The sequence below is a fragment of the Eleutherodactylus coqui genome, chromosome 4 (assembly GCF_035609145.1).
Source record: "Eleutherodactylus coqui strain aEleCoq1 chromosome 4, aEleCoq1.hap1, whole genome shotgun sequence".
Classification (NCBI taxonomy): domain Eukaryota; kingdom Metazoa; phylum Chordata; class Amphibia; order Anura; family Eleutherodactylidae; genus Eleutherodactylus; species Eleutherodactylus coqui.
The window spans coordinates 208,818,125-208,947,385 of record NC_089840.1 but is presented as its reverse complement, the minus strand read 5'-3'; the positions used below and the strand labels follow the sequence as shown (position 1 = coordinate 208,947,385).

The 129,261-nt window shown below is 42.6% G+C and overlaps 1 protein-coding gene across 2 annotated transcripts; it reads right to left on the bottom strand.

Moving 5' to 3' along the window:
* Positions 1-43,946: 43,946 nt before the first annotated feature.
* On the bottom strand, positions 43,947-110,656 carry LOC136625982 (uncharacterized). 2 transcript variants are annotated; one of them, XM_066600640.1, is made up of 8 exons: positions 110,606-110,656; positions 80,436-81,175; positions 60,177-60,338; positions 57,713-57,899; positions 56,100-56,254; positions 52,652-52,770; positions 46,435-46,545; positions 43,947-45,127 (listed from the first exon to the last, which is right to left on the bottom strand). In XM_066600640.1, exons 1-8 carry the CDS (start codon positions 110,652-110,654, stop codon positions 45,109-45,111), a joined length of 1,542 nt encoding a protein of 513 aa, XP_066456737.1. In that variant the 5' UTR covers positions 110,655-110,656; the 3' UTR covers positions 43,947-45,108. The 2 variants fall into 2 exon arrangements, with proteins under 2 accessions (XP_066456737.1, XP_066456736.1); XM_066600639.1 differs by lacking the exon at positions 110,606-110,656 and adding an exon at positions 100,462-100,767 and having other exon boundaries at positions 43,948-45,127.
* Positions 110,657-129,261: the final 18,605 nt, after the last annotated feature.

Here is a 129,261-nt window from a genome sequence, read left to right as displayed (position 1 = left end):
AACTGTACAAAACGGTGCAGATTTCACCCCTTCAATTTTGGGCCTAAACAGCGTGTTTTAGCGCCGTTAAGCAGTCATGAAAACATCATCCATATAACGGTGAAGCGAAACCATTGATTTCAATGGTTTTCAGTTTCCACTATCGGGATTCCCGCGTATTATTACTGCGCACAACAAAAGATAGGACTTGCCCTATCTTTCTCGCACTTAGTTAATACCTGTTTCCCTGAAAATAAGACCTACCCAGAAAATAAGACAGCATGATTTTTCAGGATTTTTGAGGGTGCTAAATGATTTTTCAGGGTTTTTGAGTATGCTTGAAATATAAGCCCTGCTCCAAAATTAAGCCCTAGTCACAGTCAATAAAAAAAGAATATTAAATAGTGTCCAGGCAGTGAAAGTGAAATCTTTTGGAACAAAAATTAATATAAGACACTGTCTTATTTTCGGGGAAACAGGGTATTACGTGTGAGAAGGATAGTGCAGGACCGATCTTCCTGCTTTTTTGTTTTTTAAACTTGCGTGCAATAGTGCGGTGTTTGAATAGTCAAAAAAACCCGCGGTTCATGCGCCAATATGCTGCGTAGCGGTGAGTGTATTAGTACCCGCGTCCGTGTGTTTTCGTCCTTTAATTCAGCTTGTGTGAATTTTTTCAGCTGCCGAAAATCCACAGCAAATAAGCTGATGAATTGAACACGAGGGCCGTTCACACAGGTGTATCTGCGACACGTATTATGCGTGCAAGTTTTGCGTGTGTAGTCGTAGTGAATAGAGCCTTTGAGCGTACTTTTTCACACAATATTTGATCGTCTGAGAGCATACGCGGCATGTGCTATTATGGTGCGGATTACACACTGCAGTAGGCCATTGAAGTGAATGGGCTGCCGCAAATACGCAGGAAGCCTGCGTATTCACTGTGTATTTACGCAGCAAACATACGGGCCTGTCTGCGCGCTTTTTTATGTGCACAAATACGGTGTGTGTTTGCAAGTACCTTAGCGGACAGGTAGTTGTTAGGGCATGACCTTACTGAAGGGAATGTGGTCTGACAGACCTGGGGTGTCCTCCCCTGCCCACTTCAGCCAATCAGTGTTGATCGTGGCAATCCAAGGGTTAGGCAGCAGGGTTTACTTTGATCTCCGGCATTCTGTGCTGTCCGCAGAGCAAATCCACACTTTTTTGCGACAGAGCATTTAAAAATCTGCACCATAACTTTTCCACTGCAGATTTTTTCTGCTGTGTGTAAATGGGATTTCTTAAAACCTCATTGGCTTACATTGTTCTGTGTTGTAGGATTTCGGCATGCGCTCTGCAGCCTTATTTCCGCAGTGTGTGAACTCTGGAAAGAAAGGCTGTGCAAAGGCTACTAGATAAGTGCTGTTAACCCTTGTGTAGGAGCGCTAATTGCAGTTATCACATGTAATAGTGCGCCAATCCTTACTAGTCATGTTATATATAAGACCCAGTATATGCTGAGTCAGCGAGATGCGCTGAACACCACTTTTATTAGAGCCCCGGCCCATTCACGATTGCCACTTCCCTGTATGGTAATTCTCTCTGTGACCCCGGAGTGCAGCATAAAGTCCCGTGACCAGTCTTCACTGCCAACTGCGGGGGTTTTCTCATGTAATGGTGTGGAGAGTATACCAAGAATGGCGCGATTGAGAGCATACATCCAGAATAAGGGGGTCCTGTGGAGGGAAACAACTCATCACTGAAAGGGGTCAGAGGAGGAAGTCAGGAATCGTTCTGACCAACAGGCGCTGCACAGTCAGCTGAATACTACACTGGAGCTCCAACTAACATGTCCGAACGCACAACTCGGCGTTCTTTAGCACGGATGATATAACAGCCGACGACCAGTTCCAGCGCCATTGTGTCTAAGGAACAGAGACTCAAGCGGGCAAAAGAGCACAAATCTTGTATCGCTGATCAGCAAAAAAAAGTCTTATGGTCAGATGGATCCAGATTTCTGTTGCTGATGGGAGGTGAGAATTTGGCGCAAGCTGCATGAATCGCTGACCCCTTCTTCTCAGCTGGTCAGAACATGTCAGCACCGCCATCTAATCTGCAGCAACTACAAGAATCTTTCTTCCTGTTTCATCAGCTAGTGAAATCTATGCTGCGACGAACTGCTGCAGATCTGAAGGCCAAAGGTGTCCAACACGCTCCTAGATGGGGTCTAATGAAGGGGCTGTTCTGTGTATTGTAGCCTATTCTGCGCCCCCTACAGTCTAGTTCTTGAACACATTTGGTGTCTATCATATCTAGATTCTTTTTATGCATTTCAGTATTCACCATGCTTTACACTGCAGCTGATGCCTTTTGTCATCCTCTCTCTATCGCAGGGACGACCCCAGGTTCCCTACTGTACTAGGCATTCTCAGAAGTGGGATGACGGTGGAAGGGCTGAAACAATTTATAGCTGCACAGGTCGGTACAAGAAGAAACCTCCACATTGACTTCCGCATAAGAGCAGGACTCGGGGTCTCATCCCACCAAGGACTCCATAAATCCTTTTGTGTGCATCAAAGCTGTTGTTGCTTAGAGGGGTTATCTAGGGTTACAAAAACATAGCTGCTTTCTTCCACATCCAGCGCCACCCTTGTCTGTGGGTTGTGTGTGGTATTGCAACCCAGCTCCATTGAAGTGAATGCGAGCTGTGGTACCAGACCCAACCACAGGCAAGGGTGGCGCTATCTTTGGAAGAAAGCAGCCATGTTTTTCTAAAGCTGGACAACCCTTTCCAACATGCGCTGTACATGGCAGTTTTCGGCCATTTATGACACCCTGCACCCGCCTGCTACAGCTACGATTGGAGACGAGTCTGATTGTGGCGGTTAAAATAAAAACAAATAAATCTTGTATAGCGCCAGCTTATTCCACAGCACTTTCAGGTAATTATTATTTATTACCAAGCTGGGTTCTCATTTTACTGAACTGAAGGATGGAAGGCTGAGTCAACCCTGAGCTGGCTACCTGAACCAAGCAGGGATTGAACTTATAACCTTCAGGTTGTAGGTGAGAGCTTACATTCTGCACCACGCAAGGCTCTTTACCCTTTAAATTCCTCTGTCAATTCTGACAATGACATTTACATGCAGTTATCGGGATGCTGATGTCCTGAGCGGCTCTCCCATGAGATCACGGGGTGCCGTCTGGTTGTCGTGGCCCCCGGCGCTTTGTGAGGGCCCCCAGGCTGCCATAAGTGATTACCTATTAAAGGGGTATTCCCATCTCAGCTTTTCACAGTGAAGATGTGAATCTGCTTCTATAATTACCATCCAGTCGCTACGAATACAGCTGAGTGCCTCAGCGCAGCGCTTTTTGCGTAGCTCCTCTCAAAGTGAATGGGAGATACAGAACAGCGTAGCGCAGGAGAGGTATGGAGGAAGTTTTCGTAGGTCTCACTTGCTTGAATAAGTTACACAAACGGTGCTGCGCTGAAGCACTCTGCGGTTTTCGGAGTTGCCCTGAAAAGCTGAGATGAGAAAACCCCTTTAAGGTGCATTTACACGGGGATTTTCCTATGCGAGTTTTGGGTGTTGCGAGATGCACGGAAATGGAGACCATTGTTTATAACGGGTCTCTTCTCCTCTTGCAGAGAGACAGAAAAAGTGCAGCGTGTCCTGTTTTTGGGCGATTCTGTTGAACTGCCCATTTTTTCGTATGGGAGGAAAGTAAAATCTCATCGCGCTCCATGTACATGCGGGTTTGATGCGAGCGCGATGCAATATTCTGGTTTTGCTATTGGAATAACATGCGATTTTTCATGTACGTTTTTCACACACGAAAATTGCAAGTGCAGCAATGCAAAGCGTTTTTCTTGGTCACATAACAAAAACGCTGGTTTTAGGTTCAATATTGTCTTGAGTTTCTCGAATCGATATCGCACTCACCTGTATAAACGCATCCCTACATATGCATATGGCATATCTTAAGAGAACTCCGGTCAGAATACCGTATGAGCTTGGGCGTATTTATGCAGATCTGATACCCCATTGATTTTCATTGGGGATTCTGATCTACGTTTTTCCACGTCTGTCGGGGAAAAAAACGCAGCACTTCCTTCTCTGGTTTGTATTACGAACATGAATAGCTCATTGAAGTCAGTAGGACTGCGCAAATCCCCAGTGAATAAACATTATACATGCGTATTCTTGGCGTATTTACACGTGAATTCGATGTACCTGCTTGCGTTTTTTTTGTGCACACGGGACAAACGCATTTTGTATTCCTTGCATGTTAACAGCAAGCAGGGAATGCGCACTGTTTAAGTCCAATAAGACCCCATGTTTTCACAGATCAAAACTCCATATAAACCCCGCGCACCCAGGACATAAATGCCAACTCCGGCAGAAAGAAACTATACAATGCCAGAAATGCACCCGTCTCCAAGAAAACCTTATGCACCCAAAATGCTACAGTTTGCCTCCCAAAACAAGCTTTTAAACAGCCCGAAAAAGTTTTGGCCGTCAAAAATGGCTACGGACAGCGATTTTTTTTCTTTTTTTTTAAGTAGTTCAATGTGAAAAAAAAAACTTTATAAATCTGCTGTAATCATGCAGACGCTCGGGGTGAAGATTACGTTATGTCTACTGCACAGTGAATGCCATAAAAATAAAATCAGAATGGTGTATAAGCCGTCTTGACTTCTCTTGTGCTTCTCTCGCAGGGCTCTTCTCGGTCGGTGGTGAACAGGGATCAGACAAAATCTGGGTGTTCAACAAGAAGGTAACCAGTGACCCCATGGCGCGGTTTGGACAGCTGCTCTATGCATTAGAGCGCCCCCTACTGACCTCTTGACTATCAGCAGTCTGCAGTACATGGTGGTAATGTGTCCTGCAGGCTTGTTAGTACTACACACACCCAACTACTATCACCCTGATCTGTGAATGTCTTCACGATTCCATTGACCTGCCCTTTAGATGCCAGTTTTACCGCGTCTTCCCTGAACGGCATAATTTAGCAGAATGTGTTCCTCAGGCTGCTGTAGATAGATTAGTGCCCCTGTTTATAATGGTCATCTTATAGTTTTAAAGGGGTTGTCCAGCGAGTTAGGATACTTACCTGGGACTGTGGTGTCAGAACCTTCACTTCTGACCTGGTTTGCACATGAGGTCGCATGGTTTGCATTCGCTCTGTGCTCAAGACTCAGTATTGATTGGAGTTGTCTCCTCCTTTGGTGTGACCCTCTCTGTGCCCGTCATGGCATTGGAGGTGGCCGGCTGGTTTGCTCACCTTGGTAACTAATCAAGCCACCTGCGATGACGTGACGGTCATACAGAGGTTTCGTACCCCATGACCTAGTGTTGGAATGGGAGCTCAAGTGAAGAAGGTTCTGACACTGCCGGTAAAGGAAGGGATTCTGCCTCCCCGGACAATCCCTTATAAGTTGCCCATTCGCCCTCAATACCTGTAAGCTTATTGGCCTACTACTTATATTCATGCAACCAAAGGATCGGGCATGCTGAAGTACAGTATGCCCCATCCATCTCTGTGCCGTCATCTGTTGTGCAAGACGTGGCGCTCTCCCATACATGTAAGATTGTCATCTGGTTTTACGTAAATTGGTTGCTTCTTTAATGTATGGGCACTGTAGAGAGCTTTCACATGTGGCGCATATGCTACATGTTTTCTGTTGTGGCCTTACGGGCAGAGAATATGCAACACGTTTCAGTACAGGTCAAAAAATCTCACTAATACATTGTGGGAAAAAATCTGCTGTGTAAGTTTTCCTGCGGTGCAGATTTTAAATCCACAGGATGTCAAGATTTCCACCTGCGGGGAGTCAACAGCGGCCGATCCCCATGTAGCGCCGGCCGATTCTACTGCAAATCCTCCGCTGTGGACAGTACATTCCATATGGACGCATCTAATGGTCATGCAGCGGATTCTGCCTGTAAAGCCAGGACAGAAATATGTGGCAGTTTGGCTGCGGCTACGCACACAGATTTAATGTTCCCTTTGCAGAGCTTTAGACAAGTTTCCGTGCAAATCTGCATAAAGTGACATGCAGGGAGATACATTGGTAATTCGGCACGCAGATTTTGACCATTGACAGAGCTAAATCCTTGTGCAGATCCACTGTGTGAACATACTCTAAAGGGTGGATTTGCCACTGATTTTCCATGTGGACCCTCCGCACGGAAAATCGGCAGCATATACAGTAGCAGCAAAGTGAATGAGATTTTTAAAATCGAAGCTGCGGAGAAAATCTGTAAAAATGGACCCTAAATGTACTTTAAATCCGCAGTATGTCAATTGTAGCAGTGGATTTTCGGTCCACCTCTTCAAATGAGGGGGGGAATTCTGCATCAAAACACGTCAAATTCCACACCAAATAGTGCAGAATGTCTGCAGAGGACCCTCCGCAGCAAGTCTTTCCCATCTGGATGAAACCATTCATATGTACCTGATTTGCTGCAGATCCGCACCGAGATTTTGTCGTGGATTTTGGTGCTTATTAGCTGCGGATTTCATGCCTGCAATTGAATTTAACCCCTTAAAGACCAAAGTGTTTCAGTCCTAATTTTTTAAAGCTTTATTTTTGTAACTTTTTTTTTTAACATCTCCGTTCCCCATAAAATCGTATCAGACATCTGGGGGACATTCACACTGTTTATTTTATACTTCACCTTTGCCCCCTGCAGCTGGGCCATCTATAGGAGTCCCAGTTACAGGGAAACACATCCCCATCAGAGCTGAGCAGGGGTCTGCCAACACCCTACAGCTCTGACATGCTGGGGGTTGCCTGCGATCACGTGATCACTGGGTCTCATGCAGGAAACGGCATTGCTGCTACGAGCGCCATGTAGCCTGTAAAAGAGAAGTGGTTAAAAAAGATCTGCTGTGTGTGAATGTACCTTTAGTATCTCTGCCGCTCCGTAACTTACGAGTCCCCACTCGAGTTGTGTTGTGTGTCGTGATGCTGCCATGAATAATCACCTTGAAGGGGTTGTCCACTGTCTGCAAATATTCTTAGAATGTTGCACCCTGCCGTGTAATGGCCTATAAACCTGTTACATCACTTCAGGGCCACGTCCGGCAGAGAAATCCCCCGGTGCCCACTGATAGGGATGTGAGAGCCACAACGTCCATTGCTTTGGGTACTGGTGTAAACAAGCCACAGCATCCATTGCTTCCAAAGACCGCAGCAGTTGCATCCTCTACTGTGTAAGCGTTCATTGCACAGTCTCAGATACCGGATGTCCGTAGTGCCCCATAACTTTTATCTATTCAGTAGAGCACACAGCCATCTGTGGTAGCAATGGACATCCTTCATCCATTTCTGGCCTGACCGCATTCAGCACTTGCGCAGTAGAGATCGCAGCGGCTGTCCTCTTTGGAAGCTGAGGCACTCATCGGCATTGGAGAGGGGATTCTCCACGTGGGCTCAGGTATTTACAGGGCAGTATACGGCATTTCTGAAATTGTATGCAGAAAGCTTCCACCCTATTGTCACAGTTAAAAGATCCGCCAGCAGCAGCTTGTTGGGAGATCTCTTGCAGAGTACAATCTGTGGAGGAGCCCTGACCGTGGCTCCGGACATTCACCAATTATCGCCCCGACGCACGGACGTCCTGAAAGAGCTTTCTAAAGAGCTGTGCAGGAGGCAGAGTTTCTGCAGTGAATGCACCTCGTCTCCAGTGACTTCTGCAGTCCTCCTACGCCTCTCTCACAATATTCAAGCTATGAGAATTTGGTTGGTCCCATGCAGAGCAATTCTCCCCGATCCTCCAACGATATGTGATAGACTCCGATATAATGAATGTCGCTCAGTCCAGGGGTTTGTAATTGTGTTCAGTCCAGGGGCTGGCTGGATCATCTCTGAGGCTATACCTGCCATGGCTGGAGGTGTCACTCGTATCATGGTTTCTATCACAGTCTCTATAGAGTGTCCAGCCAGGCCCTGCGCTGCCTCCCTCCTGAAATCTTTAGTTCTGTCTGCTTGACTTCATACTAAACTTCTCTTACTCGCCCCTGCTTGTTCAGCATGATGTGCCCTCTACCATGTGCTCGTCTTTAGTTGTAATGGCTGTGAATGCCATTAACTGGTCTGGAGTCCGAACGGGAGGGTTAGCAGTAAGTGAGGCTTGGACCTGTATGAATAGGACTATGGACCCCTCTATATGGATCCCTGTAGATCTAACCTTCTTTGCTGATTAATTTCCTAATATACTGCCCAGATAATGATGGGAACACTTAGTGCTCACTCACACGGATGTATTTGCCGTCCGTATTATGTGCAGATTTTTTATAAGCTTGTAATGCAGACAGAATGTTAACTGTGTTTTCCAATTGCGCAGAAAAAAGCAAGCAGATCCTATTGATTTATGCCCTAATACGCAGTGACCACACTTGTAGTGTGCGTAGTCATTGCATATTTGCTCAGTCCCATTGCTACAAGCTATTTTGGTCCATAATATGGCCCATATAGGACATGATGCAATTATTTTTTTTACACTTGTGTGAATGAGGCCCCAGGTTGCTATTACACAGCAGCGTTTCTCCCCAGCAAAATGCAGGAGGAGCTTTGCTGATTGCAGCCGGCACTTGGGCTCATTTACTCAGTGTGATGAGCCAAAAACAAGCATTTTGCAGCAGAGAAACAATGTCATATATTAGCAGCCTTAAGCATCCCGGTGTAACTCCAAGTCACTTCCACTTCAGTAACTCCTAGTCATTTCCAAATCAATCTGTCTGGTCAGGAAGCAGAAGCAATGGGAAATCCGTTTCACCTGCTTTGGTGACAGTGACAGCAAGAGCACTAGACAGATCACTGCAAGAGCACTAGACAGATCACTGCAAGAGCACTAGACAGGCGATAGCAAGAGACAACGCCCCACACCCTCTTCCTTCCGAAAAGGGAGACAATCCCTCTCCTTTTCCTTCTAGCTGATTCTTCTTTAGTTCTGCTGGTGTCCTTATCACATGCGGTGCCACCTGTAGCCCCATCAGGTTGTACTGGTAGTCCTGCTCCTCCAGGATGGCACAAAATACGTGCCGCGGCAAGATTTGCTGTGTCTCCCAGCAGAAGAACTTGGAGCAGATAGGACACAGAGAGCTGGACATAACGGCATCAACCAGCATCAGGACCTTAGGAGAGCTGCCAGAGACCAACATAATGACCAACATCATCAGGACTGAAAGAACAGGGCGAGCACTACCACAGCCTTACAAGATGGCCTCCAGCATCAGAACTGGAGGGACGGTAGGAGCGCTGCCAGAGACATACATAAGGACCTCCATCATCAGGACCAGAGGAACAGGAGGCACGCTGACAGATCTCAACATAATGACCTCCATCATCAGGACCAGAGGAATCGGAGGAACGCTGCCAGAGACCTACATAATGACCTCCATCATCAGGAGCGGAGGAGTGCTGCCAGATCTCAACATAATGACCTCCATCATCAGTAAGGAGGAATAGAGGAGTGCTGCCAGAGCTCTACTAAATGTCCTCCATCATCAGGACTGGGGGAATGGGAGGAGTGCTGCCAGAAACCTATATAATGATCTCCACCATCAGGACCGAAGAAACAGGAGGAGCGCTGCCAGAGCCCTACATAATGACTTCCATCATCAGTAAGGAGGAACGGAGGAGCGCTGCCAGAGCTCTACTAAATGTCGTCCAGCCTCAGGAACGGAGGAGTTACCAGAGCAATACAAGTTGACCTCCAGTGGACTACTGGCCCAACTGTCATAAACCAACTCCAGGAGGGGACAATGTTCTGTAGTGGGATCTGCGCTCACAGCCAGCATCGATTGTTTTTCACCAGATTACACTAGAACTAGCAGGTCCGCCACTGGCACCCCGTTCTCACAGATGACAGCAGGTTCACACTGAGCATGTATTTTCTTTAGTGAGATCGGATATGTGATTTAAGTTTTTCCTTTCTTTTTTTTTGAGCAGTGTATATAAAGATATTACACAGCAGCGTTTCTCCCCAGCAAAATGCAGGAGGAGCTTTGCTGATTGCAGCCGGCACTTGGGCTCATTTACTCAGTGTGATGAGCCAAAAACAAGCATTTTGCAGCAGAGAAACAATGTCATATATTAGCAGCCTTAAGCATCCCGGTGTAACTCCAAGTCACTTCCACTTCAGTAACTCCTAGTCATTTCCAAATCAATCTGTCTGGTCAGGAAGCAGAAGCAATGGGAAATCCGTTTCACCTGCTTTGGTGACAGTGACAGCAAGAGCACTAGACAGATCAGAGCTCCAAATCTCCTGCACAGGCATATACTTGAATGACAAAATTCTGTTTGCCTGAAGCCACTACTAGAGGGAGCTTGTATTCAGTGCATAGCAGTATGCAGTAATCTCCTGGGCTCCCTCTAGTGGCAACTTTCTGGCTTCCTGAAGCCATCTTTTATATATCTGTGCAGCTGTATATCTGAAAAAAGGGATTTCTGATTTGCTATAGAATCATAGAATGGAAGAGTGGGAAGGGACCTCCAGGGTCATCGGGTCCAACCCCTTGCTTAGTTCAGGATTTACTAAATCATCCCAGACAGATATTTGTCCAGCCTTTGTTTAGACACTTCCATTGAAGCAGAACTCGCCACCTCCTGTGGTAACCTGTTCCACTCATTCATCACCCTCACTGTCAGAAAGTTTTTTCTAATATCTAATCTGTGTCTGCTCACGTTCAGTTTCATCCCATTGCTTCTAGTCTTTCCTTGTGCAAATGAGAATAAGGCTAATCCCTCTGCACTGTGAAAACCCTTCAGATATTTGTAGACCGCTATTAAGTCTCCTCTCAGCCTTCTTTTTTGCAAGCTAAACATTCCCAGATCCTTTAACCGTTCTTCATAGGACAAGATTTGCAGACCACTCACCATCTTGGTAACTCTTCTCTGATCTTGCTTCAGTTTGTCTCTGTCTTTTTTAAAGTGGGGTCCCCAGAACTGGACACAGTATTCCAGATGAGATCTGACTAAGGAAGGGTATAGGGGGATAATTACCTCACGTGATCTAGACTTTATGCTTCTCTTAATACATCCCAGAATTGTGTTTGCCTTTTTGCTGCATCACATTGTTGACTCATGTTCAGTCTATAATCTATTAGTATATCCAAGTCTTTTTCACATGTGCTGCTGCTTAGCTCAATTCCTCCCATTCTGTATGTGCTTTCTTCAGTTTTCTTGCCCAGATGTAGGACTTTGCATTTCTCCTTGTTAAATACCATTCCGTTAGTCGCTGCCCACTGTGAAAAGCTTTTCTAGATGTTTTTGAATACTCTCTCTCTCTCTCTCTCTCTTCCCCAGTGTTCGTTATTCCTCCTAGATTTGTGTCAGCAGCAAATTTGATCAGTTTCCCATCAATTCCCTCCTCCAGATCATTTATAAAAATGTTGAACAACACTGGGCCTAGGACAGAGCCTTGTGGTACCCAACTTGAAACATTCTTCCACTTGGATGTGCAGCCATTTATGACCACTCTTTGAGTAGATCACTCAGTCATCTGTAAATTCACCCAACAGTTGCCTTGTCAATTCCATATTTGGTCATTTTTTAAATAAGTATAGTATGAGATACTTTGTCAAATGCTTTACTAAAGTCAATATAAACTATATCCACCGCATGTGCCTGATTAACCCAGTCGGTAATACTGTCATAGAAGGAAATTAGATTAGTGTGGCATGACTTGTTTGTTACAAACCCATGCTGGCTCTGGTTAATTACTCCATTTTCATCCAAGTATTTGCATACATGCTGTTCAATAATTTGTTCAAAGATCTTTCCCGGTATAGAAGTCAGGCTTACAGGCCTGTAGTTTCCTGGATCCACCTTCTTCCTTTTTTTGTTTTTTGAAAATAGGGACAACATTTGCCGTTTTCCAAACTTCTGGGACTTCTCCTGTTCTCCAGGAATTTTCAAAGATTATGGCGAGTGCTTCAGCAATTACTCCCGCTGCTTCCTTTAGTATCCTAGGATGTAATTCATCTGGACCTTGAGACTTGAATTAATTTAAGTTAGTTAAGTGTTCCCTCACCATCTCTCTGCTTACAGATAGACTGCATTCTTTTATTCCCCCCATAGCACAGGAAAGATTTAACGTCTTTCTATAGAGGGATGTTAAATTAATCAGCACAGAACTTATATAGATGAAACAACCCAATGGTGTTCAGTGATGGACCTTCATGTTAAGGGGCGTTACGACCCTGGCAGATTTGTTGATGGGACTCCAGAAATCTCACTTGAGTCCATATTGACATGAAGTAATTAATCCAATGATGGGATCTTGCATCTGGAACACATTTATACAGGATCTAAAAACCAAGATGCAATGCTGCTGATCTTCCGTTATGTAAAGCCCTTACATGTGACTTCTACCGCCAGTCATGTTTACCTGCAGCCGCACTGTTGTATGATATGGAGCTAGGCATCAAAGTTTATCTGACTTTAGATGCTCTGCAGCGTGAGCCTGAAATGGGTTTTCCCCACAATTACTTTTATCTCCTATCCACAATACCGAAGAAAGTAGGTACACCGGATTCTGCTGCAGCCAGCCTTCTCTCTAGTCTACTGCACCTTCTTATCAGCTAGTTTATGACCACAGCAAAGATAAATATTGTGGACAATAAATGAGGTAAAAACTTTCAGGAGAGAAGAGAGCAGAGGGAAACTAAGCCGTTCACCAACGGATCCCTTGTTGATACTCAGTTTGCAGTTTCTATATACAGTGATAAGTAGAAGGTGCAGAAGACAAACTGTGTAAACCTTTTAATTAAACCTCATTGCAAAAATGCTTGTCAGTCCAAAATACATGTACTTATATGAAAACAAAAATGTCCTTCAAAGTGTCCATTAGTGTAATTAGTGTGGAGGCTTTAATGAGCTTCTTCCCTATTGTCCCTATTGCCCCATGGTACAATGCCTTGCTGAAGAGCCAAGTGGTGCCGATGAACATCCCAGGAGCTCACTAAGGAACGACGGAGGTGGCCAAGCACCTGAAGGTCTCCAAGTTGTCTTTCTTCTTAATTAACGTTAGGGGAGTCGGCCCTCCCGGCTGTCGGCACCTCCACAAGCTTTATCTTTTTTTAAGGGGTTGCAGCAGGATCACAAGCTGTGTGCCTCTGTGTACCATAAATTATGCCAGAAATGTACCTCAGGTCAGTTTCCGGCCTTACCCCCCTTTCGGGAAAGTGGTAGATGGCTATGCGAGTTCTGAACAAACTTTTTTTTACATAAAACTGGCTTAAAATGTTCTATAAATCTCCCCAAAAGTATGTTAACCCGTTCATGCCCCAGGGTGCACATTTACGTTCTAGATGTGCAGGGTTTGTATAGAGTGGGATCGGGAACTGAGCCCACTCCACATAAGGCAGATGCCGTCTGTCTTTGACAGCTGACACCCACCCACAACAGCCATGATTAGCACTTATGCTGATCATAGCTGTTAACCTTTTTGAATGCTGCTGTCAATTCTGATCTGTTTTTGAGGGCCGCAAATGGATACCTCTGCAATGCTATGGCAGTCTGGGGCCTTCTGAAGGCTCTCAGGGTTGCTATGACTGATTACCAATCAAGATGTGCCTGTGGTGTGGCTTGATAGACTGCCTGCCAACATGCAGGCAGTCTTTGAGCAATTGAAAGTTCAAGTCCCCTCAGTGAACTAAAAAAAAACATGTAAAGATGAGTTAAAAAAAAAAGTTTATCGTAAAAAAAGGAAAGAAAGGTTAAAAAAAACATTCCCCATATTTGTAACAAAAAGAAAGATCAAAATAAGAAAAAGCGTATTTGGGATTATTTTTCTGCAAGGTGAACGTAGTCAGAAAAAAAGTACACGTCAGAATTTATGCTTTTTTGTTAGCCCGTCTCCAAAAAAATGTCATAAGTGATCAAAAAAAATCTCACAAACTCCAAGACAGTACCAATAGAAACTACAGGACATCCTGCAAAAGAAAAACAAACCAATAAACGAGCTCTCACACAAGTGTTTTTTGAAAAATAAAGTTATGGCGGCAGAAAATGTATTGGCTTGGCTGGTGAGAGGCCTGTGACGTGGGTCAGGAACGATATCTTTCCTCCTAAGGGAGACACCTAGATGGTGGGTGAGGAGACTCAAAAGCCCATTTATGCTCCTCTTTTGCAGCAAATAATGGCATCGCCGCCTCCAGCAAAGTTGACTTAATAAATAGCACTTGTGATAAATCCCTTTCTTTGCCTTGATGGTCGTTGGTGCTGCGGATTTAGATGTGACCGGGTGCAGTAGCATTCAGAGATGTAAAGGTGCCCTGTGAATGTTCAGCCGGCTCTCCCATACATATCATCCATTGGAGTAGAGTTGGGAGGCCGCCATATATATGCGAGAGTCATCCAGTCCCGCTGAAATGGCGCGTTCGGACGACTGCACTCTAGTGTGTGGGTACCTTAAGGCCAGCGAGGAATATTTAGGTAATTAATTTATAAATCGGTGACCATTCCCCTCTAGGACAGATAACTAGCTGTCTTGGTGAAGCATCTTCTTTCCTGTGGCCAACTTTACAAATTGCTCTGTAATATTATATCATACGAGCCAATTCTCTGGAAACAATATTAATGCTCGGCATGGTCAGTGGGTCCAGAAGAAGAGGACGTCAAAAAACACACTGGCTGGACACAATCAAGGTTGACACGAACATGACAGTGGAAAATGTGAAGGAAAGACAGGGAAGCATGGTGTATGCTGATCCACAAGGTGACCGAAAGTCGGCAATGACTGAATGGATAAATCATCATCCTGTAGTATTAAAATCTGACCACTAGGTGGCAGAAAGAGTCATTAAAGGGGTTGTCCCGCGCCGAAACGGGTTTTTTTTTTTTTTCAACCCCCCCCCCCCCCCCCCCGTTCGGCGCGAGACAACCCCGATGCAGGGACCTAAAGAAAGCTTACCGGAGCGCTTACCTTAATCCCCGCGCTCCGGTGACTTCTATACTTACCGGTGAAGATAGCCGCCGGGATCCTCTTCCTCCGTGGACCGCAGCTCTTCTGTGCGGTCCATTGCCGATTCCAGCCTCCTGATTGGCTGGAATCGGCACGTGACGGGGCGGAGCTACACGGAGCTACACGGAGCCCCATAGAGAACAGGAGAAGACCCGGACTGCGCAAGCGCGGCTAATTTGGCCATCGGAGGGCGAAAATTAGTCGGCACCATGGAGACGAGGACGCCAGCAACGGAGCAGGTAAGTATAAAACTTTTTATAACTTCTGTATGGCTCATAATTAATGCACAATGTATATTACAAAGTGCATTATTATGGCCATACAGAAGTGTATAGACCCACTTGCTGCCGCGGGACAACCCCTTTAAGTTATATTCCAAAAGTGCAAATTTTTGCCTTCAGTGGGACATGAACCGCTTTGATTTGCAGCCTCTGTGCCCCATACACTGATGGCCCCTTTATTAGCACCCCCATCTAGTAGCGCTAGACTCCTTTGGCCTTCAGATCCGCAGTAGTTCTGCGTGCTGCAGATCCCACTAGCTGATGAAACCGTTCTGCTGGAATACCGGCCCCTGCGGACAGGAAGCTTGTTGTAGTTGCTGCAGATTAAATAGCGGTGCTGACATGTTCTGCCCAGCTGACAGGAAGGGATCAGCGATTCATGCTGCTTGTGCCAAATCCTGACCTCCCATCAGCAACAGAAATCTGGATCCATCTGATATGGGGATTTTTTTCTGCTGCTCAGTGATAACGTTTTGTGCTCTTTTGCCTGCTGGAGTCTTTCTGTTTCTCTTAGACACAATGGCGCTGGAACTGGTCGTCTGCTGTTATATCATCCGTGCGAAGGAACGGCGAGTTGTGTGTTTGGACATGTTAGTTGGAGCTCCAGCGCTGTATTCAGCCGACTGTGCAGCGCCTGTTGGTCAGAACGATTCCTGACATCCTCCTCTTACCCCTTTCAGTAATGAGTTGTTTCCGTCCACAGGATCCCTTTTCACTTAATGTTTTCCTTGATCATGCCATTCTTGGTATACTCTCCACCGCGTTGCATGAGAAAACCCCCCACAGTTAACGGTGAGACCCCGGCTAGTCCTGAGCCGATGACCCGGCCTCATTGGAAGTCGCTCAGATCGATGGATTTTCCCATCCAATGTGGATTCACACTGAAACTGATCCACGGAAAACTTACGTGATTTTATGCTCCGGGGTCATGGGGAGAATCACCATACAGGGAAGTACCAATTGTTAGAGGGGCAAGGCTCTAACAAAGGGGACATTCATTGTATATCTACATGGGAATAAGGATCAGGCATTACTGTAGTTAATCACAGTAGGTTTAGAACCGAAGATCCAGAAGAAACTGCTAATCGATATCACTTGTGTCCTCTAAAACCAATTTTGTTTATACAGTGTATATATCTCTAAACTATACTAATTATATATATATAATATATTTACATTTTAATATATAAATACTAGCATAGTATATGTAAAGTGGCACATGGATGCTCTCTAATGATTATGACCTCATCTAATATCTGTACTGTAATACTACATATTTTCTGCATTGCTACAATCTCTTTCCTCCATTGACCTCTCCTTCTTCTGTCCTTCTCTCTTCTGTGTAGGAATAGATCGACGCTGCAGTAAAAACCCTCTTAAGCCTTAAGTATAAACCTGGGGGTCCTCCCACTGATCCTCCTAGCGCATCAGTCCCTCCAACAAACTCTAGTTATCCAGGCTCCACCCCCAGCACGAGTCTGTAGCGCAGCAGGGGGAGCTCGTCCGCAAGCTCAAATCCAGGAAGGTTCCTAAGGTAACGGCTTTATGCTGTCTGAAAGTTATCTTTGTTTTTTGTTCTTTTTAAAGCATACTTAAGTGTCCAACAAGTTTTCCACAACACCTCCGGTTCTCTTTACTCCTCGATTGCTGCTGTTTGCACTCTGTTTCGTGTTTGTAAGTTCAGATTTTCAGGTGGTTTTCCCCATTTTTCTGCTGTTTGCAGTCCACTATTAGGGAGAAGGCATGTAGCAAGCCTAACATTCTGCCAGTAGTTCACTGTCCTGACTTCCTTGCCCTTTCTTCCCATATTGTATTGTCTCTGCTCCAATCATCAGAGAGACTGTATCTGAATGCCCGCCCTTCTGCTTTTCCAGGACAATCCGACATTCGGGGTGTTCTGGCCAAATGGTTAGTAAACCCACTATAATGTTGCAGGCTGTAACTGCAGGAGAGGACTCGATCGCTGAATGTGCTGCCTGAGGTGGGCAGCTGATTGCTAGAGGTACCAAAAGCGGGGCAAGGGGGCAATCAGCTGAGTTTGCTAGTGAAGCCATGGCTATCCTTGCACTCCTCCTGCAGCGGTCACATAAATATCCATCCTGTAATAGGATGACAGAGAGCCCATGAAGGCCAGAGCTGCTCTTACTGAGCGTCTCTCTAGTTTGGGTCATAGAGGCAAGTCCTGCGGTTCCAACTCTGAGACTCGGGGTTTATGCTCTTAGCACAACCCCTTTTAATGTGCAAGGATATGTTAAGGGAACGTTCTCACGTATCGGAAAATGGTGAGAATTTTCTGCTGCTTAAAATCTGCACCAAAATCCTTTTTTTTTAGGGGGGGGGGGGAGTGGGTAAGGGGTTGTTGCTTTTTTGATGATGATCTTAATGTGGTTTTTCTGCCACATGTGAATGTACCCTTACGTTACGTCCACACAGCAAAAACTCAGAGACTTTTGCAACAGCGAATCTGCACCATCTTGCCGCCACGGGTCGGGACCACGAACAAAAACATTTTACGCGCCTTCATCATCTCCCCATGCTGTACAGAGTCTCGTCTGCTCCCCCACTGGTCTCAAGCAATGATGTGTCAGCCCAAGTGCCCCTGCAGCTTGGGATTGGCTGCAGCAGTCATGCGTCTATACGGCACATTATCACATGCAGAGACCGGTGGGGAGTGCGTGAGACTCTGTACGGAGCGGGAGAAGATTAAGGCAGGAAAACGTTCATATATATACATTCTACTCCTATTTTTTTTATCTTACCAGCACTTCCCTCTGTGGTTTTGCAACAATTTGCATTTGTTGCAGGTTTTTTACTTCCCCGTTGAACTCAATGGAGAAGAACCTCCACAAACTGACCTGCTGCAGATTTAATATCCACACTACAGGTTTTATCCGCATGTGGATGAGATTTCTTTACATCTCATCCTCTAGGCGGCCGGTTCTGTAAAATGCTGCAAATTTTCCTTTAGGCAATTCTGATAGAGAAGTCTTGCTGTGAATAATCTGCCGCAGTTACCCATTTGTGTACCAGACTGCAATACATTGAAGAGACCGCAGCAGTACCCCCACAAATGTGCCAACCACACTGTGAGCAGCAATCCCCTCGTCCGCATAGAGGGGGGTCCTAAACGTGACCCAGGAAGGTTTTATATGGGTGCAGCTCGTGTTTATGAGACCACCCTATGTGATGTTTGGATTAGGGATGTCACCGTTGCCGGTATTTTTTTTTTTACCGGCCCTATTACAGGCTGGTATATTAGTGGGACTGTCGTGCCCCCCGCAGGGATGAAGAACACATCTGCCACGGGACCGTCAACACAGGGGGGATGTCACCCCTGTAGATAAGTATATAACTTCTATATGGCTCATATACAATGCACAAAGTATATTACAAAGTGCTTTGTAATGGCCATACAGAAGTGCACACATACACTTGTCACAATGGGACAACCCAACCTTTAAATAAGGGAGATGGAATAATACCTTCACAGTGCCACCTATTGGAAGGCAGCATTCCTTCAAGCTAAAGTTAGACTCTTTATACAAGCCTTGTAACAATGAGTCCAGACTCCAAACACAGACAGCTGTTTCAGGGTATTTGCCCTTTATCAGTGTACGATAGGAGTCTGGCTTTGCTAGTGAGAGGCCTGTTAGTCAGAAACACTATCTTTTTTGCCAAAGTTAGACTCTTTATCCAAGCCTTGTAACAATGACTGGAAATGTTAATTCCCAGTCATTGTTACAAGGCTTGTATAAAGACTCCTACTGTACACTGATGAAGGGAAAATACCCTTAGGCCTCATGTCCACGGGGAAAATCAGGCCCGCTACGGATTCTCCATGGAGAATCCGCAGCGGGTCCCTCCTGCCCAGCGGACATGAGCGCTGAAATCAGAATATACTCACCTGCAGCGGGCCGTGCGTGTCTTCCCTTCTTCGCGGCCAGATCTTCTTTCTTCGGCCCGGCGGATGTGCTCGGCACGCCGGCTGCGTGCCGCACACATGCGCTGGGCACAATAGAAGCCTGCGGGAGCCACGCACCAAATGAAGCATGGTCCGGATTTTTTCCTGCACACGGATCCGTGTCTGCAGGGAAAAATGACATCCGCAGGTATTTAACTACCTGCGGGTGTCTAATGCATCCCTATGGGGCGCGGATCTGTGTGCAGGAAAAACGCTGCGGATTTTAAATCCCAATTTGTAAGTGGGCATGACGCCTTAAACAGCTGTCTGTGCATGGAGCCTGGCTTTGCTTTTCATTCCCAGTTAGGGCGCCCACCCACTGGCGTTTTTTTTTCCCTGCGAAATTCGCAGCATTTTTTTTCTGCAAGGGTCTATGGGACTTGTAATGTTAAAATCGCGATCACGGTAAATTGTTACAAGCCTTGTGAGTCTCCTCACCCACCATCTAGGTGCTCTCCCTAACGAGAAAAGATAACATTTCAGAAATAAATTAGTCCTCTAAAAAAATAGGTTTGGGATATTTTCATCAAAATTAGAAACACCGCCCCTATAATTGTATGCTTTCTAATGTCAAAAGTCAATAAAAGAAAACTTTGAAAATCGTACCAACATACAGCGCGCATAGAGTAAATTATTATGGTTATTTATTAACTATTTGTGTGGTGTGATCCTACAAGCAGAACAATTCAAAATTTAAAAATGACACATTGACATTGTTCAAAATGTTCTGTAAATTTAGGAATTTTTTTTAGAAATAAATGCAAAATGTATCGACCAAAATTCACCAGTAACATATAAAATACAATGTTTCATGAAAAAAACAGCATCAATTACATAAGTAAAAGCATTCCAAAGTTATTACCACCTAAAGTGACATGTCAGATTTGAAAAATAGGGTCAGGTCAGGAAGGCCAAAACTGTCTGCAGGGGGAAAGGGGTTAAAGCTCAGAGCAGGGTATTATTAGACACATGACCATAATCGTTTTTTTGACAAATGCCAACATTTTTTCATTATTTTAGTTGCTTGTATTGCTGGACATATCACCATTATCATGTTCCATGACAAGTGCAAATGTCTTTATTAGTATGCTTTACACCAGGGGTATGAGTTTCCTGTGGAATGTGTTTACAGGTTCAGTGGTTTAGTCTGGAGACCAATGTCAGCGCCCATGATTGGTAGACCTGGGGGAGAGGTGGACAACCGTACCATGTCATTTCCTTTTGTATTACATAAGGCCTTGATTTGCAATGGGGTGCCATACTATGACTAAGGCTGCACAACAGGCGAAGCGCATTAGCTTTTTTTTTATCCCTGCGCACAAGGGAATTTTTAATGCGTTTTCAATAAAGGAGTGATTTTTTTTTAAGAATACCGATGCTACATTAAAGGGGTTGTCCCGCGCCGAAACGGGTTTTTTTTTTTTTTCAATAGGCCCCCCGTTCGGCGCGAGACAAACCCGATGCATGTGTTAAAAAAACAAACCGGATAGTACTTACCCGAATCCCCGCGCTCCGGTGACTTCTTACTTACCTTGCTAAGATGGCTGCCGGGATCTTCACCCACGGTGGACCGCAGGTCTTCTCCCATGGTGCACCGTGGGCTCTGTGCGTTCCATTGCCGATTCCAGCCTCCTGATTGGCTGGAATCGGCACACGTGACGGGGCGAAGCTACGAGGACCAGCTCTCCGGCACGAGCGGACCCATTCAGAAGGGAGAAGACCGGACTGCGCAAGCGCGTCTAATCGGGCTATTAGACGCTGAAATTAGACGGCACCATGGAGACGGGGACGCCAGCAACGGAACAGGTAAGTGAATAACTTCTGTATGGCTCATAATTAATGCACGATGTATATTACAAAGTGCATTAATATGGCCATACAGAAGTGTATACCCCCACTTGCTTTCGCGGGACAACCCCTTTAAATCTTCACATCTCTCAACTAGAGCCTCCATGCCCGCCCATATCACATCTTACATCCATGCTAGAGGCGGTACAACAGGGTACTAGAGCCTACATGCCAGCCTGTATCACATCTTGTATTTGTTGTAGTAATAATAATAATATACATGTGTTTCTTAAATCAGCTTATGGAAACATATATATATTCATATATCCACCTTCATAGACAATAGCTAGCAGTGAAATGCTTAAAGGGGTTGTCCCGCGCCGAAACGGGTTTTTTTTTTTTTCAACCCCCCCCCCCGTTCGGCGCGAGACAACCCCGATGCAGGGAGGTAAAGAAAGCTCACCGGAGCGCTTACCTGAATCCCCGCGCTCCGGTGACTTCTCTACTCACCGCTGAAGATGGCCTCTTCCTCCGTGGACCGCAGCTCTTCTGTGCGGTCCATTGCCGATTCCAGCCTCCTGATTGGCTGGAATCGGCACGTGACGGGGCGGAGCTACACGGAGCTACACGGAGCCCCATAGAAGACTGCAGAAGACCCGGACTGCGCAAGCGCGGCTAATTTGGCCATCGGAGGGCGAAAATTAGTCGGCACCATGGAGACGAGGACGCCAGCAACGGAACAGGTAAGTATAAAACTTTTTATAACTTCTGCATGGCTCATAATTAATGCACAATGTACATTACAAAGTGCATTATTATGGCCATGCAGAAGTGTACAGACCCACTTGCTGCCTCGGGACAACCCCTTTAACTGGTTTAATACTGTATACTGTGTGTGTGTGTTGCATTCTTGTATCTCCAACACACTCCTACACACAGTTCCCAGGACTTAGCACTGTCTACAGATGTGTTTCTTATGAGAAAGACCTGGGATGCCCACCGCTCCCTTGGATTGCTTGGTCCAGATTGGAATATTAAAGGGGTTGTCCCGCGGCAGCAAGTGGGGTTAAGCACTCCTGTATGGCCATATTAATGCACTTTGTAATATACATCGTGCATTAAATATTGGCCATACAGAAGTTACACACTTACCCCCTCCGGTGCTGGCGTCCCCGTCTCCATGGCGACGATCAAACCTCTTCTCTGGTCGCACGAACAGTCGGGCTTGCGCAGTGAGGAATCCTCTGCTGGATGTGTCCGGGCTCATGAGCTGCGTCCTGGCTCCTCCCTCTTCTCTGCGTCATCATAGCTCCGCCTCCGTCACGTGGTGCCGATCAGCTAATGAGGTGGCTGTAATCGGCAGTGGAACGCAGACTGCAGAAGAACATCCACGGTGCACCGTGGGAGAAGACCAGCGGCGCCATCTTTGAAAGAAGAATCTTTAAAGCTGCAGAACGGGGATCCAGGTAAGCGAATCTTTTTTTTTTTAAATAACAAATGGATGTGTTTTTACTGTCTACTAAGGTGGGGTCTGTGTAAAAAAAAAATTTTAGGTTTCGGCGCGGGACAACCCCTTTAATAAAGTCTATGCTACTTGGGTCTATAGCAATTACATGTTCACATAGCGACATACACCTGGGGCATAAACGTATGTTAATCATCAGGGTCATTTCATACAAGGCTAATCATGAGTTGTTATGATGTTGGGAGGAGTATGCATGTGCTTGGTGTGTCATATTTAGTATTTCTGTATTGCACTTCTTTTTAATCAACTAGAAGAGTATGGGGCTGACAGATAGTATCCGTGACTTCAAATACAGATATTCATGCATGAAGCTTCTCATTATAACCAATCTGGAGCAAACCAGTGAAATCTTCTGGAATATGATTTATTCCCATAACCTATCCAAGCTAGAGGTGGTACAACAGGTTACTACAGTCTCCATGCCGGTCCATATCACATCTTGTATCCAAGCTAGAGGCTGTATAATAGGGTACTAGAGCCAACATGCCCGCCTGTATCGCATCTTGTATCCAAGCTAGAGGAGGTACAACGGTACTGGAGCCTCCATGCCCGTCTGTATCACATCCTGTATCCTAGCTAGAGGCGGTAAAACGGTACTACAGCCTTCATGCCTGCCGTATCACATCTTGTTTGCAAGCTAGAGGTGGTACAACAGGGTACTAGAACCTCCATGCCCGCCCATATCACATCTTGCATCTAAACTAGAGGCGGTACAACAGGGTACTAGCGCCTCTATACCCGCCAGTATCACATCTTACATCCAAGCTAGAGGTGGTACAACAGGGTACTAGAGCCTCCATGCTCACCCATATCACATCCTGTATCCAAGCTAGAGGCGGTACAACAGGGTAGTAGAGCCTCCATGCCCAGCCGTATCACATCTTGTATCTAAACTAGAGGTGGTACAACAGGGTACTAAAGCCTCCCTACAAGGGGTCAGTTGTCCACAATCTATCCTTTTGCTCTGATATGTAATCACTTACTTATAACAATGTTACAGTCACACAGATAAAGTCTCATTTGATTCCAACAACTCCTTCTAGGTGCTTGATGTTTTTTTACAATGAGTTTACTACTACGCACATTGTCTGATTTACTTATCGTGGATCACGCTTTACATAAAACCAGAAAACCCTTTCAAAAAGAATTAAAATATAATATAACAGAGATGATTTATTTTATACTTTTGAAAATCTGTTCCAAAAAGAAAATGTTCATAAAAAACAGACGTGAATGTAGCCTAATGGAATAAACCTTATTGTCTTCCACTAGATGGCACTATAGCTCCACAGTGACTTTTACACCAGGGACTTGTGCTGTAGAAGTGTATGAGAAGTACTGTTTTCTTAGGTGGGTTTCAGACAATCGTAATATGGTGACACTTTTTACGGCTGTACAATGGCTACGACACCCGGCTGTTTGTGGTTCTACTAAACCAAACTCTACATTTGGCCATAATAATGACTAGAGATGAGCGAGTGTACTTGGTAAGGACAGATACTCGAGCGAGTATCGTCCTTACTGAGTACCTGCCTGCTCGCCCGCAAAGATGCCGGCGGGGGTGAGCGCTGTGTTGCGGGAGTGAGCAGGAGGGAGCGGGGGGAGAGAGAGAGATATCTCCCCCCCCCCCCCTTTCTTCCCCGCCAGCACCCGAATCTTTGCTGGCGAGTAGGCAGGTACTCGGTAAGGACGATACTCGCTCGAGTATCTGTCCTTACCGAGTACACTCGCTCATCTCTAATAATGACTCTGTAATGCACCTACATGACTGTTGTCTGAAACCAACTAAATAAATGAGGACGGCGCTTGTCTATCCAGTGTAAAAGACTGCCAGGGGTGGAAGCACAGAGGTCTCCGTCTCACATACTCCACCCCTTCAGTGCTTTCTAGGTTCCATCCTGCTTTCTGTCTCCATGCAGAAATCTATATGGAGGACAGATAGCTAAGATGAAAACAGCGCAGGGCAGTCCAACGTAGTGTGAAATATGCTTTATGCAGTTACATCCCAGGTGGAGTAGGAGAGTCCTCTTGCTCTTCCAGCGTCTTTGGGTCTATGTTAATTCCCGGACAGCACCCGGACACATTTTAGCCTAAGGGGCTATGCACATTGTCGTTTTCTCATGTAAACTGATGGCCCGTGTGAAAAAACTCATTGCATGTCCTATGCTTGTCTGTACCATGGACGAGAATTAAGACATGCAAATACACGTCAATGTGTGGGCATTCCATGTATCAGACAGCATACGGACAGGTGCAACTCGCACACACGGCAAGGGTGCACTCGGCCTTGAGTGGGTTTTCAAGGCAGCGCCCAATGGGATACATCAGGGTTGGAGCAGAAGCACTGCTCCGACCCCTGTGTAGGGGCCAGCACTCATAATTGCAGGTGCAGCTCTCATTGAGATCAATGGACCCCAACCTGCAATTACAAGCAGCACGCCCATTGATTTCAATAAGAGCTGCGCCTGCAACTACGAGCGCCCAGGTCACTATACAAGGGTCGAAACAGCAACTTCTGCTCTGACCCCTGCGTATCCCGATGGGTGCTGCATTGATAACCCCTGCAATTACTGTCAGGCAGCCCATCAGACCTAGTATGGCTGTCAGTAACAGTGATTCTCAACTGGAGCTGTCAGCACCCCAGTTGGGAATCACTGCATCAGGGCTTATTTCATTATAAGGGTTGTAGAATATGTTAGCGCTATATAAATAAAGATTATGTAACAGCGTGGATCAAAAGTTTGGCAGACTTTTGTGCAAACTAAACCAACCAATATGTTGTATAAAGTTGTATATAATTTGTTTAAAGATTCACCAAATTTGGCATCCAGTATTATTTGATGCAACTTTAGACTTTTTGGTATAAGTTTACACTATCTAACTATTGGGGTGTGTTAATGGGGCAGATGTTCCTCAGTGGAGAATACACAGCTAATTCGCATTGGCCAAATCCATACCTTAGGGCTCATTCAGACGAATGTATATCGGCTGGGTATTCAGTGCACCGTGCTCCAGCCCCCCTCTCCGCCTCCTTTCCGCCCCTCGGCACTATTTGCAATGCGAGGGGACGGGGCGAAGCTAAGTCTCGGGAGTTGGCTCCGCCCCTGCCCTGCCCTCTCCCATTGCAAATAGTGCCGAGGGGAGGAAAGGGGGCAGGAGCTCAGTGCACTGCTCCCGGCTCTTCCAGCCTCCTCCCCCTGCAGAGAGGGACGCCGTATATCGGCCGGTGTGAATACGTGGCCGATATACGGTCGTCTGAATAAGCCCTTATGCTGTGGATTTTGGTTCAGATTTACCGAGGAGTTTTACCCTTTGCATTACAAAAGATGAAATCTGCAGCAAACAATTTAAAATCCGCAGAATATGTCATTTCAACTGTGGATTCTGCATGGAATTTTTCCGTACTTTGTGGATGAGATTCTTGTACTGTAATTGCTATGACTTTTCTCTGCAGAAATTCTACAGCATTTATGCCCCTTGTGAACAAACCCTTAGGCCTCATGTCCACAGGGAAAATCAGGCCCGTTACGGATTCTCCATGGAGAATCCGTAGCGGGTCCCTCCTGCCCCGCGGACATGAGGGCTGAAAATAAGAATTACTCACCTCTCCGCACACTCCGGATCTTCCCTTCTTCGCGGCCTGATCTCCTCTCCGTCGTGGCCGGATCTTCTTTCTTTGGCCCGGCGGATGTGCTCAGCACGCTGGCTGTGTGCCGCGCGCATGCGCCGGGCACATACACCAGGCCGAAGAAAGAAGATCCGGCCGCGAAGAAGGGAAGACCCGTACTGTCCGGAGCAGGTGAGTTTAATTCAGGTGTGGGTCTCCCGTGGATCCGGACGGCTTCCATAGGCTTCAATAGAAGCCTGTTGGAGCCGTCCCCACGGGAGACCCGCACTAAAATGGAGCATGTCCGGATGTTTCCTGCACGCGGGACGCGTGCCTGCAGGAAAAAATGACATCCGCAGGTATTTAACTACCTGCGGGTGTCTAATGCATCCCTATGGGGCGCGGATCCGTGTGCAGGAAAAACGCTCCGGATTTTAATTTTTAATTTGCCCGTGGACATGAGGCCTTAAACAAGATTAGTAACTCTGCCCCGCTGAGCTTTCAGCACCAGCTGATTAGGATGAAAAGTATTTGTGATAATAGTCATTTCCAGCATTTGTGTATATCATCCTCTAACTACACTGAATATCCTGAGCCCTTTCATTACTCAGGAAGCGCCTTAGGGCCGTGTCACGCAGGTGATTTATCCACCCAGCACTAATAACAGCTTAGTAGAACTGCAAAATGAAGGATAAATGGTATGTTGCGTACAGCAGATGTATTCTGCAAGCACTATCTAGATAAGCACTTTTTGGTCAGGGACGCCTCTTTTACCTCCAGCTATTTCTAATGGTACCCCACATTACAGACAGAAGAGGGAAAAAAATCTGCTCTGGAATTTGCAGGGGACTTGTGATGGATTTCACTTTTTGCTTTGCAGACAGGGACATCCATGGCATATGTGTTATGTAAGGGCTCCTTCACATGAGAATGATGTATGAACGCTCCTTTACTGTACCTTTCACATCGGCGTGGGAGACAACTACGCCATGTTTGAACAGGCAGGGCAACCTACTTAGTAGCCCCCCCCCCCCCCCCGCCAAATTAATCCATGTGAGGGAACACATTAAAATCAATGCTTTAATGGATGTGGTTTGCGCAAGTGTGACGGAACCCTCATAGCCACATTGTATGTTGGAAACTCAGCAGCATTCCTCAAATCCATACCAAAATAAGCAGCTGCATGTGAACGGAGCTTTGTAAAACCCAAAACACTACCACACTACCATGGGACGTGTTCTTCGGTAAAACGGAGGAAGCCCAATGCAAACTGAACAAAAATGCTATGACTTACAAGAACCCTCTGACTGGGAGCCATGAGATTCTCTGCACTGCAGATTTTGTTAAATTTACCTAGAGAATTTATATTTGGTAATCAGTGAACGTCGTCAGAAAAAAAAGACAGAATTGCGCTTTTTGCGGCTACCCTATCTCCAAGAAAAAAATGTAATAAAAAGCGATCAAAAATCATATGTGCTCCAAAATAGTAAACAATAGAAACTACAGGACGCCTCGCAAAAAAACAAGCCCGCTCACAACTATGTCGACGTAAAAATAAAAAGGTTATGCCTGTCAGAAGTTGGTTGCAGAAAATTAAAAAAATTAAATATGAAATAAAATAGAAAAATAGTAGTACAGCAAAAAAACTATAAATGTGGTATTATAGTAATCTTACTAACCCATAGAATAAAGTTTTCATATCATTTGTACTGCAGTGTGTATACCGTAGAAACAAGACGCACCCAGAGATGGCAGAATGTCATTTTTTTTTTCATTTCCTTCCACTTAGAATTTTTTAAATGTTTTTCAGTACATTATATGGTTTATCACATAGTACGATTTAAAAATAAAACTCATCACGCAAAAAACAAACCCTCAGACAGCTACGTCGATGGATAAATAAAAGAGTTATGATTTTTTAAAAACTGGGAGGGAAAAACAGAAATGTGGGAAAAAAGAACTGCATCCTTAAGGGGTTAACACTGATCAATGTAAGATTCTGCACATGGGCAGAGGAACTACATGTCACCATTACACACTAAATGGGAAACCACTGGGTAACACTGACATGGAGAAGGACTTGGGGATTTTAGTTACCTGTAAGCTTAACTGGAGCAACCAGTGTCAGGCATCAAAAGACGTCTAGGGGTACATGGAGAGAACATTGTTCTTCCTCTTTACAAGTCACTGGTCAGACCACACATGGAATGTTGTGTAATGGTTTGGGCACTGGTACTCAGAAGGACATATCAGAGCTTGAGCAGGTACAAAGGGGGCAATTAAAGTAATAAATGAAATGGGCGGACTACAATACCCAGAGAGGTTATTAATATTGGGGTTATTTAGTTTAGAAAAACGATGACTGAGGAGCAACCTTATTGCTATAAGCCAGTCTACGGATTGGCAGATTATTTGCACCCTTATATCTTTCAGCCTTTGCCTGGGACTAAGTTCTATTGCTTTACAGATTTGCTATACGATTGCTTCTCTGTGTGATTCTGCTGCAGTTCCTGACCTTGGCTTGCCTTTGATTTTCCTTCCATTTGTTGCTTTGGATCTACACTTGGTTCTTGTACTTCTCTGGTTACTGACCTTGGCTTGTTCCTGATTTTAATCTTTCTGTACACTTATTGTTACCCTGCTGACTACCATTGATGACTCTGGGCTACTAACCGAAGACAACTCTGAGGACTGCCATAGGGGGTTAAAGGGAAAGTATCTGGAAATCTCTTAGCGTCCACACATTGGTTTAGCCAGCACAAATTTGATTTAGAGGGTCCATTGCTAGCAGTACCATGTAACAATAACCTTGTTAAGCATCATCAACCAAGATAATAAAGTTGGAGAGATTATGGCCTTCTGACTGTAAGACAACAGAAGTTGAAAGAATAATCTAGTAATTATTAGGGAAAAGGGCATACAGAATACCCAATAAACACACCTCAGGGAGCGTACATTCACAAATGGTGTAGCATTTCTGGTGCATGTTTATAGACTTATAAAGAGTGAGTAGTAGAAGAGGTAGAAGGAGAAGTTAGCCTAAAATGGCCAATAATTTAGTGAATCAAGTTCTTTTTGTACTATGGGGCCTTGTTATCTATACTGTAATTACACAGCTGCACTCATTTATATAGGAAGAGTTAATTTGCAGTTTAAACTAGAGTAAGTGTATAAATGATCAATGGATTACTGACCCAGGCTATAAAAGAAGAATTTTGTTTTTGCATATACTAAAGAGCAAAAAAACGAATTTGCAGATCCTCAGAAATACCAGAAAAATGTCTTGCTGAGTTATATAAAATGAAATAAAGAAGCAAACACTTCATGTTGCGCCGTTCTTCTTTATCCTTTAATAAAGCAAGATCTGTACCCTTTGCAATTAACCTAAGACTACTTACATGGGCAAATTTAAAGTTGTGCCCGATATTGTCAGATGCAACCCGCATCAGACAGCACACTGACATCCCGCCTGTGTGCTGTCCAATGTAGAGGACTCCGCACATGTACATGTGCTAATGTTGTCTGAGAGTAGGACATGCTGCAATTTTCTTTGCTCAGACTTTCCTTCCATGTAAAAAAAGCCTGTTTGTATCCGAAAATTGGACAGAAATATTGTCTGTGTGCAAGTACCCTAAATAAACATTCCCAAGATAAAAGGTTTACATATAAAGCAGAATTCCAAGTATCCTGTTCATGATACACTAAGGGCTCATTCATGCAGGTATATTTCCCGTTGGTGTGCTGTCCGTGTATTTCATGAATTGCACGCAGACACATTATGGCCAGCGTATTGTATGGAGGTCCTAGCCAGGGTATTATTGTACCTTGACTCCACCAGGAAGCTAAGGGTTTGACAGGAGAAATGCCCCTGTCACACCCCTAGCTCCCTATTGGGTGACTTGTCAAAGGTCCTAGTAGCACAGGGTCTATTGATTGTTGCCTGCTGTGAATGCTTAGGGTTAGGCATGTTCTACCTGTTAGCCTTACATTATAAACAGTTAATGCTTCCATGTTACATGAGTGACATGGACGCATTTACAACTAATAATATAAGGCTAACAGGTAAAACATGACTCACCCTAAGCATTCACGGCAGGCAACAATCAATAGAGACTGCCGTGCATCTGCTGCCACCGGCGTGAAGGGTAGAAGGGAGAGTCTAAACATGCATCACATACCAACGGCAACTGCAGGCAAAGACACAACAGCGTGAACCGGTAAGAGGAGGCGGGACGGCACCTTAGATGTAGTGTCACAGCAGAAATCTGACGCACCTGCATCCAACGGCAGGTGAGTAAAGAGAAGGAGCGGGAAGCACAGCGCAGGGGGCGGTACAGCAGGAGCGGGGAGCTGAGGGCCGGAGAAAAACAGAAGACAAGCGGGCAGCAGAGGGCCGCGAACAGTGCAGCAGGAGCGGGGAGGACGCTACAGCAGGAGTGAGGAGCACAGACAACAAGGACAACAGAACAGCTGCTACCAGCTGAGGGCCAAGAAACGGTACAGCAGGAGCAGCAAGCACTGTGAACGGCTGTGGGGCGGGACACGAAAGTTATACTGGCTTGCCTGGACCTGCAGGCAAGCCTTATTCTGCAGCCAATTAGGTACAAGGGGTGTCACGCCCCTGTCACTCTTGACTCCACCAGGACTTCCTGGTGGCATCAAGGTACAATAATACCCCTTGCCAGTCCAGGTATTTGTGTTTTATCTCAAGCATATCTGATGCAACTAATGAAGCCCTTGATTGGTTGCACCAGGTCTGCTTCAGACAACACCTGATTTACAAAAAGGTGCTCTTATGAGGGATTCTATTCATTGGTTTGAATAATTCTAAAACTGCAGTCGTCATTAAAAGTTGCATCTTCCATTGAATTTGGAGAAACTGGTTGCTATTTTAGTAAAGCTATTTAAATTGTCATGGTTTGGTTGTTTTTGCAAACAGCTGAAAATGTGTAAATTCTGCAAATAAACCTAATTTGTAATGGGGGTGTAATTATTTTGCTTGCAACTGCATATATTAAGTATCACCAGACAGCGCATGCAGTGTGAGGGTGCGTTCACATGAGCGCATAAACGGCGCGTTTTTGCGCCCAATCGTATAAACGTGACCATCTGAGGCATTGGATTCCAATGTATTTGTTCGCACGGGCGATTTTACAGCGCGTAAAAACGGCAACCCGAAAAAAAACCGGAACATATGCGACCGAAATACGCGCCAACGCATATTTGATGGCCGAAAAGACCGTTCGAAAGTAGAAACAAACGAAAATACGCTTTCTAGCTCTGGTCGTGATCGGTGAAAAACGTTCTTTCCGGCGATTATATGCTGCGCTCGTGCGAACGTAAATACGCCTACGCTCGTGTGAATGCACCCTTAGGGGGGAAAACCTTCCTTAGAATCATAGCAGCATGGAAGAATCGGCAATAGCTGTCAGCCATCTTTGGTACAACCCGACCATTCAACCTACCAGAGACTGAACAAGTTATCTGCAACTATTTCACAGTTCAAGAGGCTGTGCTCATCAAGTGTGAGAGTAATGACTTAGCTTTGTACCTCATGTAGGGACTGCAACCATACATTTGTAAACCACTAAACGTGACTGTAACCACCAAGAATATTGTGCCTCTCAGTGAGAAAAATAAATTGTTCCTGTTTGCACCAAGAACTGTCTGCTACATTCCACTAGGGTACAGTACTCCCCTTACAAAACTGTGCAGCTAAGAAGTTTGCAAGGTTGCCATAGATAACTCTTTCAAGTAAAAGTTCAGTCTTCCATTTAAAAAATACATTTATGTATTTATTATAGAGCAATACTTTTCAACTTCAGTGCTCAAGCACCCCAACGGGCCATGATCTGAGGATATTCCATAGGGAGAACACCTGTGACACTTTCTAGGGCACTGAAACTAATTACATCACCTGTGCAATACTAAGGGAATCCTGAAAACCTGACCTGTTGTGGTCCCGAGGGCTGGACTGTATACATCTGCAGGTGTCTTTTTTTGTGGCAAATAAAGTTTTTTAATATTTTTTTTTCAATACCAATTTCCACTTATCTGTAACCCCTTGACTCCTGATAGTTTTGCACTGCACTAGAAGAGCATTTGGCAATCACTCAGTGTAAAATTTAAACTTATTTGGCAGATAATAATGTGGGTTTCAGTCAATATTGTTTTAGGCTTCTGGGAAATCTGACAAAAACAATATTTGCTGACTTCAGTAGAACTGAGTAAAGCTTCACGGGAAACTGTTTGTTTAGAGCAGTTCATTATCTGTGTATCTGGGGCCCTTGGATAACTCTGTTCCAAATTGTCCCCCAGAGAGAAACTTGATTACTGAGGGTGATTGGTGTCACGGGGAGGAACCACAACTTAAATTCGCGTTTACCTTACAGTGCCTGGGCAGCTTTTAATCAGAGCTGAGGAACCACATGAAGCCGCATGTTTATCTATCTTGGCACACCAACATGTGTAATGTAAGATGTAGCATTTGGGACAGCAAACCAGGAAATTCCAAAGGGTCCAAATCAGTGATGTATCTGCAGTAGAGGCAGACTGTGCCTCTGCAAGTAGAGGCAGGACCTGTGTGACCATTTAATCTGTTCAGATGTTCCACTATTAATGGGTCTCGTAGCAACTAAGAATGACAACTTCTCACCAAGATGTCTGCCTAGAGTTATATTTTATCCAAAACGCTCTCTCTTTATGGTGTATAGTATCACATGTAACCATAATACAATACTAACAACATTCTCTGACGTTCCTCACAATGCTATCCTCGAGGAACGTCATAGAAAGCACCAACACTTCCCTTCTTAGCACCATGCAATGCTAGCAGATATAGTCATATGTTAGTATGCATTCTGCACATTAAGGGATGTAGGTTAGAAGTAGTATCATAAGACATGCTATATGTTCTCATATTTTGTTAACATTGTCTCATGTAGCCAGTTAATGTTTATCCTTAGAGATTTACATTTCACTTTAGCCTATTTTTGTAGCTTGCAGATATGTACTGGCTCACACCATGATTACATTTTACAAATGAGACAAAACTCAACACACAGATAGAAAATTCTATTCTTACCTATTCCTCTCCCGTCAGTCTACTTACCAGATCTTCACCTCCCCTATCTTCTCCTGTCTTCTTCCTGATGGCAGTGTACGTTACGTCACAGCTCTCAGGCCAGCAGGGGTAGTGCAGATCTACTGCAGAGACTACTCATGCGAGCTGTCTTTGAAATAGATTAGCATTCCTTCCTAGCCAGTAAACAACGTGACCTTCACCGACTGGCCCAGAAGAAGAATGTGCGGAATGCAGCCTTCATAACAAGCCAGCCGGCGTGTGGTGAGGTGACCCCAGGGCACTTCAGAAGCTCAGTGAAGAGAAGATGTGGTAAGGAGACTGATGGGGGAGGAATAGGTAAGTATAGAATTTTTTTTTTAATGACAAAACCCCTTTAAGTTCTGAATCATTGACTTACATTTCAAACAGTTACACATCTCCTATAGCCCAATAATCAGGATGATGAGTAATTAGTGGAGCCACACGTTGGGTAAAACAGTCATTAACGTTACGTGGCATCAATTCAATGAATACTTGAAGTCCTGGCGTAGTATTGACCATAGTCTACAGTTTATCTTTATTACGAGGCTGTGAAAGAGCATTCAGTCGAGATCCAGTCATTTCCCACAGATTCTTGATTGGAAAGAGATCTGAGGATTATGTTCGACAAGAGAATCACCTGGGCACCTTGCAAAGCATGCCTACCAGAGATGAGCGAACCTACTCGGCCACGCCCCTTTTTCGCCCGAGCGCCGCGATTTTCGAGTACTTCGGGGGGCGCCGTGGGTGAGTGGGGGTTTGCAGCAGGGAGTGGGGGGGAGAGGGAGAGAAAGAGGGCTCCCCCCTGTTCCCCGCTGCTACCCCCCGCTCCGCCACGGTTCCCCCCCGGCGCCCCCCGAATCTTTTCATTCGAGTACGGAAGTACTCGAAAATCGCAGTGCTCGATCGAGTAATTACTCGAAACGAGTATATTTGCTCATCTCTAATGCCTACTAATGCTTCCCTTGTGAGACCATGTGCTATCCTGCTGAAAAATGGCGTTGGATATTCCCTGAAGTTTTGGTATTGCGACAGGCTGTAGCACCTCATCAACATAACAGCCTACTTTCAATGTGCCATTGATGCGTACCAGAGGTGATCAGCTGTTGATGCTGATGGCACCCCAACCATGACTCCATGTTGATGAGCTGTGTGGTGCTTCAAAATGGCGAAAGGATAAGCCTAATTGCCATGTCACTTGCAGGCCCTTGCTCATCGATCATTACGGAGACAGAATTCGATTCATCACTGAACACCACACTGTGCCATTCATCACACCAGCTCGCTCTGCAGCGACACCACTGCAAGCGTTCATGACAGTGGTGCAGTGTGAGGGGCAAGCTTTGCCACAGATGGCTTGATCACAAACCTACCACAGTCAATCTGTGCATAATACCAGATGCTTCAATCTCTGTATTGTGACGTTTGTCTCAGTGCTATAGTCCCACTATGATGTTTCGTTTTGCTTTATATTGTGGTGCCCCTTTGAGTCTCTGCAACATTATGATGTAAAAACCAACCCGCTGTAGATAGCCCTATGATGAAATCTTTACACAAATCGTCTGTTTTATGAAATAGTTCTCAACTGTGTTTTAGAGGCATTTTTAACCATACACAAAAAAAAAACAACAGAACAAAAATTTCAGTGTGTGTGAAAACGTTGCCAAAGTTATAGCACTTTTACACCAAACAAGAACCTCGTGATTCTCATTTGCCCGAGTGAAAGAACTGGTGACGTCATCAGCAGCTCATTCCTGCCTGTGCAACATATTTTGACAGGAAAATCATTGTTGGGAATCGTTCACTTCCCTTCAGTGTTTCATATTCCTATCAATGATCAGTGTTTAACCCTTTCCAATCCACTGTCTGACCTCTGAAGACATTATGATTTAAGGCTGTACAGCTCCGAAGTTGGAAGAAATCCGTCAGGTTTCTCTTACTGTATATTGCCAGCCTCTCTGCTGTAGGAGCCTATCCTACGTGTCAGCTCATGCAGTACTGGCTTTAGCCAGCATATAGCGCCATTGTATAACGGCAGAAAAAGAGTAAGCCCCCTAGGAAAACCAAGATACAAATTGGATTGGAAAGGGTTAAACGCAACGAGAAGACAATGATAATTTTTATGCCGGTAGACACTGAATGACGAGTGAGAAGTGCACGGTTCTCATTCGTTGTTCAGTCATTGGCTCGCATTCAAACTGAACGATTATTGTACAGTTTTGTTGATTTTCCCCTATCACACTCCCAGATCGCATCATAGGCCCAAATTGCATCACTTTGCATAACTTGTTTGAATGAACATACCCTGAAAATTTTATTATGCTGCAACAAAATGTTTATGGTATGGCATTTTTTCTGTGAGACAGTGTATTATTAGCTGAATAAGGTGACAGAGGTAATTACGACTGTCTTATCTTATCAGTTGTTTGCTCTTTATTATAGTGGCTTCACAAATAATTGTAAATTGTACAGATTTCATGTTGCAGCCCAGATTTTTAACCTATCTGATCCTTTTTTCCCAGACTCAGAAGCTTTTACCGAATAATCTCCTAAAAATGGGGCTTCGGTCAATGGCTATGGCTACCCCAATTTATAGATCCCCGTCAACGACTATTGACTTCATTTAAATGCAGCCATGTAGCTAGCTGGAAGACACTAGCAAAGGACGAGCATAGAAATAGGACTCTACTATATGAAGTATTAGGTTTTAAGCCTTATCTCCATTTGTCTACATGGTAAAGGGGCCATTTTCATGGTATTTTTGAGCTATAACGAAAACTACATCCAAAGGTCAAATTTATGCACATATACGAAAATGTAAAGTATATCACCTATAGGCCAGTAATATGGTGTATTTAAATATTTATGTGGCAGCAAGACCTGAATCTCAAAGATTTTGCTGAAATTCGATCACTAGAGATCCCTAACCTAAGTTTGCTTCTGTAGAACTGTTGAGGTCATGGGTCTTGTATCCATAACATACTGTATACCGTATTTTCTGGCGTATAAGACGACTGGGCGTATAAGACGATGATGTCATTCAATGGCTGTGATTGGTTAACCCAGCGCCAGCTTTTATTGGCTGACGCTGTGCTGAGTTAGCCAATCAGAGCATTAGCTTTGACGGAGTTGGAAATATCTAATATGTTTCAGGGATTCAAACCTGTCCTCGGTTGGGTTGGATGGGTAGGGTGGGGAGAGAGGTTGGTGTTTATGTACAGTTTGATTTTCGGGTTTCACCCGCGATATGACAATCTATATGAGGTTACGTAGTTGCCTTGTGCTGGTGTTACCTTCCTGAGTTTTCTCTTAATTCCCAATGGCTGATAAACGTAAGCTGATCTCATGGAACATCAGAGGCCTTAATTCTAAAGTAAAGAGAGCATTAGTGTTTAATTTTCTTAAAAATTACTCCACTCATATCCTCTTGCTACAAGAGATGCACTTACAGGGCTCTAAGGTTATGGCACTTAAACGCATTTGTCGGCTCAGCCTACCACGTCACATACTTTAATTATGCTAGAGGTGTGACAATCCTGGTGGCTACATCTATACCATTTACCTTTGAAAGATTCCATATTGACCCTAATGGCTGTTTCCTGATACTGCAGGGTTCCTTCAGTGGGCAACTCCTAATCATAGTTAATGTTTATTTACCTCCCCCAGCTGATACTCAAGTGTTGCATGATATCATGGCTAAGCTGGTGCTCTTGGACTCAGCCCCATTAATACCGATGGGAGATTTTAACCAACTTATGGACCTGTTACAGTACCGTCTTTGCCAGACAATCTCGGTGGGAACCCAACTACCGACATGGGCCTCCTCTTACCTACTGGAGGACATGTGGCGTTTAAGACACCCACATGATACTGCATACTCTTGCCACTCAGTGTCTTACTGCTCATTTTCCAGAATAGATTTGTGCTTTGGGTCCCCGGAGTGTTTTCCCTTGGTGTGTGATGTCTCTTACTTCCCCCGAGGTGTTTCCGATCACTCACTACTTCAGCTAGTTCTAAATTTGAGGGGTGAGGCAGAGGCTTGCTATACTACGAGCCCCACCGAAGCCAACCACTCTGCACTTAATAATCTATGTAGACAATATAGATTACTACTGCTTGATTACACCAAGAAAAAGCTTCTGTGCTCCCAGCATCGCATTTTCGACTCAGGGGATAAAAACGGTCGACTATTAGCTTATCTTGCTAGTGAAGACAATATCATATCCCCAATTTTGGCAGTCCGGGACATGTCCGGAGCCACGGTCACTGACCCTGAGTTTATCAATAATACATTAACTAACGTCTACACTACCCTGTATATGTCTAAACTCAATTGTCCCAAGACCTAAGCACTAACCTCAACACTATTTCATTCCCGAGATTGCCCAAGAGTAGCGTGACTATGCTAGATGGGAACTTCGAGCTAAAGGAGGTAGTAGAGGCTATCTAATCCTTCCCGAAAACAAAATCCCTAGGCCTCGACGGACTCCCGATGGAGTAGTACAAAAGAAACACAGAATTCATTGCCCAGAAACTTCTCGAGTTATATAATAATATCCTTCGGGAAGGGATCTTGCTGGCAACCATGCATGAGGTCCTAATAGTTTTAATACCCAAACCCGGAAAGGACCCAGGGGACTGTGGCTCATACCGACGCATCTCGCTTCTTAACAACAATATTAGAATCCTAGCAAAAGTACTGTCAATATGCATTAATAGAGCCCTTCACCATATCACACACGCTGATCAATTGGGATTCATGCTGGGCAAGAGTGCAACCATGAATGCTAGGCGACTTTTTACTAACCTTGCACTACCACACTACAACCAGGGAAAGCGTACTCTGGTCTTCATCGACCAAGCTAAGGCCTTTGATTCAATGGAATGGAGATATCTGTGGGAGGTGATGACACGGTTCGGTTTTGGGATAAGCTTCATTAAATGGGTACAAACGCTATACTATCTCCCGGTGGCTCGGATACGCACAAATACCTATATATCTGAACAGTTCTCCTTGGCTAGAAGAATGCGTCAGGGATGCCCTATGTCCCCAGCACTTTTTACGATTGCAATCGAACCACTAGCGATCCAAATCAGGGTGTCGGCTGAAGTAGTGGCGTTCTGACTGAGAGCATATGAGGAACGGGTGGTGCTTTATGCGGACAATACCCTCTTATTCTTGCAAGAACCAGAATCCTCCTTGACTGCAGTACTCTGTATTTTTGATACATTTGGAATATACTCTGGGGTGAAGGCCAATTGGGATAAAACTGGGCTGCTGGCGGTTGATACCCATGTGAGCTCTTTGGCCCTCCCTACTCTTCTGAGGTGGACTGACGGAGTTACCTACCTTGGGTTAGTGGTGCGAAAGCCTAGTGGGCAGGAGTTATGGCAACCCAACAGGCTTCACTCCTACTGACGCTAGTAGGTCGCATGAATTTAATCAAAATGAAGCTATTAACCAAATTTCTATATATATTCCAGAATATACCTATTTTGATCCCTAAAAGTTTTTTTCGGCTCTCCGAAAGATACTTCTCCATATACTTAGGCGAGGATCCACCCCGAGAATTAAACTAGAAACTCTTTGTCTGACCATGGAGGGAGGGGGGCTAGCCCTCCCCAACTTTCACTACTACTACCTGGCTAGTCAGCTGGTATGTGCGGGTTGGTGGCTGTCTTCTATTGATTATAACCCAGTGCTGGGGCTTGAGTGCAGAATAGTAAGTCCTGAACAAAGTTTGAGAGGATTATTGCTAAGGGGCCCTACCTCACGCATAACTACCCTGCCTACACCTATGTGGGTGACCCTTAAAGTTTGAAGTATAGCCCTCCACTTGATACAGGACGAGGCAGCAAAATGGTCCCCTCATACACCCTTGCGGAGAAATCCTAACCTCCTGCACTTGAAAGAAATGACATTATCTTCTGGAGACGTCATATGATAACCACCCTCTCAGATGTGGTTGAGAATGGTGTTCTTAGTACCTTCTCACAACTACAGATAAGACTGGGCCTTCCTAATAACTCCGTTTTTAGATATTTCCAACTCCGTCATGCACTCGGAGCCCAGTTTGGAGGCCTGAACATACCCCTCACACTGACCCAACTAAAGGAGCTAGCACAGATGGCCAACCCTCTAAAGCCGCTCTTCTGTTTTTATAGACAACTGACAAGGGGTCTTGCCTTGCTGAAGGACAGGGCTCTTAAAAAGTGGGGCTTAGACATACCAGGCTTAGACTCAGATGACCGGGATAGCCTTTTGGCCAGCTCAGGACCACCCTTGATCAGTGCAAAGGACAGGTTAATCCAAGTCAAGTTCCTACATAGAATCTACTCTACTCTCACCCGTTTGTGTACCATGGGCCTAATCCCCAATGCAGACTGCCCAAGATGCTTGATTAGTGCAGGCACAATCATGCATATGGTTTAAGAATGCCATGTTTTGCAGACCTATTGGAGAGATGTCCTTGAGTTTATGGAAGCACAGCTAGGGGCCCCGCGTATCCTGCATCCTAAAATTTGTCTCTTTGGCCTTGTGGAGGACATTCCGGCTGACACAGTAACACGAACTTTATATAAATTGCTGTTCTTTTATGCTAAACGTTATATTGCTTAACTGGAAACATCCAAAAAACCTACTAGGGCTACATGGCAGCATGTAGTGAATGGGGTCATCACTCTATATAAGCTGACATATATGGCCCAAGGCTGCTCCGCCAAATTTGATAAGATATGGGCCCGGTGGGTTGACTGTCCTGATACTGCATCAGGCGTATCTGACTAGATTCTTGGTCAAAGGGAAATTTGGAGTTTTTTCTTTTTCTACTCCTCACTATGCACAGAGATATTGAATGCTTGCTGTGATCACAGTCGTGTCATGGGTATAACCTTTGTTTTTATGTTTTAGTTACTATTTCCCAGGTTGGGAATCTTGGGTTCTGTTTTTTGGGGGAAATAAATAAAAGGCTATATGTAATTACAAAGGATGGGAAGAGTACAAGAGTTCTGATCTTTAAATTGACAAAACACTGCCGATATCTCTTCCTATGCATGTTTGTGTTATATTGTATGAGAATGCCCAATAAACGTTTCTTTAAAAAAAATTTTTGCATCATCAGAGACTACGCGTTTCAAAATGCAGGCGCCAGCGCAACTGGCTGATCACCCCAGGTTCTGCCCTGGCATACAGCTGATTTTTCAGGGGAAGCTGCTCCCAGCCAAGCATTTCCAAATGTACTGTTCTATGGCAACCATTCAGGTGAGTGGCCATTCATGTAGTATAGAAAAATGGTTTGAGTGTTCTGTCTCCTGAACAAGGGACAACCTTTTTCACTACCAGGACTTAAGAGATTCCCAGTGATCAGCTCAGCGCCTGGATCACTGTCAGTGCAGCGGGGCTGAACGTCATCATCAGGGTCAGAGGCGGAAACGTTATAGGGGGTCTCACTCCCATTGAAATCAATGACAGCTAAAGCTTCCTATTACACTTCTGGCTCCAATACTGGGGTTGGAAGCGGAAGTGTAATAGGAGGCAGCGCTCACATTAATTTCAATGGGAGTTAAGCCATCTATGACATTTTCATCTTCAACCCCAATGATGACATCCAGCCCCACTGCACTGGCAATGGATCGGGTGCTCAGCTGCTCGCTGGACATCCTGAGCAGCGGGTCCCTACTGATCAATAGTTGATCTATTGATAACCTATCCCATGGCAATATTTTTAGCATAAGAACTCGGTATAAAACACCATCTACTACAACATATCGTAGACTTTATAGGTTTATTAAACATTTTATATTTTTTACAATTTGCAAAAATATAAGTCGATACATTCATAAATATAAAATACTTGTAGAATAATGCTTGTAGAAATGTAAAAACAGAGTATGAGTTAATTTTATAAAAATTATATGAATTATGTCACATGGTATATAAAATACATCAGAACCAACACAGCGAGACTATTCACAGAATAATCGGGGTAAACTATCTTTTCAGCCAAACAAATAGCTAATAAGATTTGCAACACAAAATAGGAATATATCATTTATACTTTAGAATCCAAACAACTGCGCTCACATAACATGTCCCCAGAGTGCTGCATCTAATGCACAAGACTGGGTCCCCAGAGTGATGTATCTAGTGCACAAGACCGTGTGTCCAGACTGATGTATTTAGTGCCCAAGACTGTGTCCCCAGTCTGATGTTATTAGTGCACAAGACCGTGTCCTTATACTGATGTATCTAGTGCCCAAGGCTGGGTTCCCAGACTGATGTATCTATTGCACAAGACCGTGTCCCCAGTCTGATGTATCTAGTACACAGGACCGTGTCCCCAGTCTGATGTATCTAGTACACAGGACCGTGTGCCCAGTCTGATGTATCTAGTGCACAGGACCATGTCCCCAGTCTGATGTATCTAGTGCACAAGACCGTGTTTCCAGACTGATGTATCTAGTGCACAACACCGGGTCCCCAGACTGATGTATCTAGTGCACAACACCGGGTCCCCAGACTGATGTATCTAGTACACAAGACCGGGTCCCCAGAGTGATGTATCTAGTGCACAAGACAGGGTTCCCAGACTGATGTATCTATTGCACAAGACCGTGTCCCCAGACTGATGTATCTAGTACACAGGACCGTGTCCCCAGTCTGATGTATCTAGTACACAGGACCGTGTGCCCAGTCTGATGTATCTAGTGCACAGGACCATGTCCCCAGTCTGATGTATCTAGTGCACAAGACCGTGTCCCCAGTCTGATGTATCTAGTGCACAAGACTGTGTGCCCAGACTGATGTATCTAGTGCACAACACCGGGTCCCCAGACTGATGTATCTAGTGCACAACACCGGGTCCCCAGACTGATGTATCTAGTACACAAGACCGGGTCCCCAGAGTGATGTATCTAGTGCACAAGACCGGGTCCCCAGAGTGATGTTTCTAGTGCACAAGACTGTGTCCCCAGACTGATGTATCTAGTGCACAAGACCGGGTCCCCAGACTGATGTATCTAGTGCACAAGACCGGGTCCCCAGAGTGATGTATCTAGTGCACAAAACTGCCTGAAGGTACACTTATTTTTCCAACTGGATTTCTAGCTAAACATACAACACCCCTATTTCGAGGAAGCTATCCAATTGTACCCTTTCTCGTCTTCCGCTCTTTCCAGCCCCTGTTACATTTGTAATGTGGGAAACAAAATAGGAATTATGGGACAAACAGGGCACGGCCCAGACTGTAAAGAAGGAAAAAAGGTATCTATAATATGCAAAAAGCCCTGTATATACCTGAGTATAATCAGACACAGACCTCCATTTTCACTGCGGTCATGTATCAACACTGTCATTTGTATTATACAATTGTTCCCATACAAATGCTGCCATGAAACAAGTAACCATCTGTTTGCTGCCTGCATTACTGTGGAAACACTTTTCATGCTAGCATCCATATTGGTGACCCTTCTACCTCTGTCTGGAAAGGTAAAGAATTATATAGATAGAGCACATATATAGTAAATTCTTATATATATCGTATATCAGGGTCAACCTGTATAGAACACATCCACCTGTGCATATGTAACTATTTACACCATGAACATCAATGTACAATAACATCAATATATAACATATACTGTAGTATAATTAGTAGTTCCTATCTGTGAAACGTATTAGTTAAACATGGGGCTAATATACGATATTATTGGAATATGAACAGAAATTCATAATTAACCTTTAGTCAGACCACACATGGAATATTTTGGGCACCTTTGTATAAAACGGACATAGCCGATCGAGAGCCAGCACAGAGGACGGCGACTAAGGCCATTAAGGGAATGGAAGGATTGCAGTATAAACACAGATTATCAAAAAAGCAGGCTTAGGGGCGATCTAATTACAAAGTACAGATATATGAATGGACAGTTCAGAGAGCTTTCTAATGACCTTCTTACACATAGGCCTGTAGCCATGACACAGAGGCATCCTCTACGTCTAGAAGAAGGTTGCACCATCATCATAGACGGGATTCTTTACTGTAAAAGTAGTGAGACAATGGAACTTTCTACTCTATGATACTGTTAAGGTTGATGCATTGAAAATATCTAAGAGCATCTTGAATACCTTTCTTGATAAACGCAATATCACAGGTTATGGTTATTTAACCTTCTATCCAATAGGCAGCTTTGCCAGAAATGCATCTTTAAAAAAAAAAAAAATATATATATATATATATATATATGTATATATATATATATCCATTATCAGTTCTGGCAAAATCACAATATTGGGGCTTATTCAAAATATGACAGTTTTCTGGCACAAATTACATCAGACAAGTGTTCTACATGCCTGTACCACATTTATCATGTGTTTTAGGGCTCATGTCCACGGGCAAAATGGGATTTAAAATCCGCAGCGGATCTCCCGCGCGCGGATCCGCACCCCATAGGGATGCATTGACCACCCGCGGGTAGATAAATACCCGCGGATCGTCAATAAAAGTGATTTTAAAAAAAATGGAGCATGAAAAAATCTGGACCATGCTCCATTTTCATGCGGGTCTCCCGCGGGGACGGCTCCCGCGGGCTTCTATTGAAGCCTATGGAAGCCGTCCGGATCCGCGGGACACAAAAATCATATTTTACTCACCCGCTCCGGTTCTTCTCTTCTCCGCGGCGCCATCTTCTCTCAGCCGCGGCCGGATCATTTTGCTTCGGCCCGGCGCATGCGCGGGGCACGTCACCGACGTCATCGTGCACATCCGCCGAGCCGAAGAATGAAGATCCGGCCGCGACGAGAGAAGATGACGCCGCCGCGAAGAGAAGAAACGGAGCGGATCGGAGGTAAGTTTATTCTCATTTATTTGCATTTTCAGCGCTCATGTCCGCGGGGCAGGAGGGACCCGCTGCAGATTCTACATGTAGAATCTGCAGCGGATCTGATTTTCCCCGTGGACATGAGGCCTTAGACACTTTTAGACAGCTTTTCTGACTTGCCCTGAAATGGGGCGTGGTCTAAATTGTGCCAAATTGCACTTAAATTTTGGTGCACTCTGTGGCATAAAGTAAGCCAACTATTAGGTGGTCTAAACCTAAGACTAGGCAGTCTTAAATTTCAACAGATGTATCCCTCATACCTCATACTGTCTAGTCTAAGTTTGCACTCTCTAACCATTAGACTGTATTAGTAAATAAGCCCCATTCAGTTTTTCTACTCAATGTGGTAGTGCTGCAACTCTTTATCACTACTGCTAAATATGAACAGGGCCTACAAAACACAACTTTCATGATCCCATTAGAAATTTCTTTTGACTCCAAGTGCATCCCGCGCTCTGAAAAGATATGCTTACTAGATGTGATCTGTAATAGTCAAGGAGTACAGATTGTTTTAAACCACAAACATTTTTCTTGGTCAGTTTCACTAGGTCAGACCATCCTTGAGATTCATGATTTCTCATGGGGAAGGAAAAACATGATATATAAATATTTCATGAGGCTTTAGCGCTGTGGTTTATAGCAGGAAAACGTGGAGTAGCTGGAAGTCGGTTGGGTGCTACAGACAACTACTCCGCCTTTTCTTGGCACTACTGAATGTTCTAAAGTTCAGCTGACATAACAATTCCCGTATGTAATCTGCCTTCATGTGTTCTCCTAGAATAAGGGTTATAGGTAATAAATAGAGAGCTTCATAGGAGCACATCTGCAGAATAAATAGCAGTATGGGTGGAGACCACAGATAACCATGCTTCCAAGATATCAATGTGAAAAGACGTTAATCCTTATAAACTTCATAACATACATTCTCGAACACATTTCCCACATTTTATAGTCCAACATGCTGATACATTCTATACATCTGTCTTCTATATTCCAGTCTTTTTGTTCTGTACACTTATAAGTTGTGTATTCACATATCGTCTTCTTTTCTGCAAGGAAACAAGATACAATCTCATTATAAGATGCCTGATGCACAATGGTTAGCAATCAGTCGTATTACTGCGATTACTGTGCATATACATTTTCTGTTGAGCCCATAGAGGCCAATGGTTCGGGGCCTGTAGGCAGGATATCTCATGTGCTTCATACCCTTTCCATTAATAAACTCACACCAAAACTGTGCTTTATATGATCAAACCAGAACTTTACCCTTTAGTTATCTTGAATAAATAGAGTGACACCGCTTGTATATAAGTATTGGCCCTGACCCTGAGCAGCAGGCTGCCCATTGTGTCTAATGGAAAATCGATCCAGGTTGTTCCCCTGCTGAGACACAGTGGGGCAATAAGAACCCACATCCTGTGCAACGCCAACACACTGTATCAGAGCCGAGGGAGGATTTTTGTAGTTCGCTCACAGAGCATTGCTTAGATTGGATACAATTGCAATCCCATCTCAGCTGTGAGAAGTATTAGGGTTCTGGGTAAGTTTTCAGTCCTTGTAAACAAGAATATTCCCATTCAATGACAGGAAAGAGAGGTCTTCAAATGAACCCCTTAATGACCACCCATACGTCATTTGATGGCGGACATTAAAGGGGTTGTCTCACGGCAGCAAGTGGGGTTATACACTTCTGTATGGCCATATTAATGCACTTTGTAATTTACATCGTCCATTAATTATGAGCCGTACAGAAGTTATTCACTTACCTGCTCCGTTCCTAGCGTCCTCGTCTCCATGGCTCCGTCTAATTCTGATGTCTTCTGGCGTTTTTAGACGCGCTTGCGCAGTCCGTGCTTCTGCCTGGTGAATGGGGCCGCTCGTGCCGGAGAGCTGGTCACCGCGTCGTCATCGTAGCTCCGCCCCGTCAAGTGTGCCGATTCCAGCCAATCAGGAGGCTGGGATCGGCAATGGAACGCACAGAGCCCATGGTGCACCATGGGAGAAGACCCGCGGTGCACCATGGGAGAAAACCGCAGTGCATCCCTGGGAAAGGACCGGCGGCCATCTTAGGGAGAAGATTTTTAAAACTTCATATTTCGTCGGATCGGTGAGTAGCAAGCGGTTTAAAAAACGCTTTAAAATGCTATTTTATGCCAGGGGGGTGACAGGGGGAATGGGGTAATGTAAAATTTTGATGTTTGCCGCGAGACAACCCCTTTAAGGGGCTTTATTCTGCAGCGCTGTCTTTTGACTATGGCTGTATCAGAAGCCTGGCATAAAAAGTGTGTAAAGGCCCTTTTAGATGGAACTACACTTGATATAAAACCTAAAAACCATGTAATACAACGCGTACCTGTTTAAGACGTACAGACTGGTCCAAGCGTTTTCCCTGTTTACATTCTGTCCAAACACAATCATGGAGTTTCTGTCTCTTCTCTTAGTCTCGCCATGCGCAATATCAGGCCTGGGGGAAATAAGTGCATTGTAAGGGCGTCTCTGTGAGCATAACACAACTAGACGAATGTGCAGCCTACAGGAGCGATGATAAATAATTCCACTGGAGTATTCGGAGATGTTGGGGTATCTGGTACTGGAAACCCCGCAGAAAAATATATATCTGCATTCATCATTTCTTGTAATACACATGAATACTTAACCCTTTAACGACCAGCCCTAATGGCCAACCAATTTTACAGTTTTTTTTTTCGTTATTGTATAATTCTTTTTAATTTTTCTGTTGACATGGTAATATAAGGATTTGTTTTATTGCTAAAAGAGTTGTATTTTTAACCCTTTCCAATCCAATTTGTATCCTGGTTTTCCTAGGGGGCTTACTCTTTTTCAGCGGTTATACAATGGCGCTATCTGCTGGCTAAAGCCAGTACTGCATGAGGTGACACGTTGGATAGGCTCCGACAGCAGAGAGGCTGGCAATATACAGTAAGAGAACCCCGACAGACGTCTTCCAACATCGGAGCTTCACAGTCTTAAATTATTATGTCTTAAGACGTCAGACACTGGATTGGAAAGGGTTAATAGTATCATTTTGGGTACATATGTAATGTAGTATACAACATAAATCTATTATTTTTTTCTTTTAGGGTAAGGGTAACAGAAATGCCACCATTGTTTTTTTGGGTTTCGTTTGTACAGTGTTCACTTTGTGGTATAAATAACATGATAACATTATTCACTGGATCAGCACGACTACAGCAATGCCAAATTTCTATAGGTTTTTATGATTTACTGTTTGCACACTAAAACCACTTTAAATAAATTGATTTTCCATCATTGCATTCAAAGACCTCTAACATTTTTATTTTGACATCTACTAAGCTGGACTAGGGTTCGTTTCTTGTGGAATGAGATGTAGTTTTCATTGATAACATTTTTGGGAACATATATTATGTAAATACAGCAGTTCAGGTGTTAGAAGTAAACTTGGCCATTAGTTCCAAGTCACTCAAACCCTTAGACACTGCGGTGAGTGAGGATATATATATATATATATATATATATATATATATATATACACCCAGACAACCCCTTATTCCTAATTTGATAAAAGTATGTGGAACTTCCAAAGCTCCAGGCAGAAAAGTTAATTGCAGCCACAATAAAAAGGGAATTAGATAGAACTATACATGGATCCCTCTCTGTCCTGATCTTAGACAAATAAGTTGAAAGCAAAAAAAAAAAAACTAAGGAAATACAGGGATTATGCTGTAGTCTGGGTTTTCTTTATCTTCAAACAATAGAAGGAAATTCAGAGGTTGACTACAGATGTTAATGTGACAGTATGGTCTTGTTTGAAAAATATGTATATATAGATTATTTCCTTTCAGTTCAGGCACATACAGTGGGGGAAAAAAGTATTTAGTCAGACACCAATTGTACAAGTTCTCCCACTTAAAAAGATGAGAGAAGCCTGTAATTGACATTATAGGTAGACCTCAACTATGAGAGACAACATGAGAAAACACATCCAGCAAATCACATTGTCTGATTTTTAGCGAATTTATTTGCAAATTATGGTGGAAAATAAGTATTTGGTCAATAACAAAAGTTAATCTCAATACTTTGTTATATATCCTTTATTGGCTATGACAGAGATCAAACGTTTTCTGTAAGTCCTCACAAGGATGGCACACACTGTTGCTGGTATGTTGGCCCATTCCTCCATGCAGATCTCCTCAAGAGCAGTGATGTTTTGGGGCTGTCGCTGGGCAAATCTTGCTTGTTTGTTATTGACCAAATACTTATTTTCCACCATAATTCGCAAATAAATTTGTTAAAAATCAGACAATGTGATTTTCTGGATGTGTTTTCTCGTGTTGTCTCTCATAGTTGAGGTCTACCTATGATGTCAATTACAGGACTCTCATCTTTTTAAGTGGGAGAACTTGTACAATTGGCGTCTGACCAAATACTTTTGCTCCCCACTGTAAGTGTCACCTATATTTCCCTCACTATTTCTGTAGTACGACCTATGATAAAGAAAGGCTATCACGCACACTCAGCACACTGAATTGCTGGGAAAGCAGAGTTCAATTTTTAAGTCCAATGGTAAAAACAACTTAACAACATGGCGGGTCTATTAATGATTACCCACGTGAAAAATAAAATTAAAAAGTTACAAAAATGACGCCTTTTTGGTTTGGATAGCATATTTGTGTATTTTTGGTTAAAACACTGCAGTCAGAGATGTGAGTTTAAAGGGAAACTTTCATCACCCAAGAGAACCATATACTGAGTTACAGTGCTCATAGGCTAGGTTCCGAGGAGTCCAGGAATGTACTTGTTATACTCGACCAGCTCCCGGTTCTCACACTGTCACCGTAGAAGTTGGTGGGTGGACAGTGCAGCAGTCTTCTCTATAGGCTGTGCGTACTCCTCCATAGTTATTTATGGGAATACACACATACAGCCTGCAGAGATGGATCTACTGCACTGTACGTTCGCTGACTATCACAGGTGACGGTGTGGGAACAGGGAGATAGGTGAGTATAAAATGTACATCACCGGATTTCTCAAAACCTGGCCTATGAGCACCATAACGTAGTTTATGGTTTTCATAGGTGATGTCAGGTTCCCTTTGAAATTGACTGTAAAATGTATGTGTTTTTCTATGCAACTTTTTCTATAGAATTTTAAAAATAGTGAGACACACAAAATAACAAAAACCTACTAAAACGCTTGTCAATTTAAAAAAAGGGCATAAAAATGCTTCACATGCACTGTTTTTTTACATGCGTGTTGAAAAAGAAAAACACCATGAGAATAAGGCAGAAGTTTGGTCCGTCCATCTTTACACAAGAAGTAAAATTATTATTACCAAGAGTGAAAATTTAACCAGCAAAATTGTATTATTTCTCAAAAATTTTGTAGAATCCAAACTAGCATTAAAAGGGGTTTTCCACAGAGAATACTACTGATGCCCTATCCTCAGGATAGGGTATCAGTAGTTGATCGGCTGGGATCAGCTGAGCGGGCGCATGCTGTCAGCATCCCAAATGCACAGGGGTTGGAGCTCAAGCAGCGGCAGTCTCTGCTCCAACCTCTGTGTAGTGGCCGGTGCTTGTAACTGCAGGCACGGCTCTCATTGAAATCCTCTTTAAATATGAAATGGATGGTGTGCAGTTCCTAGTGGCTCAGTGGTTAGCACTTACTCCTTGTAGCACTAGGATCAGGGTTCAAATCTGACCAAGGGCAACATATACATAAAGTTTGTATATTCTCCACTTGTTTGCATTTAATACTGCTCAGTAAGTCCGTGGAGCGCATTCGCGTTCCATTTGGAGGCCATGTTGGTCTAAATGTTACTCCCCAGCGCCGGGTGATGCGATGGCGCCGCTCCACATTCTGCTACTAGCACATCAATCTGATTAGGGTAAGCTTTAAATTCTTCTTGTATTGTATGTCTTTCATGCTTGAAAAAGGCACAAGTTCTATTAATAAGTTTGGTATGATTGTCCAGTTAGTTTTTAGAATTGTTTTGGAAAATTAAAATCAAAGTTTTTTTGGAGAACTTTGTTGGACGTTTTGTTTCATCCACCTATTTTATTGCAGTGTTATGGAAATGTAAACCCTTAGAAGCGCACAGAATTTTTTCTCCCCTTTTTTATTCACTTCCACTCGTTTGCATGGGTTTCCTCCTGCATGCCGAAAACCTACTGAGATGTTAAAGGGCATGTCCATTTACTGGACAACTCCGCTTTAACCCTTTCCAATCCTTATTTCTTTTCGGTGGGAAAGCGCATTGTGAATTCCTTGGAATTGCCCAACAGAAACACATAAGAATGACCCATTATGATGATTTTATTAGCAATTTTTTGAAAAGTAACCCTTTCCAATCCAGTATTGGCCCATGTCTGATTTAAAGATGTCCCTGCATAGCTCCGATATTGGATAAGCGCCGACACGTATTTCTAACAGTTTGCAGGACAAAGCTCCGATGTCGGAGGCTATTCTACGTATGTATGTTACATTATGCAGGAGAGTGCTTGATGGAGAGGTTTCCTGTATACTGTAGCGTACATATGCAGAACAGCCTCCAACATCAGAGCTCTGTCTTGAATAGTTTTCGAAACACGTGTCGGGAAAGCTTAAAGGGGTTGTCCCGAGGCAGCAAGTGGGTCTATACACTTCTGCATGGCCATAATAATGCACTTTGTAATGTACATTGTGCATTAATTATGAGCCATACAGAAGTTATAAAAAGTTTTATACTTACCTGCTCCGTTGCTGGCGTCCTCGTCTCCATGGAGCCGACTAATTTTCGCCCTCCGATGGCCAAATTAGCCGCGCTTGCGCAGTCCGGGTCTTCTTCTTTTATGAATGGGATCGCTCGTGCAGGATGCCGGCTCCGTGTAGCTCCGCCCCGTCACGTGCCGATTCCAGCCAATCAGGAGGCTGGAATCGGCAATGGACCGCACAGAAGCCCTGCGGTCCATGAAGACAGAGGATCCCGGCGGCCATCTTCAGCAGGTGAGTATGAAGACGCCGGACCGCCGGGATTCAGGTAAGCGCTGTGCGGGTGGTTTTTTTAACCCCTGCATCGGGGTTGTCTCGCGCCGAACGGGGGGGGGGGGGGGGGGGGGGGTTTAAAAAAAAAAAAAAACCCGTTTCGGCGCGGGACAACCCCTTTAATGTCTAACGTGGATCGACATCGGATAGGAAAGGGTTAATGGGGTACCCTGTATTAAAATAATAAACTGAACTATACTTACCCTTAAGCCACCATTGCAGCCAATAAGAGGCTGCAGCGTCACTGCTCATTCTCTTGGCATTGGCACTCACATGCGGTGGTCTCCTGATTTTCTGTGACATCATCTGTCACAACAAACGCCCGGACCAGATCGTAGCATTAGCAGTGGATCCTGGCAGTGGCTTAGGGGTAAGTATAGTTCAGTTTATTATTTTCAGACATGGGGCGCTATTAAAGCTGGGTTGTCCAGTAACCAGACAACCCTTTTAATTAGCTTCCTATGAAACTGGCCCCAATGTGTTTCCGAAATTAGATTGGCGGTAGTCCCGTGTACACAGCCACCAACGGGTCACTGAGTGAGAAATTGCACAATACTCGCTAGTCGCTTTGTTTTCAACTCACTCAATCTTTCAATGACTACCTGTTCACTGTGAATGGAGGTGGATGGCCCGAAGAGAACTCCAGCACACTCCGTTTGCATTCACTGAATGACTATCTCCTATGTGAAAGTACTACAGCGATAGCCATTGGGATGACTGATGGATGCATGTGCGCTGTACAGTTGTTGCATTGTAACAACTGTAGATGTGGAACCACTGTGTCAACCTACCAGGTAGGTGATGATCCAATCCAGCACGGTTGAGAGCTGACCCCAGCGTCGGAGGTAAGATACCAGATGTACAAACCCTGTAGGCAGATGGAAACTAGGGAAAGTATCTTGCCCTGAGCTAAGAACCAGGGGAGGAAAACCCCTGTCTATAAGCGGAGCTCGCGTCCCAATAAGGACAACCCCACAGTCTTCTTCTAGGCACTGACTGACCCTGACAGGACAGAACATCTATAGAACAAACGACAGAACAATACCGGGGAGTACAGGAACAAAGGAGGCACAGGCTGAGGAGGATAAGCAGAGAAGTAGACTCACGAGGATAACAGACCGCAGGAAACACGAACGGACGACACAGTACACGAGCAGAAAGCAAGGTAACTGCTGAAGCAGCGGCTAAACATGGAGTTATGGACACGAATCACACAAAAACACTATAGCACTGTCTGAAAGACCCAGGACAGCTATATAGGGCGGTGATTAGAAAAGGTGCATCAGCTGAGCAGGAGACCCAGAAGCAATTAACCCCCGGAGTGCTGGAAGAGAGTGAATGTAAGTTCAGTGAACAGGGAGAGCAGGGCGATACCCACGTCTGCCAAACACAGAAGCAGAAGTTTGTGTCTGAGCACTGCACCTAACACCCATGTAAAGGTATATCAGAGACTGATGTAAATAGTGATCATCTCTATATACTGCAGTATACATTTGGCAGCAGGAAATATACAAAAAGAGGAGTACAGCAATATTCTGATTTACCTGTATAGTTGGGGGCAGGAATTTTTTAAGGATGCAGAGGATAATCCCAGTTTATTCTGGTTCTTATTTTTTGTCTTCTTAAGAAGATCTCTGACTCTTCCCCATGGATGGAGGTCAAGCTAAAAGACAAAAATAGGAGCATGACAAAAATATACACAACCCATATAATACCTTCATATATTTCTGCTATTTAATAGCTGTAACCCTATGGCCCTCTAAGACTAATAATGTCATGACTGGGTAATATTTATACAATATCTAATGCCATGAGATCAGGCCTCACACTTAGATTTTATCCAGTTCTAACCTTTCAGTTGGATGATAAAAAGTTAATAAAACAGACTGTGTTATCTTTACTTCACACATTGTGATAAAACTTATTTTGCCCTGTGCACAATAATATATTTCCCACTCCAGAGTCATTTCGTTCTTACTGGAAGCTATTTTCATTTGCTACATTGGACTTATCCGGGGCTAACGACCCAATCCTGCCAGAGAGCTCATGCAGTGTAGAAAAGCAAATAATGAAGTGCAGGTTTAGGCTTGTTGAGAAGTACGGGAGGAATGTCTGAGCATGCATTAGGGAACCAGACACTTTAGACTGTCCCGAAAGCATGAATGCTGATTGCTGTGTTTCTTTGTGATCAGACTTTTAAGAGCCAGACTCACATCATTGACTATCATTAGGAAACCTTTATTACCCTTACATTAATTTGTCTTGCTGCAAACTGCTTTAAAAAGCGCCTGCCAAAATGGACAGACCCTATTAACTCAGGACATCCAGCACATGCCATAAGAAAAGCAAGTCAAGGAGTGATCCTGCATCTCTGCTTTGTATATTGAATGATAGAATGATATTTGATTATTTAGGGAACGGTGGATGCGGCCATGTTGTCTTGCACAGGTCACACCAATTTACATAGAGGGCATACTACTTGTGCTGCCCCAAGCAGGCTCCAGCACCTGTTAGGTTGTTGTACCTGTGACATCTGTTACATGTCCTACGTTAAAGGAGTCTGCCCTTTAATTGTTCTCATAAAGCCTCACAACTTCTCTTACTAAGTATAAGATTGTTATACATATAGAAGCAAAGCTGCTGTGTTAATGCTTCCCTATGTATAGTTTAGGCTGTCTTCACATCTGCGTTGGAAGGTTCATCTGCCACAAAATACCGTTAGAAATAGTGCTGCATGCAGCGCTTTTTCTTCCAGTAAAATGCTGGACAGCTAAGCAGAAACCGAACTGACCCTATTATAATCAACGGGGTCCATTGGGAGCTGTTCGGTTCCATCATAAGACAGACCCATTCGTCCAGGGGAGTCCCCTTTCCTGTTTCCTGAATAGAACGGGAAACCGGAACCCCCGACACAGAAGTAAAACCAAACACAATCCTGTAGAACCATACTATCTAGCTGAAGCTGACAGCAATATAAAAATAGAGCTCTGACTATTGGCATATAGTCTGTTGGTTTCAGCACAGTCACCGAGAGATCCACCTAGGAATTCTCTTCTCAACCTTTTACAATTCCATTTTGAAATTCTACATTCTAACAAAGCCATTCTTACTAAAGAGTCAAATGATCTCCTGACAGCTAAATGTAATGGTGACCACTCTCTACTAATTCTTCGGAATCTCTCCACAGCGTTTGTCCCTGTAGATCATCTATGCCTCCGCAGCATGTGCCACTCCATTGACCTAAAGGACTCTGCTCTCCCCTGGTCTTCTTCCAACCTCTCTGACCACTCGTTCAGGGTATCATTTGCCTGCTCTACTTCTCCTTTACCCCTTGCTGTTGGGAGTTCCTAGATCATCTCCTCTTTTCTATCTACAGAGCCCCTATTGGATAATCTACCAGCAGATTTGGCTTTCTGTACCATCTCCAGACCGATGACACCCAATTGTACACCTCTTCCCAAGACATCATCCCTTCACTACTACAAAACTCTAGCGCTTGTCTGTTCAAAAACGCTGCACAAAACCGTAGTAAAAATGCTGCGATTTCAAACAGCGTTTTCTGCACACGTGTGAGAGTGGCCTGAGAGATCATGAACATGATTGTATTAACTCTGTTTTGCACAGAACCATAAAAAGGTTTCCAGGGAAGTAGGCAAACCCTCACTGTACCTCCAATTTCATACAGAGTTTGTTTTTTCTGACCAATTCTCTACCAGTCCAATAGAAATAAAATTGTGGCGTGTTGCTTCGGACTTCATTTGTACAGACATATTCACCCCTAGAAGCACTACAGTATTGTTCTGCACACATGGACTTAACCGGGGACTGTACAGCAGTGCACAGAGGATGTATGGCTTCGTACTAGGAGAACCGTATAGGCTGAGGACGTTCTAAGCATTATATCATAATGTAATACTCTTTAAAAAGACAATATAACATAAGCATCCTCACTCAAGAAATGTATTAAAACCATTCGGGAAAGTCACTTCAAAGTCTATTTATGCAGCTGCATGTTGTTTCATGTAGGCATTCAGGTTGAGCACCAGATGACATTTTCTGTATGTGCTGTTACTTAATATAGTCTTCCTTGTAATCATCTGCCAAGTAATGTAAAGGGTTCTAACATCTAAAAGCCTGATTTATTTACTGAGTGGCAGGAAGTTGTACTCTTTAAAAAAAATCTAAGACATTGCTACATAGTTCTTGAGCGTTAGGAGTTAGAGCCTTCTGGGCTAACTAGGACCCTATGGTTGGAAGTACATACTTGTATCTATGTCTTGTGTGCGAACCTAAGTATTATGTATTAATGGGTCAAGAGGGGTGTCATCTCTCCTTAAGGAAAGCACCCAAAAAGTGTGTGGAGACACCTAGGGGAAGAGTGGGTCGGGGAATGGCATAGTCTCTACCTCAAGGAGAACATCCAGAAGGGGTGTGAGAAGACACCTGAAAAGTGAATGAGGAGACTTATAATTTTTGCAAATAGGGAAGATGGACCAATACTTCTACAGCACCACCTATTGGATAGTAGCATTCCTTTAAATCAATGTACGACTTTTGAACAAGTCTGTAAAACAATGATTGGGAATAGTAACACTCAAATAATTAAGTTGTCCTCATTGGATATTAGGTAAAAGGGAAAGTCCCCTGGTGCAAGCACTGAGTCGTGACTGACTCCTAGGGTGACGTCACATCGTCACGTTTTCTTGGCAGTCTGTTTTTGCATGGGAAGGAAGGGGGAAATTGCCATTGCCTTTCCCAGTCATCTTTACCCCCCAGCAAGCTGGATACTCATTTTACCGACCTCGGAAGAATGGAACGCTGAGTCAGCCTTGAGCCAGCTACCTGAACCATGCGGGAAATGAACCCACAACTCTCAGGTCGTGAGCAAGAGCTGAAAACTGTATACTGCTGCCTTAACACTCTGTGACACACAAGGCCCTTTCATTGGATATTACAGCACCAAAAAATCAACATGAATAAAAAATTAAATACCTTTTTCATATCAGGTTCTGATTGGGCAAAGGGGTCGCTGTAATTTCTGTCCCACATTTGCTTACTTTCTTTGTCATCACATTTCAGTTTAGTAAAGGGTTTCCTTACCCCCAATATAGAAGGACTCCTCCAGCCATCTGTCTGTGCAAGATTCCCTAAAAGCAAGTAATAATGGTGGTATGTTGGAATGAAGGGGTTTTTCTTAAAACACAGTGATACAAAGTTTAACCCGGTCAATGACTTCCATCACGTTCTCAAGAAATCTTAATGATTTTTACTTAATCTTTATCAATGGACAGTATTTATCAATGTATTTGAATGTCAATGTCAATCAGCAGGGGTGTATGTGCCAAAGGAGCAGCATCTACTTCTACTATAGGTACTGCCAGCTAAGATTAGGTCTGTTATTACTCCACTGGAAACCGAGGCACTGATTCTTATATACAGTACATACACTATTCTACCTAATGTCATTGGACACCTGAGCAAGAATCAAAAGTAGTATTTATTTCCATATGTTAATACTTAGTGGGTCCTTTGGCCCTAATGTCATTGAATACTGTCCCTAGTATATATTCTACTAATGTCTGATAAACTTCAGCTGGTATTTCCCTCTATTCATCCTGCAAACGTCTGACAGAAGATGGACACTGCTCATATTTTCTGATCCAACATTCCATTGCATCCCAAAGATGTTCAGTAGGGTTCAGGTTGGAACTCTTTGCAAGCCAGTCCAATTGTGAAACATACGTATCCTCAAGTCAAAGCAAAACAGCGTTAAGATTTGTGACAAGGTGCATTGTTTTGTTGGAAGTGTGCCTGACCATTTCCAGAGTATGGCCACATTACCGGCAGCACAGTGTTGTCCAGAATGCCAAGATACACGTTTGTGTTCATGGTTCTTGCCACTACATCCAACGGACTGAGATCATGCTATATAAAACATCCTCAGACCATAAAGGAACCTCTGCCATACGTAATGGTTGGCACAACACACTCAGGTAGAAAGCGTTCCCTAGGATCCTCCACTCCAAGGTATGTCCATCTCATTTGAAGATGGAGTAGCATGATTTATCACTCTATAGTACGTTCTTCCATTGCTCAACTGTCCAATGATGACGCTTCTTGCACCATTGTAGACGGGCCAATGCACCTTCGTTTGCAGGATGAATGAAAGGAAATACGAGCTGCAGTGTATCAGATACTAGTAGAAAGTATACCATGGAGACTTTCCAATGTCATTAGGGCCAAAGGAGCCCCACTAAGTATTAACACATGGAAATAAATACTACTTTTGATTCTTGCTCAGGTGTCCAATGACTTTTGGTAGGATAGCGTATAGCGATCATTCCAATAGTGCCTGTGTCGTGACACATATTTAGATCATTTCCAATTACCAGGAATGATGATGCGAATACGTGTAGGTTGTAAGCCACTTAAGGATGTGATATATCTGTGTGCTGACATTATATTTTAATGTGCCACTCTGGTACCAATATAAAAATACACATGAAATAAAAGACTGTTGCTTTCAGACATCCTCCTTTGTGCTATTGTTCTCTTAAATTTTATCAGGGTGTGTTAAAACAGATACATTGAGATAAGAAACCAACCTTTGTAGCCAAACTTTTCAGAGTTAATGCCAATTTCTGGGATCATGGAGAGGTCAGATTGGTTTCCACTTAGTACAAACATACTATGCGGCCGGTTCCTCCTTACAGGAAAATGCTTCTTAGACTCCTGGTACGGACTGAGGAAAATATTTGCTGCTCCACAGGAGCAGTGCTGCCCAACGTACTCCTACACCGAGAGGAGAAAGGAGTCATGCAAATGTTACATCTCAAGACTTACAGTCAGTGCAGTGATATCATATGCCCACATTACTGGCATTCCAAAACTAAGCCCCATCTAATGGAATTCCTGGGTCTTCGACTTACTATTTTCTTTTTACTGTCTCTAGCTAAACAGGCTCTGTGATTGATTATTTGATAAATTGATGACCTAAAGATACATTTGTTAGCATTGCTTGAAGTATGTTTGTATTTAAGGTTATCTTAGGTCTGGACTTATCGTTACCTGCTTTTCACTTTCTAGGAAGTGGCATCATGAAAAAGACTTTTATATATAGATCCGCACATTTTATACCACTCATAGCAGGGTTAAATACGTGTTCAGTGAAATGCAAAATGGCTGCAAGAGCAATATCTCCCTAAGTTGTAAACCTCACGTTACTTATTTTACATCTGCGACAGGGGTTCCGTTTTCTTGCTCCGTTCAGAAAGCAGGAAAGTGCAATTCCCGGGCTGAACAGCGCCAAATTGACCCCATTGACTGTAATAGGGTCCGTTCGGTTTCCGGTCAGCAGTCCGGCATTTTGCAGGAAGAAAAAAGCAGAACCTCCGATGTGAAATCACCCTTACGAAGCCTGTATTCTAAATATTTAATCTATACAAATAATGAAGACTGGTTATCGGAGGTCCGGCAGGATACATGCCTCCCCTTAGCTGCAGCTTGACACCAGATGACCCAGAACTGCTGGTTTGCTGCACAGTTTCTGCTCACTTTGTAGATTCACGTGTTTTAACTTGAATGCAGCTGTTTGAGGCTTGTTAGTTTTCATAAGTGTACAATATGATAATCCGGTCTGTATGGGATAGGCAGAAACCAGCTGTATGCAAGCTGATAGAACTTTAGGCGATATGTTTGTTATAGACTAGTTCTGGATGCCCTGTAATTACCAAAAAATGAATGAGGGTCCCTTTAGACAAGCCGATTTTCGTTTGAACGAGCAAGTGACGTCACCGCTAATTCGTTCACATTTGTGCAGGCTGTTTAGATATATCATTGGCTCGTTCAAACGAGAATCATTCAGAATCGTTATAAGCGAATAAGAATGACTAAGTTTGCTGTTCAAGCCGAGCTATAAGTGAACGAGCCAACGATGATTTTTATGCTGCATAAAATGAACAATGACTGAAAGGCGAACAATTGTCATTCATCGTTCAGTCGTTGGCTTGCGTTTAGACCTAACGTTCACTTTCGCTCATTTCAACCATTTTTTTGAACGATAATCGTTTTGTCAAAAAGCACTTTGAGTAATGTTAATGAGGAATAGACCACTTTATTGCGATGGTGGAATACAAATCACTTGTAGAGATGAGCGAGTATGCTCGCTAAGGCAATTACTCAATCGAGCATTGCCCTTAGCGAGTACCTGCCCGCTTGGGAGCAAAGATTCGGCTGCCGGCGGCGGGCGGGGAGCTGCGGGGGAGAGCGGGGAGAAACGGAGCGGAGATCTCTCTCACCCTCTCTCCCCCCCCCCCCCCCCCCGCTCCCCTCTGCTGACTGCCGCAACTCACCTGTCACCCGCGCCGGCAGTCCAACCTTTCCTTCCGAGCAGGGAGATACTCGCTAAGGACAATGCTCGATCGAGCAATTGTCCTTAGCGAGTATGCTCGCTCATCTCTAATCACTTGTTTTAAGAAGTCCGTGATCATCAAGGGGAATAAAGTTTCTCCCAATGGAGGAGTAGGAGGTCTTATAGGCCAAGTAATGGGGAAAAGGGTAAGTAAATTAAATCTCATCTTAGAGCGTGAAATCTGGCTTTCTGGTGCCACCTGTTGGCTAGCAACCCTATGGGTCAATGTCTGACCCTCTAATAAGCCTTGTGATAAGTCCAAGTATAAGACTCTGCTTTGTAAGGAAAAGACCCCCATCTGCAGACAGCTGTTTCAGGGTTTTCGCTCCCCATCAGCACACAGCAGCTAACCAGCGCCCCGCTCTGCAGTGACAAGGGGCAAAAGCTGAAACAGTTGTCTTCATATGGGGGTCTCTTCCTAGTGAGCCAGCTTTCTTTCTCCAAAATGAGAGCTTATTAGCATCCCCAAGAAGTCAATGCTCTACTACAGTACTTTAGTGGAGGGTTATTGGGTACCTTCCTTCACAATGCTCTGATAACTGCCATTTAATCATACACATTACCTGACTCAATTCACGCCGAGGTGTAATGTTGCAGAACACTGTATTCCTCATCTCATTAGGTGGAGACGTAAGCTATGCAAACTTAATGCTTCTTACCTCTTTCATTTGTTTCACTCGATCTTCCTTTTGCAATGTAAATATTTGCTTCTGCAGTTTCAGATTATGCTCCTGAAGTTGTCCTATTTTTTCTATTAGTTGACAAATGTGTTCCAAATATCCAAGACCTGATCCGAGTGCTTTCGATGCTCCCTGGTTGACCTGTAGAGTGATTTCAATAATCAAATTTGAAATAATCTTCTCAAACATGCAGAATAGACAAAATAGAAGTAGCATATGGTGTCATTCTGTGGTTGCTGTATGTTCTTCCGCTTCCTACGGGTTTGCTGCAGGTGTTTCTGTGCCCCCTGTAGTATACATGTTCTTATATTCTTTCCACTCAATTTTTTTTTAATTTATTGACTTTCTTAAAGAGGTTCTCCTACAGTGAAATATTAATTTGCTCTGTTAAAAGTTAAGTTTTTAATTGGAATAATTCTTTATTCTTTCTCAGAACGTCCACCTAATATGTGTAGAGTTGGTGGTCACACATGCTCAGTAGAGATCATTTAGCGCAATCAGTAGTAATTAAGGTTGGTTTCACATCTGCGTTGGAAGCCCCGCCAGGAGGTTCCGTTGCAGATCCGGCTGCAAATACCAGAAGAAAAGCACCGCATGCAGCACTTTTTCTTCCGTCCCAAAACTGGGCAGCTGGGCGGAAAGTAGGCGGACCCCATGGCTGTTTGGATCCATCCAGAGACTGAATCATTCAGCTACTGGGATTCCCCTTTCTGACAGTGGCATTTAAATCCCCTACATGATGTTTGGGGGTTCCGTACGACCCCCGCGATGAGATCGCAGGGAGCCATATTGGAAAGTTTGGTATCGTAGTAATCGTACTGACCCATAGAATAAAGTTATGTCATTTTTGTTGCAGTTTGTGCGCCGTAGAAACAAGACGCACTGAAAAATGATGGAATTTCATTTTTTTTTTTTGCATTTCTCTCCACTTAGAATTTTAAAAAGTTTTTCAGTACATTATATGGTACATTAAATAACACCATTGAAAAATACAACTCGTCTCGCAAAAAAACAAGCTTTAATACGTCAATGGATAAATAAAGGAGTTACGATTTTTTAAAAGGGGGGGATGAAAAAACGAAAATGGAAAACTAGAAAGAGCTTGGTTGCTAAGAGGTTAAGATTATTATTTAGCTACCTGTGTTACAATTGAGGCGCAGAGGAAGAAACAACCATGGGGGACCCTTGAAGAATCAGAACATTTTCCTTTTTGTGAAGAAAACATTTGCCCTTCACACCCGACTGAGATTTACAACAAGGTGTTTTTGAATGGAAATAATCACTGCATTTAACTAAAAAGAGTGTTACGAGGTTACATCAACAAAGATGTGTAATGATGCATGGCAGGACTGACCTCATGACAAATCCTGGGAAGAAGCAAGATTTTGTGTAGGTCACACACTACATGCATGTTGTTACCTTTAACCTACTAACATATAGTAATCCTCGGCCTAAGGGGATGAATGCCTAGGAATCTTAACTGCTATCATGTTCTATCATGCCTTCATATAAGCTTCAATAGCAAAATGGAATTGTTCTTAGTAAAGAAACAAAATCATCTAATAAATATGATATAACGGCTAACAAATTACATGATGGTGTTAACAGTACAACCTTTCGAGGCTACTTGTCTTTTCAGAAGTCTTTTTAGTTCCATCTGTGTTCGGTACATTCTGGTATCCTTCATTTGGTGAAAAGACAAAATTGGATAAAGTGACCGAATTAGCATTGAAAGCTTGCACTGTGCTATACCAGCCTAATGAAGATGCCTGAGTAGCCTTGTAAGCTTGCACGATTAGGGTGGTTTCACACCTGCGTTGGGGATTCTGCTTTCCTGCAGCCATTTAGGGAGCAGAGAAATGGAATCCCCACGGCTGAATAGTTTAGTCTCTGGACAGAACTGAACAGCACTATGCTGCCCTTTTGATCTCTGCTTGGCTGAGAGCTTTCCCGCCAAATTTGTGTTTACTTTACTCTTGCCCTGCAGCTGAGTGGCTCAAACCCCTGACCAATGGAACCTCATTGTTCGGGCAGATGTGAACATCTGACCGGCAGCATCTGTGCCATATTACCTCCACTTAAAATTAGTCTTTACATGTCTTATTGAAATATGATTTATAATCCCATGTAATTTATGTATGCATTTTGTACGGTGTTTCCATATTTTTGTCCAGACTAGACATATATAATACCACCAAATACGGGAAACACAAAAATAGAGCAAATAGAGTAGTAACAGAAATATGGGGATAGGAACATTATCTCTATACAACTTAGTTGTGGCAGACCCTGCCTAGAACCGAGGCGATCGTCCCGGTAAGGCAGCCCTATGTCTAGAACCTACAGGACCTAGTCTGCCTCTAAATGGGGGAAACAGAGAATAAATTCAAAAGGAAAAATCGATGTATACTTAGCTGACAGGAGTACACTGCCTCACCAAACACGGCAGACAAGAAAATAATCAGCAGCTGTGTAGACGTGGGACAGGAATAAATACACAACCGGTATGGCTGATCAGTCAACTAGGGAAAACATCTTCCTCTTGGCCAATCAGTCCATATACCACAGGAGATGTTGAGGCAGGGTTGTAAAGGAGGGCATATATTACACTGAACCCCACTGAAGGATATCTGACAGTACTCTAGGGAACGTCTGCAGAGAGAGAAAGAGGTCACCCATCAGCGCCGAATGACAGGGCACATGTGCCGGAGGTGGAGGTCACATGGGTTGGGACCGATGTTGAGACACCAAGCCAGCTCCACTTCCTGATGGCGGCCACCACTCCGCAATACTATGCAATATAGTTACTAGCTAATTGGAGAGGTTAAACCAATCTCACCACTATATACGCAGTACTTAGATATGAGAATGTGGCACATGTTGTGAATGGCCACCACATAATCTTCGTGACCTACATCAGGTTTCAAAGTTTTTGTATCATTTACCGAACACAGATGAGCTTTTTCCTTGCTGCCAATGTCATCACTTTATAAAAATAACCGGCTGATTTGTGGAAACAAGCTGTGCTCATTTCTTCTACACTCTTCATCTCCCTCTACAAAAGCAGGAAGTGAACTCAAAGCTTTCCCATAACAAATGCAATATTAGGGAAATGCCAAACCAATGACTTTCCGTTCACTTCATTATGTGTGGACTAGAGTGAAGATCAAATGTTCAACAATAATACCACCCAGAGAACACGATGAAAGCAGAAGATTTCCACTGATGTTTTAACCTACTCGATTTATACAAGTTCCGTTCTATGTGTGGAAGTATACAACAATGTTCCCAATTTATCCACCACACAATGAATTAGCTGCCCCCTACCTTTTAATTGTGCAGATGTAGACCAAAGACTACATACAAAGGTATTCCCTGAATGTATGACTTCAAAGTAAAATTCCTATTAGAATTGATTTCGATATCCCAGTGGTGAAATATGGTAATATTGGTTTACCGGATAGTAAGGTCATGAAGGCAAAGCTACAATATTGAAAAGTAAGAAATCTATATGCAGCAGTCCTGTGATTATTCTCAGTTAAGGCCCATTTAGACACAATGATTATCACTCAAAAGCCATCTTTTGAGCGATAATCGTTGCGTGTAAATGTGCCCATCTTTCAGTTTTCTGACGAACGATGGATCTTAGTTCGGTATGAAATCCGTCATTCAGCAGGACAGCTGTGTTCCGCCCAGGGAGCGCTGATAACAGCTGATTAATTACATTGTCTCAGCTGTAATCAGCACGGCAGAACAAAGGGTATGTATTCAGCGAACAGTGGGTGGTCTGTTACCTAAATACAGCTCCCGGCGGCTCACACGCTACTAATTGGTACTAATAGGCATTAGTACCAAGTAGTAGTTTTATGCAAAATGATTGTTCAAAAGCTATCTTTTGAGCAATCATCTTTGTGTCTAAATGGGCCTTAAGAGAAACAAAGTAATCTTGCAGAGATGATACCTTTTAATGGCTAATTAGCACATTAAAACTCATATTACATAGTAGTCAGTTAGTCAGTACTCCGCTGCCATTATTTACAGTGATTCCGATTCACCCCATATAAAGTTCAACTGTTTTAAGAGGATTTTCCTGACATATTCTTAGTTGTATTTTTCAGCAAAAGCCGTAAAGATCTTACAACACATCAAAGAGGTCCGATTGTTGAAAGGTATCAGTCAGGAAAAGGGGACCAAAACATTTCCAAGGCATTACATATACCATGGAACACAGTGAAGACGTCATAAAGAAGTGGATTAAATTTGGCACAACAGTGACATTACCAAGAACTGGACACCCGTCAAAAATTAATGAAAAGACAATAAGATAGTTGGTCCAGGAGGCTGCTAAGAGGCTTACAGCAATATTAAAGGAGCTGCTGGCATTTCTGGCAAGTACTGGTTGTGTAGTGCATGTGACAACCATCTCCATATTCTTCATATATCTGGGCTGTGGGGTAGTGGGGCAAGATGGAAGCCTTTTCTAACAAAGCAAATCATTCAAGTCTGCTATGTTTTGCTGAAACCCTCATCAAGTCTGCCAGAAGTCTGTGGGAGAGCGTGTTCTGGTCTGATAAGACCAAGGTTGGACACCATACCCACAGTGAAGATGGTGGAGGCAGCATTATGCTTTGGGGCTGTTTTTCTGCTGCTTTAGTCAAGGTGGAGGGAATTATGAACAGTTCCAAATATCAGTCCATTTTGGCACAAAAGATTTAGGCCTCTGCTAAAAAGCTGAAGATAAAGAGGAATTTTAACTTTCAACATGACAACGACCCAAAGCATATCTCCACATCATCAAAAGAATGGCTTTGCCAGAAGAAGATTAAAGTTTTGGGATGGCCCAGCCAGAGCCCAGACCTGATTCCCATTGAAGGACTGTGGGTTGACCTAAAGAGGGCACTACACAGAAGATGGTCAGATTTGAAGAGCTTTTGTAAGAAAGAGTGGGCAAAGATTGCCAAGTCAAGATGTGCCATGCTGATAGACACCTACCCAAAAAGACTGAATGCTGTCATAAAATCATGTTTTTTTCCCACAATAAAAGATTTCAATTTGGTTTTTAATGGAATTGTACAGATAATGGGTCACATTGAAGATGGAAAAAAATCTGAAATGATTGATCTTTGTGATATTTTTAACATGACAAAAACATGGCATTTCAATGGGGGTGCGTAAACTTTTTCTATCTATCTATAGGCATAAAAGAGCACAGACATAATGTAATTAATTTGCTCTTAAAACAATAACAGAACAGGATGAGTAGAGGAGTACACACTTATTCAGTCCACTGATAAGGATGTAAAAGTTTTATGGTCTTTAAATTGCTGTTAGGGGGTCACCAGACCTATGTGTTATCTCTGCTACATACCAGGCCTGGTCATACACCTTAAAGGGAATCTGTCACCATCTTTTTTACAGCCCTCACTGAAAGCACCATAAGATAGTGCTCCTTACACTGTTTAGCTTGCCTGTGGCTTCCATACATTTCCTCCACTAGGGTACTACAAGAATGAGAAGCCAGCTCTTGTAGTACCCCAGTGGTGGAAGTGCACAGAAGCCACAAGCAGCCAGAGAAGTTGGTTGAAACAAGCTGTATACATGGAATGCCAGGTCAAATCTATCAGTTAATCAGAAGGTGGGAGATTTATTTGCCTAGTTCGTGGTTAGACATTATTCCATTTTGGTGACTATTTTTAAGTAGTGTTTATGGCTCCAAGAAATCTTTTACAATTTTTATGACTATTAATGCTGGAGTGGCAGGAGATAAGAGTCTTGTAATACCCTATTTAATTAATTGACAACTCCACATGTAAGATGAAAGATCTCAGTATGGCCCTTCCACATCACATCCTACTTTAATTGAAGGTGGTCGCGTTACAGCTTGCAAGTTGTCACGACCAGATGATTGCAAGAACTACAAACTCAATGGATTTCCTGTGATTATTAGGGCGTGATGTAGCAGGGCCATACTGCAAACTTTAACAGCAGCTAAAGTCACCATGTTAGCCTTAGGGAGAAGGAACCTCATCGGTTTATTTGTGTATTCAGTCACAGTCTAATGTCTACGGGGCCTCTTGACCGGATTTTTGGACTTGAACATGCCAAATTATTTGTCTTGCTAGAAGATAAGCCGCCACCTGAAGTGTCTGGCATTTGCTTGTCTCTCTTCCTATTGAAATAAACATATATATTTGGCTGTACATTTTGCTGCTGCATGTAATTACCTAGAAACTCGCTATGAAGCATCTCATGTTACCCACCATATATTACCATTAGGAGTCCCTCTCCATGTTTGACTCTACAATTGGCGTGTTCCTACGAGAGGAATTCTTAATATTTTCATGCAGTGGAGTTTCGTGTTACATGTTATCCTCATTTGGATACATTTGATGTTCTCTTAAAATATGAAATGACCGTCGTTCATATATCCTAATACCATTGTGTTAACGGAAGCATCAGATGTTACTATATCACTTCACAGGTCACTGTTGCATCTTATCTTGTTCCTACACGCCTGACTGCCACTAGGAAGATGACCTACGGCTCATATAATCTCCTTCTGCAGCTGGCAGAACAGCTGTCCGTTTTTCGCCTTTAGGTCAATAAATAGAGATTTCTTTGAAGTGAAATGAGCAAATAAACTACATATAAAAACAAAACTGTAACTACGTGATATGTTCATACCCTAGAAAAGAAGACATAACCTTTGTAGTTACACAAGCGGCATTAAATTGCCTGGTCCATTATCCAGTTCATGTACTACAAGGTATCTGGCCTATGGTTATCTGAGCAGAACATTACATGGGAGAGATGAGGCTATTACTTCAGTTACTTTCCAATGTGACATGTCACTGAACCTAAAGCAATAGCTGATAAATTAGCCAAGGGATCCGTGTATGATATGTATAAGGTACAGTATGTCTATTAAGAAGTGCACTGTAAATTCCTTAAGGTATATGAAAATAATTGAGTAAGCAAATCAAATACCAAGAAAATCACACCTCCTGATACATTGTATCGGTTAACCGAGCCTCATGCAAAACAACTGTTCTAAGGGTGGTTTCACATCTGCGTCGGGGTTCTGCTTTTCTGCTCCATTTGGGGAGCAGGAAAGGGTATTCCCCCTGGCCACACGGCTCCGTCTTTGGACGGAACCATACAGTGCTGAACGGACCCTATTGACTATAATGGGGTCCGTTCGCTTTCCACTCAGCTGCCCAGCTTTTTCTTCCAGCATTTTGAAGTGGATCTGCGACGCAACCTCCGACAGGAGGTTGCAACACACACGTGAATCCACCCTAAAAAAGTGTCTGTATTGCTCATAGCAACAAGATTTCCTTTTTAATTTTAAAACAAACTATAGGAATATGAAATCTGGTTTACATGGGCGTCACCAACACCAAGTGTGTGGTGCAGTCACTCACCCACTCACTTGTCACTGTGTTGGAAAGTATTTTCTACTGCCGACAAAAGTGGAGAGTAGTAGGAGATTGGGCACTGTCAAAATGAGAAGGGCAGGTAATCAGGTCAGCTTTGCTAAAACATTTTTCTGCCTACATAACTCCTTCTTTAAAGAAAATCGGTCACCTGATTTGAGTTTTCAAACTAATTCTATCATAAGATGTGGGATATAGTGATCAAAATTACCTTTATTTTGTTCACAAAATCCTCCAATGCAGAAATATCATGTTTCCCGTGCTTCCTGCACGGTATGCAAATTCCTAGTAAACTGTCTGATGGACAGTTCACCTCCTGTACTTGTCTGGCTTTCTCCCCCCTTCTTTCAGTATTGTGTTACATGTGGATCTGCCAAGAACGTCAATTTCCATGCGGATTCAATGTGGATTGTTTTACACAGCATATAGATGAGACGTGTTAACCTTGCTGTTGCTATAATATGTTGCAAATTTTCTATACATAATTCTGTGGCTTGCTCTTGAAGGCTATGTACACCATTGCATTTTTTTTGTTTCTTTTAATCAATGTGTTTTTGTAAATTAAGAGGTTTTGCAATTCGTTTTCATTAAAAATTTCATTTCTATGCTTGTATTGTATTCCAAGGCACTACAGACTGGAGGACTGAAATCTTTGCAAATTTTGTCAGTCAGAGTTAATTTGACGGGTTAGCACCTCCCCTAGTCAGCTTCTCTAATGTGAACCTGCATTCATTGCCTTTCCACTGAGGTATTACAGAGGGCTCTATGACAGTGCCGGGGGTTGGTAGAAGAAATCAGGGGGACAGAGAGCAGAGCAAGCTACTATTACAGAGGGCAGCGTGACAGTGTTGGGGGATGGTCAAAGAAATCAGGGGGACAGAGAGCAGAGCAAGCTACTATTACAGAGGGCTGTATGACAGTGCTGGAGGATGGTCAAAGAAATCAGGGGGACAGAGAGCAGAGAAAGCTACTATTACAGAGGGCTGTAATTAATTCCAGTTGAATTTTCTGCTGATATATGCCCTGTCTGCAGATATCAGCAGTGAAGAGGAATGGACCAGCAGCTACTCAGAAAGAGGATGAGATAGACTGAAAAATAGATGTAGTATTGAGTGGGTGTGGTTATACTAAACTGCCTCTGAGAGTGGAGAGGGGAGGTGAAGCTTAGATTATGTGCATTCATGAGACCAGCTCATCAAAGCTGGGAACACCCCTGAGCTAGAAACTTGAATATAGGAAAACCTGAAAACCAAGTATGAGACAAGTGCATCTTTTTCTTCTGTAGGGAGTAACATATGTGTGTATTGATTTTTCATGCACAAAGGTTTCCATGGCCTTCAAAGAGTATCTGTACAGTGAAGTTAAAGTAAAATAAGTAAAGAAGGAACTTTATTTGCAAACAGTGTTTGCTGACGTTATAAATCAGAGTACATTTAGGGCTTAGTCACACAGGCGAATCGGCGCTCGTGTTACTGCAGGAAGAAGACGGCCGCACTTCAGGACGGACGTCTATCTGCAGCATCGGAAGAAAGAACATGTGACCGGCTTCATTGCCGGTCATGTGTTCTTTCTTCTGCGCTGCGGGGAGTCGTCAGTCCTGAAGTACGGCCGTCTTCTTCCTGCAGTAAGGGCTCAGTCACAAGGGCGCCGATGCGCCCGTGTGACTAAGCCATTAGAAAGAATTCGGCCAACATTGTTCCTCTATGTCTTTCAGGTTGCTGTTTGAGAGTGTGGTTTTAGTTTCAGGTGTCATAAATGTGGCGCAGGAAGGAGACACTTTTTTTTCACTTGGACAAAAGTGGTAGTATATGTGTACCCAAGGCAGTTCCTGTTATTTTTAGTTGAGTAAGTCCAGAAAATGTGTATAGGAGCTGTCAGACAACCTCGGGCCCCTCTTTCACAGGTATTTCAGTTATGTTCTCTACTCTTATATCCTTAAAATACTATTTCCTCCATGGCAAATAACTTTTTAAACATTTTGACTAGTAGTGATAATGGACTAAGAGCTACTCTACTGCTGAGAGGTACACAACATTTTCACTCCTCTGTTGTATTTTTCCTTTCACTGGATCAGTAGGTTGTATGGAATCTGAGTTATGGTCTTTTGTGCATTTTATTGTTCCAGCATCACTGAACCACAAAGAAATAAGAAAATAAGTAAAGAATGGTCTTTTTTTAATCATTGTTCAAGTATGTCTAGACTTGTCAGGTGTTTGCAGTCTCTAAAAATGGATTACTTCCTACATCTATCTAAAGTGAATGACCTAGACATTTGAAAAAATTAGCTTTCTACCAATTTCATTCAAAGCATTCCTAACCACTATCTAATGTCACCTGAAGTAATACAGATTTCCTTCAAACAACAAAAGTGACGTAAAAACTAGGAGAGGGACAAAATTCCCCTTGAAAACCACAGACCTGCGTAGCACCCAATTCTCCGAGGAATGTGAAGGCATTGTCCACTTGAGGAACTTAATAACATCCTAGTTGTTCAGAAACAGAGTCCGCTGCTGGGAACAACCTCACAGCGTGATTTTCCTTTCCTTCATCTTTGCTTCCTCTAGTATGAGCTTCAGGATGTGCGAGAAGATCCTGATGTGGTCATAGCTTTTTAGAAGGAATCATCTGACCAAATGAGAGGCAATTCCCCATATAATCTCTCATTTTCATATTTGGACTTTCTGGCAAATGTTACTGAATAATTAAGAAATGAAATTATTATTGATTTAAAAAAAAATCGGTTTTCTAGTTCTAAAACATTTTTCATGTTTTTACTTTTTTAATCTCTACACGTTCATTGATTAAGCTGGCGACGGGTCCACTTAAAAAAAAAAACCTTAAAAGGAGTGAAATGGGGAAAAAAACGAAATTGGGGGATTGCCTTTTGGATTTTGCTTTTACAGTCGTCGCAGTGTAGTAGACATGGCATGCACTTCTTTGTAGGTCAGTACAATTATGACGATATCACATTTGTATAAAAAAAAATGTAAAAAAATTCTTAATTACAAAAAATTATTTTTTGTTGCCATATTCTGAGCCCCATACCTTTTTTATTTTTCCATCGACGAGGTTGTGTGAAGCCAAGTTGTAGTTTTTGTTGCTACTATTTTGGGGTAACTTTTGAGTACTTTTATCTATTTTTTTTTTTCTGGGAGATGGGGTGACAAAAACCCTGTAATTCTGGTAATGTGTATTTTTATGGCTTCTACCATGCAAGATAAATAATCAGATATTTAAATAGAATGGGCTTTTTACTGGTGCGACAAGCAATTCTATTTATTTTTTTATTGCTTGGAATGTTTTCATGGGAAAAGGGTTTTTTCTTAAAGGGGTTGTCCCGCGGCAGCAAGTGGGTCTATACACTTCTGTATGGCCATATTAATGCACTTTGTAATATACATTGTGCATTAATTATGAGCCATACAGAAGTTATAAAAAGTTTTATACTTACCTGCTCCGTTGCTAGCGTCCTCGTCTCCATGGTGCCGACTAATTTTCGCCCTCCGATGGCCAAATTAGCCGCGCTTGCGCAGTCCAGGTCTTCTCCTGTTCTCTATGGGGCTCCGTGTAGCTCCGTGTAGCTCCGCCCCGTCACGTGCCGATTCCAGCCAATCAGGAGGCTGGAATCGGCAATGGACCGCACAGAAGAGCTGCGGTCCACGGAGGCAGAGGATCCCGACGGCCATCTTCACAGGTAAGTATAGAAGTCACCGGAGCGCGGGGATTAAGGTAAGCGCTCCGGTGAGCTTTCTGTACGTCCCTGCATCGGGGTTGTCTCGCGCCGAACGGGGGGGGGGTTGAAAAAAAAAAAAACCCGTTTCGGCGCGGGACAACCCCTTTAACTCAACTTAATTTTGCTTTATTTTTCAGTCCCACTAGTGAACTTGAACTTGCAATCACTTGTACAGTATACAGCAATACTTCTGCATTGCAGTATATTGTACTTTTTAACGTTAGTCTATTAAGCCCTGCTGCAGGCATAAATACATGGCAGCTGTGGGGTCTTCACTTCAGGACTCTCAGACACATTCCCTTACTACTGACCAAGCTCAAACCTGACCTAACGTCTATTGTTGAACTCTTGCCCAAATGTCATTACATTCTTACTGGTGTACCTCAACAGTAGAGATGAGCGAGCGTACTTGCTAAGGCAAACTACTCGAGCGAGTAGTGCCTTATGCGAGTACCTGCCCGCTCGTCTCTAAATATTCGGGGGGCGGCGGGGGAGAGCGGGGAGGAAGGGGGAGAGATCTTACTCTCCCCCCCGCTCCTTCCTGCTCACTCCCGCAACTCACCGCTCTCCCCCGCCGGCACCCGAATCTTTAGAGACGAGCGGGCAGGTACTCGCATTAGGCACTACTCGCTCGAGTAGTTTGTCTTAGCGAGTACGCTCACTCATCTCTACTCAACATCTATTCAAGATGTCTGTCATGTTGTATTGACATATTGTCCTACTCACTCGGCTTCTATGCTCTATAGTTATCAAGCCAGCTCATCACAACTTTACATAGGGATTAGGTATAGAGTATTGTGAGTGCAGAACCTTAAATTATTGGACGTCTTATCAGTCAAGAGAACTCACTCTCTTTAGTCAAGCTAACATCAATGGAAACCATTTGTTTTAATAGGCTCTGGTAACTGTCCACCTTTAAGAACAACTACTGTCTTGACTATAATCTTCTGTTATTCTGGACCCTTTAACACTCCATCAGTTTAGGCTAAATTTACATCTGCGCTAGGGATTCAGTTTTTCTGCTCCGTTAAGAGAGCAGGAAAACGGAATCCCATGGATGAACGGATCCATCTCATAACAGAACCAAACTGCGCCAAATGGACCACATTGACTATAATGGGGTCTTTTCGGTTTCTGCATCTGTCTGTCATTTTTATCAGATGAAAAAAATCCTGCATTACTTTTTCGTTTGGTATTTCATATCAGATCTGCGCCAGAGGCTCTGAACAAAGCCTCTGACACAGATATGAATAAAGCCTTATTTTGCTGTAGCCTAGAATGTACATTATATACTGTAAATAATGTACAAAGTCTCTACACATGACGGTAAGACTACAATGTTCCTTTTAGGCTTGACATAATACTGCAACATTGTTCTCGTCTTCTTGTGGAAATAACAGTACTCTGGCCATTTCCTATGCAGGAAATGATGGTTTTGAGTGAATATGAGTTCCAGCAGATAAAGATGTAAAAATAAAAACAGAGTGTTGAGTAAGTTTTATAATATTCTCCATGGCTTTGATTTACTGAACCAGACGATAGCCTAAGGCAGAGGACAATACTTCTATTTTATTTCCAAAGAAATACGTGTTATTACATTCAGGGGAATCTCCAGTTATGTTTTTGTAATGTAATTATTGTTTTAAAAGATACTAAAGCAAACTATATTTATTTACCCCCCCCCCCCAACCCTCACGGAGAGAAAGGCTCAACAATCCTGTGGCAAGTACTTCTGGGTGAGACAAACTATACACTGATCAGCTATAACATTAAAACCTAATATTGTGTAGATCCCCCTTATGTCGCCAAAACAGCTCTACTCATCGAGGCTGGGACATCACATGTCCTCTGAAGGTGTACTGTGATATCTGGTACCAAGACGTTAGAAGCAGATCCTTTAAAGGGTCATTAGAACAAAAAAATCAATACTTCCATATTCCTTCCCTATCAATCTTCTTACCAGATCTTCTCTTTGCCGATCTTCTCTTGGCTCCCCCAGTTCATCCGGGTCACGTCACCTCCAGCCATCCGGATCCTTTTCTTCCTGTGATGTAACGTACATTCACAGGCATTCTGCTTCCTGCAGGCCAGTGTACCCAGTCTGTGCATGCGTGCTGTGTCACAGCAAGTGTTCATATACTATTGCCGCAAGACAGCACGCATGCGCAGTACCAGCAATAGCCCGGCCTGGGTTTCGGCATTCTCTGCTAGGCAGTGAACGCTTTAGCACTAGTGATGTAGCGTACACTGACCTGCAGGAAGGAGAAAGGCGCGAATGTCCGTAACGTTACAGGAAGAAGAGGATCCAGCCAGCAGGAGGTGATGTGACCCGGGGGACTGGAGGAGCCAGGAGAAGATTCTGTAAGAAGACTGATGGGGAGGAATAGGTAAGTATTGATTTTTCTTTCCCTAATGAAAGAACTCCTTTAAGTCCTGTTAGTTGTGAGGTGAAGCCTCTATGGATTAGACTTGTTCTTCCAGCACATCCCACAGATGCTCTATCAGATTGAGATCTGGGGAATTTGGAGGCCTTGAACTCTTTGTCATGTTCCTCAAATCCATTTTTATAGTGTGACTGGACGCATTACCCTGTTGAAAGAAGCCAATGCCATTAGGAAAACAGTTGCTATGAACGGGCGTACCTGACCTGTAGCAATGCTTAGGTAGGTGATACGTGTCAAAGTAACATCCACATGAATGCCAGGACTCAAGGTTTCCCAGTGGAACATTACTCAGAGCATTACTCCACCTCCACTGGCTTGTTATCTCTTCCTTAGGTGACAACACACACACCAAGCCATCCACATGATGTAAAAGAAAATGTAATTCAACAGCCCAGACCATTACTCTGTGGTCCAGTTCGGATACTCACAAGCCCATTGTAGATGCTCTTGGCAGTAGAGAGGGCTCAACATAGTCACTCTGATCAGTTTGTAGCTACACAGACCTGTGATGCACTGTGTGTTCGGACACCTTTCTATCGTAGCCTGCATTAAACATCCTAGAAGACCTACCATTTTAGAGATGCTTTAACCCAGCCTTGTCATAATTGCTCAGATCCTTACACTTGCCCATCTTTCCTGCTTCCAACACATTAACTTCAAGAACCGACTGTTCACTTGCAGCCTAATATACCCCACACCTTGATAGATACTATTTTCACGAGATAATGTTATTCACTTCACCTATTAGAGGTTTTAATGTTATGTTGATCAGTGCACGTAAAAAAGGGAAGAAACAACAATTTATTTAAAAGTGTCTAAAATAAAGAATATTTCCCCTTCTTAATCAGGACAGTTTTATTATCATCTTGAAGGCTATAGAAAGCTATGCTTTGTCACATGTTTGCATACAAATGTGTACAAGCTATGCCCTTTCATCTCCTATCTCCTTTTCCTACTCCAATAATCACATCCTGGTGACTTTTGTGACCACTTCTATAGTGATTTAACAACATCCATATGACAATCCACATGTTCTCAGTCTATGCATCCATTCTGCATGGTTTGCCTATGTAGTATGTACCGCCTTGGTCTGCTATTTCAATTAGTTTATCCAAAGTCCTCCAGTGTAATCCTCCAGTTTAGGCCAGTTTTCTCTAGGAGGTAAACATGCCTCGATATACTGTATGTCATAGGACAATGGGGTTTTACAAAGCCCCTTTATGTTCCTATCAAATTTTTTTACATGTTTCTTGTCCTCTGTTCCTTACATTAAAGGGGTTGTCCAGTTGTAAGCTATTGATATTCAGTCCTTTGGATTGGTCATCAATAGTAGATGAATGACGATCTGCCACCTGGAAACCCTTGATGATCAGTTCTGACAGCTCCGTTCACATTGCAGTGGGCATTCTTGGTATTGCAGGTAAAATTCCCTGTCACTTCAATGCCTACAATACCAAGTCTGCCCACTGCAGTGGGAACAGAGCTATCTGCTTCCTAAAGAAATCAGCTCAGTGAACAAACAAACTTGCCCGACGAACAGTTGATTAGCGCAGGTCCTGGGTGGCAGACCCCCAATGACCTACTATTGATGACCTATCCTAAGAACTGGACATTAATGGTTTATAAGTCGACAACCCCTTTAACTAAAATGGTTTTCCGATGTTATGCAGCCTTATATTACATCAGATTTCATTTACTGACAGATTTATTTATATAAAAGGTTAATAATGTGTGATCTGCTATGAATAATCTTAGTGTAACCAAGTAAACATATCACCCAATCCTTTAATACTGTTTAATTTTCTTTTCAATGTTTACAATGTTCTCTCGAGATTGATGTCGTTTTAAATGAATGTTTAACAAAGCACAATATCTCTGATCACAATTTTCTTTTTCTTCTAAAGATAAATTACATGATTGCTTTTTAAAGCCGGCGATGATACAGGTTGAACAGAAAGCAACAATCTGTCAGCGCGCAGGATAACCTGAGCTTCTGAAGTATAGAAGCAACGGGAGCTGGAGCGCTGCCAGGCGGCTTATAAAGCCTCATTCAACAAAGATGCCTTTATTGGCTTGAACCATAAATAATTTATTCAATGTAGAACCTGTGTTGAAAAATGTAGCTTGTTGGACCATGCAAAAGTTACAAGACAAGACAAAAGAAATGCATTCTTCATGGACTGCAATGGGCTTTTAAATCATCTTCCGTGCTACACTAAGTCTGTCATGTGTGGCCTCCAATGACAGCTAATTACTGTATGTGGCCACAATGATGTGTACAGCCTAATGATTACAGGAAATATGCAAAGAACCAAGATCCCTTTTATTGCTGCTTAATCCTATGGGTTCTACAAACTCAAGCCATAGAATCCGTCAAATTAGACATATATCCATTCTCACATTATGTGCGAGTCAATAATTTACAGATTCTATTCTATTTACGTCCATTGGAATTTTACTGCAGAATATACAATGTCAAATTGCAGAGTAATGGGTATATTACCATAGGCGTACAGTTATGAATTCAGAAATAAAAGATTAGAACTCGAAGGCTATGTTCAACCACATATATCAATCAACCTGAACGATGTGGAATTCACATCAAATCTGCGGCAAAAATCCACTTCCAAAAGCATTCTTGATGCAGAATCTGCAGTGACTGTAGATGCAAATCTGCAGAATAAATCCACGGCTCAGTCATGAATTTCTTCCACCCTGGATTTTGAGGCAGATTCTGCCATTTGCCCATACCCTAAGTCTCTGTGCTGATTTCATTGGAGACCTATGATTATTGTATGTCACAAATAGCTCTTATCATAGACATCAAATGTATGCATAGGTTTCCATCCAACCAAAGGATGCCAAAAGAGTATTCTTTTGGTCTCATCCAGGCTGGTACACCACACCCAGATGTACACCTCTGACAATGCAACAGAATCATAGTTTATTACTCTCCTACATTTGTTACTAAGGTCAAATTTACACAGCCGTATTGTGAGGCAGCACATGCATACTCGTCATAGGCGATGTAGGTCGTATGTTGTCCATAGAATACATGGACAATACATGCCCCGAAAATACGGCCATGTGAATTGGCCCTAACATGGTATAGTACAATCTGGGGTCACGGCCACCAACTGACCCCTCCTGGTGACCGACTCCTCCTCAGACGCCTGTCACCGATGTTTACTTCAGCTCGGTATGCGTTCTAAAGGGCTTGCACATGCCCTCAGCCGTGGACGTGAAGGACCAGTGTGCCCTTCACTAACAACCCCCCATACAAATAGCTTGTCACCCTTAGATGTATCAGGCACCCTTCCCCTACGGAGGGTACCTGAGTATTGTGGTCATTTTTGCCTGACTCAAGGTGCTAGCAAGTTCCCAACAACTACGGTATTGTTCCTAAATGATAGTTATTCAGTGAATGGAGGTGGAATGTACCGTAGATCTCTTCTGGCTGTCTGGCACCATTTACTGTGAACAGGTGGTCGTTCATATATGAGCCACTGCCTGTTTACACTGAGTGAGAAGTCAGTTATTAGTTGCTTCATTTCAGTGACTAATTAGTGATTTCTTGCACAGTACCCTGTTGGATCTTGCTTTTACATTGAAAAACTACAGCTCAAAATTGCTCATTTGAGTGATTTTTCGCTGATAGTTGGCCCATGTAAAAGTACCCTTACAGGGATTACCTATTACATTCAGCAGCGATTGTGTAATCTTTTACTATAGCATGTTGCTGCAGGGCAAGTTAGGCTGTGATGCCAGTCTCCTGCCGTAATAATGTATGAGCATACGGGGGATTTTATCATCTTATCTTGGCCATAAGCTTTATTCACTCCCCTCTTTCTTATAAGGCATAGGCCACGTGGGTATCTATAATCCATGGGCAGTCAGGAACTGGTAAGCGGTATTAGTGTATCTTGATGCCACCGGAAACTAGGGGTTTGACAGGGAGAACCCCCTGTCACACCCCAGCTCCCGATTGGGTCAAGCATGGTTCTAGCAGCACAGTGTGCATAGCTAGCTTTTTGCAGGTCGTTCTGCCTTAGGCTGAGGATTGCTTTTCCACTTAGTCTTACTTTCTGAGCAGTGAAGAAAGTTATGGCAACAAGAAAAGTACGCCTCATGGTAAGGCAGGACGGCCGGCTAAAAAAGCAATGCACACGCAACAGTATGGATTCTCACCACTGGGTTCCGCCGCACTTCAGAGGGATGCGTCCCTGGCGACCGCCAGATGAGCCCTCAGTCCTGGTCCGAGCCTGCGTGCTGAGTTAACTCTGCCACCTGTCACACCGGATGGGTCCCGGATCCCGGACACAGCCTGTAAGTTTCATCCTTGCTGCCTGCAGAGTTGACGCTGGCACCTGTCACACCACAGTTCCACCCCGCTGTGCCCCATTGCTGCTGTGGTGGTGCACACAGCGGCGGACAGCTCTCACACAGTCACCCCTCGCCTACCCTAGCGCTGTGGCCTTCGTACTGCCGGCCAATATGTCACACTAACATCGGGGGGAAGGAGGCCCGCCTTATGTGCTGGCGCTGGGGAAGACTGTTGCACCTGGGGCTGCGTGGCTACAACCGCAGCCCGATGTATCCTTCGCATAGTAAGCTCTTAGATTTTGCTTTGGTGCTTACTGCGCTGCCAGGACCTTCAGCCCATGGCGCTGTGCAGCCAATCAGTATTAGGGGGCGTCACCCCTCTGTCAATCTTGACTCCACCAGGACTTCCTGGTGGCGTTAAGAAACACTAATACCTTGGTAAGCACCCTGTGAAGAAACTACTTGTTGAATTTCTAAAATACTGCCTAACGCCAGCTTCACACGAGCATAATCTTTTTGCTGAATGAACAATGCTTTTTTTACTGTATTTTCCCCACTGCAGGCTATATTTTAATTTTTAGTCTTTCCACAGCCAGTGGGAGGAGACTGCTGCTAGAATTTCTTCCATGTAGTTAAAACAGTAGATTCTGCTCCCTATCTCTCTGTTGCACACACAGAAATTTAATAGCATCATAGAGGAGAGTGTACAGAAGAAAAGGCATGGAGGGTGAACAGGCATCAAACGCTTCTGTTCTGGATGGAAAAAGCCAAAACCATAACGAGGTACCCATATTGATCTGTACTATGGGCCCCTCTCTCATCTACACTCTTTATTTTTTAAATAGAATAAAGATCATAGACTGGTAGAGTTGGAAGGGACCTCCAGGGTCATCGGGTCCAACCCCCTGCTTAGTGCAGGATTCACTAAATCATCCCAGACAGATATCTGTCCAGCCTTCGTTTGATCACTTCTATTGAAGGAGATCTCACCACCTCCCGTGGCAACCTTTTCCACTCATGGATCACCCTCACTGACAGAAAGTGTTTTCTTTATATCTAATCTGTCTCCTCCCTTTCAGTTTCATCCTATTGCTTCTAGTCTTTCCTTGTGCAAATTAGATCTTAGTCCCCATTGTTATCAATGGATTTAGGATTAGTGAATTGTTTTGCACTTGCTTCAACAGGAAGTCATATCGAAATACTTGTTCATTGCAGTTTAGTATAACTTTGGCTTTACTACAGCAAACAGACATTGACTAACAGGTTTAGTTGGGCAGTTAAATAAGCTCCGTTAACCGCATAGTTCCGCCACATTTTAGTGGTTTGGAAACTATACTTACCTGGGAAGCTCAAATAGTTTCCTTTGTGACAAAGACATTATTTGTCAGATGTCCAGAATTCACGCATTCAATGCCAATACCTGTCAATAATTAACTACTATCAGCTGCTATATTGTTGGCCAACCCCTCCCTACTAACAGAAATGTTAGGGGAAATGTGTTGCTTCTTTCTGCATCAGACTTAGACATGGTTCTGGCTGAACTTTACTCTCCTAAAACAAGAATTTCTATTTCATTAATTACATAGACAAGAGCTTTGTGCTAAGTACCGTATACCCTTTTTAAATCAGATATTATATCACAACTAGAGCAGGAAAGGTGCATCTGCATATCATTTGTATCACCGAGTGCAAAAACAATGTTATGTTACAATTCTTCACTATAGAGATTTTATGGCTCATCTCCTTCCACCAAGGAATGGAGGCAGAGCACGCTGGAGGTCTCTTATGGCCACCCACCTCCATTCATAGTTGAATGACTATTTACATGGGCCAACAGTCACTTAGTTTTTGGGTGAGCTATAAACCAAGTGACTCTGACAAGCAATTCTCACTAACTTGCCCTTTCGAGTCCCATGTTTACATGGGATGACAGTCACCCGTAAACACTTTTTCGAGCCATTACTCAGGTGACTGTGGCCCATGTAAAAGTACCCTTAGTTAGCTTAGTTTAGGATGGCTGAAAAAGCATGTGATGTTACTTTAGCTAATAATATGATGGGTTCTAATGGGGAAAGCCAAGCAGTAGGTATATGTCATCCTTAGGCGAATTCAAGACAGCTTGGTCTGTCTATAACAACTGTTTTAGTAAGCCTCTAGAAGAATAGGCTGTTCGGAGCATTACAACATGTCAACCATAACTGCAATCAATTATTATTGGCCCTGAACTTAGTTAACATTAATGTGTTGATGGCACATTGTGTCCCACCGACAAGTGTTTTACATGTTGAAGAAATGGTCTTACCTCACTAAGCCTGCAACATTCGTCCATATATTCATCCAGGCTGTCACTTGTTGGGCATCTTTTTAATGGATGCAAATCCTGGATATCATCAAATGTGTCTTTGTAAAAGTCATCTATATCTTTGGTTTCCTCCTCCATTGTAGAAGGAAGCTCGGTATTAAACAAAGTGATGGCTGATGATTCACTTTCCTCGCTACAGGGAGGTAAATCTAGTTCTTCCTCCTGGCAGTCAATAAAATCTTCTACACTATTTTCATTGTCGTCACCATCTTCTTTACCGTGGTCTGCGTGCTCTTTAAATTGTTCTACATTTGAAAGAAAAGTATGGGTCACGTCTACAGTTGCTCCAGCACTTATTTCCATGTGACCTACAGTGGGTGATGAAGATGCACTAAGGACCCCAGAATCACAAGATGAATCTCTGCTATGCATCACAAAACTCTTTACAGAACCTTTGGGAGTAGAAGGTGAGTTTGCTCCACTTGGCATCTCTACTCCCGAATCCTCTGACTCAAACTTGAACAACCTCTTGAATTGCTGAAGAGGGTCGCACACTGGCAGTTCACATACATTATTTTCTTTGGCTGGAACATCAGATGGACAATCTGAAGATGCATCTGTGTGATCAAAACGATCTCCGTTGAAACTGTGAGCACTTAAAGAGTCATTTTCGTACTCATTGATTAGTTTCTTCATGTGTGTTAGCACTACTTCCCCTTCTGACAAGGCACTTTTCTTCCCTGTGAAAACAAAATAAGTTGTAAAATGTTGAAGAACTTTCCCCAAAAGCAATAAGAGAAATGTTTATTGATCTTCTCTAGAGATGAGCGAGCATGCTCGTGTAAGGCTGTGCTCGAAAGAGCATCGGTCTTTTCGAGTAACTGCTTACTCGTCCGAGCAAATGCGAGGGGGCGGCAGGGCAGGGGGGGGGGGGGGGGGGAGAGTGAGGGAGATCTCTCTCTCACCCGCTCCCTCCCGCTCACCCCCACTTCCCCTCGCATTTCATCAGACGAGTAAGCAGTTACTCGAAAAGACCTTAAACGAGCGTGCTCGCTCATCTCTAATCTTCTCCTTTTTGTTCCCTCTCAAACAATTTAATTGGAATTATTTAATAATTGAAGGATATTCAGATTCATAACATCTTGTCTAGTGTATCAAGACAGCATTAGGACACCTTTTTTCCTGCAGTCTTTATCAAGTAGGTCACATGCACACACAGTTTATTTGGAGTTTTTCTGGGGTAGTTATGATGTCATTCACGTCACCACCATGCCCGTACATGTTGTTGATGATTAGTAAGTCCAAGCCCAGTGGCAGCTTGCATGTAGTAACTGTGGATCATGCATAGTGTGTGCAGGCACCATGAAGCAATGAATGTCTGGGTCTCTTAGTTGTTTTTTTGCAATTGTTTGGACATACAGGGGGTGGATAAAAATATGGAAACGCAATACGAAAAGCATTGGATTTTAATCATGAGCACTGAGCTGCCCTTTTGATCCCTGTTTGGTGGAGAGCTTTCCTGCTGAATTTGTGTTTACCTCACCTCTTGCCCTGGAGGGGTGGAGGGGTGGAGGGGTGGAGATGCAGTACTTATAGACAGGCGAGACCGTAGCGATTGTTGTCTCGGTACCACATTACCTCCACTTAAAATCAGTCTCTACATGTTTTATTAAAATATGATTTAGAATCCCATGTAGCTCAAGGCATGCATTTTGTATGGTGTTTCCATATTTTTGTCCACCCCCTGTATTTTTACCCATAATTTCAATTGATGTCCTTCAAAGCCTTCCAGTTTTGGTCTTCAGAACCCAAAGATTTTTTTAGTTTTTGCCTTCCCACAATATAATCATTACACTTATTTTATTCTAGCTCTGAAATAGCTGTATGAGGCCTTATGTTTTGTTTGACCAGGAAAGGAAAACAAAATGTCTGCGGTAATGGGGACACCGAATATGTCTAGATTTGGTACTTTCCAATGAAATGCTAAAATGTACAGTATTTTATCATTTCCCGCTTCTCCTTTTACTATATTTTGTACCATAATTTTATCAATTTTAAAGCTCATAAAAAATTTCTTTATTGTTTTTTTTATTTTGTGTTATGCGGCAAATAACTTACATGCTAACACATTATATACTCAGTATGGTTAAATCCACAAACAGTAGCTAGATTACGGTATCCCTTTTTTGCTTTGTCTTGTATATGGCAAAGGAAGAGATAAATGGTGAAGATCCGAGGTTTATTTGAGCTTTGTGTAAGGCCAGTTTCCGACGAGCGAATTGTAACACGTCCGTAATAGGGATCTATAATACAGACGTGTTAGAGATGACATTACAACACTATGTCATCAGGATTTTATTAGTTGTTGGTCTATATTTGCTTCTACTGGGCAAATATTGATCTGTATTTGCCAATAGAAAATAATACAAATATGAAGGCATAAAAAGGAAAACAATCAGGTCATGCTGCGTTTAAAAAAAAACCCAAACCACTGTGAAAATAACGGCCATGTGAATAGATAAATAGATTTACATTAGCTCCGTTATGTTGCACAGAACATGGATCAAATACGGAGTTACAATACGCTTGTTTGAAAGCAGCATTAGGCCTCATGTCCACTTAACAAATTGTAATTTAAAATCCGCAGCGTTTTTCCTGCACGCGGATCCGCGCTCCATAGGGATGCATTAGACACCCGCAGGTAGTTAAATACCGCGGGTGTCTAATGCCGCGATTTGTTTTCCGCGTGTATTTTCACGCGGACAAATTGTGGCAGTCTGCATAGGATTGCGTTTTGTATTACAATCCTATGCAGGCGGGCACGGGTGTAAATTCTGTGGGAAATCCCGTCGCAGAATTTCCTCCTGTGTGCAGGGGGTTTTAGTCAGACCTCATCTAGCATACTGTGTCCAGTTCTGGGCACCCCACTTTAGAAAAGACATTGACAAACTGGAGCAAGTTCAGAGAAGAATTACCAAGATGGTGAGCGGTCTGCAAATCATGTCCTATGAGGAACGGTTAAAGGATCTGGGAATGTTTAGCTTGCAGAAGAGAAGGCTGAGAGGAGACTTAATAGCCGTCTACAAATATCTGAAGGGCTGTCACAGTGCAGAGGGATCAGCCCTATTCTCATTTGTACAAGGAAAGACTAGAAGCAATGGGATGAAACTGAAAGGGAGGAGACACAGATTAGATATTAGGAGCTGGAGCCGACATGTGTTCTTTCTTCCGGCGTTGCGGAGAGTCGTCCGCACCTGCAGTGCGGCCGTCTTATCCTGCAGGAACACGGGCGCATTGGCGCCCGGATGCGCCCGTGTGACTGAGCCCTGAGGGTGATCAATGAGTAGAACAGGTTACCACGGGAGGTGGTGAGTTCTCCTTCAATGGAAGTGTTCAAACAGAGGCTGGACAGACATCTGTGATGATTTAGTTAATCCTGCATTGAGCAGGGGGTTGGACCCGATGACCCTGGAGGTCCCTTCCAACTCTACCATTCTATGATTCTAAGACGCCAGACGTACACAGTGGTCACCTCCTGGGCACAGGGTTGGATGCCGCAGCCGGAATCCGACCTGTTCGTGTGCGTGTGGCCTAACACCTATTAGTACACGAGGCAACAATTTTTTAAATAGTAAGGTTTAATGAGCAACTTTTCTTCTCTGGAATTTTACCGGAGTTCATGGAAACAAAGTGATGCATCATCCTGAAGAAAAATGAAACATTCTTTCCCTTGCACTGAGATGATGAATGTCCTTACCCATCCAGAATCATTCTCACACGCACCTGCTGATCTTAAGAAATCATTCAGAAGTAATAAGTCACACAAACATCTGACCCTGCCAGCTCCCGAACTGCTAATGTGTATGGATGCTGGCAGGAAGCATTTAGTAATTAAAACAGTATTTTCAAACAATTCGCAGTAGATTCAGCAGCCTTATTGCCCAGTTGTGTAGTAGGCTTGGTTCACATCATGCTTTTGCAAGCTGTTAAAAATTACTGTTTTTTTAAATCTAGAATAAAGTTACAGATTCAGGGCGGCTTTAAACAGATGGGCGTGATACGCTGCAATTTTGGCGGGAAATTCCCACCCGCAAAACACAGAGAATCAATGGTTCATTCTCATATATTTTTTTTGCGTCCATTGTCTACATGGGCGCAAAAAATATGAGCTGACTCATCTTACTGCATTTTCGCATAAAGATCTCCATAGAGGTCTATAAGAGGTGTGCAATCATACACATCTGTCTTCGCGGGTATGTGCTAAACGCAGTGCATAGCCTCGATCATCTGCTTGTGTGTCTGTCTTGTTCCACTCCCTATTGCATGTTAGCTTTGCAAGGGATCATCCCTAGCCTACTCCCCGTGACGCCAGCTGGTGACCTTACAGTAAGTGTATTTTTCACTAGGTATTCCCAGGCACTTTATTTTGGCCCCTATTCGCTCTGTGTACATTACCTGAAATGGTTCCCTATTGGGTTAAGTTGATGTCATGTTCCCTTGTTGACTGTTTATGGTCTTCTTTTTAGTCTTATTGTATTAATGAAATTAATAAAAACTTTTGTGAGCCAAATTACAGGTGTGGACAAAAATATGGAAACACCGTACGAAATGCATGGGATTTTAGCCATTAGCACTGAGCTGCCCTTTTGATCCCTATTTGGCTGAGAGCTCCGGGCGCAACTGGAATAGGACACCATAACAAGGCAGTTGTAAGAGAGAGCAGCAGCACCTCACATTCATCCAAAAAAGCACAATTCTAAAGAAAGTAGGACGGGACGTCAGTATACCAATCAGTGCAAGTGTATGGTGAGCCAAACATACACAAAAGCAGCATATATTCGTATGATCGTGCGTATTAGAAGATCGGATAGAACTAAGACAGTTTCCTACAATTAAATTTTCTCACACGATATAAATATTTTCTCACACGATATAAAATATAAAACAAAACAAACAACTCACAAGGTAAAAGGAACAAGACAGACATGAAAGTCGTGGATGTTTAGGGACGGGTTGTATCTTTAACCCCTTAGAGACTGGCACAGTTTTTGCGCCTTAATGACCAAGCAATGGTTTTTTTATCGTTGCATTGTAAGAGCTATAACTTTACTTTTTTGTCGACATAGCAATATGAAGGTTTGTTTTTTGGGGAGGAAAAGTTGTATTTTTAAATGACACGCTTTGGGGTACATATAATTGTATTTTTGGGGGGGGGGAGTGGGGACCCAAAATTGTCACCATTGTTTTTGGAGTTTTGATTTTAGAGCATTCACCATGCAGAGAAAGTAACACAACATTTTTTTTCTGAATGAGCACGATTACAGCTGTATCAGATTTATATGTTTTTTTCTATGTATTACTGCTTTTGCACACTAACAGCACTTAAAAAATAAAACCAATATTTTTATTTTCAATAAAAGAGCTGTATAATAGCTTATTTTTGCAGGACAATAGGTAGTTTTCATTAGAACCATTAGGGGCTATTCACATGTTCACCTAATGGCTTTTACCCACTAATGTTTTTTTTTTCTTGCGCTGCGAGAGCAAGTGAAAAAACTTGCCTTGCAGCACAAAAAAACGCTGTGATATCACTAAATGTTTTCAATAGGGTTGGCAGCAGCAGCACCAGTCCCATTGAAAGCATGGGGCGTATATTGCGGACTTCTGCCACAGCTGTGACAACTGTGGCCGAGGGTTCCTTCATCCCCGCGGGGACCGTGGGGATGAAGGAATCCTCTGCTACAGCTGTGGCAGAAGTTCAGGATGCTATCCTATTGCTTTCAATGGAGTTGGCGCTGCTGCTGCCGGCTCTGTTAAAAGCGGGTTGTAGGCAATCATCGATGAATGGCTAAGCGCTGCCTGCAATTGGCTGAGTGCTCAACCAATCAGCACAGCCCTTTCAGAAAGAGCTTGACAGCAGTGCAGAGGAGTAAGCCGGAGGACGAGCCTGAGCGGCGGAGAGGTGAGCATATAATTTTTTTTTTACAGCTAGGGATGATTTTCAGGTAAGGGCTTATATTTCAAGCCCTTCTTCGAAAATCATGCTGCGGGGGTTGCCTACAACCCACTGCATTCAATAGGGCCGGCAGCAGCAGCGCCGACCCTATTGAAAGCAATGTGATAGCATCCTGGGCTTCTGCCACAGCTGTGGCAGAAGTCCAGGATATACTCCCTATGTTTTCAATGAGGCTAGCGCTGCTGCCGCTGGCCCCATTAAAGGCACTGAGCAATATCACAGATTTTTTCTCTGCTATGCGAAGCTGGAGTGAAAAGTCGCAAATGTGTATGAAACCATTGAAAATCATTGGTTTCATAATCATCGCTGTCGAATTGCAGGAAAAAATATCGCTAGTGGGTAAAAGCCCTAAAGACACACCTTAATCTGCTGCTATAGATTTCTTCTCTTACCCGTAATGTACACATACAGATTTTGGTGCAGAATTTTCTGCGTCTTTAAGTGCACCATGCAGAAAAATTCTCCACGTGTGAAAAGTCCCTGATGGGTTACAGATGTCTTTTTGATCACATTTTATTCTGTTTTTTGGGGAGGTAACAAGAATTCTATCATGCGGTATAATATGACAGCTTAATTTCACTCTGCAAGATTACAGCTATATCAAATTTATGTTTTTTTAAATTTTTTACTACTTTTGCACAAAATACTTTATTAAAAAAATATTTGCATTGCTGAATTCCAAGACCCATAGCATTTTTATTTTTCAGCCAACTGAGCTGTGTGAGGTCTTATTATTTGTGGGAAGAGGTGTCGTTATTATTGGTACTGTTTTGAATAGCTTTTTTTCTTCTTTTTTTTGAGAGCTGGACAAGACATATGAAAACTAGTCATTCTGGCATTGTTTTTTTTAGGTCTTTCATCGTACATGATACATAGCATAATATTTTCACTGTGCTTGAGTATAAATGTGCCAATACGTATGTGTTTTATTATTTTTTTTATATTTTCTCATTTAAAAAAGGCTTAATCAAGGAAAAATGTGCATTCTTTTACACTGAATTTATTTTAAATTAGACTTTTTTTACACCATTTTTAGTCCCTCAAGGGCACTTAAAAATGCTATTGTTCCATTGCTAGCATAGTACACTGCATTACTTATGCAATGCAGTGTACCACACCTTAGATAGCAGCCTATTAGACTTTACCGGAGCCAAGGTCTAATAGGATGGGATACATGGTAGACATGGAGACTTTTATCAGTTCTTAGAATGCCAGGGGAAGACATCAGCATCTCACAATCGCATCATGGGGTGCCAATAGGAGCCCCTGTCAACTGCTTACATGCCACAGTCGCTATTGACCACAATATGAAGGTGTTACACAGGTGTTTCTTTTCTCCTGGCTGTTAGAGCAGGAGCCCAGCTGTCAGTAGTTAGCTGTACCTCACCTCTTCTTAGCATAGGATACCTGTGCTAGGTTAAACCTGCAACACGGTAAATGGCTTATGTACAGGATTAAAGCCCTTTAGTGACCACCTAAAAAGGCATATTGGCAGTCACAAATGGTTAACATTATCTTTAGTTAAAGGCATATTCCTAGAATACCAAATATTTTCGCTGATCCACTGGATAGGTAATAACTGCTAGATCAGAAGGAATCCCACTGATTGCCAGGATGCAATACCCCCATTTGAATGCAATGTACCCCCATTTGAATGCAATGAACATACAGCAGAAAATCGGCCCCCTGGGCCCTGGATATGTTTTTCTTTACTAAGGGCAAGTTTTCTGTCGGTACTAGAAGCTGTCCATGGATGCTTACAGGCTAGCAGTGAACATGACAAATATGGTCAGCTCATGTAGACGCCCAAAGCTCCTTTACCTCACAAAGATAGCACAGCTGCAAACTACAACCAAAGTGACTAGCCTTCAGTAGTGAATGACATGTGAGGGTTTAAAAAGTATGAACAGGGAAATCTATTTGTCTGTAACAAGGACATATAGCACACCTACTGACCCTCACCAAGTTTCCCAACCCTAGGATCCTCATAGTACACTTATGGTTACTATACTGTAGGTCTATCTGTGGTTTGGGATATAAACTTATTTGTGTTACTATAAAGGTTGAAAATAGCTGCAGAAGTGATGGGCCAAAGATGCCTCAACAGTGGTCAGGAGAAGTCATCATTGTGGTCTGGGCTCGATAGAGTAGGAAAGAGAACTTCCACAAATTAGAGAAGACATCACCTTGGGTTTACTGTATGTAATACTTGTGTATTTTGCATGTGACTGCCCCTGATTTGTGTATTTTAACTGTGAAAGGGGTTGTGCCAATATCCACCTTTAAAGAAACCTAAAAACGTATCAATGCAGATATACTCTCTGCACCCACTTTCTATATGCTTTCTGTTCCAAGATGGGCAACCCCATGGCTCAGTTCCATTTTTCAGTTTGTTGAGGACAAACTGAGTGGTCCAGCACTACATACCACATCCTTTTTCCTGTAAAAGACTACATTTCCCAGGTGCACCCTGTGTCTCTTATGGTTCTGCAATAAAGAGTTTTCTGGAAAGGAAAGGGGAAGGTTTGAACCCATTTTATATTGGAAGGGAGGGTATATCTCCTACTTGTCTACTGTAAACAATAAAAATACAATCGTTCAAGCTCAAGAATGTAGTGGCCGAAATTAGCTGCTCGTCCTGTAGCAAGAGATCTACTACAGGACATAACCAATTATGACTTCTAACAAACAACAGTGAGATTTAAGGCACTTTGGGGATCATTGTACAGGGGGTGGACAAAAATATGGAAACACCATATGAAATGCATTGCATTTTAATCATTAGCACTGAGCTGCCCTTTTGACCCCTGCTAGGCTGAGAACATTCCTACCAAATTTGTGTTTACTTCACCTCTTGTCCTGCTCTGGGTGGTTTTGGGAGCCAGCTGGTAAGAGCAGCTGAGTAACTCAAGCCCCTAACCAATGGAACCTTGTTGCTCGGACAGATGTTCATATCTGCCCGGCAGCATCTGTGTCATATTACATCCACTTAAAATTGGTCTCTACATGTCTTATTGAAATATGATTTATAATCCCATGTAACTTAAGGCCAGCATTTCGTACCGTGTTTCCATATTTTTGTCTACCCTCTGTATGTATAATGCTGTGATTTAGAAATTGAATGTTCAACTACATATTTATTCTTTATGTACTACTGATTAACCAATCAGAGCAGGAAATTACTAGTGAAAATGTTACACGTGCCCCTTTATGTGCCAATATAATTACAGGCTTTATGATAAGTAATTGAGTTTCATGGATGGAAAATAAATAAAAGTTAATTAACAAACAGGAATATCTTTGGCTTGAATGAATCAAGTACTGTAAGCATTGTTCTTTTATACCCTGGAGAAGAAAATAGCATTTTTATAGCACATTTACACAATTACGTTATTCTACACAGTGTACTATTCACAATTGCAAAGTGTTTTCATCCTGTTTATCCAGCTATAACAATGATGGGGTAAGAAGCCAATAAAACAGCAAGTAGAAAGCGACAGCGCACTCCCTTACCTCCGACAGGTTATTATATGGCAGCACGTACATGCCAAGATTTAAGTAAGCGCTATTGTTTATATTTTTTCTTTGCACAGATGATCCAGTACTTATTATAATGATACCCTAATTATATGCTTAGCTTGGCTCTTGCAGTTTTGCATTGCTGTATATTTTTGGCCAGTGTCATAAATCTGAGTTTGTGAAGATGGTTATGGATAATGATAAATTTCGGCATACCACCTGATTATGAACCAATTGAACCTTGTATATTACTCTTTTAATAAAAAAAAGATGTATGTTCCTAGTCTGGTTTATAAATTGATACATCTAGATCTCAAACTCAAGGACCACAGGCTGAATCAGGCCCGCTTCGCCATTTTATGTGGCCTGTGACGAGGTCTGGATGCGAAGGTCCGGCTCAACATTTTTTCCCGAGGAAGCAGCTGGAACTTGGCAGAGGTGGTGGCGCCAGCACAGATTCTGAGCTCTGGCACACACCTCACATCGATCTGTTCAGCAACTCACAGGTGGTGGCTCGGATCTGCCAGCCCTACCAGGGCACCCTAGCCACCATCTAAGGTAGGAAGCTCAGTGCTTAAGAGGTGGAAGGGGAGAAACACAATCATAGTGCACAGAGCTCCACAGCTATGTTCAGGAGTAGTTACATGTATGCAGTTATTGTTCGTGATATACGCAGCGTTTTCAAGGACCGAAAACGTGTATTCACTGTTTATTTTGACCTTCTAGCAGTTTTGTTTGCATGCATGCATAAAAAAACACAGAAAAAGCCCCATAGATTTCCCCTGCCTTCATGCATAAATAGGCAGTGACTATGAAAGTATCATGTGTATTCATTGTGATTTAGCTCACAATGAGAGACTTAGACGCTGTGGGCTAGGTGAGTATTGATGTTTGGTTTTTTTTCATTTTGCTATGGCTTATTTTCAGGGGAGGGTTTATATTTTAAGCCCTTTGTCCACCCTCCCTTAAATAGGGGTAGGGCTTATTATCAGGGGTGGAGCTAATTTTCAAGGAAAAACAGTATTAGCCAACTATTTTATCACCATTAACAAACACTATTATTGCCTTGGTTTTTTATAGGTCTTCTATGATTATTTCTGTCTTTTTGATTGTGTATTTTAGTTCATTTGTTCTTCATTCATCTACTTTTCATTAGGTGTATTCCCCTTATCTAGGCTAGGGGATGTTAGGGAGAGGCTGGCGATCATGGCGGGTGCTCTGCTTAGGTTTTGAACATGTTAAGTATACAGTGGGGTGTTTTGTTTGTGATTTTACACTTTTAACTTGCTGATTAAAAGTTAGGTTTTAGCATTTGATAAACAAGGGTATATATTTTGTGAAAGTTTGTCAATTTCTAGTCAAACTCACAATAGATGTTTTTAAGCCTTTAACTACCGGCCATTTTTGGGGTTTTCATTTATTTCATCCTTGCCTTTCAAAAGCCATAATTTTTTTTCCCCCATCAAGATAGCTACATGAGGGTTTGCTTTATGTGGGAGAATTAGTATTTTTTTATTTGCATCTTTTAATGTAACATATAATGTATTGGAAAACATTTAACAATGTTAAAGTGGGGTGAAATTGAAAAAACACAATTATACTATTTTTGGCTGATTTTGATAGCTAAAAGAAAAAAATAGGGTAGTAAAACCGCCATATGGGTAAAATCCCTAAAAAGTGTTTAGTCCTTAGGGTACAAAACAGTCTGGTCCTTAATAATGTTCAACTATTAAAGGACCCTCTATACTACCATAATACACTCATTTAAAAAAATCAGAGAAGCGGTTCAGCCATCTTTGGTTGTCCAGGCTTGGAGGGTTGCTTTAAGCCCTGCCACAGACAGGGCTTAATAGGGCTAAATACATGGCATCCTTGGGAGCCTTCACTAGGCCCAGGGCTACCATGTCTACTATTATCCCAACCAGCCCGCCTCCATTCACAGTAAGCAGGCAGTCATCATAAGTGTCCGACTACCTGTTTACCCTAAATGATCCGTCATTCAGTTGACTACATACAGAAACTGCACGACGAACAAGAAATGAACGATTCTCATTTGTCGTTCATTACATCCGCTTAAAATCATTCTCTACATGTCTCATTGAAGTATGATTTTTAATCCCATGTAACTTAAGGTATGCGTTAGTGTTTCCATATTTTTGTCCACCCTCTGTATGCATATGTTGTGATTTAGAAAATGAATGTTCAACTACATATTTATTCTTTATGTACTACTGATTAACCAATCAGTGCAGGAAATTACTAGTAAAAATGTTACACGTGCCCCTTTATGTGCCAATATAATTACAGGCTTTATGATAAGTAATTCAGTTTCATGGATGGAAAATAAATAAAAGTTAATTAACAAACAGGAATATCTTTGGCTTGAATGAATCAAGTACTGTAAGCATTGTTCTTTTATACCCTGGAGAAGAAAATGGCATTTTTATAGCACATCTACACAATTACGTTATTCTACACAGTGTACTATTCACAATTGCAAAGTGTTTTCATCCTGTTTATCCAGCTATAACAATGATGAGGTAAGAAGCCAATAAAACAGCAAGTAGAAAGCGACAGCGCACTCCCTTACCTCCGACAGGTTATTATATGGCAGCACGTACATGCCAAGATTTAAGTAAGCGCTATTGTTTTGTTTTTTCTTTGCACAGATGATCCAGTACTTATTATAATGATACCCTAATTATATGCTTAGCCTGACGCTTGCGGTTTTGCATTGCTGTATATTTTTGGCCAGTTTAATAAATCTGTGTTTGTGAAGATGGTTATTAGAGATGAGCGAGCATACTCGCTAAGGCTAACTACTCGAGCGAGTAGTGCCTTAGTCGAGTATCTGCCAGCTCGTCTCTAAAGATTCGGCTGCCGGCGCGGGTGACAGGTGAGTTGCGGCGGTGAGCAGGGGGGAGCGAGGGGGAGAGAGGGATCTCCCCTCCATTCCTCCCCGCTCTCCCCCGCCCGCCGCCGGCACCCGAATCTTTAGACACGAGCGGGCAGATACTCAACTAAGGCACTACTCGCTCGAGTAGTTAGCCTTAGCGAGTACACTCGCTCATCTCTAATGGTTATGGATAATGATAAATTTCGGCATACCACCTGATTATGAAGCAATTGAGCCTTGGATATCACTCTGTTATTGAGAAAAAGACATATGTTCCCAGTCTGGTTTATAAATTGATACATTTAGATCACATGTGTCAAATCAAGGCCCGCGGGCTAAAATCCGGCCCATCAGGCTGTTTTATATGGCCTGTGACGAGGTCTGGATGCAAATGTCTGGCTATACACTTTTCCCGGAGGAAACAGTCGGAACTTGGCAGAGGTGGTGGCACCAGCTAAGGGAGTGGGTGCCATCTTGAAATCTGAGCTCTGGCGCACACCTCACATTGCTTTGTTCAGCAACTCACAGGTGCTAGCACAGATCTGCCAACCCTACCCGGGCACCCTAGCCACCCTCCAAGGTAGGAAGCCCAAAGAGATGGAAGGGGAGAAACACAATCATAGTGCACAGAGCTCCACAGCTATGTTCAGGAGTAGTTACATGTATGCAGTTTTGGTTCGTGAAAAACGCAGCGTTTTCAAGGACCGAAAACTTGTATTCACTGCGCATTTGGCCCTTCTTGCACTTTTTTTTTTGCACGCATGTTCACTGTGTTTTTTCCATGCATAAAAAAGCACAGATTTCTCCTGCCTTCATTCATAAATACGCAGTGACTATGAAAGTATCATGCGTATTCACTGTGATTTAACTCAATGTCATTGACTTTAATAGGCAATTTCAATCCGTAATACGGCCAAAAATAGGGCATGCAGTGATTTGTTTTCACACACATAAAATACATACGTGAAAACCTTATGTCTGCATATTCCAATGCAAATGAAAACTGCTTAAGCTCTCCGTATTACATGCGTAAAAAATATGCTAGTAATACGGAGCACAAATCCGCCCGTGTGAATGAGCACTTATAAATGTCCCTTTGAATTCAACCATAAGGCTGATGGGGCCCTTGGTGAAAATGAGTTTGACACCCCTCTTCTTGCACTTTGGGGTTCCTTGGTGAATCCACTAAAGAGAAAGGGAAACGCATTTGTACTTGGAGGGTTATTCAGGTGTTCAGATATTGTTAGCCAACTATTGCCATTAACAAACACTATTATTACCTTGGATTTTATAGGTCTTATATGATTATTTATGCCATTTTGATTGTGTATTTTGGTTCATTTGTTCTTCATTCATCTGCCTTTATTAGGTCTATTCCCCTTATCTAGGCTAGGGGATGTTAGGGAGAGGCTGTCGATTATGGCGGGTGCTCTGCTTAGGTCTTGAAGATGTTCGGTATACAGTAGGGTGTTTTGTTTGTGATTTTCCACTTTTAGTTTGCTGATTAAGGACTCATGCCCATGGATGGAACAGTATACGCCTGCGGCTTTACGCCACGAGAATCCTGCGGAGATAAACAAAAAAGTCATCCGCTGGCGATTGCAGAAAAACACGCTTTTCACCGCGTTTTTCTGCACTCTCCATTAATACTTTATTAATAGAGACCTCCCACTGCAAAAAAACGCGGTAAAATAGAACATGCCTGATTTTCTTCCCATGGCGTAAATCCGCGGCTGAATCCCATATGTGAGGACTGAGCTATAAGGTTCAATAGAACTTAATAACTGCGTTATTTCGCCGCGGAGTTACATCGCGGGGAATGCGGCATAAATCCGTCCGTGGGCATTAGCCGTAAAAGTTAGGTTTTAGCATTTAATAAACAAGGGTATATATTTTGTGAAAGTGTGTCAATTTCTAGTCAAGGTCACAATAGATGTTTTTAAGCCTTTAACTACCGGCCATTTTGGGGTTCATTTATTTCATCCTTGCCTTTCAAAAGCTATAATTTTTTTATTTGTACCATTTAATGTAACATATAATGTATTGGAAAACATCTAAAAATGTCTAAGTGGGGTGAAATGGAGAAAACACAATTACACTATTTTTGGTTGATTTTGCGGCATATACAAGTGCAGTAAAAATGACATGTTTGCTTTAATCTATGGGTCAGTACCATTTTGACACTACTATGCTTATTGATTAATAATAATTAATGCTTATTGATTTTTTATGTTTTACTACTAAATTAAAAACGCAAATTACTTGTCTTCGTCATATTCTGAGCCCCATAACTTTTTTATTATAAGTTGATGGTTTTGTGTAAGTGCTTGTTTTTGTGGGACAAACTGTAGTTTTTATTCCTACCATTCTTGGATACACCCAGGCATTACAAATACACAGTTCTGGCATTATGCTTTTTCTTTTTTTACAATGTTCACAGTGTAGGGCGAATAATACAGGTTTTATTGGACATGTCAATACTAATTATATTTATTGTTTATATTGTTGTGTGGGACAATAGAAAAAGTTTCTTGTGAATGTAATATTTTTAACTTTTAGTTAAAAAATAAAAAACTAACTTAATTTTACATTTCTTTTAGTCCTCTTGGGGGACTTGAACTTGCAATCATTTGATCACTTCTCCAATATGCTACAATACTTTAGCATTGCAGTATATTGTATTTTTAATGTGCAACTATTTAAGTGACCCTCCATACTACCGTAATACACTAATTTCAGATAATCAGAGAAGCGGTTCAGCCATCTTTGGTTGTCCAGGCTTGGAGGGTTGCCACAGACAGAGCTTAATAGGGTTAAATACATGGCATCTTTGGGAGCCTTCACCAGGCCCAGGGCTACCATGTCTACTATTGTCTGACCAGCCTGCCTTCATTCACAGTAAGCAGGCAGTCATTCATAAGTGTCTGACTGCCTGTTTACACTGAATGATCTGTCATTCAGTTTTCTTCATGCAGAAACTGCAAGACAAACGATTCTCGTTCATCGTTCAGTCGGGGCATGCAATTACACTGAACGCTAATCATTCAGATTCTCACTGGATCACGGGAATCCGAACGAATCATTCCGAGTAAAAGAACCTTTAGGCCCCCTGCATACGGGCGGAAATTCCGCAGCGGTATTTCCAGCAGAATGTCCGCCCATGGAAGCTGCCATAGGATTGCGTTAGAAAAAACGCAATCCTATGCAGATGGCCGCGAAAACAAATCGTGGCATGTTCTATTTGCCCTGCACAGAAATGTCACTCCCCGGCTGCTGGCTCCGGTCTGCGCATGCACCGGCTGGGCGGCAGCCGGCACATCACAGAGCCGGAGCTGTGGGAGCAGGTGAGTACCGCGCTGGTCCCTGCAGGGGCTCGGGTCGGGTCCCGCTGCGAGAATTCTCGCAGCGGGATCCGACCCGGCCGTCTGCAGGTGGCCTTAGGAACTTGAGCCACAACCAGACAGCTCTGGTGCCAGCTTATCTCCAAGGGAAACAAAAGCATTGGTTATTGAAACTCAGTGTCCCTAATCCTTTTTTCCCCTCGGAATCTTCTGTCGGGAGAAAGTTGCACTGCACCCATAAAGTTTAGAGAGTCATCTGGCTCCACTGTTATTGGTGTATTCGGATGACTAAACTCTACGGTGTATGGGGGCATTTAGTACTTGAGATGTAGAATACCTTATTGACTTTTCAATGTTCCAACAATGGGATTCAAACCGGATCTGAGACAAGTGTCAATAGATTTAGCCAATGAACTCCTTGTTATCTTTTAGTTTTAGGTCAACGCATGAGAATACCAGATTCAAGTAACAGCAGGATTACATGAAATGGGCAAGTGGCTATGGTGATGTAGTACTGTGTTTCTGCAGCTTGAGCATTGGGTTCACTGATTAAGACCGCACATCATCACCTATTGTACTGACACATTTGCAGTGTCCTGTATAAAATTACTATAGAATTACTGACTGTGTGGATGTTAGTGGGAGCGAAAATACACACCTTAAAGTGTCTAGCCTGATAAGATGTTAGGGACATGTTATGACTAGACTAAAGAAGATTAAAGGATAAGACGTCAACAACTCTTATGTCAAAAGGAAATAGCCAGCTTGAAAAGTTGTGTTTTGGGACAAACACCCCTGTTTGATTTTGCACTATGTCCATTATTGACCGTGAAGAGGACTCTGATTATAACATGTTAACAGTCAGTTGAAAGGATTTCATCAAGTTATTTTCCTAAATTGAGGCTTTAGAAGAAAAACAAACATTGTTTTTAGAATTTATGGTTTATGATCAACTGAGATAAGGTCATTTATGGGACCGCAGTTTTTGTGAGTCACCGTCATTTAAGAGTTTGCAGTCCTGTTTGGACAGATGTTATAGGGTGTAGGATGGACATCATTTGCACAATGGCACCTTGCTGTTTCCACAATCCCTTTGATCCAGCTCCTTGCTAAAATCCTACAATTACCATTATATAAACTAACTTCTCCGGGGATGTTTATATGTTGATTTCCATCTAATTCATAATGCTATTGGCATTACAATTACTCATAGGGATAACTATTATGTAAAGGGGTCTTCTACTTTAGACAGGCTTTTTCTTCTTCTACATATACGCAGTTACGGCATAGGATCATAGAAGGGGGTGACAGATTGAGAGTCACTTGTAATTAGATAAGGGTCCTAAGGTGTCTTGCATTTACGGTTACAGTATGTTGTATTCTGTACAGACATAGCAGAGCCGATTTTGTTACTTAACCGCTGCTCTGTGTCCAAGAACAGAAAAAAGCACCGCATCTGTTCAAACGTATCTACTGTTGCACTGCAGCTCAGCTCCATTCACTTGAATAAGAATGAACTGCAATACCAGCCACAGCCTATGGACAGGTGTGGTGTTCTGTCCGGAAAAACAAACAAACAGATTCTTGTTTCCCAATACTGGACAGCAGCTACATCTTTACCTGTAGAGCTATATAAAGTTACAATACAATATATTGTAAAATGGCATTGAATTGTGCAGAGACACACCAACTCTGCACTGCAATACTTTTATACTATTATAATAATAATAATGAACCACTGTAATCTGAATACTCTGCACTTCTACTGGTTATTATAATTGCTTGCTGGCTCTTTCCAATAACAACCCGCAAAATTGTGAATGCACTCTTATACACTACACCAGTGTTTCCCAACTCCAGTCCTCAAGGCACCCCAACAGGTCATGTTTTCAGGATATCCTATAGTGAGAACACCTGTGGCAATGTCTGAGGCACCGACAATAATTACATCACCTGTGCAATACTGAGGAAATCCTGAAAACATGACCTGTTGGGGGTCCCTGAGCACTGGAGTTGGGAAACACTGCACTACACTATTAAACAGGTAACAACTCAGGAAAAATGACAGGTGGACACATGCGTTAATTTCTTCATTGCAGTTATGACAAAAATTTGAATTTTACCAGAATAAAGCAACCCTCCGATTTCAGGGCGAAATTCTGTCCCAGGACCTGAGGGGAAGGGGAGGTATATCGCCTGCAGTTGTTCTTCTATGATGTCTCCCCAATCCACCAGTTCCAAGTCCAGTTTTTGGCCATACAAGTTATTTGAGGCAATCTTCAGACTACCAAATCCCTAACAGTGCATTGGTGGTGTTAGACTACCCAGCTCTATACCTCCTCTCTGACTGGCCAGAGTTATTCACATGATCAGTACTGTCCAATCAGAGAAGTATACAGTGACTATTAGGTAGCTAGCAAATTGCTGCAGCCATCTTGGACAGTTGACAATGGAGTCTAGAACTGGCAAATTGGAGGAGCAGCAGAGAACAAGAGCTGCAGGTAATATACCCCATCCGCCTCCTGTCCTGGGACTTAGTTTTGTCCCAAAACTGGACGGTCACTTTCGAGATATTTCAGTGAAGAGGGAAATTGAAAAAAAGTAGATGACAGGTTGAAATGTCTTGTTTGAGAAACTAAATAGAATCCACAGAATCAACAGGCTTTAAGAAAATGATGAGCCTATTTACCTACCTTCGGATCACCAGTGAGAATATGGTCACTTTCACATCTACATCGGGGGTTCCATTTTTCTGCTCCATTCGGGGAATCCCCCGGCTGAACGAATCCATCTTATGACGGAAATCAATAGTGCCAAACGGACCACATTGACTATAATGAGGTTCGTTTGGTTTCTGCTCAGATATCCGGCATTTTACTTGTTGAAAAAGTCCTGCACGCAGTGCTATTTTTTCCGGTATTTTGTGCCGGATCTGCGATGGAGGTTCCAACACAGGTGTGAAAGTAGCCTAAGATATTTTGGTCACTGATGCTATAGCAAGCGATCAATTGTAAGCTGTATATTTGGGGAGATGCAGATCTAGACAGCTAGCTTAATAAACAGGTGACATAGATAGATACATAGTAGGGGAACAAACAGACTGATAACCAAACACACAAGATAAATAAATGGCCAATTCTTCCATACATTTTACATTATAATGAAATATCACAAAAATTCTAAAATTTCCAAAGCCTTGTCCTTGCCCCTGCTCATTCATTAGGAAGAGAAGTGATACATAATATCAAATATGTGGTAATTAAATTGTCATGTTCGCATTCTTTTACTGCCATTTCATTAGTAAGCAATAAAACCATTGAAACTTTCTTCACTTACCGTCTGATAACATTTATTACCATAAATTAACTGTATACAAGTGTTTTTTTTTTAGTAAAAACATGATACCAGAGCCAATTTTAGCATTTCCATATACAATTCGGACTGGCTGTGAAGTGGTCTGATGGAGGAGTCACTTTTCCTAGGGTAGGGTCTCTTTGCACAAGTATGTGGTGACAGCGTATTACGTGCATGGGTTTTGCATGCACAATTTGCCATAGACTCCAATGTTGCCACTCATGCATATGCTTGAAATACGCATGCAAGAAAGATCGCAGCATGTTCTATCTCGGCACACATACACGCCAAGATGGAGATTTGCAGCATGGAGGTTCAAGCAGCATCCCCTACATCAGCTTTATGGCCATTCACATGGGCAGCTTATATTATATGTATATATTTCTTTACGGACGCAATATGGAAAGCATACAACCCCATTGATTTGCATTGGTATAGTCAGATGCAGCATGTCCTATTCTTGTCTGTATTTATGAACCAAAATCACCCATTAAAGTCAATGGGATCATTAAAAAAACCTGCAAATACATAGTTGCATGTATATATTTACTACATTTGACAAACATGTTTCCAGGAGATGGTGGGAGGAAAAAAGTAACATAAATTGAGGCATTTTGGGTTTTTGTTTTCAGTGAATACAGATGCAATGGGGACGTAAAAACAAGAACACACATCAGAAATGCATGCAGCACGCACAAACATAACGGTGCATTTTTTACCGATCGAAATTGCATACACCTGTGTGAACGATCTCTTATCCAGAAGAACCTACAATATATATAACGTATGTATATATTACTGTATTATAGCCATAGCATCTGCTGCCAGCTATGCATCATAACATTTAGCATACTTGGTAATATACATAGCGTATGTGAGTTATAGAAGCATAAGCCATACCTCTCCTCCAATGTGGCAAGATGGCAAACGTTTTGTGCCAGTTAAACATTGTCCCCCTCTGACAAGTGGATTGTTGCAGCTTGTTGTGCACTTCTGTATCTCTCCCCAAAGTAGTAACTTTGAACTCTCAGGCTGTACAATCCTCTTTGCTTTAATACTAGACTATAAAGTAGTCAACTTCTTGTTCTGTATCCATGATTGTCAGCATTGCTGAGGTCCCTGTTTTGCAATATGTACAGCCAGCTATCTAAGGAGAGACAGCCTTCCAGCTGGAGAAGGAACTGGAGACTGGATTCTTGTCTCTGCCACAGAGGAAACTGAGCTAAAAGCTCAATCAGTGCTGGCTCTTTCTGAACTGTAGGTGGCTCCCAGCCAGGAGTGACTGAAAAAAAGGGAGCAGCCCTTAGGAATGTATCTCCCTTGGTTGATAAGCCAAGACTGGATGGGTTGTAACTACCTCTGCTAGCAGAGCACCCCTGAAAATGCCTGAGATATGACACAAGTTTAACTCACACTCTGTAGGACATCCAGAATAATAGAATCCAAATCTGCCAGCGAAGTGGGGAGAGCAATGAAGGATAAAATCTACTGCAAACAAAGGCTTCAGCTATTGGCTCATGAGTCAATATTATTTTATTGTCACTCTATGTTCATGATACCGGCAAGTTTGTTTGCTCTTTTCAGAAGGAAGCAGCATTTTATTGCAGTACGCTCTTATCATTTTGCATTACGTGATTTTGTAACGATGCTACCTCTCTTCTGGTTTACTTCATTGCACTTCTTCAATGTTGCAGATTTCAATACTTTGCAACAAATTTCATAACTGCTGAATCAGATCTGGCGTATGAAAAAATTGTTTTAGGTCAAATTTACACCACAAAAATAAGAAAATGCTGTAAAATCTGAACGGCTATTTCTATTGTTAAGGCCAGCTTCACACGGACGTCTTTGAGCGTGCAAAATCTGCACTTACAATACGCAGTGAAGAGAGCCCATTGATTTCAATGCGTTTGTTCACATGCGTATTTTGCGTATGCATTTCGGCTGCTCAAAAAAAGATAGAACATGCCCTATCTTTCTGCTTATTTGCGAACCAAAAGTCTTCATAGAAGTCAATGGAGGGTGTGCAAAAGAGCACATAATATGCAAGGGTACGCGTGAAATACTGCGTAATTCTGCTGGAAAAAGAACACATCTAGAAATTATGAGACTGATTAGCCTTTCAAATGGGGTGTGTTTGTGTCCCCCGCGCAAAATAAATGTGCCCTACAAGCAGAAAAATCACAGTGTAATATGCCAACATTCATGCAAAAAAGCCTCATTCACAGCGCAAAAAAGTTGAGCTACGGCATGTATGCGATTCCGTCTGAAGCCGGCCTAAGGCCGCTCCCACAAAGTCCGCTTTTTACTGCAGCTTTTGAAACACCGCGCTAAACGCGGTACAACGCCTCCATTGATTTCAGTGGGGCTTTGCAGATCGAGCGCTGTCTGCTCTATTTTCATGCGTTTAAGCGCTTTTTAATGCACCTCATTACCCATCACAATGAAGGGGTGCCTTAAAAAACGCTGTCAAATGTAGTAGGATGTGTTCAAAAGCGAACCACAAAATCGCCCTAAAATGCTGCGGTTTCAAACGCTGCATTTTGGTAACGCATGTATGAGAGTGGCCCCTAAAGTTAGTTTCACATGAGCCTATTAGGGCGAGTTCACACCCGCGTTGTGACTTCAGTCATAATTTTGTCTCTCTGTTCTGTTCTTGCAGCAGAGACATTGGTTTCAACGGGTTTTCAAAATACTGGAAGTGAAGAGGAAAGCTTTCAATTTGCTTCTGTTTAAAGTTTCCTTTTTTTTCAACTGAGCAAACAGCGCTGCAGACTATGTGTTCCATCGTAAACGCAAACCTAATGGAATGGAAGCAGACTGAAAGCTTTCCGTTTGCCTTTCCGTTATTTTCTAATCAATGGGGGAAAAAAAGTGGAAGTGGAAAGTCATAATGCAGGTGTGAATGTAGTCTTAGGGCTTACTCATATGAGCGATACTCTTGCACGTGTTTTGTGTGATGCAGTGGGCACAAAACTTGCACAAATTTGAAATCCATTCTTTTGAACACACAAGAGCGATTTCTTTATCGAATGCTTCACATCGCCGTGAAAATAGCACATTGGCAAATGTGATATTGGGCTGTGTTTCTGAGCCCGATATCACGCTCACCCTTGTGTAGGTAGCCTTAGCAGAGCATGACAGATCCCTACAAGGCTCTGAGTTCAAGTCAGTACCCCCACAGTCCGGCCAGGACACTTGTCCATTTTATGAGCGCATAAATGTGCATGTAATAGGTTTCTGTAAAACTAACCTAAAGAGAGGCAATCGAGGAAACAAATGGTCACATTAATGACTCCTGCCAAGAGGTACCATAACTTCCAAACAACAGCCATTTTAAACAGGAGCCATTGACTGTGGTTCTGGATAGCACTCAGTGGGTACAATAAAGCATCTAGTAGATACTCTTACTTACAAGTCAGATTCTCCAAGATGCAGTAAAATTCCTTTGTGCGGACCAAAAATGAATATAAACAATATAATCTCTTTGCTGATGGTTCTGAAATGTAACCCATTGCTCTAAACATTATTTTGAGTCACTAGTAGAGATGAGCGAACGTACTCGTTTCGAGTACTTACGCACCCAAGTACCGCCATTTTCGAGTACTTCAGCACTTGGGTGAAAAGATTCGGGGGGCGCCGGGGGGCGGGGAGAGGCGTGGCGGTGCGGGGGGTAGCAGCGGGGAACAGGGGGGAGCCCTCTCTCTCTCCCCCCCACTCCCCACTGCTACCCCCCGTGCCGCCACGGCACACCCCGAATTTTTTCGCCCGAGTACGGAAGTACTCGGAAATCGCGGTATTCGGGCGAAAAAGGGGCGTGGCCGAGCACGTTCGCTCATCTCTAGTCACTAGTTATTATAATCATAGGGTTAAACTGGTTGTCCACTTTGAAAATCTCTTTCTATAAACCTCGTAAGGACATATAGCAGTTAAGAAAGGGATGGGTACGCTGATCAAGACCCACTCTATTATACATAGCACTGCTTAAAGGCTATGGAAACCTCTAGATTAATTTTTTGAATTTATTTGCATGTATTTTGGGCTGAAAGTATTTTTTATAGCAGTTTTTTTTTAAACATTTGGCCCAATTCCAATACACAGTAGGCCGCAGAATACACATCCGTCAGACTGTCTGTTTGATGGCTCGGTCTCTAGTCCCTCTCTTCATCTGAAGAATTTTCTAAGCCAATTCGTAATCAAATCAAAGTTCAACTGAATTCATCTAAAGGTGTCCATAGCCTCTGAGGTTAAAAGGTTTACAGTTTGCTGAATTGGCTGCAGAAAATCATTTATTCACTGAGACAGTAGGGTTCTAGTATTGTATAGATTAATTCACTGAAAAGGACCCACTAGAAAATCTAATTTTTATTATTAAAAAATAACTTTTATTTATCCTATTAAAAATTGACAAACATATATGACAACAAAAATGTTTTAAAAATAATGCCTCCGTTATCAATGCTGTGTTAGCAAAGAATAACAGTAATTTTGATATTTGTTATTTCTTTTGTGGAGGTATAAAAGTGTAATAGGGAACACCCTGAACTTGGTCTGTTACCCAGAGATACATGGGTCACAGAGTAACCAGTTGGCCCAGATTCGGCCTTGACTGTATTAAGGAATAAACCGAAGGTCTCGTATAATTATTCCACTATTTTGGTGCAGTTTATTATAATTTGTTGAAACTGGTACACACGTAGTTATTCACAAAAAAACGTGGATATTTAGGAAGATATTGCACTCCTAAGGCGCAATGATTGATATTTTTTTGCAATCGATACGCCTTCTTTTGTTAAAACGATCGACGCGTTTCCTCGGCTCCTAATTATTTAGCCGATTCATCAGGATCAAAGTATCATGTTGTATTATTGTCCACTCAGGGATATATAACTGGGTGTTTACAAGATCGCACGAGGGGCGTGATGCTCAAATTACGATAAAGAGCAGTTAATTTTCCTAGCAATAATAGCCCACTTTGGTTACCAAGTTAGAGGCTACTTTACTGGAAAAAGATGTTTGCTCAGATACAGATATGCGATTGAGTCTATGATGACGTCTGATGAGTTTAGGGCGCAATCATAGAAACATGTAATGCACTGCGGTGCTGTCATGCGTGTTATGTTTGCCGTTAAAGAGGCAATTATAGATGAGTGTATATGTTTCCACCATATAGTGCTGTAAGGTTATTCAAACGCCGAGAATGAGCTGAGGTAGCTGAATGAGCTAGATAACATTGCTCATTGAAAAGTCAGCTAACCACTGTATAGCTCAAATGAAATAATTGAGGCGCTATGAATCAGCTAAGGTAACTGACTGAATGAGCTAGATACTATTGCTCATTAAAGGTCAGCAAACCACTATGTAGCTCATTGCAATTGTTCAAGTGTTATGCATCAGCTGAGGTAGCTGCATGAGCTAGGTGATATTGCTCATTGGGGGTCAGCTCACCACTATATAGCCCATTGAAGTTATTCAAGTGCTATGAAACAGCTGAGGTAGCTGACTGAGCTAGATAACATTGCTCATTGGAAATCAGCCAGAATATCATGAGACACAGATCTCAGCGGTTGCTCTGCGATTGTGTGTGTGTGTGTATGTATGTACATTTGGAGTGGGCAACATCAAGCTAAACACTCCAAACGTTTGCATAGGCATGAATCAACTTAGGAGGTTAGCTGATTTCCAATGAGCAATGTTATCTAGCTCAGTCAGCTACCTCAGCTGTTTCATAGCACTTGAATAACTTCAATGGGCTATATAGTGGTGAGCTGACCCCCAATGAGCAATATCACCTAGCTCATGCAGCTACCTCAGCTGATGCATAACACTTGAACAATTGCAATGAGCTACATAGTGGTTTGCTGACCTTTAATGAGCAATAGTATCTAGCTCATTCAGTCAGTTACCTTAGCTGATTCATAGCGCCTCAATTATTTCATTTGAGCTATACAGTGGTTAGCTGACTTTTCAATGAGCAATGTTATCTAGCTCATTCAGCTACCTCAGCTCATTCTCGGCGTTTGAATAACCTTACAGCACTATATGGTGGAAACATATACACTCATCTATAATTGCCTCTTTAACGGCAAACATAACACGCATGACAGCACCGCAGTGCATTACATGTTTCTATGATTGCGCCCTAAACTCATCAGACGTCATCATAGACTCAATCGCATATCTGTATCTGAGCAAACATCTTTTTCCAGTAAAGTAGCCTCTAACTTGGTAACCAAAGTGGGCTATTATTGCTAGGAAAATTAACTGCTCTTTATCGTAATTTGAGCATCACGCCCCTCGTGCGATCTTGTAAACACCCAGTTATATATCCCTGAGTGGACAATAATACAACATGATACTTTGATCCTGATGAATCGGCTAAATAATTAGGAGCCGAGGAAACGCGTCGATCGTTTTAACAAAAGAAGGCGTATCGATTGCAAAAAAAATATCAATCATTGCGCCTTAGGAGTGCAATATCTTCCTAAATATCCACGTTTTTTTGTGAATAACTACGTGTGTACCAGTTTCAACAAATTATAATAAACTGCACCAAAGTAGTGGAATAATTATACGAGACCTTCGGTTTATTCCTTAATACAGTCAAGGCCGAATCTGGGCCAACTGGTTACTCTGTAACCCTTGTATCTCTGGGTAACAGACCAAGTTCAGGGTGTTCCCTATTACACTTTTATACCTCCACAAAAGAAATAACAAATATCAAAATTACTGTTATTCTTTGCTAACACAGCATTGATAACGGAGGCATTATTTTAAAAAAATTTTTGTTGTCATATATGTTTGTCAATTTTTAATAGGATAAATAAAAGTTATTTTTTAATAATAAAAATTAGATTTTCTAGTGGGTCCTTTTCAGTGAATTAGGCTGCAGAAAATCAACAGCATTCTACAATAAAGGGATTGTGCATGAAGGTTCAAGGAATCTAATCTACACAGAAAAAAAATCGGCAGCGTAAAGTGACCTGCCATCAGTTTATGCTCCAGATTTTCACAGCAGATTTCACCTCCTCGAATGAAGGTGGAATCCACTTCAAGATCAGTTTGCCGAGTTTTGAACAAAAATTGACAACTTTTCCATTTTTATCTTCAATCACCACTTATCCAAAAAGTAAGCAAGTGTGGTCTCCCAGGGCTTGATAGATTAAGGTAACTTACTCCTGAAGCTGGCGTAAATTGTGGCGCAACTCTATACTAACTGGTGGCTGACTTAGGTTTAATTTTCTGACGCGAGGACTGCCAAAAGAGGTGCCAAATTTATTAAGAGGTATATGCCTTTTAAAATATTTGGTGCATGCAACTTCAGCAGGCTTTATATTAAGATAGGCGTGCAAAATGCCTGTCCTCATAAATTTAGGACTTTTTACTAGTTTTTTTTATACTCAAATTTAATACTAGGGGCGGTGCTATGGATGTGAACCTGTCCTTATCAGATGCACTGCATTTATCCACAGCACAATAACGGGAACCTGTCATCAACTTGGAGCCCCATAAGTACGTCATGGGATTAAAAGGTGAGGGGAAGGCGAGTCCAGGGAGCTGTGTTTCGTACTCCATTTCAGTGCTGTGTTCCTATGACGTTAATGTGCACATACCGAATGATTGACTCTTTCCAGACGGCTCTGTGTGCGCACTCTCATATAGATTGATGGGAGAGCACATGCATGCACAGAGCTGTCTGAAAAGAGCCAAGCTGTGTGCATGCACCATCTTCGTGGCGATACAGCGCAGGAATGGAGCACCCAGTGAGTATGAAACAGCTCCCCAGACTCCCCGTTCCCTTACCTTTGAGCCCCATAACGTAGTTATATTTCTACATACCAGCCAGTATGCAATCTGATTTGCTTTAAATGGCACTTTTTTGCATGCAGATATCCACACGCATTGCTATCAATGTGATAGTAATGTTGCCGATCCGCGCGGTTTCTGCGGCAAATGGAGCATGCCGCATTTTTTCTCCCGCGCATGAAAAACGCAATTCTTTTAAAATGCCATCCGCGGGTGCAAAAATCCATTTAATGGACCCGCGGATGGCAATGATTCCCTATGGGCAAAATTCACTGCGGAATCCGCAATTCCATTTACCCAGTGGACGTGAGGCCTAATAACCTGCTGGCTCAGCCAAAAATGAACCAAATCAGATAGAGTGGAGAAGAATCTACAGTGTCATGGAATCCATACTTTGAATGTAGAAAGACACATAGGCATAACCAAAAGAAAAAGAATTTTTGTGATTTATGTTCTATACCACAGATTTTGATTAATGCCTGTTCTGATACTGAAAAGCAAATTGTACAGTGCATATTCTCAGCACACAATGCAGGCAGAATATGATCTCACTACTTAATGGAGGTGTCAAGGATTAAAAACATGGCTGCTGTCTTCCACTGCAGTGAATAGAGACGAGCAACAATACCACACTCAACCTGTAGAAAGGTACACTGTAGCTCTGTTCTTGGAAAAACGCAACCATGTTTTTCTATGCCTGGACAATCCCTTTAATACCCTCTAAACCTTATGCATGCAAGTGTATTACACTTTGTATAACCTCTGAGTTGTGCAGAGATAATATATGGAATACAGACCTTTCTACCGCCCTATTGTACTTCCTGTTGCAGTGGCGAGTTTGAGCAACTAGAAGGCCATAGTTTAGGGAAATGGTCAATAGAGAAGGGTTCTCTGTTGTGTGATAGTCTTATCATGCTCCACCTGAGAGGCCTAGTTAAAAAGAGGTGGGAGGTTGTTAGAGGTAGCCTTCTGAGCTCCAAGGCTTTCTCTCTAGTTATCCTCCTGAGAAGACAGGCCATGTGTTGCAGCAATGCTGAGATTACTGCCGAATTGACTAAGTCCGGTGCGGGTTTTAGACTTGGTTCTGCACCTTCTAGCTCACTAGGTGTGATGTAATATAGTCACATCTGTGAGTAATCACCTGGGTATTTACCTAGGCTGGATACTAAGCTAAGGTGCTGTGAATTGCCAGTTGCTCACTGTCTGATTAAGCCAAAAAAGAAATATGGGCTCACCTCACCAGCAGTATCTTCCAGTGTTGCAGGGAGATCTGAGATTCAACAGGAGCTCCGTCCTCAAGCAGCCGACGGCAAACGGCTAAATTCCATATAAAGAAAAGTAGAAGTGGCGAGGAGCTGCTACCGTTAAGCTGCTCACTGTCTGAGTTGGTAGTAAGTGGCTCCCATGGACAGCGTGGTCTCTGCTGTGACGTAAACAGAGGACGGCTCTGTGTGCTGTGGCTTCATCACCAGCTAAGAGTGGTGTTTCATTTGTGTTTCCTTTTGGGGTTTGCTTTGTCCTTTATTTTGTTAGCCAAGTAGGGTTACTTAGGCCCCAGGAACGAGTGCAGGCCCGCATCTATCGAAGCGATCAGTCTGCCATGTTAGGCAGGGCCCTCTCCCTCATCATCACGTATTTAGGGAAAGACTTCCCGTTTATTTTGTGTTATTTATTTCAGTTGCTGCACTTTGGGCTATTATTGTGCATAATCGCAGGTGCAGGTCCAGCACGTCCTTGGCGGACGTAACACCATGCATGAAAGAGGATGAGACGCATCCTGTGCCGATACAGGATTGTGATGTGAAGCTTCTGAGCTCCTAAGCTGAAAGAAGAGAGAGGCTCTGTGTGGTACACTACAAACCAAAAGACATGACAGAGCAAGAGTCGTCTTCTGTGCTGATATATTATTTCTCTTGGTATATGCACCGTTTCTGTATAGTTTTAAGGTGCTAGGCCAATTGTAGAGAGGCTATTGCTAAATGTTTAGGTAGAGGCCAGATGGCCAGGATTTTGTTGTATCTTCCTATGCACTGTAATGATGCTAAGTGCTGTGGATTTGCTGTGAAGAAATGATGCAATACACCTGGCAGAAGCAAGTTTTGAAGAAGTTTCTGGTAGTGGACTGAGTTCCTGAGCCTGTGTCAACCGTCTTGCAAGAAAAGATGGCAGTTCCAAGAGAGTGACTAATCCTTAATGCCACACTGCATATACCTCCAATTTCATAGGAGAAACTTGTGAAACTTGGCTCGATATCGTATCTGCCAACATGCAATGTCCCCACGGATGTGAGGTGTTTTTGTGTTAAAACCACCTCTCATCACTTCAGGGAATTGGCAAAAAGCCGTGATGGAGGATCACAGAGTATTTACCATTGTTTAAAGTGGGTAAACCTTGTATCACATCACACTCGTGTGCACCTCAAATGCCATGTGGTGATGTGCTGGCCCCATTGAATTAAATGGGTTATGCAATCCGAGGGAATGCCCAAATATAGGACATGCCGCAATTTCTTCCCATACCACAATGTATGCCCTACATTGCCCTATTCTTGCTCCTAAAATACCAGAACCACAAGGATTACTCTGAACGGTACAAAGTTACACGCAACTCATTCCAACTTTGTCATTGTGAAAACAAATTGCCTTGAGGTTGTAGAATTAAGTAGTTTAAAGGAAATCTGTATTGTTATTTTTGTCCTATTAAAGCAATATATGTGCTTGCGTGTCTAAACAAGGAATTCAGTGGTACCTTTTATTTTTTCAACCGAGGCTCCCATCCTGAGATATCGCTGTCAAAGTTCTTCTCTCACCATATGCAAATTAGCGGTGGACCATTCAACGGGTGGTCCACCTCTGCAAGCGGTCCAGGCTTATTCCCTGTCTCTTTAACGCAAAAATGGTCTCTCCTTTCCTGAATGATGCCTCCAGCTCTGCCCACTGGAGACAGCATGTGTTCCAACAAATGTGCCTGAGGGATCAGGCCTAAGTACTGTGACTTCCGAATGACATCACGCGCATGCGCTGCTTGTTCAGTGTGGCGCAGGCAGGTTTGGTGGAACACATGAAATCAGCATGTCTGTCACTATACTGTAGTGCCCGCAGCCCAGGCATCAATGGGGGCATTTTAGGTCCCTTTTACTAGTATTCACTGTATGTATTTCTTTTCCATTATTTACAATATAACTGACCTTGAGAAATTCATGTGGAAAGAAGTAATAAAATATGCACAAGAGAAATACCTGCTTCTTGGAGGATTGTGCAAGGCAGCAGATCAAAGCTTGCATCCATCATCAAAGACAGTTCTGCATTTCTGCCAAACAGCAATGGGTTTTGATACTCTCATAGAAATATCAACGAGGCATTGCTCAATAGCCTGAAGAGCCCATTATCCTAGCAGGAAGTTCAAGATTATACTATTAGAGGATATCAGTATCAGAATGTTCAAGGAAAATAAGAAAACAAGACTAATAATAAAGGAATTAAAAATAATGATTTTGAAGAGGGCACTTAGTTAACTTTACCTCTATTATTATTATTGCATTATTTTTTTAAATCCATGATTTATATGTATGGCATATAATAAACAGAAACACATATTAATCATACACATCTACTCTTCTGAAATCTCCAGGAGTCTTCTGGAAAAGGGAGTGATATACTGAACTATTGGAAGAGTAGTGGAAGAGTCTTTGCTGCCTGCACAGTAGTGCAAGTATACTTCCGTTACTGTGCAAGCACCAAGGACATCATCGTGTTTTCTGCCACCACTGAGTCACCAATGGTATGATTACAGTGGCCCAGCTTAGCAAAGGGGCATTTGGGATGTTAACAAATATAGGGGGCCTATGGCTGTCATTATTTCAGGGTGTATTGTGACTGAAAGTCTAAGTGCAAGAGGGTCTAAAGAAAAGGACTAGGATTTGGTACAACCTAAGTGGAAGACCGCCTAGGGATAGCAATAAGTGAAGCTTAACCCCTTAGTGACGAAGCCTGTTTGCACCTTAGTGACAGAGCCTAATTTTGAAAAATCTGACATGTCACTTTAGCATAGAATAACTCTGTAAAGGTTTTGCATATCCAAGTGACTCTGACATCTAGGTCATCTGGAAAGGATCCCCCAGTATTTAGTTTCTTGTCAAATCGGGGAATTACCTATCCTTATATTCTTGAGTGATCTATTTTCAGAATCAGCCTAGGGAGAATTTTGGTCTTGAGCGATTTGGACTATAGGCATTTTTGTGCATGGAGATGCTTCTGGCCTTTTTTAGCTGAATGCCGTGTCAAGCAGGTCAGAAACATTGGTATAGCCCTAAAAGGGTTTCCTGTTGTGCCCCTCATATATTTAAGGTTTCCGTGTGCACAGGAAAATAGTATTAAACACAGGAAGCGAGTACGTTTTTGGAGGTTCCAGTGATTTTTCCCCTCCAAATTACAATTTATTTTGCCATCCGGATGATGCCTGTTGTATTTATGTGTTTGTTAGTTGAAGCCTGGTCAAGTTGGTTTTTAATAGATTTACTATTAAAAGTTATATTTTAAACAAAAAAGAAAAGGATCAACTCAGTGAAATTTCAGAATGATAGATACCCTCACAAATAACCCCATTTAAAAAACTACACCCCTTGATGTACTCACTGAGGGGGTCAGGAGTATTTTGACCCCACAGTTTTTTTTTCAGGAGTTAATGCAATTTAATTAAAGGAGAAAGAAATAAAATTTCCTATTTTTGCAAATATGTCATTTCAAAGAAATTTTTTTTCTATAGTGCACATGAAAATGAGGATTTACACCCCAAAATGGATACCCCTGTTTGTCCTGTGTTCCGAAACATACCCATTGTGGAACTAATCTTATGCTTGTATGCACAACAGGGCCCAAACCAAAAGGAGCAGTCTGTGTTTTTCAGAACAGACATTTTGCTTGAAAGTGATTTAGGCCCCCTAGTACACTGGTAGAGCCGTTGAGTGACCAAAACGACCGAGAACCCCCACAAATGACCCCATTTTGAAAACTAGAATTCAACTTGAGGTGTACTATGTATTTTGACCCCACAGTTTTTGAATGAATCTAAGCAAAGCAGAAGATAAAAAATTACTATTTTCATTTTTTTGGCAACTATGTCATTTTAAAAATAGTTTTTTTTGTACAGCACATATATGAATGAAAACTTTCACCCCAAAACCAAAAGGAGTATTACGCTTCAACTGGATAATGAAGATCACGTGACCGAGGACCACTCACCGGGGGCCTCGGTCACTGTTCCAGGCTCTACCTTTAGTAGTCAGGAAAAAGAAGATTTTTAATTCCCTGGCCCTCCCCCGCTTCTGCGCTTATGTGCGCCATTTTGCCGACAGGTGCATGTACTGAAGTTAGGGAAAGGTCTGTGGATAAAGATCCCATTGGGGGACATCGCTAGAGGCCTTAGGTAAGTAATTTCACCTCCCCTCACAGTTCGAATCCGTGATGGGAGGTGAAATTTTAACAGTTTTTTACTTTTACGTGATCGCCATTATCCATTGGATAGCGGCGATCACGTGACCAGGGACCATGTACCGCAGCCCCTCGTGAAATCTCCAGGCTCTCAGCTACGTTTGGTAGTCAGGAGCAGGAAGATTTTGAATTACCCTGGTAATCTGCGGCTTTTGCGCATGCGTCTGCCATCTTGGCGATGGGTGTGTGCGCAGAAGCCGGGGTAAGGTCCACAGATGTAATTTCATTTCCCTTCATGGATATAATCTATGCGCAGGGAACGACATTGGGTCCTAGAAGGACCAGATCGCCGCAGGACATAGCAGAGGATTGGGGTGAGTATTTTCACCTCTCCTCATGGAATCTGATCTATGAGGGAAGGTGAAACTTAAAGGGGTTGTCCTGCGGCAGCAAGTGGGTCTATACACTTCTGTATGGCCATATTAATGCACTTTGTAATGTACATTGTGCATTAATTATGAGCCATACAGAAGTTATAAAAAGTTTTTCACTTACCTGCTCCGTTGCTGGCGTCCTCGTCTCCATGGTTGCCGTCTAATTTTCGCCGTCTAATGGCCAAATTAGACGCGCTTGCGCAGTCCGGGTCTTCTTATCTTCTCAATGGGGCTCCGTGTAGCTCCGTGTAGCTCCGCCCCGTCACATGCCGATTCCAGCCAATCAGGAGGCTGGAATCGGCAATGGACCGCACAGAAGCCCTGCGGTCCACGGAGGGAGAAGATGCCGGCGGCCATCTTCACCGGGTAAGTAAGAAGTCACCGGAGCGCGGGGATTCAGGTAAGCGCTGTCCGGTGATCTTTTTTAACCCCTGCATCGGGGTTGTCTCGCGCCGAACGGGGGGGGGGGGGGGGGGGGTTGAAAAAAAACAAAACCCGTTTCGGCGCGGGACAACCCCTTTAAACTTTTTTGAACCTTTCCATGATCGTTATTATCTATTGGATAGCAATGATAATGGGCCCAGGGACCGGTCACCGCAGTCCCCGATAACAACTCCTGGCTCACGGCTACCTTCAGCAGCCGAGAGCCAGGAGATTTCAAATCCCCCGCGCCGATCTGGTCTTCAGTGCATGCACCATAATTTTTCCTTAGGCGCGCATGCACAGAAGACGGATATCCCGGCCCCGCTTGACAGCTCCAGGTTGACGGCTACCTTCGGCAGCTGTCAGCATGGAGCTGTCACGTCCTCAGCCCACGTGGCTTTAATCCTCAGAGGAAGCATGTTTTTACACCCCTGAGGATTAAAGCCCACTTAGCTAGGACGTAAAAAGGCAATGGGGCCGTCACTAAGGGGTTAATTAATCTTTACTATAGTCAGCAGATAATGCATTTTGAGGCAAAACAGCCTCTTTTACATAAATCTGGGGGTGTTCACTACAATCAGTGAAAGAAGTTCAGTAGTAGTGCCTAGTTGTAGAAATTTAACCAAAGTCATCCCACTACAAAAAGGTGCATCTTTCACAGACTCTAGTGTACATCCAAGCTTTCTGAAGAAGAGGCTATTTTGCTTTGAAACGTGTTATTGTTGGATTTAATAAAGAGAAATTAAGATTCAATCATTGGCCTTCAGTTTTGTCCTCCTCCACCAAGGTTTGGAGGAGGACAAAACTGAACGTGTTATTGTTGGATTTAATAAAGAGAAATTAAGATTCAATCATTGGCCTTCAGTTTTGTCCTCCTCCACCAAGGTTTCACCAGATCCCTGTTGCAACTTCATGATGCTGACATCTTTGTTCACCTCCCACCTTGTGTGCCATATGTGGCTGCACTTGTTTCCCCTATATCTTACTAGACGTATGCCCTTTGGGGGTGGAGTCACAATGTTTTATCTGTTGTGGCTACTACTATCCTATCAAGTTCTCAGCTCTTGTTTTCCTTCCTATATGGCACTTATTGGGCACTTTTCTGGTTATGCCCTACTCATTATTCAAGGGCACAAAATTGGAGGGCGTTTTGAATGTGACTCATATTAGGGGGCTTGCCATTTCTGAGAATGTGGTCTAGTATACCTTTCTGAGGTCTTTTCTCCTTCATAGGCAAGTATATCATTTCATAATTAATAGAGATGAGCGAACGTACTCGGATAAGCACTACTCGTCCGAGTAATGTGCCTTATCCGAGTACCGCTGTACTCGTTCTGAAAGATTCGGGGCGCTCACAGGTGAGTCGCAGCGGGGAGCGGGGCAGAGCGGGCGGGAGAGAAGGAGAGAAAGATCTCCCCTCCGTTCCTCCCGGCTCTCCCCTGCAGCTCCCCGCTCCGCAGCGCGTCCCGAATCTTTCAGGACGAGTACAGCGGTACTCGGATAAAGCACATTACTCGGACGAGATCAGACGAAGGATGGGCTATGTTTCTGGGAAGCTCCTTTCAAGGAAAGACTGTGGACAAAAGATCTTTAGCTCTCTTATGGGAAGAAAATTTTAAACATATCTAACTTCTTTTCAAATCATGGTCTGTCATTGTTTGGCTGTAACAATCATTCTTAAAGTGGTATTCCATGACTTTACAAACTTCTAATCTTTTTACTACAGTCAGCCTCAGTGAAGCATTCAACAATGCCTTTTTTAACTGAAGTGAGTGCTTGTGCTTCAATCAGTGTTACATGACCACAGTTGTCCTGATTTTAAGACTTCCTCTGATGTAATGACCATGGTCAAAGGCTCCTAGCTTCCTGTCCTGACCATCCGGTCTTACCCTCATATTTATGAGCTGGGCGGGCAGTCAGAAGTAGGCGTAGTTGTATCCTCAGAAGAGGGCACTGTGCATGTTCACTAAAACAGCCTAGCTCTGCTGCCTTCTCACTCTAGCTGTTACTGCTCTGATGACGGTCATACGTTGGACAGTAAAATATTATCTATTCACAGCTCTTGTTTTATTCATGTAAAAAGTTTGGTACCGTGTTAGCCGGTAGAGCAAAATGCGATTGTTCCCAGCAAGAGAAACCAAGTAATCTTGTAGATATGATACCTTTTAATGGCTAACAAAAAGACATAATGTTAATGCAAGCTTTTGAACCAATGCAGGGCTCTGCTTTAGGCTTAAAAGGAACAGATCCGAAGAGGCATATATATATACATATGTATATATACACACATACTTATGACAAGGCACAGATATGGATGTGAATTATTTGCACTTAAAAGAATACTACAACAGAAATACAAACATCTGTAAATAGTCACTGATAAGGAAGTGAAGGTTTTATGGTCCCTGAATTACTGTTGTGGGGGACAACCGGACAGCACTGTCATCTGTGCTATAGATTTCTCACACTTCCCAGTCACTCATGAATCCTTGTGAAGAATTTAGCCCTCTTGAAAGTGTCAAAAGTTGTTATAAATTTATATTCCCAAATTCTTCTATGGTTTTGTGACTTGAAATTGCCTTTCAGTGTCATAACTTTCATATCTTCTATGTCGTGTCCGTGACTAGAAAACTGGAAGGTAAAAATGTGTATTGTTCTGCAGGGGTGATGTAGAGCTGACATTATGGATATATGTCTATGTAATACAGAGTGACTGTTTAGTGTGGTGGCTAAGAATGTTGCCTTTGACATTGGATACTAGGGTTCAAATCTTGGCTACAACCTAACTTACTGATATTGTGTGTATGTATTTGGTCCAAAAAAGTAGGTTTTTGTTTTAATAAGGAGATGAAAGAAGGGGTATTTTAGTTTGTCCCTGTAAATAAAGATGAACCTACAGATAAATTAGTTGCAGGAAAATATAATGTCAATAAGAGTGTAACTGTTGTACATATCAAAGTGATGTTGAGTGCAGCCTCATAATTTCCAAGTATGATCATCCAATGCACACTAGGATTGTTCTCTTGTATGAGAGTAGATGATAGCTTCAGCTATAGCTGGTGATACAGGCTCTACCTCTTATTTAGCTTTGTGAAACAATGAGAGCAGAAAAATAATCATAATTGGTTTAGTGGTTGGGATTTAGTATTCATAGGTTGTGTGTGAGAGGAGGATGCTTAGTGAACAGGCAGAGATGGAGCCCAGGGCATTATGGGATATATAGAAGCACAGGGGGACTGTGAACAGGAAGTGCTGAAGCAAACAATAAAAAAAGGCACAGTGGATGCTGCAGAATGCAGCATATTATTTTTTCAGCAGATGCTGCAGAATGAGGAGGAGAGCAGAGAAAATATAATGGATGGATTTCTTGTAGCACTGTGACATGATTTATGTCACACAACTTTAAGCGGGTCCTAACACCACATCTCTTTAGGCAGGCCTATTGTATCCCCTTAATTTTTCCCCAAGTATCCCATTTCTACATTCTCCATCTGAACCTGATCACAGTATCCCCCTCACTCCGTACATACTAATGCACTTACTGTATGTACACATATAGATATTGGCTAGCTTACCTAGCATTATGTGTATTACTCTATTGATATAAAATGGATGGACCATTATAGAAATATAGCACTTGTACCTCATATGTCACCCCTTCTTCTTTATAGATTTTAAGCATTAGTGGGCCCTCACCCCTATTGTTCAGTTTCATCATTATACTGTATGTAATATCTGACTTTGTCCCTACGTGTACCCTCTGAATTGTAAAGCGCTGCGGAATATGTTGGCGCTATAAAAAGATGATGATCATAAATATTATTCTCCTTCTGTTCTAGGACCTATGTTTACAGATGAAACATTGTTTGATATTGTAGATTAGGTTGACTACGTGGAATGTTAACACGTGTACATGTTACCTGTATACTTTATGACCCGAAGATTAATTTCAATGTATGTTTCTGGTTCACAGGCAATTATATGTCCTATAATGATCTAGACAAAGATCAATCAGGTCATATGTGAAAGGGTCAACAATACAAGTACAATGGGTTGTGTTCTATTCTTTTTACCCTTTTTTGCTCTAATGCACTGAACGTCATTGATTTCTATATCTGTGTGTAAATCTGTATATGTTCAAGACCACACTACTTTTACTATACAAGAGCTAACACTATACTGAACCCCACTGCTCACCACGCATAAAAGACAAGTATTTTACTGGCGAGATATCACTGCCTGTCTATATATTAGGCAATATGTGCTTTTCCTTAGACTTTTAGTTTAAAGGGGTTGTACCAGACTGTTAAGTTATTCCCTATCCACAGGATAGGGAATAACTTGCTGGTCAGTGGGGGCTTCACTGATGAGACTCACGCCAATTTGGAGAATGCGACTCCCGTTGTCCTGCTGTCTTGCCACTGCATGGGTCGTTTCTTCCCCTGCAGTGACGTCCCTCTGAATGGAGCACTGACCAAGAACACAGTCAGCACTTCATTTATTTCAATGGGAGTGCTGGAAATACTCGCATAAGAGTGCCACTCAAGTACTTGACAGTCCCATTACTCCACCTCACTTCAGCCAGTGAGGAGGATGGGGTACCCTTGTTCTTGAGATCGACGGGGGTCTCAACGATGAGACCCACATGATCAGCAAGTTACCCCCTATTCTATAGACGGGGAATAACTCGATATTCGGGTACAACCCCTTTAGGCTCCTGACAATCGTCCTGTGTAAAAGGACCCTAAATGAGTTGCACCAAATTCTGTTATGCCTGCTCTAATTGGTAATTTTTGCTGAATTAAACCAAAATCTTTCTTGAATCTGCTCAGCATAGTTTAGCCTGCCATTTGCAGTAACTCACACTGTGCCTACACAGCCCACCGAAAGAGCAAAAATACAATAGCATAATGTACAAAAGGTTCACTAAGAGGCAAAGCTGCACTTTCAGGAAACCATGTGAACAGAACAACCTGTTTAGAGGAATTGCTGTATATAGAATTTTTTTATTTTAAGTTGCTGTTGAAAACTCGAAGGTGTGTCCACTGCGGCCGGACATTATAAATAACTAGCCGTCATTTGGCTGCCTGTCCAAGAGGTCACGGAGAACAGCAGCACATCAACAACTCAAAAGGAAAAGCCTGCGCAGGTTTCCAAATAATGACTGAAAATAACCATAAAGTCTAAGGCAAAAGAATTTGTTTAAAGAGCGTTATCTTAAAGAATAATTTAAACACTTATGAGTCCAGGGTCATAAATCAAGTGCAAACTCCCAACTTTACCAAGCAGAGCACTTTGACAAAACATTCAGGCAACAACACACCTTACAACAAAGCAGCTCCTGATAACATTCCTGCTGACAGTCCTGGAAACCCTTCTGCCAGTCTGCTTATTGCAGCCCTTCTTTCTTGTGTGTCTGACTGATACCAGCCCCCTGCTTATCAGCTCAGACTTTATGGCTAAATCCATAGAAGTGATTTGGCCACTGGATTCCTTAGTCCGTAGAAAGAAGTAGCTATTTATATAGATGTTACACAAAATGACAAAAAAGAGGTCAGCACGCAAAAGCCTCAATAAAAAAAAACTTTTAGATTTTTATTAAATAGCATAATATAAGATATCACACTACAGAAGAGATGAGTTACCCCAAAAAATAATTTATATAAAAAAAAATAAAAAAAAAATATATATATATATATGGATGTTATATAGATGCACACAGATTAGGAAAGGTCAGGAATTCTAAACAAATGCTGCTATTTAACATAGAAGGGAGATTCTTAAACAGGGTTACGCTATATTCATATTTGTGCTGGCGGCTGCGTTCAGAATAAAATCCCAGTCGAAATAGCGCAACATGCTGTGCTATTTTGTCTAGGAAAATACCGGGCAACATGCAGGCAGCCGGACGGAACTCATTATAGTGAATAGGGACTATTTGGTATCGTTCTGGTTTGTCTTAAGATACGTTCACACCTTGCGGAAATGTTGCTGAATGGGATTAAAGAAAATCCCATTCACACGCAGAGAAAAAGAACGCTGCAGATTTTCTAATGTAACGCTAACCTGCGGTTTTTCTGCAGAAATTCTGGAACAAATAAGCAGCATTTTGACACGGAAATAGTTCCAGGACTATCTTTTCTGCCCGGCGTAAAAGTGCCTGGCATTATATTGGCTGTCCGCTTTTACGCCGCAGGAATACGCCTGTGTGATCTGATGCGGGATACTCGCCGCGTATTAGCACATGAATCAGGGTTTTTTGGGGGTTTTTTTGGGACTATTCAAACTTTTTGAAAAAAAAGTGTGAAAATGGGTCCTGCCCTATGTTTTTTTCGTGAATAGTATTAACATGTGAGTGTTAATCCTGCTATTAAAAAAACTAAACCATTGAAGACAATGGTTTCATTTCATCCTGTTATGCAGCCCGCATAAAAAGACTAAAACATATCCATCTGTTTAAGGCCTAATACAGGCATCTTCTTAGGCTGGCTTCACATGGGCATATTTTAATGTGTAACCGCACACACAAAATTTGTGCGTACAATACGCAGAGAATAGAACCCATTGATTTCAATGTATTTTATCTGCGTATTTCGGTCGCACCAGAAAAAATACAAAATGCAGCATGCTCTATTTTCCTGTACATTTTTGCACCAAAAATCCTGTGAAAGTTAATGGGGATGTGCAAAGGCATGCAAAATACTGTAGGAGATGCGTGGTACTCATTAGACTAATTAGCTATTTTAATAGGTGTGTATTTTTTTTTCGCTGTGCACAAATGCCTTGCGCGCAAAAAATTAGGCCACTCCCGTTCTTCCGTTACTTTTGCAAGCTAATAGACTCAGAACATTTTCGCTACCATGAGATCACGTACTTTATTAGGACTCTCAAAGCAGATAATGCAAACCTACCTCACTGCAAAAACCTGTTTTGAATGTGTCTGTTTAAACCTATTCGCAACTAGGGTAGTCACCTCTTTGCTTTCTAAAATGCTCTCAACCATGTATGATAAGCTACCCCATATGCAGCAGTGGGAGAAGGGTACAGGGAAGGCCTTGGATCTTGACTACTGGGGGTGTTTGACATAAACCACAACTAAACTGTTAATCACTATATTGCTGTTAGGGGCCGGTTGAAAAGTCGTGCTTTGGTGGTATATTGTGCTGGCTGGCCTGCCCTATATATATCCTGGGGTCTCACCATTATGCTACCATTATGGACATAAAGGCACATTGTACCATATAAGGTAGGAATGCACAATAGATTTTGGATCTGTGTATACCATATGATTTATTCAATCATGGATGTTACTCTTAAGAAGGTTCCCACACAAGCCCTGCTGAATGCTCCCATTCCTGACATTCTGAAAATCGCTACAATGCTAATCCACGTCATCTTCCTGGCAGCAAGAATGACCCTGGCCAGGAGCTGGAAAACCAGTTCCATAGTATGTTATGTTAGGCTGAATGAAGACAATGTCAATCTAGTTCCGCTTGTTTCAATTCCCTCCTTGTTGGTGCAGAAAAAGGCAACCCCCCCCCCCCCCAAAAAAAAAACAACAAGCCAATTTAGCTCATTTGGAGGAAAAAAAATTCCTTCCGGAGTCCATAATGGCAGCCAGACTAATCCCTGAATCAACATTTGAGATCAACAACCCCGCTGGTCACCTAATGTCTATATCTAGCTTGTTATGAATATTCAAGCGTGGATAAAGGTTAATTGATCAGCTTACCAGCATAGTGCTTGACAACTTGTTTAAATTTGAGTTAAGGTATCCTTCCCTTCCCACTCTTTGGTATCGCTTGTCTGTCCCTTGTGTGTCTAATGTTATCCAAGGTCAGGGACACTATTGTTTCTGCTTAGGGAGAGCACCTAGAAGGTGTGTGAGGAGACTTATAAGGCCATCCATGCTCCTCTGGAAAATATGCAAATAAGGAAAATTGAACAATTCCTCTGCAGCGCCACCTATTGTAAGAAATTTATAGTTATTTTTATTTTAAATTAGTATATTTACGCTAAAATAAAGTATGGGAATGGGTTCCTCATTTTGTTTAGGACGTTTTGATATATAAAATGTATTATTTTGGATTATAGGGTGCATACGGCAATAGTTTTGGTTGGCGGCGGTTTTGGGTTATTTTCTTTTTTATGTATATATTTTTATTTTATTCTATAATTTTGTTTTACTCATTTATGTCATTATTTTTTTATCATCAATGTTCCCCATGACATCATATAAGACCTCTGGGGTACATTCACATGTTTTTTTTACTTGAGACTTTTCCTCTGTAGCTGGGGCATCCATAGGAGCCTCAGTTACAGGGGAAAATATTCCCTGTAGTAACAATGGTCAGTGGCCGAGCTGAACAGGGTCTGCTAGGACTCTGTAGCTCTGCTGTGCCAGGGGATCCTGGCAGTCACGTGACTGCCGGCTTGTGTAGTGGAAGTTATACTTCCGATTTCACATCTTAGTACATAGAGCTCATTGAGCGCTGTGTACTCAGGAAAATAGAAGGCAGAAGTGGTTAAAAACCACTCCTGCCTGCTCCGTCAGGTTCTCAGCTATGACTAACAGCTGACAACCCGACCTGCTTCTGACAAATTGCAGAAACAGGGGCTTTAATCCCCCACCATATTGTTACTATCAGCTGGGATTAAAACCCAGTACCAAGTGCCGTAAATTTACTGTGCTGGTCCTTAATGGGTGGAGGAGAGCACCTAGAAGGTGTGTGAGGAGACTTATAAGGCCATCCATGCTCCTCTGATGAGGAGAAATGTGCAGTAGAATTACCACAAGTGAGCAAACCCATTGAAATCAATTGGTTTTTTTCACTGCATATTGTGCATGCAATTTTGCATGTGCAAATACTCCCGTTTAAAGCCGGCCTCAAAGATTCAAAACTAGATCTGGTTCCATCCTTACCCATCTCTTTACCCACACTTATATATAAAAATCTTGTAATCCTTATGTTCCAGACTCTGGACAGAACTGTATTCAGAAGCAGGACTGGTGGTTTGAGAAGTGAGCCTAAAAGACCTAAGTGCATAGTCCAAGGCAAAGTGATAATTATCTTACATTTTGTTTTAAGGTTAATTTTTGATCATTTTAATTATAGATTTTATTACATTTCTATATTTCTGCACGGCAGGTAGATTAAATTTAAAACAGCAAGTTACAGAGAAAACAATAAAAGAAGGAAACTATATATTTTCCATTATTTTTGTATTCCCCATTGTGAATCTTGGTGATGTTTAGATTTTCTTCTTGCCAGGAAATTTAGTCTTGGATGAGACAGGACAGAACAGGAAGAAAAACAAATATTAGTTTAGATTCTGCATTACTGGTTAGTGTGTTGGCTTCCTCTGGATAAAAAAAAACCTTTCAATCACAAAGAGAGTTTTCTGTGTACTAGAAGCTACAAGGTTCCTGTGTCTGTATTTACAGCTGCATCCCTTTTATTCCCCTAAGTGTGACCCAGTTGGCCAAGTCCAGCTGAAGAGCCATAAAAATAGCAGACTAAATTATTAAATACTATTACATACTAGGGGTTCATAGCTTCAATCTTAGCTAAAGTCAAGTCACATCTGGTGAGTTCTTGGAACTTGACGTGAAACCAAAGTTACAGGTGATGATCTGATATTTATGAAGAAAAAAAAAGGGTCCTAGTGGGTGACGTAAAGTGAAAACAAATGCCAAAGACATAAACCCCTATACCAAGTTCTCTAAAATATAACTTTTATTAGGTACAAATTTAAATTCACTTGCTAAAAGGTTAAAGGGGTTGTCTCGCGAAAGCAAGTGGGGTTAAGTACTTCTGTATGGCCAAATTAATGCACTTTGTAATATACATCGTGCATTAAATATGAGCCATACAGAAGTTATTCACTTACCTTCCCTGCGCTGGCGTCCCCGTCTCCATGGCTCCGTCTAATTTCAGCGTCTAATCTCCCGATTAGACGCGCTTGCGCAGAAGGGTCTTCTCCCATCTCTTCGGTCTGGCACGAGCGGCATTCTGGCTCTGCCCCTTCCACGCGTCATCGCGTAGCTCCGCCCCGTCACATGTGCCGATTCCAGCCTCCTGATTGGCTGGAATCGGCACACGTGACAGGGGCCGAACCAGAATGCCGCTCGTGCCGGACCGAACAGATGGGAGAAGAGTCTTCTGCGCAAGCGCGTCTAATTGGGAGATGAGACGCTGAAATTAGACGGAGCCATGTAGACGGGGACGCCAGCACAGGGAAGGTAAGTGAATAACTTCTGTATGGTTCATATTTAATGCACGATGTATATTACAAAGTGCATTAATATGGCCATACAGAAGTACTTAACCCCACTTGCTTTCGCGAGACAACCCCTTTAAAAATCCAGATTGCAGACTGCTTCATAAAATAAACAAACACCTTTTAGGTAAATCACCTGTATGAGAGTATAGATTTTCCCTGTTTCCCAGGGACATGAGTGGAAGACTCAAACTCCCTCCTCAGTATAGGAAATTGCTTGAAATATGTGATCACAATTAGGGGCAAAGGATCATATGTAAGCAAAAAATCATCAAGTGATACACCCAAATGCAGGTGGAAAACTGCCCTAAGCTCCATAAGAACCCCAGTGGAAGACTCAAATTCCCTTCCCAGTATCATGGGGAAAAATTCAACAAGCAATCATGACAGAGGGCAAAATTCAGCCAAGCAAACTGCAGACGTTTAAAAAGGTGGGGGCGGGCTCGGGAGAAGGGGGAAACTGTGGCATAGGGTTGAATTGGTGGTTGAATATACTGGGGTCCTGCCTTTTTGTGTGATAAATGTGCTGACAATCCAGCCGGCACAATATTAGCCTTGATATCCCCTAAATTCACCAGGGAGCTGGCGAAACATGTTAGGAGGCTTACAGCAATGTTTTTAGAACAGTTTGCTTGGCTGCGTTTTGCCGTCTCCTATGAGTGCCTGTTTAATGATGCTCCTTGATACTGAGGAGGGAGTTTGAGTCTTCCACTCGGCTCCAAGGGGGCTTAGGGCACTTTTTTACCTGCATTTGGTTGTACCACATGATGAGTTTTCCCCTTTTTCTTATGTGTGATACTTTGCCTCTAATTGTGATCACATATTTCAAGCAGTTTCCTAGACTGAGGAGGGAGTTTGAGTCTTCCACTCATGTCCCTGGGAAATAGGGCAAATCTGTACTCTCATACGGGTGCTTAATTTAAGAAATGTTTTTTTATTTTAGTTAGCCTGCAATCTAGATTTTCAACCTTTAGCAAGTGAATTTAAATGTATATCCAATACAAGTTATGTTTTAGGGAACTTGGTATAGATGTTTGGCTTTTGTTTTCACTTTAAATCAATGATGACCCCTGCCGAGCTTCTAAGCCACTGGTACAGGGTGGGCTATGGAAAAGTAACCCGGCATCACACTGTTTTGAAAGCTGTCTAAAAGAAAATTTGTCTTTGTTGTCAATGGCAACCAGTCACAGCGTAGCTTTCATTTTACCTCAGAGGTACAAAAAACGAAAGCTGCACTGTGATTGGTTGCTATGGGCAACAATAACATTTTATTTTAGACAGTGTGTGGTGTCGGGAAATAAGGACTCATGCACACTGCTATATCAAAGCTCCATTGAACTATAGTAGGGCTTCCACAGAGGTACATGAGCCCTAAAATTCACGTCTGTATGCTTTGGATGTCATACCGATTCTTTTACTCCTCTATATAATTGCCAGTGTGAAATGCAATAAGTATAGTTTCGTTGCTAAGAATTGTCTGAGATAAGAAAAATAGTTTTGTAACTTGGCAGCATTCACTGAAAGCAAGTTTTAGTAGCAGCAAAGAACGTGATTGAAGAGTAACAACTCATCACACAATTACAATTTACATGAAAAGGAAATTAAAGAATCACCCTTGAGTGCTGCTCCTCAGCGATGTCTATCATGTAAAAAGGTTGACCTATAAAAACAACATGTTTCCGACTACAAAACATAAGCTTCCAAGTTTATTAACCCAAAGACTTCGCTTTGGCATAGATGAAGACATAACTGACTTTTTGACCAGCATGTGGTGTGGATGGCTATTTATCTCCTAACTGCATGGCATATGTGCAATTATGGTGTAAGTAGTCATATATGTGTCACAAAAGGGTTAAAAGGGGTTTTCTGGAATATTTAAAAAAAAATAATTTAAAGTTAAAGGGGTTGTCCCGCGCCGAAACGGGTTTTTTTTTTTTCAACCCCCCCCCCCCCGTTCGGCGCGAGACAACCCCGATGCAGGGACGTACAGAAAGCTTACCGGAGCGCTTACCTTAATCCCCGCGCTCCGGTGACTTCTATACTTACCTGTGAAGATGGCCGCCGGAATCCTCTTCTTCCGTGGACCGCAGCTCTTCTGTGCGGTCCATTGCCGATTCCAGCCTCCTGATTGGCTGGAATCGGCACGTGACGGGGCGGAGCTACACGGAGCCGGCATCCTGCACGAAAGGCTCCATAGAAGAAAGCAGAAGACCCGGACTGCGCAAGCGCGGCTAATTTGGCCATCGGAGGGCGAAAATTAGTCGGCACCATGGAGACGAGGACGCCAGCAACGGAGCAGGTAAGTAAAAAACTTTTTATAACTTCTGTATGGCTCATAATTAATGCACAATGTACATTACAAAGTGCATTAATATGGCCATACAGAAGTGTATAGACCCACTTGCTGCCACGGGACAACCCCTTTAAAAAGGGCTTAAAATGCCCAAAAGTGAATACTCGTCTAGTCCTTTGGCTCCCCGTCCAGTGCCTGCTACATGGAAGTGGTGATCAGTCATGTGTCGTATATTGTGCACATGACCATTTAGCCACTCAAAGACTTCAGCTTCTATGGAAGAATCACCGTTGAAGCCCGTGAGTGGCTGAGTGATCATATGCACAGTGAACGCCACGTGGCGGCCTGCTGCTCATTCCGCGTTCCATGCAGGGGCTGCAGTGCTGGATGGGGAGCCCCAGGGCTAGGTGAGTATTCAATCTCTGTTTACCTTAAACCCTTTTAAAACTTTTTTTTTATTTTTCAGGAAAGCCCCTTTAAGGCACTGGGATTTTTTTTCCATTCCAAGTTACCATTGATTAAATCTTTAGAAAATATATATTTATAATTAGGGGTTAACCAGAGAACACAATATTTATCAGGAAAACCTCCTGCTGGAAAGGCTCCATAAAATACGCTATGGGACACTTGATGTTTTTCTGTTGTGGAGAAATCTCTAGAACACTCTGTAATGTTTGTTAGATAACTGTGACCCCCGGAAAACTGATTGTAGGAAAGACTAATGATAGGAAAAACGTGATGAGAACATAATTAGAGGCATCAAAATGTGTAATGGAAAATTACAGACTGTACAAGTGACTAATTAATACACTACGAGCAAATCTCAGCCAATAAATGTGGTTCTGATTGAGCCCTACCTAAATGTTATAAGATAGCAATTAGGAACATTACATAAACATTACTGATAGCCAGAAAATGTAATAGCCAGTTAGATGTAACTCTAACTTGTAGTTTTGCTGTGCTTCTGCTGCTGAGTGTCCACACACCCTAAAGGGGTGGCAAATAGACCATTCCCCACCCCTTGGCGCCTCCAAGACCAGCTTAAGGGTACGTTCACACAGCGGAATTGCTGTGGAACACTCCACGACGATTTTCACCTGAAAAAACATTTTCTGTGTGAATTTTCCGCATTGGAATTCCATACGCGGATTTTACCTACTGTGGTCTCCTCCCTGCTTAGTTCTCCATTGGTTATAACTCGTATGCTCAGCTGTTTTACTGGTAAGGCATGCGTCGTGCCTTCCAATTCTGTACTGACGACACCGAGACAGTTTGTACAACTGTGAAAGTGCACTCATCAGTAACTGGCACTGGGGAATTGTGGGAGGTTGCACTACCGGTCTAAAGTTTTAGAATAGCTCAATTTCTCCAGTTATTTTTAACATTAACATAGTTCAAGTCCAGCAAATGGCATCAAATGGTTCGAAGATTCAAAAGTAAGTTAAAAGCATACAAATCTTATGACATTTTAGCCTGAAATGCAACAATAGTCTGAATTTATAATTTTAACCAAAGGGCTTTTTTTCAGGGAACACATGAAGAACAGCTGCTCTGTAGCCAGAAAGCTAAAATCGTTTGATATTAAATGCAAACTATTCTTACAGGTGTTTCAACTTTTGTGAATTACTTTCAAACCCTGTGATTCTATATAACCAGTGTTGGAACAGCCTGCATTACAACACTCTTTCACACGGCGGTATACGTTTTTACGGTTGCCCACATGCGTCATAAAATCGCATGAATAAATAATTGCTGCCATCGAGTCCTGATCTTTAGCTGCGTATTTTCTACCATTCACATGGGCAGCCGCTGTGTATCAGCAAAAAAATATGCTGCACCGCAGAAACCCATCAATCGGCAGGAATCCTTGGAATGACTATTAACTCTTTAAGAATGCGGCTTTTTTCTTTCCATTTTCGTTTTTTTGTCTCCCCTTTTAAAAAAACCTTACTCTTTTATTTATCCATTGATGTAGATGTATGAAGTCTTGTTTTTTGCGGGACGAGTTGTATTTTTCAATGGTACCATGTAATGTACTGAAAAACTTACAAAATTCTAATTGGAGTGAAATAAGAAAAAACCCCACAAAATTCTGCCATCTTTGGGTGTGTCTTGTTTCTATGGCGTACACACTGCAACAAAAACGACCTGATAACTTTATTCTATGGGTCAGTACGAATACCACAATACCAAATTCATATAGTTTTTTGGGGGGAGTATTTAATTTAAAGATATGAAAGTTTTTCAAATGATTTTCTGCCGCCATCTTCTGACAGCCATAACCTTTTTATTTTTCCGTCGACAGTGTTGTGTGAGGGCTAATTTTTTGCAGGACGTCCTGTAGTTTCTACTGGTTATAAATACATACAACTTTTTGATCCCTTTTTATGGCTTTTTTTCTTAGAGACGGGGTGACCAAAATAGCACAATTCTAGCGATCAAAATACTGAAGCACAGCTTAATGCAGCAAAAAATAAACAAACTTTCATTTCAACTATGAATACTTCTATTTGCAGGACTAAGAGGTAGAGTATCAGTAAGAAAGTGGAAATCTAAAACTGGATTCACACGGGGCGGAATTGCTGCGGACCCTCCGCACAGAAATTCTGCTGCATTTAGAGCAGTAGCAAAGTGGCCGACATTTAGAAAATATCGTCCACGTATAGTATAGGTACTATATTGTGGTGTTATGTGGACTTTATATAGCAGTAGTATTTTGCTATGATTATGTGTGATGTAGTTTGTCTATGCAGTATTTTATTGGAATACTGTATGAAAGTATTTAAACAGTGTGGTATTACTTGGAAAATGTATTGAGATATTTGGACTGAACTGCTGTATTGTGTGGGTACTAGGTAAGCATATCATTTAGGATTGTATGGCAGTATCTCTGTATAAACATCTAGGAAAAGATGCATACGAATCAGTGTATTACTGTATACACTATATAACACTGTATTAACATTAAAACCACTGACTTGCGACGTGAATAATATTGATTAACTTATGAGGATAGCACCTGTCAAGTGGTAGG

Bases quoted from the DNA above. Each gene is read 5' to 3' on its own strand.
- LOC136625982 (XM_066600640.1), bottom strand. From the start codon at position 110,654: ATGGATGCAAGCTTTGATCTGCTGCCTTGCACAATCCTCCAAGAAGCA. The intron at 56,255-57,712 runs GTTGGTTTCTTA...ACTTGCTTTTAG, and splicing joins TGAAAAGTTTGGCTACAAAG to GGAATCTTGCACAGACAGAT. The intron at 46,546-52,651 runs GTAAATCAGAAT...TATTTCCCCCAG, and splicing joins TCCTGCCCCCAACTATACAG to GCCTGATATTGCGCATGGCG.